General features: G+C 39.4%; 5 protein-coding genes across 14 annotated transcripts; 2 read left to right on the forward strand and 3 right to left on the reverse strand.

Annotated features, from left to right (window-relative positions):
• Positions 1-4,558: 4,558 nt before the first annotated feature.
• LOC106547840 (testis-specific serine kinase substrate) lies at positions 4,559-21,629 on the reverse strand. Its single transcript, XM_087713664.1, has 8 exons — positions 20,776-21,629; positions 17,434-17,668; positions 12,006-12,101; positions 9,758-9,841; positions 7,932-7,981; positions 7,523-7,681; positions 6,413-6,553; positions 4,559-4,759 (listed from the first exon to the last, which is right to left on the reverse strand). Exons 1-8 carry the CDS (start codon positions 20,871-20,873, stop codon positions 4,618-4,620), a joined length of 1,005 nt encoding a protein of 334 aa, XP_087569790.1. The 5' UTR covers positions 20,874-21,629; the 3' UTR covers positions 4,559-4,617.
• A 2,366-nt stretch (positions 21,630-23,995) lies between these two features.
• Positions 23,996-67,090, forward strand: AP2A1 (adaptor related protein complex 2 subunit alpha 1). 10 transcript variants are annotated; one of them, XR_015696448.1, is made up of 27 exons: positions 23,997-24,157; positions 30,239-30,307; positions 34,536-34,678; positions 36,272-36,465; positions 37,027-37,156; positions 37,856-37,957; positions 41,066-41,174; positions 41,803-41,953; positions 42,762-42,930; positions 45,117-45,254; positions 45,417-45,599; positions 46,189-46,286; positions 46,638-46,869; positions 47,637-47,801; positions 48,512-48,672; positions 49,347-49,409; positions 52,540-52,611; positions 53,030-53,112; positions 54,799-54,887; positions 55,017-55,141; positions 55,723-55,839; positions 56,905-56,974; positions 57,428-57,562; positions 57,795-58,067; positions 58,606-58,711; positions 61,895-62,086; positions 66,002-67,090. XR_015696448.1 is itself a non-coding variant. In XM_087713668.1 (24 exons), the coding sequence occupies exons 1-23, from the start codon at positions 24,091-24,093 to the stop codon at positions 57,281-57,283; spliced, it is 2,790 nt and encodes a 929-aa protein (XP_087569794.1). In that variant the 5' UTR covers positions 23,996-24,090; the 3' UTR covers positions 57,284-57,319; positions 57,428-57,565. The 10 variants fall into 10 exon arrangements, 4 of the variants coding, with proteins under 4 accessions (XP_087569794.1, XP_087569791.1, XP_087569792.1 ...); XR_015696450.1 differs by having other exon boundaries at positions 57,795-57,974; XR_015696446.1 differs by having other exon boundaries at positions 57,795-58,711.
• On the reverse strand, positions 62,020-68,757 carry FUZ (fuzzy planar cell polarity protein). The gene is made up of 11 exons (XM_014065613.2): positions 68,473-68,757; positions 67,514-67,635; positions 66,023-66,107; positions 65,582-65,650; positions 65,077-65,181; positions 64,432-64,629; positions 64,253-64,348; positions 63,671-63,777; positions 63,432-63,502; positions 63,191-63,292; positions 62,020-62,225 (listed from the first exon to the last, which is right to left on the reverse strand). The coding sequence occupies exons 1-11, from the start codon at positions 68,572-68,574 to the stop codon at positions 62,020-62,022; spliced, it is 1,263 nt and encodes a 420-aa protein (XP_013921088.1). The 5' UTR covers positions 68,575-68,757.
• Positions 68,758-69,056: 299 nt separating this feature from the next.
• Positions 69,057-97,371, forward strand: MED25 (mediator complex subunit 25). Its single transcript, XM_014065603.2, has 20 exons — positions 69,057-69,361; positions 69,953-70,098; positions 74,067-74,112; positions 75,544-75,668; positions 76,851-76,949; positions 78,209-78,329; positions 82,029-82,185; positions 86,425-86,552; positions 86,629-86,722; positions 86,891-87,087; positions 87,214-87,336; positions 87,431-87,516; positions 90,320-90,377; positions 92,113-92,220; positions 92,989-93,159; positions 93,756-93,857; positions 94,026-94,094; positions 94,890-95,063; positions 95,277-95,484; positions 95,979-97,371. Exons 1-20 carry the CDS (start codon positions 69,347-69,349, stop codon positions 96,086-96,088), a joined length of 2,337 nt encoding a protein of 778 aa, XP_013921078.2. The 5' UTR covers positions 69,057-69,346; the 3' UTR covers positions 96,089-97,371.
• Positions 97,372-97,413: 42 nt separating this feature from the next.
• Positions 97,414-99,762, reverse strand: LOC106547829 (lutropin subunit beta-like). The gene is made up of 3 exons (XM_087714445.1): positions 99,667-99,762; positions 98,751-98,939; positions 97,414-97,644 (listed from the first exon to the last, which is right to left on the reverse strand). Exons 1-3 carry the CDS (start codon positions 99,760-99,762, stop codon positions 97,414-97,416), a joined length of 516 nt encoding a protein of 171 aa, XP_087570571.1.
• Between the last annotated feature and the right edge of the window lie 38,310 nt (positions 99,763-138,072).

The following is a 138,072-nucleotide window of genomic DNA, read 5'->3' on the forward strand; positions in this document are numbered from 1 at the left end:
ACATTGATAAAGCCTGCCCTAACACAGGCCTTTTGGGTATATCTGGGCTATAATTAAGCACTGTAGGACAAATGGCATTCCTTTATTACAAGGGTATGGCTCTCCAAGTCTTGTTGCACTACAGATTTCAGCAGGTCTAGCCAGTATGGTAGTGGTGAGGAATGCTGGGAGTTGTAGTTAGGAACAATTGCATTTCCCCCAATCCTGCTTCACTGAGGCAAATGGCATGTTAAGGATCTGTTTGTTCTTTAGCAGATAAGGGTTATTCAAAGGCTGGCTTGATGCCCAGAAGTGATAAGAATATGCTAGTCAAATTAATGTTGATTTCCTCTCTGGAACACAAGTTTGCAGTTGCTCTTCCCCTAGCACTTTTATTAGCCTCCCCATTATTTTCCTCCAAAGAACAGGGAGTATTTCCCCCCATTCTCTTCAACTGCCAACAAGCTTGGCTACTGCTTTTAGTGAATAATACTTCTCATCTCGTCTCCAATGTATATGCAGCAATTGGGTTTTGTTAACATGTTAAAGGCATATGCAGCTATTTGTGTTTTAAGGCATAGCATGCTGCATGAACCTAGTCATTTGACTGTATCAGTGGTTGGTTATGACCGGTATGCCCCAGTACGGGCATACCAGTGCCTGCTGGGAGCACCAGGTACCATTCTGATACGGTGCTCTGGAGGACTCACCCGCCTGCCTGCACTCCTTACCGATATTTGAAGTTTTCGGGGCTTCCACGCACGGAGCGTATGGTGCCTGTGTGACACTCCCAGATCCCATCCCTCCAGCCCTCATGTTAGAGAAACCAGCGTTGGTCGCGGCCAGGTCAGGTCAGTATCTTGGGGTGGAGAGCAGGTTGCGTATCTCCCCAAGTGACCGAGGCACACTTAGCACCAACAAGGAGTGGAAGAAACTCCAGCAAGTGAGGCGCTGCAGAATCAGCCCTGGCCGCTTCTCCATCCCCCGCCATTGTCCTTATCTTTTCAGGCCAGGCAAGGAGTGGGAGGGGAAGGCGAGGGGTGGGGCCAGCCAGTGGTGGGATCACCCAACAGGTAGCCACAGCAGAGGGCCCAAAGAGCCACATGTGGCTCTGGAGCCGCAGGTTGCCCACTCTGGAAATACTCCAGAGGGCAGGTAAAACAGCAGAATCGCCCTTTTCCTAGACCCCACTGACTGGGCGGGGGGCAATCAGGGCGACATGCTTGCAACAGGACTCCTCTGCTGGTATAATCCACATTATCATATATTCTTTCATTTGTCCTTTTTTTGTTTCAAATCTCAATAATATTGTATACATTTATGTATGTTCATCATTTGTACAGTTTTTTTTTAAATTTTGTCTTGAAACATGTTCAAGACCTGAAGATCTTTATCTAATTTTTTGTAATAATTGTACATCAAAAAACCATATATATATATGTGTGTGTGTGTGTGTTTGTGTGATATTTGTGCTGATAAATAACGTATGTGTGTGTGTGTGCGCGCGCACACACACACACACACACACACACACACACACACTAGCAGAGTTGGAAAGGACTTTGGAGGTCTTCTAGTCCAACCCCCTGCCTAGACAGGAAACCCTATACCATTTCAGACAAATGGCTATCCAACATCTTCTTAAAGACTTCCAGTGTTGGGGCACTTTATTTCACATTCTCCATGAAACAATTCTACTCTCAGAGTAAGTTAACCATTTTATCTTCTGTAGAATGATTCATGTGCTGAAAGCCACAAAGATATTTTAAGACTCCCCCATCAAACAATTTTTGTTAAAAAATAGTATTAATTGCATGTCAATTTGAAAAAGAAAATACCCTTCATTATCCTCATTTAGGATATACATTCTGAATACTAGTCTTAATCCTATTAGTTAAACCTTCATCTCAATGTTATCTACCATGTTCTTAAGTCAATACAAACTATTTTAGTTGAGGACCCAAAACTTTTTTTAGGGGTTGATAAAATAAATTCTTCATCCAAATTTTTATTAATTAAATATTAAATTAAGTTTTATATTTTTCTGCCTAATATGAGTTTCTTGCAAACAAATAGTATTTTGTTTCAGTTTTTTAAATATAAAGAAAAAAGTTGCTTTGGGAGAGCATTTGCTCCAGTTATATTCCACATTAGACATTTGTAATCTATGGTCAAGCCAAGAATGTAGACAAGTCAATATCTACGGCACTCAATTCAGTATCATCTCTTTAAAAATCCTTTTGCATTTGCTGTAGTGATTGTAGTGAAGTCTGCCTTGAAATCTCCAGATTCCTGTTCATCCTTGCCATCTGTCCATCTGATTCCAGATGATGTGCAGAAGTGGATCTAGACCCCATGACTTTTGAAAAGTTTTTATCAGAACTTGGGAGTAAATTGTGGGCCACAGTCTGAGACCAAGGGGTCAGATAACTCATGTAAACAGAAGATACATTGTAAAAATTGTTGCGTCTTTGATAGGGGGCAGCCCTGAGACTATGAAATGAGCCATCTTTGTTAAAGTGTCCACTATCACCAAAAAGCCCCTTTCGCCCTTGTTAAATGTTATAAAGTTTAATGATACAGTAGTGGCCCAAGGATATATTGGGATGGGTGATGGCACCAAAAGCCCTCATTACTTGCCTGGTGTGTCTTTTGTTCTATGACAGGCTGAGCAGGTGGTGACATACCGCCTTGCATCATCCTGATCCATGGTAATCAAAAATCCCATAATTAAATTGTCTTGAAGAGTCCAAGAGGCCTGCAGGAAGTATGCACTAACCACCAGAATTTAAGAGTATCTACAAACATGCTGTCAATTCCGGGGTCAGTGCATACTTACATAGAATATCATGCCTTCTCTAAGATATATCTCCATGTTTCAAAAGCTTGACTATTTGCTGCTTCTACTAATACTACCCATAGTCATATCTGAAGAAGGATGGATTCTGATGCAAAAGCAGTCTTTAAAGCTCCAAAAACATGCTGTGCATCTTCATTCCAAATTAATGTTTTCCTGAGCAGTGGGCGGGGACAGAGGTGCAGTGAGATCTACAAAAGAATGTACATATTTTCAATAGTAATTGACAAAGCCAAGCAAGTCCTGGCAGGGTATGTGATGCCCACAGTATAAATACAACCCTCTCTGCAGCTTTGAGCCTTTCCTGTTTCAGTTGAGGGTAAGTACCCTGACCTGTGTGGTTTCCTCTGAAGATGCATGTTCAGAGATAGGCATCGATCCACAGGGAGACCACAGGCTTGAGAATATGTTGTTGGCTTAAGATCTAATATTCCATTACTGTAAACACCCGTCAATAGCTATAACCATGTTTCTTGTATCATTACAATTTATATGGTTTTATTTCCAATATGATTTGATTGCTTATTAGTAACCTATGACTATCACTAAGTGCTGTATCTTATAGATTCTTGATGAATATATATATATATTTCTTTTTATGTAGAATGAGAGCATATGTACCAAAGACAAATTCCTTGTGTGTCCAATCACACTTGGTCTTCTATATGAAGACATAGCTATATTAATTATTTCAAAAGATCTGGACATTCGGTTTTAGCTAGATCATCTAAAGTTTCATCTATCAAACCTTCTTTAAATAGATATATGCAGTATTATTTTATGTCAAATTCTTAGAAATTAGCTTAAATGTACTTACATATTCAGCCACTGCGCGGCACCCTCGTTTAAATTCCCAAATGTGGTGATTCCTGCTTTGAGTTTTTATGTGACCTATCTATATACATAGCCCCAAGCTGAGGAATGAATTTGGCACAGTTGTCCAGCAGAAGTCCAGTAATGGGGTCACAAAAACAAACAAACAAAAAACATCTTTTGAGAATCCCATACCTAAAAATCTGACAGAGAATATGTTGCATCACACAGAATTCACTATTTTTGAAAGGCTTTTTTCCTTCAATGGCTTTAGATTTATTGTCCAGGAGCAAACCCTGATGTTTAGCTAACATTTTTTTCACATTGTTTTACTGTGCTACACCAACCTTAATGCTATTATCCTCCCCATAAACTTTGGGAACAGTTATTCAGAGGAGAAGAAGAGCAATAGAGAAGTGCAGAGGAAAACCACTCATTGAGGACTTGGTGCAAAACTAGCTGAGTGATATGTGGCGCTAATCAGATTTGAGTCATATTTGGACTTGAAAAATAACAAGAGGTTGCTCTCTCCAAAATCAATAGGACTAGGAAAAAACACATTTTAATTTATGTTCATCTTTACAATTAATATTGTTGATTGTTCCCTATCAATGTAATGAGTTTCAGTCACAGTGAATCTATCATTCTAACAGAAGTGCTCAGGAAAGAACATGCAGGATTTGCATTTAACTTTTGGCCTGTGGACTGAATTCTCTGTATGAGCCAAGAGGAGAGAAAGAAAAGCTTAGTGAGTTATTGTACTTTGCCCTCTGAAGATCCTGAACTTTACCTCCAGGATTTATATTTTTCTGCCAGAAATTTTGGTGAACTGATGTCCGATTAGAATGGGAATAGGATTCAGGGTCTGGCCTGCATCAACTTAGGATCAGAAAATTGCTCCAGAAAGACTGCACTCTGTAAACATTTTATTGGGGGCAGGGGGGTCTGGGGTTAGTCTACTCTGTGCCTCACTGTGACATCGTCTTCTGCAAACGCTGGCAGCCGGGGCATTTTCCTTCTGATTGGCCCCGCTGCTTCAGCTCCTCCAAAATGGGTGCCATTGCATGTTCAAACATCTTTCTCAGCACCTCTGCATTCACAATGCTGTAGCTGTGGGTGGGAACCAAGAGGTGAAAAAAGAAAAGAAAAGAAGAGATGCCATTTACACAGTCAGTCAATGTAGAAAATATGATAGATTTAAATCTTGAAAGAGAGAGAAACAGCCAGATAAAGCGTCAAGGAAGTTCCCTCCATGCAATGTCAGAAGAGTGCAATTTGCTGCACTGAAAATAACATAAATATGACACAGAAGCACTGGTCCAACTTAATATTGCTTTAGGACAAATTCCATTTTTCCCCAGAACTGACAGGATGGTCTCAAAATACTTATTAGAACAAAGGAGGGGAGGTAGGCAATATGTATGAAACATCTAAGCAGCAAAGAGTGTTTTAAAAAGCAATCATTTTAAAACCCAACTCTTCTTGATTCTTTAAACATGCATGCCAATTACATGAGCTTTAGCAACTTGCTTTTTAAAAAAATAAATGAAAACAGATGTTCTCAGGAATCTAAAGCCAATGCCAGATACTGGATTTTGTAGAAAACTGCATTTTCAGCAGCAGCCAATTAACTGTTCATGTGAATAGTCAATTCATTTGCTTCTGTAATACTGAACCTTCTCTTCTGTGAACTGGAAAGCTGCAATTACCTGCTGGTCTATGAAAGGAAATCTATAATATCAAGTCAGTCTTTCTAGCTGACATATTGTTCATAGGCTGCTTAAGCAAAAAATTTGGATAGGCCTTGAAAGAAAAATCCTAAGAGTTTATAGCTGTTCTGATATATCAGGCCCATCCAGTAAGAAAGTATTTTTCAATCTTGGCAACATTAAGCTACATGGATTTCAACTCAGGCTCAGGAATTGTGAACTGGCTCAGGAATTTTGGGAGTTGACGTTCATACAGCTTAGTTACCAAGACCTGACTTTCTCTCCCCACCCCCGCCTCTCAAATCTTGGGTGTGAGATTTTTGTGCCGTTTGACTGCTTGTAGATTGGTTTTCGTTGGATGAGATTACTTTGGGAATTTTAATGTTGAGAGTTTATTACACATTGCTTTCTCTTTGTGTACACTACCCTGTGTCAACTGGGAAGCTATTACATTGATTTAATCAGTCAATCCATCATGCTAAGTCATAATATGGTATGTTTGGTTTTATCTAGTTTTTGTGGCCCATGGAGATTATAAACCAGAGCTTATACCAAGGCCAGCATCCATCTGCCATGCCAAAAACATCCCAAAATGTACTGTCACACTTTAAAGACAGAATACCAAATTTCTATGGTATAGTTTTTGAATCAAAAAGAGAAAGTAAGTCTGGGAATAGAAGCCAGAGATCCATAGATGAAATAATTTTTTTCTCTTAACAATTTCAGACACAAGAGGAAATCTCTCTGGTATAGCATCTGGGATAAACAAGTCACCGGAAGACCTGTTGCAACCACTAGTAGGCTGAGAAGTCAAGCAACAGTACAGGTCCATCTGTGGTTTATGGCTTACAATAGTAAGACACAGACTAATCTAATGCTTTGTTTAATAAACTGTAATTAAGCAAATCATTGCTTAGTGGTTTTATGACACTGCCCTGAGTGAAATCAAGGAAATCAAACCTAACTCTACATCCTTCCTTAGTCTAACCTTCTGATTCTCATTATCAGGTTGGTCTGTATTCTTCAATTCTGACCTACAGGTTTAACTAGGTACCTGGAACATCTAGCACAATTAGGAGGAGGCCGGTCAGATGCTTCCATATTCTTCAATGTTGCAAGATGTCGAGATATGTCTTTCAGGAGTCCATCCAGGTCTATCCGGATCTGAGTGAGTGATACTGATGCCCGCTTTGCCCTGGCATAAAAGAAAGGGAAGACAACAGCTGTAAGTGCAACAGCGAATTTCCACAATTTCCAAATTCATAGACCTATATCAGCTCAGAGAGACATATATTTTGCCTGCCACATGGAACAATAGGCTTTCTTATCTGGGGAGCATGTCTTGAAATTGGAGCAATCTCATTTTACACAATCCTCTCACATCATAGGTTGACTGAAGAATGGTGATTTTCTGATTTGGAATATTTGTCTTCCAGGAGAAGCTGCACACTCCCTGTTCCTTTACATTTTATTCTCTCTTACTCTTTATTACAATGGGGGAAGTGGGGGAGCTGGATGAGGGATTTCATCTGGAAGTGGAGACTTGTCAAAATAATGCTGGAGGATTCCCACGCACCCTATTTATTCTCAACCTGATGTTTGAATGTTTCTACCATCTCATATTTTTGAAGCAAAGAGAGGTAAAATTAAATGTACACTGTTACAGAAGAAAGATCTGCTGAAAAAAAAGGCAGAGACAAGGGATCATTGGGAAATTAATGAAGCTTGCCCTTGGAAGATCCACAAACATTAGAAAGTTTCACTTTTTAAAAGAAAAAATACAGTAATCAGGGCACTAACTACTAATATACTAATATTCCCTACAGATGTGTAGCCCATAATACTTCATCAATACAAAATGAGGATCATGGAACTTGTAGTCAACTTTCCTAAACTACACCTCTATGGGAGAAAAAACTCTAGTATAAACCCCAGCACTACAAAGACTTGCTATCATTATCTAATAATAGACCTCTAGTTGAACTGGAAAGATTATCTCTAAGCAACAGTAATCAATGGTTTGTTCTTGACTCCATCATCTCTTAAATCTGGTCCTTCTTTCACTGGGAATAAGAGGCAACAACTCAGAAGAGAACTGGAGATTGGAGGAGAGACATGGCTGTCCAGCTTCAAGGGAGCCTCTTTCCTCAAAAAAGGCACATACGCAGCAGAGACTTCATCCAGTTCTTCCCTCAGCGTGCTAAGCTCCTGGCCTTGTTCCACTTGTACCCTGTCCCTCTGGGGAAGCACTCCCTCCAAGCATAGCCCCAGCTGGGCCAATAGCCGCAACACCTCCTTCTGGGCCAACTCCAGCATGCATTTCCTAGAGTGGGATGTGATAGAGAGAGACCAGGTTGGAGGATATCTTGTTGCCTCTACCAAAATCAAGGCTCCTCCCCTCCCATTCCCTCCTCAGAGAAGTCCCAAAAGAGCAGCAGTGCACTACTGGAGTTCCCTCTTCCCAAAGATGGGTGACCTTGGGGATGTAGCCATCATGCTACTTATCAAGTACAAAAGTTGTTTGGAGACCCCACTCGCCATCCCCTGGTCCACCAATTGTCACAAGGTCTTACCAACGAAAATCTTCTACTTGAACCTGTTGCTGTAAGTTACGCAGTTTCTCCTAAACAGAGTGGAGGACAGAATAAGTGAAAGAATAAGATTAACTTGGGGTATTGAGTTTATGTGCTGTTCTCTTTTCCAATTAGCATTCTGATAGAATAAAATGGTTTAGAATTCATATCCACATAGAAAGTAACAGGAAGCAACAAAGGCAACAAAATATCTTTCTCCAACCTGGCATCATCCAGATGTTATAGATCACAATGCTCTTAATTCCCAACCATATAGCTGAGTTAGCTAAGCAGTCCAGTTGTAGTAGTCCAATATCTGGAGAATGCCAGCCTGGGAAAGGCTAACATAGAACAAAAGTATCCTTGCTTGTGTGTGTGTGTGTGTGTGTGTGTGTGTGTGTGTGTGTGTGTGTGAGAGAGAGAGAGAGAGAGAGAGAGAGAGAGAGAGAGAGAATGAATGAATGAATGAATGAATGAATGAATGAATGAATGAATGAATGAATGACTTTAATTTCACTTGGAGGCATCTGGCAGGGCAGGGATCAAAGAAGTCATCATGACAGCTGTAATCACTTGATTAAATCCATTTTGTTATGTATATTGCAACAAGATTAAAACTGGGCCAGAACTCCAATTAGGTGATTCCAACTATCTTATTTAACAGGCTGATCTTATTTAACAGGCTGATCTGTTCATCTTTTCCTTCCTGCCCAATGGGCTGCTGGAATAATTAGCCACCTTGGCTTGGCTTGGTTGCAGATGTGATACACAACTGGGATAAAGCAAGAGAAGGAACACATTGTTCATCTAAAAGTGAACCATTATAAAAGGCAACTCAGCAAATCCTGAGAAGGATGCAGTCTTGTGTTACTTTCTTTGTGAGTGTTGGTGATGAAATCCAAATAATTCCAAACCTTTTGAATTTAATAAGAGGCTAAATGAAAGGGATAAACTGCAGGATTACTTACAGCATTTAAAAAAGGGGGACTTCATCTGCCACTAATCCGAGGATGGGCAAGATGCAGAATTTGTGCTAACTTTTCTTCCTCCTCCTTCTCTTCTCCCTTTTATTAAGAGTCTACAGAGGTCAGCAACTAATTGAATGTGGCTGTCTTGACAGAACCATATATATGCAGATAACCCACCAGGAAATGATATGACCATAAATAACTATAATGATTAATTAGATTTCTACCCCAACTTTGAATGAGAAACTCTAGCTGGCAAGCTTACGTCTAACTCCTCTGGTTCCTTCCAGGGCTATTCCTTTCAGGGGACTGGGCTAATAGAGTAAAGGACTGGCCCAAAGACCCCCAGACCCTCCTTCCCTCACCCCAGCCTCCTCAAAGGGATGTGGTTGAAGAAACCAACCATATGTGCTTCTTGGGGTAAGGAGAGGGCTAGAGCTACAATCTCTTTAGTGCCAGTCCAAAATTAACCCCTATACAATACTAGTGAGACTTTAAAAGCAAAATCTCAGAAAAGGTAACCACAAACCATTTTCATTTTCATATTGCTATTTTAAAAAAAAACTATACCACAAGAAATCAAGCATGGTTGAGGGTGCTTATTTCTCTTGTGCGCAGCCCCTTTTCCAAATTTTCCAACTATCATCTTGTGCATAGGTGAGCCTGGGAGAGCTTTGATGATTGATAGCGGCCCTGAATTATAATCTCCTTGATCCCTAATAGGGAATGGTTTTCTTCTGCTAAAAGGTTTGTGTTTTGTGGTTGTTGGTTTTTTTTAAATTTGAAAGAGAATCCCTTGATAAAAATGTAAAAAGGGGAAAGGCTTAAAAGAGACAATGGGCATCCTCTCTCTCTCACCTCCAACTGGGCTGAGTTTTCTTCCAGCACGCTGGTCTTAATTTCAGCATCCTCCACAGATTTTGTCACCTTTCGGCAGCTTTCCTTCAAGAAATTTCAAGGGAGGGGGGAAAAACTCAAGTGGCCCAGCAAGCAAGCAAGCAAAAGGAATGAGCTAATATGGATTTGCGTTCAATGCTAGCCATCTCCTTTTCTATAAAAGTCTTACCAAGAAGTTAGGGCAAGGAGGAGATTGAAAATTCTCCCATTTCTCTCTCTTTTTTTAAATGACAAATCTGATCACTTGAACTTCTATTAAAGGACGAGTTCGATATCCATTCCATTACAGCATTGGAAACAAACATGGCACCTCAGTAATTTTCTCCCACATCCAAATCTCCATTCCCAGGGATTTCTTTTTAAGGAAAACTATTTTAATATTCCCAATTGTCCCTGCCGTTTCACTGAATACATAATAAAAGTAAAAACAAATCTTTAAGTCTGCTCCTAACCTCTAAAAGCAGGCACTGTACCTGCTGCCTAGCTATCTGGCAGCATTTGCCCAGGTTCCATGCACTGTTTTCTTCTAGAGAAGAAATGTACTTGGCAAAGAGGTCTCTTTCAGCCATCTGGTTCTGCAAAGCTGATGTTAACTGTCTTACAATGGAGCAATGCCCTCTTACAAAGAATATCACATTATCATGAAACGTGCATTGATCCAGGTTACCTGATGAATCACTCTGTCCAGTTAGGACAAGCCCATCCTACTGACATGAGGGCCTACTTCAGAACTCATCAGTCAAAGAACTCTGACTATCAGGATCCGAAAAAGACTCTTCTCCACTGCAGTGCCCATCCTTTGGAACACCTTATTGTCTAGGGTAAGTTTTATCCACAGCTTCCTATCCTTTCATAAGAGCTTGAAGACCTGGTCTGCCGGTTGGCCTTGAGACCAAATGGGGGGAATTCCACACTGGAGGTGGTTGCTGAATTGATGGCAGACTCCACCTCCCCTCCCCACTTGCCCTCTGCTCTCCACCCACCCATTTTTGGTTATCATATTGATAACTTTTTATTCTCTTGTGCTTCTTTTTCATTGTTTATTGTATGAGTTATATTATTTTACTTCTGTTCTGTTTACATTCTTTTCATTTGTTTACATTCATTTGCATTTCATTACATTCTTTTCATTCATGTACCCTATGACTATCATTAAGTACCTTATGATTCTTGACGAATGTATCTTTTGTTTTTATGTACACTGAGAAGGATATGCACCAAAGACAAATTCCTTATATGTCCAATCACGCTTGGCCAATAAAGTATTGAATTCTATTCTATTCTATTCATTTTTATTATTGTAAGCCACCTAGAGTAGCCCCACATGAGAGAGGCAGCAAATAAATGTAATAACAAATTAAATAAATAAAATAATCATTGCATGTAGAAGCAATAGCTCTGTGACAATGCCTGTAGTGTAGACTTCAGAACCAGGATGGGGAAAAATAGACTCAGTCTGAAGCCAACCACGATAATGTTAATTCAAAAGTCAAGGAATCTTTCTTGACCTATGGCTCCTGTTGGAAGATAGCCAGGAAGGATTTTGCCTTGAGAAAATAAGTGCCTGCAAATTAGTTTGGAACAAATATATTTGGTTTGTGGATAATTGTATTAAGACTTTGTATGAATTATTCCATTTGCTTATAATGTATTAATTGTACGCTTACTCCAATGGATTAAGCAGTAGAAAACTTAAGAGTGTGATCCCACAGGGCTCCAAGTTGGTTTCTGGAAGCCTGATATATTTTACACAAAAAGCCATATCACTGTTAAAATTCTCTCATTCTGCCTAAACAAGCAGCTGTGAGCTTGACCAACATTTGGAGCAGAGTCTGATAGGAATCTAGTTGGGTAAATGCAAGCCCATAGCTTATACATCCAAAGCTGAATTGTTGTCAGAACTTGCTCCCACACTGCTGGGACATCAGCAACCAGTTTTTCCAAGCAGAGCTCAAAAAGTAAAGCCAACCAAATGAGGCAAAATTAAATTGAATTAAAAATTAAATTAAATATGATTTCACAGGATGGACAGGATTCCCTCAAATTGGCCAAGTGAGTCAGACTGAAGCATTCTTGCATTGGTAGCCCTGGGAAAGAGACTAATTCCATTCTATATTCCTGAGTATAAAAGCAGAACGAGAATGGTGAACCTGAGAGTCTAAAACTTCATTTACATAGTAGCCTATACAAATAACCTATAGCTCCAGACCTGCAGATTCTGAAGATGGTGGGTGACCTTGGATGTCTTCTCTTTGAGGCTGGTGATAGAATCCTTGGCTCGTAAGAGGCCACTATTACTCACTTCCTGCTGGGAGAGAATGTAAGAGAGAACTGATCAAACAAATTATAACCCACTTACTTCTGACTAATACACACTTCCAGACATTTATTTCAGTCTCAATGATTTTAAAATGGAGGGGGGGCAGCTTTCACATATGAACACCACACCCACACAACAAGGACAGGTTTGCTCGAACCAGTAGCTCTGAAGATCAGCTGAGAGCAAACAGGTTCCCTCTGACCTTCAGTTTTGCTTTCAGCTGTTCTGAGCTATTGGTTCACCTGAACTGGTCCGAATTGGTAGAATCCCATCAAGCTAATTCCCTGCTTGCTTACCAGCATCATCTGAAAAACATTCTCTATATCTTAAGAGACTTAAGCTGGGTCTTGTTAGGGATCTAAAAGTTAATTACTGATAGTTAGAATCTTTCAATGATAGAACAGCCAATAAAATAGAAATTAAGCTTGTATGTACAATATACTTTACATAGCTGGGGTTTGGGTCAAGGCAAAGAAATATTTGGAACAATATAAAAGGCCATGCGGGTGTAGAAAGTAAATGAAGAAAAAGGAATGGCACAAATATAGAAGTCGTACTGCAGAAGAATAAAATCTCCAAGAAAAGCCCTTTTCAGGAAAAAATATACAAATACATTGTTAAATTCAGGGTTGGTTAAGAACATGAAGTTAACAATAAATTTAAAAAAAAAACTAAGATAAACATCCAAATTGCTTGCCCAAACAAATGCTAATACCAACAACATAAAGAAATAGGAATTATTTTCTAAAATGTTGTAGGAGGCCCACAGATTGGATTATTCTTTAAAAATACAGTGTTATGATCCTCTGGCTCTTGAATCAATTGCAACCTCTGACCAGACATTCAAGATGCCCTCAGGAAGCATTCCTGAATTTGCAAAAGCATCAGTAAGGAATTCTTTGTTTGGCTTAAACCTTGGTTGCTATATATTAATACCAAACTAATTTTCCTCTGAATCTAGAATGTGGAAGAGAGAATAGCAGACATAGACAAAACTAGAAGTTCCAATAGGATTGACCCTTTCTGTTCACTAAGGAAAGATGAGAGACTTGGAAGTAACATCTTTAAAGTAGAATGTGGACTGAAAAGATAAACTAACTCAAAGCCCATCAAAAATACAAACCTTTGGGGGGGATTTGTTGAAGGAAAACCTTAGTCAATTATACCATTAAAAAGGAGTTTTATTAAATCTATTTGCTTTGTTAAATATATATTTTTGTGGCTCCTTCTGTAATTCTATTGGAAAAAGATGAATTGGCACAAAAAATTAAAAGCGCAAAACATTTTTTTTTTGAAAATGTGAATAAACTAGGAAGATGGTTGGCATATAAACTGAAACAAGAAAGGGGGAAAAGTGATACATCAATTAATCAATGAGAAAGGAACTTCCATTATCAGAGTGAGGAGGAAAAGAAAACCTATAATAAAAAAGTACTATGAGAAACTATATAAGGAGAAAATTCTGGAAAATAAAATACAACAATATTTGGAACAATCGGAACTCCCCCAAGTACATGAAACAGTTAAAAATATGCTTAATGAACTAATAACTATGATGGAATTGACAAAAGTGATTAAGAGACAAATGAATAATAAAATACCAGAGCGAGAGGTGGGTTCCTACCAGTTCGGCCCGGTTCGGCCAAGTAGATAGTAACTTGGCCTGGTACTGATTCTCTCAGCAGCACCATAGGCAACGCCATCTTGTTTTTTGCTTCTGCGCATAAACATTTTGTTAGTACTGCACATTCATGCATCAAACACATCAAATGTGCGCGCAGTGCGTCCCTGAGTGAACTGGTAGTAGCAGCAGCCAGAACCCACCCCTGACCAGGGTCTGATGGGCTACTGGCAAAATTTTATATACAACTAGAAGAGATATTAAGCTTAGTGATGTTGGAAGTTTATAATGAAGTACTGCTAGAAGCAAAAATACCAAATTCATGGATGGAAGCAAATATTACTCTTATACCGAAAGATGACACAGACTTAACGCAGATAAAGAATTACAGGCCAATATCTTTACTGAATGTGGATCATAAAATATACGCTTTGATAATAGTAGAGAGATTTTAAAAATACTTGAATGAATGTATCCATTTAGACCAGAATGACTTTTTGCCAAAGAGACAGATTAAAAATAATATGAGAATTATTTTAAATACAGTGGAGCATTATGAAATATACCCTGGAAAGCAAAAGATGTTGATGTAAAAGATGCACAGAAAGCATGCGACAACGTTAATTGGCAATTTATACTATTACAATTAAAATATATGGACTTTGGTGAGAGATTTATTAATATGATTAAAGCAATATGTTACAAACAATCAGCTAAGGTGATGGTAAATGGGGACATGACAGAGAACTTTGGAATTAAAAAAGACACTAGACAAGGATGCCCACTGTCCCCGCTGCTATTTATATTGACTTTAGCCAGGAATATTTGACAAGATGAAGAAATAAAAGGAATGGAAATTAAAAAAAAGAGAAATAAAAGCTATAGGTGTTTGTAGATGACTTGATTTTTATATTAAAAGACCCCTTAGAAACTGGACCGAAGCTAATTAGAAAGATAGAAGAATATGGGGAAATTGCAGGACTAAAAATAAATAAAGACTTTAGTCTTGCCTTTAGAAAAGATTTTAGTTAAAAATCTTACAGATACACAAAAGAAAGTGCTGATGGAAATAATTAATAAATAGTCAAAAAAGTAAAGTACTGTATTTTTCGGAGTATAAGACACATCAAGGTTTTGAAGAGGCAAATTTTTAAAAAAGTAGGTAGGTAGATAAGAGGGATAGAGAGGGAGAGAAAGAGAGAGAAATACAGTAGGTAGGTAGGGAGAGAGAAAGAGAGAGTGAGTGTAGTTAGGTAGGTAGGTAAAGGGGGACAGAGAGAGAGAGAGGAGAGAGAGAGAAGGTAGGTAGGGAGTGTGTGTAGGTAGGTAGGTAGATAGGTAGAGGGATAGAGAGAGAGAAATAGAAAAAGAGAAAGTAATACAGTAGATAGGTAGGGATGGATAGATAGATAGATAGATAGATAGATAGATAGATAGATAGATAGATAGAGGGATAGATAGATAGATAGATAGATAGATAGATAGATAGATAGAAATACAGTAGGTGGATAGGGAGAGAGTGTGTGTAGGTAGATAGGTAGGTAGAGGGATAGAGAGAGAGAAATAAATAGAGAGAGAATGTGTGTGTAGGTAGGTAGGTAGGTATACATAGATACATAGATACATACATACATACATACATACATTCAATAGGTGGGTGGGGGAGAGAGTGTGTAGGTAGGTAGGTAGGTAGGTAGATAAAGGGATAGAGAAATAGAAGGAGAGAGAGAAATACAGTAGATAGGTAGGGAGAGAGAGAGTAGGTATGTAGATGGAGGGTTAGAGAGAAAGAGAGAGAAATATAGTAGGTAGGAAGGGAGCGAGTGAGTGAGTAAGTAGGTAGGTAGATGTTTCCAGGTGTATTTATCCATGTGCTGGAGAAGGAAATGACTGAAAATCTACAGCACCTAAGACTTTGTGTTTGCTGGCACAGCACTTGATCAATGTAATTCTCAACAATCAGCTAAAGAGCTTTCCAAAAGGGAAAAAAAAAGTTTTTGAACTCCCTGCAAACCTCCCCAAAACGGCTCATTTTTCGCACAAACAGGCCTGTTTTTCTTCAAATAAAAGGCATGAATAGTCTTGTGGGGCTTGCAGAGTGCTCCTAGGAGGATGCAGGGGACCAAAAACAAGCAAAAAACAGGCCCATTTTTTGTCAAAAAAAAATTGCATGCATAACCTTATAAAGTGCTGCTGGAGGCTGGGAGGGGCAAAAAATGGTCGGGTTCTTTTTGCTCATTTCTGCACTCCCCAGACCCCAGGAGCTCTCTGAAAGCTTCGGGAGGCAAAAAATGCTGTATTAACAGCAAAATGTGTAACAATTAAAGAAGATAATTATATGAAACTGATGTGGCATATTAAACTAGATTTGGAGAAATGAAAAGATCTGCAACTATCATTAACAGGAAGAATAGCTACTATAAAAATGAATATTTTACCAAGACTATTATATTTATTTCAAACAATTCCAACACACTAGGGGAAACATTTTGAAGAATTAAATAAAATAATATCAAGATATATTTAGTTAGGAAAAAAAGCAAGAATAGGTTTGAAAATGTTGCAAGACTCCAAAAAAGAAGAGGGGGCTTTAGCCTACCAGATTGGGAATTGTATTACCATGCCTTGGTTCTTATCTGGGTGAAAGAATGGATCAACTTAAGGCATATAAGATTAATAATTTTAGAAGGTCACAACTTTCAACTAGGTTGGCATGCTTTTTTATGGTATGGGAAGAATAAGATACATAGCTACTTCTAAAAATATCACATTAGGAATGCATTGTTATCAGTATGGCTTAAAATAAAAGAACAACACTATTCGAAAATACCAGTCTGGCTTTCTACAATGGAAGCATTGGTACATCAAAATGTTATTAACATGGAAAAAATTGTATGATATAAAGATACTTTGAACAAAAGAGGGGAATTAAAAACTACTAAGTCCCTGCTTAGTTTTTAATATGTATATTAGTATCCATACATACTTAGTTGAAAAAAAAAAGATAAAATAATACATAGACTGGAAACCAGGGATATTTTTATTGGGCATTTTACTGGAAAAATATGAAGAAGGGACTATATAATCGATTTTACATGTACTAACTGCAGCCAGAATTGTATTTGCACAACAATGGAAGAATGATGAGATCCAGGCAGATGAGTGTGTAATTAAGAAAATATTAGAATGTGCAGAAATGGATAGACTAACACTTATTGTTAAGGATAAAAAAGAAACTGAATATTTTTTAATATGGGATTTATTTTATCAATAGGTAGACAACAGAAGCAGAAGTTAGAAATGGGGAGATGTAATAAGAGGAAATGTTAATATGAAGTTGTTAAAGTAGATAATGTTAAATATTATTGTTATTATATTATCAATATTACTGTGATGAATACTATTGTAAATATTTTATTATGTTTGCTTAAAAAACAATTGTACCCAGACTACACACTGTTCATGGAAATTGAATTTTTATATGTTATATCAATAAAATAAATATGTAAAAAAGGAGTTTTGTTCATCTCAAAAACAACTATATTATGGCATAAAAGTAGCTCTAGAGACCTAATTAAGTTATTATTTAAAATGTCATAGATTCTTTTTTGTTTATTATTAGAACAATGTTTCAGGGCTGGATTCTTAATTGACAAAGCAGCACCAGGTATGTATGACTGTTACTCATTGCCTCACCTGCTGGCTGGAAGTATCATCTTCATCTTCTGACCAAGCTGGCTTGATGGGAAATAGAATATCCTGTATTTCGCACCCTGCTCCCCCTGGTGGACTCCCATCATCTGTGGATTCATTTTCCGTAGTGGAATCATCACGTTCCCCATCAGTTAGATTCAGAAGAGAAACATTAGTGCAAGCAGAAGAACGCTTCAGGTTCAGATTGAGACTTTCACTGGTAAAATGGGGCTCAACTCTGGTTTTGAAAAAAGTACATTCATTATCCTTAGATATAGTACCAGACTACTTTATTTCTTACATAATATATTGAAGAGAGATAGCAATAGCAATAAGACTTATATACCACTTCACAATGCTTTACAGCCCCCTCTAAGCAGTTTACAGAGTGAGCATATTGCCCCCAATAATTTGGCTCCTCATTTTACCCACCTTGGAACGATGACTCAACCTTGAACCTGGTGACATATGAACTGCCAAATTGCAGTCAGCCAGCAATCAGCAGAAGTAGCCTGCAGTACTGCACTCTAACCACTGCACCACCATGGCCCAGATAGGTACAACAAAGGACTTTCTGACACCTTGATGCTAACATATTCTTTGGCAAACTAAGATTTTGGGATTACTGTATAGAAATCCCCAAAAATTACACTGAAATTTGAAATCCAACATGTTGGTAGGCATCTGCTCTTACTTTGTTATTGCATCATTTATATTCCACCCCCAAGTCTAACAAAATGTTGGTGACTCACATAAAATCCTATCCATCTCTCCAATAAATTGCAATAAGCAGAACAGGGAGCAGACTGTTCCAGGAGATAGAGCAATAGTAAAAAAAAATGTTCCCATTCCCTAACTTCTTGAAGTGGAAGAGACCAAAGAAATAGCACAGCACCTATTTGAAGGTCAGTCATAAAATAGCACAGTCCAAATCATGGAAGGCTTTAGCCCTCAGCATTTTATACAAGGAAATTTATTAATTAATGCAGAGACCACAGCATAATGCCGCCCTGCTGAAGCAGATCTCAGTTTGCAGCCTCTGTGCTCCAACTATAATTTTAGGTCATCTTCAAAGGTAATGTGATATTCCAACACATTGAAATAAACAGGTAATGAGAATAAGGGGGACTATTGCCAATGTCTTCCCCTCCCAAGGGACACAACAGAAATCTAGGGAACACTTGGAAAAGGGCTTTCCTGATAATAGAATTCACCTGCTAATCCTAACTCTTTCAAGGAATGTGAACCTCTCTAAAACCAACACTGGAACACAAAATAAGACCAATTGTTTCTGAATAAGCAATAACATCCTCTTGCTATGATTCAGTTTAACCACATTTCTTGAAATTGAATCTATCACTTTTCACACACTGCATGAGGATTGCCTCTGCATTTCCTGCTCTGTTACAGCTACAAAGTTTGGTATCATTATGTATAATAACTTTCCCTCCAAACTAACAAATGACCTCTCCCAGTGGTTTCATTTATATAATAAACAGCAGAGGGGAAAGAATCAAGTCCTGGGGCATGTATATTCAAGTGTCCCAACGTCTCACTTTTCTTCTCTTGATATTACCAAATATAACCAACCCTAGGTTCTGAAAGAATGGAACCACTGTAGAATAAGGCCACCCACCCATCCACTTGCACGCACACACACACATCTCTTAGATAGTCTAGCAGAGTATCACAATCAGTGGTACAAAACTTTACCGAGAAGTCTAAATGAACAAGGACATGACCAATGCAATCCCACAAGAGCAACTGAAACAATTTCTATACCACAGCCAGATCTGAGAAAACTGGAACGAAAGATATCAAATTATCCACTTTATCGAGTTGTCTGCAACTGACACCCCACTATTTTCTTCAAGATCTTCCTGGGGGGGAAAAGAAAGTCTGGAGACCTAGCAGAAGGTATCCAACACAAGCAGATCATGAGCCACCTTCTTCAGGCTATGCCATTTCCTCCCTTAAGGAAGCATTAACTTCCGCTCAAATATGACCCCAAATACATGCATACAGAGGAGCTAGTGGAACATGAATTCAAGTTGCTGATGGCAAAATTAATGTCGCTGAGAGCCCTGTCTGCTACCTCAAAGTTCACAAGATCAAATCAAGCCCCAAAAGACCATTTTTAGATGCTCTCCCTGTCATTCTATTGGATTCTGCCCAGAAGAAATCTAAGTTAGTTCGAAATCTTTAGGAAAAGCTGAATCTATGAAGTCATTGGAAGAAATAAATCAAACAAATACAAAGCCAGGATTCTTGAAATCTCAGTAACAACCATCTTAAGGTGCAATTTCTTATCTAGTTGAACATACATATGTCTTACTTAAGAAAGCAATATTAGGAGCAATGTACATAGAAACCCTGGATATTTCTCCAGCATTATGTTTGGAACCAGAAGATGAAGACGAGAAGAGGAAGGATTTTTTCCCCACTTGCTTGGGCTGGAATCAGAAATAAGTCTTTAAAAAGCACAGGAAGAGAGCAAAACTTTTCCCCAAAAAGTAAAGTAAGAGAGTGAATTCATGGGTTTAAATCCAGGCAATGTATGCAGAAGAAGGGCTGACTGATTTTTGAGATATGAGCAAAGGCTCTGCATGTCATTAGAACCCCAAACCAGATCTAGCTAGAAACAAGCCAATGCTGGTGTGAGATGCTACCTCCAGGCCTAAGTTAGGCTCTTTTAAGCTTGGGTTAATAGTAATAACCACTATTGCAGTACCTGCTTTAGATCAGATGAGATCCACTGCCCACTTCGCCTAATGTTGGACTACAAATATTCATTATTCTCAGCCAGTTTGGCTATACAGGCTAAAAATTCTGAGAGTTATAGCCAACGAAGCTGGGATCTCAGGGCAGCAATTTTCCATGATCTGAAGGAGAAAAATTTTGTGTGTGTGTGTGCGCGCATGTGTATGTGCGCGCGGGCATCTTCTACTACCAGAGGCCTTTTCATCTGGAGATGCCATGGATTGAATCTGAAACACAATCTGAACACAAAGCAGATGGGCTACTGTGCATCCTATGTTTCCTATATGGTCTCACATGCTGCAGCTATTGAATTCTACCTCCACCCTTTACCTTCCCAGGTGACCCACCCATGGAAAGAGACGGCTTTCTTCTTTTTGGGGAAGCCTTTGATGCTAGTAGGCTTTCCCAGATGATCCTTGGTGACCTGAGCCCGACTGTCAATCCCTATTGGCGTGTCTCCAGCCTCATTTATTTCTTTGGACTGCCAGATGGTCTTCACCACAATGTTGGCCATTATTGGCTGGGTCGATATCTAATATGAGCACAAATTTTCTTGCCTGCACCACACCAGGAAACATCTATTACCTACAAGCCAACTGGCTCTCTAGGTAGGGCAGGAATCTTCCAGCTGCTTTCATGACCTCATAACAGTTGCCACGGAGCTGGCAATCACAATCTTCCATCCACCATTGTATCACCAACAATCAGCACAGTTCTCAATGAAAAGAAAAGTAATTCAAATAATTCTTTCTTAATTTGAAAGAATTGCATGGATTGAGCTGAAGAAATATATTGAACTGCTAATTGCCTTTTTCTCTTTATACCTTGTCCAGGTTAGATTCAACTACTAGTTAGCTATAGTTTGTTAGATTTCTACAAATCACAGTTAAACAATTAACCAGATTTACATATCACACACAAACATATGCATCAAAGTTCACACCATGTAATAACTCAAAACCAAATAAACTATATTACCAGTATGATTTTTATACATAAAATCCAAACATTATATAATATTTCAATATAATATAATTATATGATTATTGTGTTCCTTACTATTTTATATCTCTTCCATATCTTTCAAAAGTATAACATCTGAACAAGACTACAAAGATAGTGTATCATTTGCTGTAGATTTTCTATGTCAACTTGAAACTGTTTCCAGTCCTCTGGCCATGTTAAGGTCATATTTGACTGCACTGCTTGCAATTGGAATTCAATAAAAAATTATAAGCTGCATCCATTTGTCAGCATTTGTCAGTACTGTAAACCGTGTTGGACTTCAAAATCACAGCAGAGATTCCAGGTTGGGCTGAAGATGTAATGACATTATTGGATATTACCAAAAAATAATATCCAAAGCATTCTTTGAAAAATTTATTTATGAAGTGAAACACATAACTCATAAACTATCGAAGACACCTGACTGATTGCTCAGACAGTGGGCTGGTTCAAATGCAACTATATTAAAGACTAGTACAGATAGCCCTCAAGTTATGACCACAAATGAGTCCAAAATTTCTGTTGTTAAGAGAGACATTTGTTAAGTTAGTTTTGTTCCATTTTACAACCTTTCTTGATAATTGTTAAGTGAAGCACAGTTCTTAAGTTAGTAACACAGTTGATAAGTGAATCTGGCTTCCCCATTGGCTTTGCTTGTCAGCAGGTCATAAAAAGTGATCTCATCACCCCAGAACACTGAAGCCATCATAAATGTGAGTCAGTTGCCAAGCATCTGAATTTTGACCACGTGACCATGGGGATGCTTCAATGGTTGTAAGTGTGAAAAATGGTCATGTCACTTTTTTCAGTAGTTATAATTGTGAATGGTCACTAAATGAATTGTTGTAAGTAAAGGACTACCTGTATTGCTCTACAGTAAATCAAAGAAAAAATTGTATTTCTTTTGATCAATATTAAGTATTGACTAACCACAATAGTTGGGTCGATGTTATGTTTAACCACCTGAATCTACCCAACTGAATGGGTTCACATTCCACAATCAACTGACCTGATATCGTTATTCCGTTTCAACACAATCTATTTAAGATTGTTGTATTGGCAATAAAATGAGGAGACCGCTCCAGATATGCCAATTTGAACTCCAAAAAGAAAAGGCAGGATATGAATGCAATAAATATATTCATTGGTTAGTTTTCACATAATACAAAACCATAATCTGATCCTTTGCCTTAATAAATGAAAATCTACCTATATCTTAGCATAATATACATACCGTGCTATTATGATATGTCAAAGCGTTGACATTTCTCCTTAGCGCTGTGTGTTAATCAAACTGTTTCAGTCAGTTTTAGAAGCTGTATTCAGGTAACTTAAAAGGATCTATGTAGCAAATAATCTAGATTGCAGAAAATACAATAGAATGGTCAATGCATGGAATGCACTACCTGATTCTGTGGTTTAATCCCCAAACCCCCATAACTTTAACCTTAAACTGTCTACTGTTGACGGCACCCCATTCCTAAGAGGTCTGTAAGGGTGTGTGCATAAGCGCACCAACATGCCTACTATTCCTGTCCTACTGTCCCCACTTATTTGTATCCATTTCCTGTATTCATAATCATGTTTATATTTATATCTGTTATCTTATTCATGCTTGAGAAAATAAATAAAATAAATAAATAGATGAACCACAGTGGTGCAGCTGATCACCGGCTGACGCAGTTTGGCAGATCGAATTTCACAAGGCTCAAGGTTGACTCAGCCTTTTATCCTCCTGAAGCAGGTAAAATGAGCACTCAGATTGTTGGGGGCAATATGCTGTTTCTGTAAATCGCTTATAAAGGGGCTGTAAAGCACAATGAAGCGGTATATAAGTCTAAATGCTATTGCTAAGCCACAGGTTTGCATGGCCACCATAAAAACAATACTCGCACCTTCAGGTTTCCTTAGTTCCTATACTCACATGGAAAGGTGGGACAAATGATTTATTAAAAGTATTACAGGGAAAACATTTCTCCAACAGGAAAAAATAAATAAATGAATGGGAAAGGAAACATGCAAATACTGGATAATATGTAACGTTGTGGCCCACCCTAAAAAAACGGAATATACCTATGGTTTTTATCCAAATGAAATAAGAGTTACATTTGATTCTTTGCTAAAGTAAATTCTGCCCTTAAAGGAGAAGGGGGGGAAATCCACTGAGCAACTGAAAGGCAGAAATCTTTCTACATCCGACCGCCCTTGCTTGTCGTGCCTTCTCCTTCCGAAGCCAATTGGCTGAAACTTGATGACGGTCCCCGCCGCTCTTTTCCAAGCAAAGCAGCTCCGTTTCCAGGCCTCTCTCCTCCGCAGCCTTTCTTTTGCCGCCGTTCCACCGCCAGCCCTTTCGGCCAATAGACCGGGGACTTGGGCTCGGAGGACGCGGACGTCTCGCCCAATACACAGCTTCCAAGAACTCTTCCCCGCCCAATAGCGGGCCGAGATTCAGCCTGCTGATTTCGCAAGAAGCATCACTCAAGCTGAAGAGGAAGTGGGCGGGGCGACCTTTGAGTGACATTTCTAAAAATCTATCAAGATATTCAAACCGAAGGGGAGGCCGGATTAGGTGGGCTTCTTGTGGGCCTGCATCCAATAGAAAACGCAGAGTTGTAGAGGGGACTTATTTGACATTAAGACTCACCGGGTCCAATAGGGAGAAGGGCAGGCGGGATTTAAACCTACCGGCCAATCCCTTAGAAGGCTGGGTTATTTCCGCCCATAGAAAGCACCGCGGGTTTGAAAAGCGGAGCCTCTGTCCAATAGCAAGTGGAAACGTTTCGTGACGGATGGGACAGGAGGCCAATCGGATATGTTGGGGTCGGTTTGGTGCAGCTGGGCCAGGTTCGGGCGCGGAACGGAGCATCGCCGTGGTCCCGATCCTCTATCGTCACCATGCCGGCCGTTTCCAAGGGAGACGGGATGCGGGGCCTGGCCGTGTTTATCTCCGATATCCGAAACTGTAAGTGGTTGCGGCTATGGGGAAAACAGGGAGGTCAGAGGGGGATCCTTCAGAACCGAATGGATCTTGTATATGCGCGGGGAGGCAGGCAGGGAGGCATCGGACCTTGGGGAGAATTAGGCTGAGTGGGTGGGTGGATGGAAGCGGCCCGTGATTGTCCTCGGCGGCGGAAGATTTAAGTGTGGTGATGGGTTTAGGGGGCTGGGGGGGGGGGGCTCAGTCGACTGAAGGCAAAAGACTTGAACCTCCGGGAGAGGCGCTTGCTGCCCGATCCTCTGCCCAGCGTGGCTTCGGAAAAGAGAAAGCAGGTAGGCTGGGAGAAGGAGGCCACCTAATGTCAAGGTAAGGGCGAGGCTGCCAGTCACCAGACATGCCCGCCGTTTGGGTAGATAGGCAGAGGCCTGTCAGTCATTGGAGGAGGGTACAAGTTGGGTAAAGATGGCATAGGCAGCGAGGATGCTGGTTACTTGAAGCGCCTCCCCCCCCCCTCCCCTGAACGTGGAGATCATTCAACCTGAGATTTGTATTTGCTTTGGCTATTTTGCTTAATCCTGAATTATTATTATTATTATTATTATTATTATTATTATTATTATTATTATTATTATTATTATTTAACAAAAGAGGGCGGTGGGGAGAGAAGTGGGAAAAGTTGTTTAGAGGGGTGGAAATTGGGGATCTTGGCCATTATAGGGAAATTATAATATCGATTATAGGTCATTATAGTGGTTGAGAATAAAGAAAGGGGTTCTGAGATTTGCTTAGAGATAAGGTTCCATCCCTTCTACTTCCTGCTGCCCCTATATATAAATATAATCCAAAGATGGAGGTAGGCAGCTGTCATATGACAGATGGATAAATACAGTATGCTTGCTAACTGCGATAGGCTAGGGCTTGATTTTGTAAATTTGGAGGAAAGATCGTATGTATTGGGAAGTCTGTGTGTGATGACATAAAAAAGAACTCTTGGACCTTTGCAGAAGGTCTTAAATGTAGGCTCCCTATATATGATATAGAACTCCTTGAAATTTGTACAATATTTCTCATCTGGATTTTTGCAGCCTAAATATAAGCCTTATTGCAGGCATGTTGCTGAAAAATAAGAGGTTGCTATTTAGAATCTCCATAAGAGAAAGAAAGATTGAGGAATTCAGATTGTCCTATGGAAAACAAGTGAAAACCGGGGAAGGTTTCTAATCACTATAAATTGACAGCTTTTCTATTTCATTCATGTCCCATTAATATCAATTTGAAATTGGAGAAGTTTTAGTTGTCATTGAAGCCAAATGGGTGAACCTGATGGAGCATGGTTAAAGCATATATTTGTAGCTTCCTTCAGTAATGCTGAAAAAAACATCCAATTACTGGCTTTGATAGCCTGTATTAATTGCCCTTATTTTTCAGATATGCTTCTTTAGTCATGAAAAAAGCTCTAATGATCAGGAGACCAAGGATGTTACAGAGTATATTTTAAAATGTAGAGATTTTAAGTCAGATCTAGATTTTTTTTTGTTTAGATTTTGGTATGGTTGTTTCATTGTGGCTGAATATTAATATTACATTTGATTCAGTCCCTCCCCCCCCCCCCCAGTTCCTTCTCAGGAATCCTAATCATTGCCCTGGCCCTTTCTTTTTTCAGCAAATGAAAAAACATTTTGCAATGTTACTTTTGCAAGAATAATATATTCAATAAGGCTAAATAGCAGTCCTAGAGCAGTTTTCTATAGAGTGAAATCAACAGAGCTCACAATCTTTTTAAGGCTCTGACTGATTTTCCTCTAGCCTAAACCATCCCTGCAGTTCATTGAAAAAATCTAGAAAAAAGCATAACTCCACTATTCTGGAAAACATATTAAAAGCTGATTTGATCAGGTAGTTTTAATTATGTCGCAACAATTTCTGTATGCTGAAATTTCAGGGAAAAGTCATTCTGTAGCCATGTGAATTGGCCTAGCACCAGCAGACCATATAAGCCAATTTGCTTGGAGGCAGAGGCTTTCCATGTGTGGGATTTTTGGCCCTAGTTCCACAGCAGCTAGTCTCTTTAACATCTCTGAAAATATTACCAGAAGAGATTTTAACTCCATGGTGGTGGTAATGCACATTCTTTGCATGCAAAATATTTTATGCCATGGAATTATTTGAAAACTTCAACTAAAACAGGATTAGGCTATCTAGTGGTCTCCAGATTTCAGGTGATAACTCCCATTACTCCCAGCCAGGAATTATGGGAATTGTTGTACAAAAGATTTTGAGGTTGCTCACAGGAGTGATTAAAAGGGTAAGATCTTTTATCTAAAGGGGAAAAAACATTATAGAGCAATGGTGCTTTATAATATGAGTATAGTTTCTTCTGTTTTTATGCAAGTAGACAATTCAGCATGCCTCTTTTTAAATTGCTTTATATAACTATGTTTTCTTACCCATCATTTATATCTGATTAGAGATGTCAGAACAATTTGGGAAGGGATTGTGACACATTTCCAGAAAGGTATTGTCCTAAAACAGCCAAATTGGAAAGGAAAGTTCTGTGGCTTTAACAGCTGTGAGGAAGATGGTATTTTGTTAGATGCAGCTTGTAATGCATAGACATCAAAAGCTGCTTCTGCCAACATTTTTTGTAAAAGCAATTAAAAATGAAGAAGCCATGTCCTTCTTGTGCAATGCCCATCCAGTGTTTCAGAAAATACTCTGTTTATAAATAGTGTAGATTGGTGAATGAATAGGACCTGATGTTTTTTGGTGTTGTATAATCAGTAGAAGTCAGGCATATATTTCCCATGGCTTGGGGGTCCACATTTTAGGATGTTATGTGAGATCTTTGAATCACTAAACAAGCAGAAACAGGGGCTGGAACTTGTGGGAGAGAAATTTCAACAGAGAACAGATTGGATTGATTTAGACTTTATTTAGCAATAGTAAATGAAGCAATAAGAAGCCAGGGAAGCATTGAGGAATAATTGGGAAGAGCTATGTTCAAAAAGTTAGACAAAAGACTGCATCTTATATTAAACACATATATTTGTGGGGGGGGGGGGTTGTAGGGAGATGTAAGAGGCCTTCTAACAAAATTGAATGAGATCTGATGGCCACATAACTAAGGAATGTCAATTTCAAACTGAGTTTAGGACTTTCTGATGTGCAAGAAAGCATAGCTATGGTGAAATCCAGGCCCTTGGAACTTCTGTGAACTTCCCGTTGGATGAGCAGGATGTGATAAATAAAGTAAATATGTTTTTACAGATCTGGTGGCCACTGATTGTTGTGGCATGGATTGTTTTAGATATGCATTCATATATTCTTTGATCTTCTTATAAAGTGGAATCTGTTTCTAGATTTTATTGAATTCTAACTCAGATAAGCCTGACCATAAGCCACTGGACAAGGATTATGGGAATTGTAATACAACATGCCCTGGAAAAGGAATTTCCCACTTCTGAATACAGTTGCATTTACCCAGAGAGATGAACAAAGAGCTCTTACATTGCCGATTCTTAAGGAACTGCAATTCTTAAGCAAAGAAAAGTTGGCAGGCCTCAGATATCCTCAACAGGGTGCTATAGGGACAAAAGGAGAGACCCCTATGAGTGTGATTTTTGTTTTAACATCCTATGAAGGAAGGAAGGAAATGTTTGAGGGAACACAGCTTTCTCTTTTTAGAGGCTGATTTCCCTGCCTCAAGACAGGGAATAGAAGTAGTAGTATTTGGATCATTTGCTTTTGGCAGGTCAAAGAAGGAAGCATGTGTTTTGGGTTCTAATGCCTTCTTTGGTCATCTTCCTTTTATCTGTGGAATATGCAAACCAGGAAATAAACAAAGAAATATGATAGCCTTGAAAGGATCGCTTCCATGGTGTGATGTAAATAATAGCATCTACCTTGTGGTAACTCTCCAATCGCATTGTCAGTTAATCTGAAACCCAAGATGATGAACTAACATGGGAATAAACTGCAGGGTAATACATGCACGTATCTCAATATTCTTGTCTTTGGTATGAGTAGCTAATTCGTGGTTAAATTATGATTTAAAGAAAGTATTTCTGGTTTGAATTGACATTTTAGGAGATACTTCTGTGATTGGAAACCCAAAGAGTAATCTTTCAAGATGGTGATGGGTTGTTGTTGTTTTTTGCTTTCATTGAGAGAAGAATGAATGAATTAAATGTACTAGTACGTTGTTTCACACTTAGAGACGGATGGATCTACTTTAATAATGTTTCTTAAATTATTATCTCTTCTGAAGTAATTTGAAACATCTCAAATCAAATAATATTCCCTCTCATTTTCATCCACTTATTTTAGCACAGCTTTCCCCACTATTAAAACAGATCGTGCTGTACTTGTTGGTTGCATGGTGTTAAATAAGGGAACTTTATAGAAGAAATGGAAGGAAAGATACAGCAATCTGAATTTAGCAGAAAAGATATTGGTGGACTATTTAAAGCAAAGGGCTCAAAGCTCTTTACTTCCATTGCAGAATTTAGCAATTTAATTTTCATCTACGTTCATTTAAATAAAGTCCAACAGATGTTATACACTATTATTGATGATTGAAATTGTTACCAGTCTCAACTGGCACCTGAGTTTATTAATATTGTACTTTTTAATTTAAGGTTACAGATGTGGCCTCTTACAGTCAATTTCTCTGAATCAAGTAACTAACTTTCTCTTCCTGTGATGTCATCTTTCTTTCTACTTAATGGTTTAAATCCTGGACAAGGAATCATTTTTTTCCTCATGTTCCACAGCCACTACTCCTCCTGTACAAAACAGCTCCATCCTAAGGAGCATTTATACATAAAATCCCTGTATTTATTTCAGCCCTCATCCTGCTGAGCTAACTTAATTGTGAACATCTTCTGCCTGTTAGGACAAATGTTCTCTTAACCTCCTGGGAGCATTTACTCTCCAGGTTTGTTAGATGTAGATCTGTATTCTCTGTCTTATGTAGCAATGTTGCAATGGTTTTTGCAACTATCCAAGAATGGGTGCATTGCTCTGTTATACTGATGTCTGAGCCTTATCACCTCAGAAAGTACCAAGGGACTCTAAGATATAGAAAATCCACAACTGTGGAAAAATGATTTTAATTGCAAAACAGCCCCTAGGCCTAGGGTGTGTACACACTAAACTTTTCTCTGAATGTTATTATTTATTTATTATGCTTTTGTTCCTCTGTAACATATTTTTCTACAGCAGCTTACCACACTCTAAAAGCTATTATGAAAACAAATAAAATGACAAAAATATACAACATAAAAACAAAATGTATGGACATCAGATAAAGACTGCTTAAGAAAGTGTCTCAGTATAACATTTCAAATATGAATCATATGTATGAAAAAGAATTAAAATATATTTGCCTAGGGCCAGAAGGATAATAGACACCAGGCCTGACTTACTTGGGAGCCATCCATAGCCTGGAACAATTAGTGGGCATCTGCTAATTGCAGATCAGCATGGCACTGGAGCAGGGCTTTTAAGCATGATCTTACTATAATGAGTTGGAATATATGGAAAGAGATTCCTTCACACACTGTCACAAATAAATGTAAATGTTTGTGTGAATAGACACCAGCACCTTGAATTGGTACCAGAAGCAAATTACACCATTCCTTTCACCTAAATACCTTTTCACTAGCTGTTTCTGAACAATGGCTTGAGAAGAATGTATTTTGATTGAAGAAAAACAGTACAATAATGCAGACTGCCTCTTCCTGTTCTGATCAAAAATATGAGCCTCCTGTTTGACCCTGTAGCTCCTGGGTTTTAATATACAGCAGCCTTCTCTGAGATGGTATTTCCATATATGTGGGAATTGCATCGAATTCTGGAATTGTAGACTAACTCATTTAGAGGAGAATAGGTTGGGGGAGGTTTTGCTTTTTCATGCTGTTTTACTCAAGAAGCATATGTGGCAATTTGTCATTATCTCTTGGCATTTACAGATATGCATCTGACCACTTTCTTCATCATATTTATTTTAGTTGTTTCATGCAATCAGCACTATGCAAATACCCAGATGATTATGTATGGAGGTTGGGTATTATCCATGTTTTATTCCTTGCTTCTCATTTCCAGGTAAGAGTAAAGAGGCTGAAATTAAACGAATTAACAAGGAGTTGGCCAATATTCGATCCAAATTTAAGGGTGAGTTCTTGTACTGTATTTTTTCCTCCTTCTCCCCTTCTTTCTTTTGATATTTTGCAGTATAATCTATCTTTTTCTCACCACAAATCCCTGCTCTAGTTCTATCAGTGACTCAGTCCAGTTTACTCACTGTCTCCTGTTTTTGTTCTCTCTCTCCCTTGACAACCAGGCTTTTCTCTAGCACTTTTCAAGCCGGTTTAAGCATTATCATCTAACTTGTATTATACATATCACTGATGCTTTGTAGAAAGCAACTGTGTGTAGCATTTCTGTGGGATTCAAGGTTCAGATGCTGAAAAGCTAACCTGTTCCAGCTGGAACAATGAAATAAAGTCGAAAATATCTGATTTTAGGTGGTATTGACTATAATAAACCACAATGATGTCAAAATGATGACACATTTTATAGCATCTTGTACATGGTATGATTATTTGTGTCCTACATCTGACAAAAGTAGTTTGTGGATTTTTTTGTAATGATATCATTATATAGTAATAGCACTTAGACTTATATACCACTTCATAATACTTTACAGCCCTCTCTAAGTGGTTTTCAGAGTTAGCATATTGCCCCCCAACAATATGGAGCCTCATTTTACCCACCTCGGAAGGACGGAAGGCTGAGTCAAACTTGAGCCTGGTGAGATTCGATCTGGCAAACTGCTGGCAGCCGGCAATCAGCAGAAATAACCTACAGTACTGCACTCTAACCACTGAGCCACCGTGGCTCATATATGTGCCATCATTTGTTTTTCCTGTGGATGCCTGTAATTCTAAGCCCTCAAATTGAACTAGGAGTTTCCTGTCTCTTCTCTGTCCAGGAGTTGCCTGTGTCAGTACCCTACACAGCACTGTAAAGTAAATTCCTATCTAATGAAACTCAAGGGTTATTTCTCCCAGAAGTTATTTCCATTTAGCCCATTAGATGCAACTCTGTCCCTCCTTGATCTCAATATTAATTTCCATATATCTGAGATTTTTGCAGCACAATTCATATTGTTATGGAAAGGAACAACTCCTCCTCCTCCTATATTTCCTTGTTCATCATTCCATGCTTCAGCTTTGATTAGCAAGATTTAACAAGTGTCAATTTGTTATCTCTAAGGTCAGGACATTAAATCAGGGAAGTAGCTTCTTGGAATGCACACTTCAGCTGCTCATGCCAAAGGTCTAGCTAAAGGCAGGAATAAGAGCTCCATAGGAGAAAGCAACAACAAGTTCAATTATTTTAGGCAAAATCTTCTTATCCAAAGTAGACAGCTATGCTCTTGAAAACTAGCCCAACATAAAGGAAGTGAATTGATTGGACATACATACACACACATGCTAATTCAGATTTCCAAATAACACAATGTCTTTATCCCTCTGTTTGAATCTACTTGACAGGTTTGGATCCAAACATCCGTATCCATAGATGTTCACAAAAAATAAAAATAAAAGAAATTTTAATTACTGGTTTATGTAATCTTCTCTGCAAATCTTCTGCTCCCAAAATGATTATAACTGTGTTACCGTTATTCTGTTAAAAAAGAGAAAATGTAATAACATATATGGAAAGGTTATACCTAATTTTAACAACATTATCTAGAACATATAAAGGCATTCCAAATGTATGTTGGAAATATGAAACACATGAAGGAACATTCTCTCATGGTTGGTGGGCATATAAATAGATAAAGTTTTGGATTCAAACACACATGTTGATACATAGAATTTTAAAGATTACTATTCAGTAGAAGACAGAACTTTGATTTTTAGGACCAATAAATGCATACTTTAAAAAAACTTCCTAAGAGTCTATTTCAATATGTAACATTTCTGCCAGATTATTATATGCATAAATATGGAAAGATTCAACATTTCCCACTTTGGAAGACTGGTTGCTAAAATTCACAAAACTTGTTGAAATAACTAAACTTTTAAATTAAAGATTGTTGTTATATTGACATACATCAATGATTGGAAATCTCTTATAAATTCTGTATAAAAAAGAAAATGATTTCGTGACTTAGGGTTTTGATGATTAAAAAGAACAAGCTGTAGGAAGAAGGGAATTATAATGAAATCTAGAGAAAGATGTTCAATTAAAATTGTATCAATAACTGCCAGGTATAAAATCAGAAACCACTTAATTATATTTTTTTCATGTTTCTCTTCTCTTTTTCTTTTTTCTATCTCTTTTTGGTTTTCTTTCTTTTTCCACATTTACTATAGTTTTTTTCTTTGAATCTATTTCTTATTATATATACAAATTCTTTTCATAAACATTAAAAAAGAGAAGTGATACTGAATGAAAGGGTGCAAAGAAATAAAGAGAAACAAAAGAGAAAGAAAAAAAGTTAGAAAGAAGTGTCTTCTGATCTTGTTAACAGCAATTACTTCGGGTGTGCACAACATGTGTAAAAGATCCAAATGGGTTATTTTTATTATATGTTTGTCCTTAGACAAAATCTTGCCAAACTAAAGCATAGTTAAATGCCAAGAAGAAATTAGGGGATCCTACATAGCATTGATGCAAGGCTAATAATTCCCTTTACTCCCCCATCTCCTAATTCAGCATCAGATTCTACCACAGTCACAAGTACATTTATATTTTATCCTCTCCTTTTCTAAGGCTATGATATAATCTCCTTTACATAATCTACATCTTCTAAATCATCAAACTCATAAATTATAAGTTCATTTTTTTTCCAGCAAAAAACTTATGAGGGGTTTCCAATCATTAATAAATGTGGTTATTGCCCTTTCTCTTATCAGACAAGTTAACTTTTGTCATCTGTGTGAATTCTGTCATCTTCACCAGCCATTCCCCCATTGTGGGTATAATTCACTATGTGTCTTTAAATTCAATATTTTCTGGCTTTTTCAGGCAGGATAAATTGACCCTTAATATTGTCCACATTTTCAACACTTTCATACATTCTTTCAGACAATTTTTATGGAGTGTAAAACCAATGTTACATCATAAAAATACCTTTTAAATCATAACAATGTAAATCTCAATACTTTCAGCCACATATTTTCCTATTGTTTCATCAGTATATTATATCCAAAGTTCTTAACCCATTTAGCATCTAAATCATTTCCAAGAAAGAACATCTGGCTATCATTTTTCTTGGTTGCCTTTGATCCCTAATGCTTCCACTTTGGTTATGAATGCCAACCTTTCCTATATGCACTGATAAAAATATTTATGACAACTGTCAAAATTGCAGGAAAAAAGATACTATTAGGTAGTCATAACAATGCACAAGAATGATTTCTTGCCCCAAAGTTCAAATTATAGTCCATTCATTTTTTTCTACTGTAAATCTTGTAAATCGTTAGAGTTTGAGAATGTGAAAAATCCAGTTGCAGTCCAAAATTGATCTGTAGATTGGAGCAGAAGTGTGTTTTATAATACTTTCAAATAGTATTATTTTCTCATTGATGTGTATTCTTATGAATGCATTCACTGATGTCCATAGATAGAAGCAAAACATATCTTTTTTCATCAGAATGTAAATGAATGGACAAAAAGAGAACTCTGTGTTCTTCTCTGCTTCATTGATCAGAGTAATCGAGAATTGATGGGAAGTGTTAATCAAGGCCATTACTGTTCCCCAATGTGACTTTTGTGGTAAACGGAATTTCTGAATCCATTGGCAGCTTCATTTATGCCATTGAGGTATCTGATGAACTAGACTCTAGAGCAGTGGTTCTCAACCTTCCCAATGCCGTAACCCTTTAATACAGTTCCTCATTTTGTGGTGACCCCCAACCATAAAATTGGTGTCTCGGTTCCTAAGACCATCGAAAATACGTGTTTTCCGATGGTCTTAGGCGACCCCTGTGAAAGGGTTGTTCGACTCCGAAAGGGGTCCCGACTCACAGGTTGAGAACCACTGCTCTAGAGCTTTCCCTACCTTGGTACTCCAATCTAAAGATGGAGTATCAGAATAAAATATTATGCCAGTTTGAAGTCCCCTTCAAACTGGGTCTCTGGAGGAGTAATTGAGAAAAGTAATCTATCAGGAAATTTGGCCACATAAAAAGGAAAACAGGAAGATATTACCTGTGACCTTGACTCCTGCTGACAAAAGTGGCTTTCTGAGGGCTTGTAATAGAAGGTCAAAGTGCTGTTGTAGCTGTCCTTTTCCCCTCCAAGTTGCCTTGCAGATGCCTCTCTCCTTCCAGCAGGGCAAGTGATCTTCCTGCCCCACTCCCCACCTGTCACTCTCCCCTCTCAGGAGATAAAGCCTTAGATGGTTACAGCAAGAAGAAATATGTCTGCAAGCTGCTTTTCATCTTCCTGTTGGGCCATGACATCGACTTTGGGCATATGGAGGCAGTCAACTTGCTCAGCTCCAACAAATACACAGAAAAACAAATTGTAAGTAATCCCAATGGTAGTGGGATTTTAAAAAAAAAATCCTAGATTTTACTAGCTCGTTATTTTGATTTTCCTTGTGAAAAGTAAATTACACTAGTGATATATTTCAGTGGAGAGAAAAGGCTTTTAACACATTGTATTTGGAAGATTCTGGTTCTGATTTTGAATTATATATTATATTTAGATTATCCTGTTCACCCTCCAACATTGTTATGCTCAGATTTATATAATCCACACAACGAACCTTTCAGGTTGTAGGAGAAAGGATAATTGGCACAAGATCAGCCTGGATTCTACTAAATCTAGTCTGACCTTCTAATGATGCACATGCTGGCTCCAGGAATGTAGTCAAATGGCTGAGTTCATGCAGCATGCTATGCTTTAAATGGAAGTAAACAAAACATAGTTGCTGCATATACATTTGTCTAAATAATATTATGGCTTAGTTCACTTGTACTATGGCAATGCCTTCCTCCTGCAAGTTACTGAATGAAAAAAACCAAATTAAAGCACTAAGATGCACAACTCCTTCTAGTCTCACTTTTATAATCTTATGGATTGTTGCCAGAGGTGGTATTCAGCCTGTTCTGACAGGTTCTGGCGAACTGGTAGCTGAAATATTGAGTAGTTCGGAGAACCTCTAACTGTCCCCGCCCCAATCTATTTGTTGCCTCCTGAGTCCCAGCTGATCGGAGCCCTAGCTGATCAACTGGGTCTTCTTTTGTTGCCCTGCACAGGGGAACAGAGTTGGAAAGCAGGTTAGTGGAGTGGGGAGGGAATAGAGACTTTACAGTATCCTTCCCCCAGGAGTGGGGTGGAAATGGGGATTTTACAGTATCCTTCCCCCAGGAGTGGGGAGGAAATGGGGATTTTGCAATATTGTTCGCCTGCCATACCTACCAAGCCACGCCCACTGAACTGGTAGTAAAATATTTTGAATCCCACCACTGATCATTGCTATCCAGAATCAGTGTTCCCATCTTGATTGTTATTTTATCTTCAGTGGAGATTTGAGCATTCCATTCTTCCCCTTTTTCAAATAATATCACAAGATGCATTTTTTCTTTTTGAATTAGGAGCCATTCTGATAAGATGATAAGTATTGTTATTCCCTAATAAAGCAGTAGCTGAGCTTGTTGAAATTTGAAAAAAGGAAAAAAAATATTCCCCGTGCTTTGGAGGGAAATAGTGGGGCAGTTAATGAAAGTGCCAAAGGAAAGGTTTCTGCAAACTTACGGTTCCAGAGGAGAAATCAAAATTAATTGACTACACACTCTTATCACTTTTGTGCATCTGGCCAACTTTACAACAGCCTTTGTCTGCTGAAGAACAAAGTGATCCTTTGCATGCCATTTGCCTCACTGAAGCAGGATTGGAGGAAATGCAATTATTCCTAACTACAGTTCCCAGCATTCCTGACCACAGCTATGCTGGCTAGGCCTGCTGAGATTTGTAGTGCCTCAAGACTTGGAGGACCATTGATTTTCTTGGAGGACCATTGATTGATCCCTTTAATAAAGGTATGCCTCTGGTTGCCCTGCAATGCTTAATTTATCCTTTGTTCTTTCTGTGCCTTTTGGTCTACTCCTCTAGGGCTACCTATTCATTTCAGTGCTGGTAAACTCCAATAGTGAGCTGATCCGTCTCATCAACAATGCTATCAAGAATGACTTGGCAAGTCGCAATCCCACCTTCATGTGCCTAGCTCTACACTGCATTGCCAATGTTGGCAGCCGTGAGATGGCAGAGGCCTTTGCTTCCGAGATCCCCCGAATCCTGGTGGCTGGGTAAGATAGAGTCAATATAGAAAGGACTAACTATATGGAGTAAGTTGGATAGTTTTCATTATTACATTTAGATATATCAGAAGATAATTTATAACATAAGAGATTATGTTATTCACCAGCATGGCATTATTTACATCATTCGGATCCCACCCTAGACCCTCCAGTTTCATTGAAGCTAAAATCCCCAGAATTTCCATCCAAAAAGAATGGTGAAAATTCCAAGAATTGTAGCCTTGGATATATCCAAAATATCTGGGTTTGGGCAGATTTTAGCAATGTTCTGTAATATCTGGAAGTAGTACAATACCAAGGTCTCTCAATGGAAACTTTTGGGAATTGTGGTTCAGCACAATTTTGGGTCTCAATTGCTCATACTTCAAATTGGGGAAGACTACAAGAGGTTCTCCAATACCTCAAGCATCAAGTATTTTCTCTATTACCAGCTGTCTGATCCTTTTATCGGGTAATATCAAAGATTGAACCTAAAACTTCCCAATAGCAAGACATGATCATTCCTCTAATAAAATCCTTGTCCTCATCCTTTTTTGTCCTTGTCCTCAGTGATACTATGGACAGTGTGAAGCAGAGTGCTGCTCTCTGCCTCTTGCGCCTCTACAAAACTTCACCTGATTTGGTGCCCATGGGAGAATGGACATCACGTGTGGTGCATCTTTTGAATGACCAGCACATGGTATGTTGTCCCTTTCAAGTTCCATTCTTTGGATATGAAATCATTTGTCACCTTCGCAATAATTTGCACATGGTACGTCCTCCCGGTTTATTATCATATAGCAGAGTCCCCTCAACATTCCATTCTTACTCCCTTAAATGCAGGAACCAAGCTATTAAAAGAGGTGTATTCATACCATATATGTGAAACTAAGTGTGACCAATGAAGTTTAATTAATATTCATCTTGTTCCTAGTTTTGTGAATTATTGTATTCCAAATATCAAATTTATTTAATTAATTTACAATATGGCATACCATATATTATGATTACAAAAATTATTTAATAAAATAAAATAAAATTAGTAAGAACAGAAGTTATGAGAATATTGACCTTCTTCCAACTTAGTACCTTTCAAATTTTTTGGCCATCTGGTCTCATCATTTCTGTCCTACCTGGTAGTCCTCACATAATGGTCACAATTGATCCTGGCAATTCCCTCATGTAGCAATAGGTCACTAAGTGAAAATAATGTGGCTCTGCTAGAATTACTTCTCTTGCTTCACAGTAATTAAGCAACTCGCCTGTGATCGTTAAGCAAGATATTACATGAGCACAATCTGTGATTTTACTGTCAGTTTCTTCATTGATTGCTTGTTACAGTTCTTACAGAAGTGGTCTCAGTTTTTCATCTTTCTCCCTATGCCTCCTCACAATACAGGGTGTGGTCACAGCTGCTGTCAGCCTCATTGCTTGCCTCTGCAAAAAAAATCCTGATGACTTCAAGACATGTGTCTCTCTGGCAGTATCCAGGCTCAGCAGGGTAAGTGAAGAAAGGAGAGCCAAGAATCCATTTCTTTGCTTAGCATGATTGCACTGCCATGTTTTGTTTCAGCATTTTTTAAACATTTGTAGTAGACCCAGAGGTACTTTTCCAAAAGACAACTGGACTTTCTTGTTGCACGCGCATGCACGAGCGAACCAGTAGTAAAATAAATTGAAACCCACAACTGGTCTGGGTGTTTTATACTTGGGTGGAAAAGCATTTTCCTTAGTGTATTCTTAGTTTAAAATGTTCATGTATGTTATATTGGTTGAAAATCCTTCTGAGCTTTTCAGATATTCCTGCAACATATGGAATAAACAACAACTTTGGTCTGTTTGATGTTCTCTTTTGCCTGTTATACAGGAGCTCCTACTGGATCTTTTAGTAGCTTTGTTTCCTTGATATATTTTTAATATTTTTCTTTTCCCTTTTTGATGGTAGGCAAACCTTCAGCGTGATGGTATAGGGTTCTACTTACTCCCCATTGGTACTCCAGTGGGTGGTGAGAATCAAAATGTAAACATTGATCTGTGTGTGTGCATTTTCTGTAAACTTCAGTGTTAAGGCTTCAGTCTTCCTTAATATGTACTGTACTGTCCCGGAAGACCAGACTGTTTTCCTTAACATCTTTCCAAGTAAATGTAATGTTCCCGTCAGGGGTGGGTTTAAATTTTTTTTACTACTGGTTTGGTGGGTGTGGCTAAATGGGGGCATGTGACTGAGTGGGCGTGGCCAACTTTACATCACTCCCACACACTCAGTCACATGAACCCCTCACCAAGCCATGCCCACCGAAACAGTGGCAAAAGGTTTTGATGGCAGGAGGGGCCTTCAGCCCCGCCGGAGCTAAGGGAACACCTGCATACTTCCCAGTAAGGAAAAAAAAAAGTTTTTATCCTCCCTGACCTTCAGGAATACTAAACAGGCTTCAGCAGGGCAGGAGGAAGGCAAAAATGCCCCAATTTTTGCAAAAAATGGACAGAAAACAGTCGGTTTCTTGCAAAAACAGAGGCATATTTGTTTTCCCCCCTGCCCTGCTGAAGCCTGCAGAATGCTTCTGGGGGTGGGGAAGGCAAAAACGCATCCGTTTTTGTGAAAAATGGCCTAGTTTTTGCCTATTTTTTGCAAAAATGGGGGCATTTTTCCCTTCCCCCAGCCCTGCTGAAGCCTGCAGAGTGCTTCTGGAGGCTGTGGAAAGGCAAAAATGCATCTGTTTTTGTGAAAAACAGCCCATCTCTGGGACCTCTCTGGGACTGGCATGTGCACACCATTAAAAGGGGGGTGGGATTACATTTTTTTCAATGAAGATTGTTTTGCGTATGTGCAGAACAAAAAAATAACGATGGCGACACCCAGGATAGAACCGGTACGGTCACGTGTCTGGCCGAGTTACTATCTATTTGGCCGAACCAGTACCCATCTCTGGTTCCTGTCCATAAGTTTGATGTATTTGGTGAACGCTTCCCCTTTCTATGTTTTAATTTTAACCCAAGTATCATCCACATATCTTACACCAGTAAATGGGTAAAGGTGTTTAGGACTTTGGTTTCTACTTCTTTCATGTAGAAATTGGCCACAATATGGGACCCCATGATGTTCTGATTCAAGTGACTTGGAGGATAGAGATAAACTCCCAAGTGGCCTCAAAAATTCTTAGAGAGCTAACAACTGATCCTCGGAGTGCCAGTGACCAGATGACTGCACAAAAATATAAATCCTTCAATTCTCTACCATTTAAGTAGAACTGAAGAAGCTTTTTGGATGAGAAGCAAAACATTTTCAAGGGAAAAAGCAAGAAAGTCTAGTTGCCTTTCGGAAAATCACCTTTAGGAGAATCATGATTGATGACTGAGAATATCCAAAGACATTTGTGATAGAATTTGTGTTTGTTGGAAAACCATAATGGTCTTGGAATACATTGTGACTAATTAACAGAAACAATTATTTATTTGGTCATAGATCAGCAGGAGAATACAGAAATGACAGTTAACTAAAATAAGATACAAAAGAAAGGAAATGAATATTACATAAATATTCTAGAATGTCTAAAATATTAAGGGGGCTTAGAAGCAAATCTAATCTCAGGTGGAGATTTCTGAATAGTACTTAATTGTAGACAAATGGAGTCAGATTGATGTAATAATAGCATTTTAAAATAAATCAGAATGACCAGGATTTAAAAGTGGAAACAGCAACACCTGGCATGCTTCTGTGTGACTAATTAAGGAATCTGGGAATGAAGTTGCAACATCTTAATTCTCCAAAGAAAATACAGTGACTGTTCTTTTTCCCCATTGTGCATTCTATTATTTGTTGGGCATGGATTGTCTGATACAGAAGTTGACCTTAGATACCCCAAAAAGGGCAATGAGGATAGGTGATAGAGAGGACAGCATTGTAATCATGGATGTGATAAATGGCTTTGTCCTCCCCTCATTGGATGGTGGAGAGACAAAAAAAGGAGGTCTGATATGGAGTCTTAATCATTTCCTTCTACAGAGCTATGAGTTTGCCTGCTTTGGAACAAATATCCACTTGAGAGTATAGATTGAGAACATGGACAGTTGCCTATAGGATGTAGAGGAGGATTTTCTGGAGTTTCTCCCATAAACGTTTTCCTTTAATGGAAGCTTCTCTTCCTGGCTGATAGCTTCCTCCATTCCTTCTTGCTGTTTTATTAAGATTGTGCAAATTGTTCACATGGTTGCAGTATATGCAATATTTATTTGGACAAAATACAATATAATGATTGAGCAATAATGCATATTGATAGATTTAGTTTGGTGTTCTCCAACTTTTTCCTGACATATCTAAGCACACAATTCTTTGTTCTTTTGCTGAATGACATGGCTGACTTCTTTTCTGACCATAATACTAGCTTGGGATGTTGGGGCCTTAAATTGGGAGTAGAGGTATAGGGGCTATTTATTGCCCTATAGTTTGCCCCGAATGTTGTGATATCGCTAATTTTACTTAGAGTTGCAAACCATGAACTTTTGTGATAATGGCACAGTGATGATTGGGGAACATGATTGTTTTGATAGACCAGATGTTGAAATTCTGACCGGCTCTCTGGGCTGCCCTGCTTGTATCCTTTCCTTTCAGATTGTCTCTTCAGCCTCCACAGACCTCCAGGACTACACCTATTACTTTGTGCCAGCCCCTTGGCTCTCAGTCAAGCTTCTGCGGCTGCTACAGTGTTACCCTCCCCCAGGTAACAAACATGCTCAATAAAGTCATATAGTCAAGATAATACTGGAATATGCCATATTCCTCTACTGGAGAATAGTTGCCTGAACTTATTGCTGGTTTGCAGTTCCCTCCTTAGTAAAAGGCATATAAGCAACAGTTTATTATTAATCTTTTACCTCTTCATCACAATTTTTATTTGTAATTCAGGATAATTGACTATTTTGAATGCATTTTTGGCAAATAGATGGATATGAATTTAATAAAAGTTAGCTTCTCTTCATCACCTTTTCCCTAGGCCTAAGGAAGTCCCTTTTTCTTCCTCTATTAAAAAGCCTACACAAACATTATGCTCATGCCCTTCCTATTCTCCTCTCCCTCTGCATTTCTTGAAGGGACACCCTGATAATATCTGTAATTTTTGTAGCATTCCAAAAACACTGAGCTTTGGTTGCATTTCCTTATGGAGCCTTTCAGAACAACAGAGAATGGATGGTCCTAACCTTGTGAGAAACTGGAATGAAATATAGATCCTCAGGTGGTGGGGGAGACTGATGAATGACTTAATAGGGATTAGGATTCCTACTTGTTAAACTTGTTAAGTTCCTTCCAAAGTTGCTACTCTTTGACTCCATACTTTGTTTTCTCTGCAGAAGATGCAGCAGTGAAAGGACGACTGGTTGAATGCTTGGAGACTATCCTCAACAAGGCGCAGGAACCCCCCAAGTCCAAGAAAGTCCAGCACTCCAATGCCAAGAATGCTATCCTTTTTGAAGCCATCAGTCTCATCATCCACTATGACAGGCAAGCATCTAACTTTGTTTTGGGGTGGGTTTTTTTTGACTAAAAGTCTATTAGATTGGATGTGGGAATGCATTCTCTTTCGAGGGCATCTACATTGGCAATGATAATCTCTTTTGGAGGTGTGCTCTCAACCATGCAATTCCAGAGCTGCATTCACACCCTGTTCTCCATAATACTCTGCTTCTTCTCAAAAATGCTCATATTGTTGCACAGCTAACTTTTAAAAACCCTCCATTGATACTGTTGATACATTGATACTATTGGAAACTTTTTGAAAACTAAGTTGCAGTGGGATGGTGGAGTGAGGATATGTGTCTTTGCAACATTTGAGAAGAGGAGAATTAGCCAAAAGAATCATCCTAAATGCTCCTCAACTCAGAATATCATTTTTATAAAAACAATTTGATTTCAATTAATTATTAAAAGGAAGCAGGTTAAAAGATCTGATCAATTTGAGTTTTCCCAATTTGTGGAGAAGGAACAAGATCTGGCTTAGACTTCAGTAGGTTAAATAGAAATAATATAGTCTCTTTGGCCCACAGACCCAAAATTCTTCAGTATTGCTTTGATTGATCAAAATCTCGTGGTGGGTATGGGGGGAAATATTGTATGACTTTCAGGATTTTCTATTAAGTGTCAGCAGAACCAGAGAAACAAATAGAATCATGAAAGAAAGAGTGATTTTATAGAATGAGATGAATAGCTGGAACATTGGAAAAGTTGAGAGACTCATAGTCAGGCTGAGCTATGTATAGAGTACTCCCTGCTGCTCCTACTCTGGAATTAAACCTCACTTCTTGTTCTGCAGTGAACCCAACCTGCTGGTACGTGCATGCAATCAACTAGGCCAGTTCCTGCAGCATCGAGAGACCAACCTTAGATATCTAGCCTTGGAGAGCATGTGTACTCTAGCCAGTTCTGAATTCTCACATGAAGCTGTCAAGACCCACATTGAAACAGTCATCAATGCTCTAAAGGTCAGACTCTGAAATGGCATATGCAGAGAAAAGTGACGTTTATCGGGAGCGAGGGTGTAAGACTGATTGAGAGTGACTTCCCCAAATTTCTTAATTCTGTTTCCAGATAGTGAGGGAGAATGCAAGCTCAGTCACAAAGCCATTTTCCAAAGAAAGATCCTCAGTAACTTCTTTGCTACCAAATATAATTTCTGTTAAGAGTGAATTAAACAGTTAGAATATATGTCACAATCTTAGCCCTTCATCCCCAAGTGATGGGAGGCAAGATTAAAATTACAAGAAGGAACAAACTGAATCATGTGCTGCATGAGGCACCCCAACTTGAGGTGCTAAGATTGTACCACTGAAATTCAATGGCAGAATTTTGAGTCATTCAATTTTTAGCTTTTTTTCTCAGCAAATAATAGGTAAAAATACATCTGTTCTTTAATATTCCTCCAAGTCATCTCAATGCTACTTTCAAGAATGGGCTGAAAATTCTCATGTAATTCCTAGTGATTTTGTTGTATCAAAGGGAAATGACCTTTGTGGCCCTTAAAGTCAGAAATATATATGTACATCAGTGGTGGGTTTAGGATCCCGTTGCAACCGGTACGATGCAATGGACCAGGGTGTCTACCACATGCATGCAAGCAGCATGCACACGCATACTTACTGCCCACAACGCTCTGTGACGCTCCAGCTGCTCAGCGGAGCGTTCCACAGGTGCGCATGCGCGTAAGCCCCAATCGGCTCAAATACAGGTAAGGAGGGAGGGCAGGCAGATGGGCCTTTTGGAGCACCGTACCAGAACGATACCTGGTGCTCCCAGGAGGCACCAGTATGCCTGTACCAGGGCGTACCGGTCATATCCCACCACTGATGTACATGAAAAAATGCGGCCCAAAGCTTGCCCACCTCTGCTGTAGAGCATTGGGAAGAAACCTAGGGAAAAACTCAATTGAAGTCAGAAAGAAATAGCCAAGGTTATGTAGAATTTACAGTCATTTGTCAAATACAGCATTTAGATTTAGAAACTAAATTTTGTTCTTTTTATTTGATCTATTTGATTGTTTTGGGAAGCAGCTTTCTAACATTATTACTTTAATTACTTCAATATACATTGATGAAATGTCAAAAGCCTGGCAAAGATCCAAGAATAAATTTAATGTTTTTAGGCTTTAGTATCCTGCTTGGTTTTTGCATCTTTCTATAGTTTGAAAAGTAGTTAGACAAATCTTGAAAATATTGGCAATGGGTTCAATTTTTTTAAAAATGGACATGTTATGTGGAATTAAATCTTATATGCATTTGTCACTTGTTTATTACCTGTACATATTGCCGTTGTAATCTATAGGATTCCTAGAAGTTAACAATAGTTTATATATAATGAAAATTAAAATGTCCACAGTTGCTAAACTAAAAATATATATAAATTACTTCCCATTAACTGGAAATAGTGTTCTCTAGTTAATCTCCAAATGGCTTTGAAGAATTCAATTTTAACCAACTTTGGCAAGATTACCAAGTTGTTTTAACTTCTAAAGTAAGGCTGTCTCGTTGCTCATTGCTCATCCAGAGTCATTAGTGTAAGAAACTTTAAAAGGGGGGGAGCAGTCCCTTTTCCCCTCACAGGAGAACTACCAGTAGCTTTTTTGGGGAAGAATGTATCAGAAATGTTGACTCCAATAAGAGAAGCAGTTCTGCAAATACTTGGCTACCAAGACATGTAGAGCTTCATTGAATAAAAATGATCTTTTGATTTCACCTAGAAATGTAACTGGGAATCAGCTTGCATAAATAATAGAAGAAACAGAATCTTAACAGAAAAATTTAAGTCTATAGGAGTGCCCCTGACTGAGTCCAAATGCCACTTGAGTCTTTCTGACCAAAATTACTTCCTTACTGAAAATTTTGTTTCATATAAAGTATTTTGAGAATTCTTATTAGATTAATGATCAGAGTAATGGAGCACAAAATTGAGATAAAGGGAGAAAAGAAGAAAGGGAAAATCCAATTGAAAGGGCTCATGCATCTTTTAAATATGACATCCTTTTAATTCTTCCTTGTATATCTAATCTTTTGCATTGGTCTCTAATACATTTTGCAACTTGTATCTGCTTAAGCTAAATTGGGGGTGTAATTGACTCTTAATTAGTACTGAAGGTAAAAAAAAAATTGTCTGTGTTTAACTGCCCCTTTCACAGACGGAACGGGATGTGAGTGTACGCCAGCGAGCTGCCGACCTTCTCTATGCCATGTGTGACCGTACAAATGCCAAGCAAATAGTCTCAGAGATGCTTAGCTATCTGGAAACAGCAGATTACTCAATTCGTGAAGAGATTGTGAGTACGGGTTTCCAGCTCATTGGGAACTGGTAGAAGAACCTGGGTCTTTTCATCTTAGTAGATTGCAGAGAAACATAATGAATGCCTGTCTCAACAGGAAAACTGGGCTGGAGAAGGCAGTTGGGAGTTGGCAGTCACATTTTCTTTTTCTTCTGTCAGGTACTGAAGGTGGCGATCTTAGCTGAGAAATACGCCGTAGATTATAGCTGGTATGTGGATACCATCCTCAACTTGATCCGCATTGCTGGTGACTATGTGAGTGAGGAGGTGTGGTACCGCGTCATCCAGATTGTCATTAACCGGGATGATGTGCAAGGATATGCAGCCAAGACAGTCTTTGAGGTGGGTCGTGACACTGACCATCCCTTCTTCCAAGGAAAGAGATTTATTTTCCCTCCCTTTATGAGTATGTGAGTCTGGATATGAAAACTAGGTGGATTCTCCATTGTTATTTCATTGTTCAAATATATATGGCCATAGATAACAAATAAATATCTTCAGAGGACACTAAAAGGGATTTCAGCTTAATGATGACTGAGCATCTTCAGTGTCTAAAAAATGCTAAATATTTATTGAGACAAGGGAATGAAATAAAGTATTATGAAGTAGGTTATGGCTGATTGTGAGGGCAATAATGGAGGGTATGACTATTGACCTCCATATGCACATAGTTTTGCAGTATGTTAGATGCTGAATATATCAGATTCTAGAATGTCAGAGGCTGTCAGTCAATCTAAAACAGTCTGGAAAAAAAATTGAATCTGTTTAAGCCTTTGATCTCATGGGATTGGTTAGGAAAGGAGTTCAAAAATATATAACCTGCCCTTTTTTTAAGAGCAATGATATCATAATAAACAAAAATAGGAGCTTATTCTCAAGTTGCATCTACCTAACTGCCCACCATGCATCCTATTTGATTTACTTTTTCTAGGCTCTTCAGGCACCTGCTTGTCATGAAAACATGGTGAAAGTTGGAGGCTACATCCTTGGGGAATTTGGGAATCTCATTGCTGGGGATCCCCGTTCCAGGTAGATAATATGAGAGGAAATGGCTTGACCTGGAATAGGGGGTAGGGTAGAATGGGGTGAGATAGAGCAGCTTCTATGAGGGGGATGGGGGAAAGCAGATGCTGGGATTGTATTGGGACTGTAGCATTCAGAATTCCCAACCAGCCTGACCAAAGAAAATTATAAAAGTTGCAGCCTCAGCACATCTGAAGGGTGACATCATTCTCCTGTTTTGCTGATTTTGGGGCATTTAAGGAGATTGTCTCATTCTTTGATGTTGTGAGGGAAGCCTGTGAGAATGTTTCCTTCACATTTCCTCACCTGTAGATCTCAGGGGCTCTGACTCGTCTCCTGTTCTCCTTTCTCCATCAGCCCTCTGGTTCAATTCAACCTTCTCCACTCCAAATTCCACCTCTGCAGTGTTTCCACTCGGGCCCTACTTCTCTCTACCTACATCAAATTCATAAATCTCTTCCCTGAAACAAAGGGCACCATCCAGGAAGTGCTTCGCTCAGACAGCCAAATCCGCAATGCTGATGTGGAACTGCAGCAACGTGCCGTTGAGTACCTCAAGCTCAGTTCTATTGCCAGCACCGATGTCCTGGTGAGAGAAGAACTGAGAGGGGGGCACTGATATCCCCGTCTCTCACAGGGAAAATAGATTCTTACTTTTTCCTTATTAAAACATTGCAGCCATATCTGAGAAAAGTTGATTCAGAGAGCATTGGAAAAGAAAAAATACGAAACTTCTCTTTTTGGTGGAATGGGTCAAAGTTTCGCATTTTTGTAGTTGGTCCAAAGTCAGTTTTTACCCTTTTACCTGAAAGTGGAGTGGGCTAGGGTGGTTCTTCAGCTGAATACACTCTTTTGAGGAGTGTACTACAGTGATGTCTCCAAATGAAATGGAACTAAAAGTTCTAGGTCATTTGTTTCCTTTAAGGAACAGAGTTGGGATTGAAATGCATTGCCTAGAGCTACTACATATCATCCCAGAAAAGCATAATGCAACTATTTGCAATGTTTGGGGGTTTAAAAAGTGCAAAACGTCACTGCTGGTGGTGGTGGTGGTTTTATCTAAAAGAGATATGAGGAACCTCCTATAGCTTTCAAGTCACTTACTTGACTTGAAAGCTATAGGTGAACTTAGAGAAGTTCCAGGCAGGTGACTTGCAGAGAGCAAACATCGTAGATAAAGTGGATGGCTGCCACTATAATAAAGCAGATAATCCATATGCAATAGGTGGTTACATTGTCTTTAGGATTTTTTTTTATTTTGTAGAACTTTTGAGTTCCAGTCTTTTTATATAACTACAAGGTTGACTGACAGGGCATGTTGATACTTGTTTCCAATTTTCACCCTTACTGCTTTAGGCTACAGTACTGGAAGAGATGCCACCATTCCCTGAACGTGAATCTTCCATTTTGGCAAAACTGAAGAAAAAAAAGGGTCCCGGGGCTGGCAGCGAGTTAGACGATGGCAAAAAGGATCCAAATTCTGAAATCAATGGAGGCATGGATCCCTCAGGCAGCACTGCTGTGAGTGCAAGGGAAAAAGACAAGGCTGGAAATGGAGAGTGTGGGGGTCTTGGAAGGCTTCCTAGAAAGAAAAGTAGGCTCTGTGGGAAATCTGTGGGAAGGGGAAGGAAAAATTGAAAGGATGGAAAGTAACAATTACAAATTCTAATCTCTTACAACCTATCAGATAATAAAGCAGGATTTTTCATGCTCTAATTATTTTCTTCAATGACACGAACATTTTGGTACATACAATAAGAAATGTTAGTAGATTTCCTTCGAGGGTCATATGTAATTCATTGTATCACCAATAAGAGCATTCTCCTCTACTCCTGGTCTTGGCCAAAAAATAAATTATTACCTCAGAGGGCAGACAGCAAACAGATGTGTTATCTGAGACTTAATTTCAAATTCAGTTTGCCCTTTTATTCTTTTCACTGTTTCCCCTTGCCTTTCATGTCAACTAAGCATGAAACTTTTGGAAACAGTTTAACAGGCTCGTCAAATCCCAGAGGAAAGAGCTGTAATGAAACTGATATATATGAAGCCCAACTTCTGGGAATACTTTAATTGCAGATATTTTATCTTGACACAGCACAGAAGTAAAGAACTCAAGACCTAATCTTTATTTCTATTCCTAAGATAGAGATAAATAATTGAGTTCAGTTTCTAAGTTAGGATCATGAAAACATTAAAAATATTTGCCCCTTACAGTGTTCTTTCTCTTGCAGTCAACGCCGTCCCCATCTGCTGACTTATTAGGTCTCCGAGCTACACCAGCGACTGCATCTGGTGCGCCTGCCAGCACTGGCAACCTTCTAGTGGATGTTTTCTCTGACAGCCCATCTACCACAACTGGCCTGGCCTCTGGTGCAGAAGATAATTTCCTAAGGTAATATGGTGACTCAGGTCCAGGCTGTCTCTGCCCAAGCCTTCCTAAGAAAAAGGATTGACACATTGGATCAGTCTAAGCATGTCTTGTAGTCAAGGGAATGCCACTCTTTTTTAGATAATTGCTGGGAGGTCATATAGGATACAAGAGATTGCTCTGTCACAAATGCAGATTCTGATCTATAGCTCTCATGGATGTTTGTGAGGAATGAGTCATAGTGGTTGAGTATCTTATCCAATGGAGAAAGTTCCAGCTCAAAGGGTAGATCATCATCTGCCATCTAATCTGAGTAGCAGTTAATGGGGGGACTTTTTGTGTTCGAGATCCTCATCCAAAAGGGGCAAAGTAGGTAGATATATGTTTGCAATAATAAAATGACCATGTTATACATACATCTTTGTATAGAATAGGCAAGATTGATCTACAGATGTTTGTTTCCAAGTAGCTTGGGAGTTTTGGGCTTCCTTTCTCTAGGTGGGCAATTAGTACGTCAGTTCTCATGGCTTTGTCTTGCTCTCTCTTTGTCATGGGTGTGAGTCAGTCTCTCTCTCTCTCTCTCTCCCTCTCTCTCTCTCTCTCTCTCTCTCTCTCTCTCTCTCTCTCTTGCCTTTTTGGAATGGTTTCCTCTCTCTTTCTCTCTCTCCCTTTCACACCTTTTACCTTGGATGAATCAGTGACTTGGAGACAACTCCTGAGAATCCTGCATCCCTATTGATGGAGGCTGACCTGTCTGCAGAGTAAGGGGTTGAATCTGTTTCTCTTTCTTTCTCTCTCTCTCTCTCTCCCTCCCTCTCTCTTTCTCTTTCTGTTTGCTGTTATAACCTTCCCATCACTATTTGCATTTCATTGGATTTCGCTAAGAGGAGGATCACAGATGTTAGTGTGATAACATTGTGAATTCTCAAAAAGTAAAATGAATGGCAAAGTCACAATGTAACATGTGATGTGTAGAGAGTCTATACAAGAACTTATAAATGTGCCCTCTGTAACTTTGTCCCATTTCTGCTCCCTTCGGTGTCAGTGGTCACCCATATGCTTAGAACTACCTCCCAGAATACCTGCTGTATTGCTTGCTTTCTTCCAAATTCTGCATCAGAATCCATTTTTAATGAAACATTGGGGATCTCTTTTTATTCCTCATGTTCAGCTGGAAATAGCCAAATGTAAGCATGCGCTACTCATAATTTTAGCATTTTGCTTGTGTTTACCGCACTGCAATTTCTTAATCTCTTTATGATTTCCAAGATAAAGTCTAGACATTAAGACTGCAGGAGCAAGAATCTGTCCATCTGGACATTAGAAACTACTATGCACTTATAAAATAATAGTTTCCACAGAATTGAGTGGAGTGAGAAATACACTTTGCTAGAAAGGTCATTCTTGGTGTGTTGCTAGATTAGGAGGATACAGTCTGTAATACCCAAGTCAACCAGAGTTGCCAAAAATCACCAGTAGGTTTCTTCTTAGTTGATGTGGGGAAAAATGAACATTTTACATAATAGTACTCCTAAACTAATCTTGACATTGTTATAGTAACAAAAAACAAACAAAGAAACAAAAATTCCCAACAAAACTGTAAAATAAAAAAGAGACCATAAGCTTGCCTATTTTATGTGACACCTATGCATTTACTAAGTCTTTCCCTGCCTCCCAACTCAATCTATACTTATTAGAAACATGCTATAGCCTATAGAGTTGCAATCTATAGCCTTTTCTTCATTTGATCTAATCCTGATCCTTAACTGTCTCAAGCTCCTTCTGTTCTTCATATGATCAGAATTCAGAGCATGAAAATTACAAAGTCATACATCTTTGAGTGGAAACGAGAGAGCCAATGATTGCTTCAATGTGGCGTAGGCAGGATAGGGATTTGAAATAGAGGAATCCTCTTTCAAGGGACTTGAGGAAAACAGCAATTCAGAATTGGGTTTCTTATGGTTGAGAATAGATTGCAGTATTTTGTCAGGAAATCCAGATTTCCAGGTGAAACTAGAAAAATTAGAATATTATGCAAAAGTTCATTCAGTAATGCAACTTAAAAGGTGAAACTAATATATGAGATACTCATTACATGCAAAGCAAGATAGTTGATGCCATGATTTGTCATAATTGTGATGATTATGGTGTACAGCTCATGAAAACCTCAAATCCAGCATCTCAGAAAATTAGAATATTACATGCAATCAATAAAACAAGGATTGTACATAGAACAATATCGGACCTCTGAAAAGTATAAGCATGCATATGTAGTCAGTACTTGGTTTGGGCATATTTTGCAGCAATTACTGCATCAATGCGGTGTGTCATGGAAGCTATCAGCCTGTGGCACTGCTGAGGTGTTATGGAAGACCAGGATGCTTCAATAGCAGCCTTCAACTCTTCTGCATTGTTCGATCTCAACAGTGGTCCAAAGTCCTGTTGCTCAGTGGTCCAAAGTCCTCTTTTCTGATGAGAGCAACTTTTGCAAAAAGCACCAAAACCTGGTTCAATGACCGTGGGATTACTGTGCTTGATTGGCCTCTTCATTCTTCCTCCATACTCTGGTACTTTGTTTCCAAATGAGATGCAAAAGTTGCTCTCATTAAAAAAGAGGACTTTGGACCACTGAGCAACAGGACTTTGGACCACTGTGCTTCATTAAGACCAGGGTCAATGCAGCCATCTACCAGGAGATTTTGGACCACTTCATGCTTCCTTCCGTAGACGAGCTTTATGGGGTGCTGACTTCAGTTTCCAGCTGCCCACACTGCCAAAAGCACCAAAACCTGGTTCAATGACCGTGGGATTACTGTGCTTGATTGGCCAGCAAACTCACCTGACCTGAACCCCATAGAGAATCTATGGGGCATTGCCAAGAGTAAGATAAGAGATATGAGACCGAACAATGCAGAAGAGCTGAAGGCTGCTATTGAAGCATCCTGGTCTTCCATAACACCTCAGCAGTGCCACAGGCTGATAGCTTCCATGCCACGCTGCATTGAGGCAGTAATTGCTGCAAAAGGGGCCCAAACCAAGTACTGACTACATATGCATGCTTATACTTTTCAGAGGTCCGATATTGTTCTATGTACAATCCTTGTTTTATTGATTGCATGTAATATTCTAATTTTCTGAGATGGTGGATTTGAGGTTTTCATGAGATGTACGCCATAATCATCACAATTATGACAAATCACGGCTTGAACTATCTTGCTTTGCATGTAATGAGTCTTATCTCATATATTAGTTTCACCTTTTAAGTTGCATTATTGAAATAAATGAACTTTTGCACAATATTCTAATTTATCGAGTTTCACCTGTAGACAGGATTTCTAGATGAAAATCCATTTGAATCAGTATCTTAATTAGGGTGGTTCAGAATTATAGAATATGTACTATATACTGGAAAAAGTCTTGGCTCCCATGAATTTTAGACTTCTTTTCTCTCATTGGCTTTTAAATGTGAGGAATGTGAATATGTTAGTGAAAATATAAAAACATAACCTATAAAAGATAGCTCGGCTCTCATCTTCTACAGAGTTTTTATGCTCAGGAATTCAGATGTTGTGGGATTACAGCTTCCATCATCTCCCTAAAATCTGGTCTGGGCTGATGCAAGTAGGAATCAAACAAATTCTGAAAAGCTAAGATTTGGAATCTCTCCTTTATAGTATTTTTCAGGAATAATCCACAGTTCTCCTTCTGCCTTGGTACCTGCTCTGTGGCATGTTCTCTTTATGTTTAGATGTGTGTGGTTTGATTCCCTCCTCCTTTTCTTTTTCTGATACTAACATGGTGCTATACCAGGTGACTCATCTTTTCTGCTCTTTTTCTTCCCTGCCTCTGTCAACTACTGGCCCCTTTGCTATGCCCCTTCACCACCACCAGCTCAGGGGCTACTGCTTCTGTCTCTGAGGACTCTGCTTTGCCTATTGCTGAGGCTGATGAACTGCTTCACAAGTAAGATCCCGGGGTAGGACTGCGGCTCCTGAATGCTGGGATTTGGGGCAGGGGACTGGACTAAATGCCACTCCTCTTTGACATGTGTGGGATGACTTCCTCTGGTTGAAACACTGAAACCTCAGTCAACATTATTACCCGTTGCATAATTTTATTTCCAGGAAATACTCTCCAGATGGAATGGTTGGAAAGAAATTGGCCATCCCAGTATGCTAGATAAATTTAAATGTATGAGCTTGAGGAGTTAATAGGTTGAGCTTGATACCTTAGTGGGGGGGGAAAGGGATGAGTGGCTTGGTATCAGAATTGGTACATGTGGGAAAAGTGACTGGCATTTCCAAGTAGAAATGACATACACGTTTACAAATAATGGGTAGTCTCTGCCTACATCTAACCAAATTTTCATGAACTATCACAGGTTTGTGTGTAAGAATAATGGGGTGCTCTTTGAGAACCAGCTTCTGCAAATTGGGGTGAAGTCAGAATTCCGGCAGAATTTAGGTAAGTATTTGTAGTAGGTTGAGTACAGTAGTCAAGTTGGGATGTGTTCAAGATTCTAAACAAATCTGATACATCCTGTGACCTTATATGAGGGCAGCCTTCTTTTAAAAAATGAATACATTGTAGACAATAAGTGGTCTTTTTTCAGTTGAAGACTGGAAGACATGTGGGACTAGGTGTATGTTAGGGATATATATACTGGTCTTACCGTAACATTTCTGTGAGGAGCCAATATGAAGTGAATGGTTTTATGATACCCAGTTTCTAGTTCCCACTCAGCCATGAAACTCAAAAACAAAATATTCTGTATTTGCTAAGTTCTCTGTTCTAGGATAGTGCTGTAAGTACAAATAGATAGACAGACAGACAGACAATGTATACGGCTGCCCATATTATTTATATGTGATTCTGGTAGGCATACACAATTAAAATTAAATTCAACCATTAAAACCAATTAAACCAATTCAAAACTACAGTTAAAAGCTACAGTAGAAAGGTAAGGGAATGGCTGCACTTCTACACAGTGCAGCCATTTAATGGGTGTCACACTTTCATGGGATCCCCAAGCCCGGTGACACATCCAAGTTTTGAGAGTATTCTGGAAGGCCAGCAGAGTTAGAAATTCCGTTCCAGAGGACAGAAAAGGCTCTCTATTAAATCCTGCTAAATGAATGTCCTTGCCCAATGGGACGCAGAGCATACCCCTTCTGAGAGACCCTATATTGCTAAATACCCCAATACTTTCCCATTATAAAAAGGTAGAATGACTCATTACTAGGTCTGGCCGGGTCTTTACAGCCTTTCTCCAAACTCTACAATATTTTTTTAAAAAAATTAAATCAACTTTACTGTGTGATTCCTTATCAGATATTTCACTTATAGTTCACTAAAGACAGGAAGGTTTTCTACTCTGCATGTGATACCCATTATCGGCACAAACACACTTAGTCAATAATGTTAATACTGAAATAATGCATTTTTGGATTTGTACAATATATTGAATGGAATGGTTCATAAAACTCTCAAAGCCACAATTAGCAAAAGTGAATGAAACCTAATAGCATTTTAAGATTTTTGTGTCTTAGAGGGTTTGTGTGAATCTATAGTTTTTAATAGTCGGAAAAAGAAAAGTTTGCCTAAATTTCATAATCTTAAGCAAGAGAGGGAAAATGAGGAAAGGAACTACTAAATAGAAATGACAGTATACAACACAAAGCTAGGTGGGAGGAAATGGCAAAGCCCTAATTTGGATGGATTGTGAAGAGGATGTATTCTTTCCAGTCTAACCTCAGCCAAATGTGCATGAATTCACAAATTATATAAATTGTAACAATTTGTTTATTTAAATTAAATTAGGCAATTTTAATTGTAAATTAAAATTTGTAAATTACAGTTAATCACTGAACACAGTAACCTTTGATGGTACCACAGAAAGATACTTTAATAATGGTTAAAAACTCAGAATAATTAGATTTTTTGGGTGAAATGTTTAGTAGTCCCTCAAAATCACTCTGTATTGTTTTACATTTACTTTTGGGGGTTTGCCAATTGATATCAAAGACATTGCAATACCAATTCTAGACTTGTGTAGTGTCTGAATTCAGGCACTTATAATTAAATAAACTATGGCACAATGCAAGAAAGTATGGGCCATAGCCATCGCATAATATATTTCCATCCTTCTAGGCCGAATGTATCTTTTCTATGGGAACAAAACATCCGTCCAGTTCCAGAGTTTCACCCCAACAGTCAGTTATCCTGGTGACCTGCAGAACCATATCCTTTTACGAATGGTGCTAGTAGTGAGAAACAGAAGAGTTTGGTTTGGGTGGCTTTCAGGCCCTGGGGTATTCTGCTTGTGCACTGCTCAGAAGCAGTGGTAACCTTTTCCTTAGCGCAGTTCACAGCTCAACATTCAGACAAAAACAGTGGAGCCACTGGTGGAGGGAGGGGCTCAAGTTCAACAGGTCCTGAACATTGAATGCCTGAATGATTTCACGGACGCCCCCCTTATCAACATCAAATTCCGGTATCGTTGCTTGACATCTCAGCCTAGTCTTCAGTTCTAAAGAAGGAAGAGTTTCTATATCTGAGCAATCAAAGGCATTTCAAAGTGGTTGCAGTTGGAACCTGCATATCCACCTTTGTGCTTACACAGAGAATACTAAAGAGTCAGAATATGAAAAGCTGGACAGGCTGGGATTCTAACTCTCAGAATTATGAACAAAACTAAACAAGTGGTACTAATAATCACAAACTTGCATTTTAATTTTTGCCTTGACACACGTTTGCTTTGCTTCATCCCTGTCTCCCACATTTCCATGAGCTGCATTTTCTAAAATCCCATCAGCCACTAATTTATCATCTTATATCATATTTCTGTTAATTATTTCAAAATATGCTTGGATTGGTCAATATTCTAGGAAGCCCCCAATAGAAAACAATCCCCAAAACCTGCTTTTGATAGTCAGGGCCTCTAATCCTAGAAAATGGATATGATCAGTAATTAATAATAACCTCATTCTTTTGGCCTTTCCCCCCTTTTAAAGTTGTCAATAATGTTATTAAATAATGCAAACTCATGAGTCTGTTTGTCCTTATTTCTCATAGCTATGGTGGGACGTTGCAGAATCTCACTCTCAAATTGCCTATCACTGTCAACAAGTTTTTCCAGGCAACAGAAATGCAGTCGCAAGACTTTTTCCAGCGCTGGAAACAACTCAGCTTGTAAGTTTGCACAATATGAAATAACTGGAAATGAGGACTCACAAATGATATTTTGTATATACTGTAGGTAGTTCTTGAGATGATCATAATGGAGTTTGGCCATTATGATCACAAGTGGTAATGGCCATTAAGCTAGATGATCTTGCTTAACAAACCTTGTTCTTTCTGATGTGGCAGTTAAATAAATGGAGCAAGAGGTACTTTGTGACTAGACAAGGCACTGAGAGGCCTAGTGCAGGCCCAAGCCTGCCTGTCTTGGCCTTCCCCATCCCGAGATACCCAGTGCCCCATTTCTCACCCTGGAAACTCCCACAATCTTGCTTTCTCTCCTCCCCCCCTTGGTCCCCACAGACCTTTTTCCCCTAATCAGGTTGCCACAGGCCTCCCCCACCATCTCTCAGATATTAGGTCAGGCAGCCATGTGGTGTGATTCCAGAAGCAGCTGCCATTTCTTGAGCAACTAGAATTCAATGCAGTCTTTTAGAAAATGGAGGACACTTCTGGAATTGCGCTATGTAACTATTCATATTACAGCGCTCCAGAAAGTTCCTGAAATCTTCAAAAGGCAGGTGTGTGATGGGTGACAGGTGCTGGGGAGGTAGCCCTATCCCTACTGGGACTGGGGTGGGGTGAGGCCTCTGGGGACCTGGCCTGGAGATAGGTGGGGGGGGGAAGTGTTGCAGCACCCCTATAGTCAGTTGTAAAGGCAAATGTCTGCAGGAGAGCTGCAACAACTGTAATTTCAGAATGGGTCATAAGTAGCTTTTGGAGGATCCACCATAACTTTAAAAGGTTACTAAGCAACCCATCATTAAGCAAGGACTTAATGTGAGAAAAAAAGGGAATGAGATGGGTTTGTTTCTTGAAGGGGTGGAGATATTTAGAATTCTTCAACTAAATAATCAGTGAATAAGAATACGCATGAATGTGGCAAAGTTCTGCCTTTTTAAAAAAAAATTTAAATGGTTCCACCATCACCATATATGACTGAGGTGCAGAAAGCATGTAACAGGATAGATGTCTAAAAAATAGGACCTGAATTACTGATCAGATCCTCTTCTGCAGGCCACAACAGGAAGCTCAGAAAATCTTCAAGGCAAACCACCCCATGGATTCAGAAGTGACAAAAGCAAAAGTAAGTTCTTTTGAATGCTATGAAAGACTTGCAAGCTTTTATTTATTTCAGGGCAATTAATTCAGTTAATTTAATTTCAGATCAGGATATATCTTTGTATTAATTTGCTCAGATGAGTAAAGATTAAAGCTTTGGATATTGTGATTGTTCAGGGCAATTATGGAAGACATTTTTTTCAATTGTTTAGTATTAGTTTGGGAATATTAGTGTATTATATTTAGGACTGTTGATTTTTCCATTGATCACCAGATTTTTTTTTCTTATGAAAATTGGCATAACATCAAGCTAGAAGAGGCAGCCATTGTATAAATGTCTGTGTTGCAGACTTCTGAAACAGTTTTGCAGGTATATCTTTCTCCCATTATTAGCTTTCTAAGGTGGGTGTAATTTGCAGTGAGACTCTCTATTGCAATTATATAGTTCCAATTAAGTTCCAGTCTATTCCTCCAACAGCTGTTAGGTTTTGGCAGTGCACTCCTGGAGAAGGTGGATCCAAACCCTGATAACTACGTAGGAGCTGGGATCATCCAGACAAAAGCACTGCAGGTTGGATGCTTGCTGCGACTGGAACCCAATGCTCAGGCACAGGTGAGAGCTCCCGAGACCTCTGGGACTGAAGGCCTGAATTCAGGCATACAACTTGGCACTGAAATAAAAGCATAAAAATTGGGAAACAGAGACTTCTGGGAGTTCTAAGGAACTGATGGGAACTATATGAAGAGATGCAGCTGAAAGCTTACCAAAGTACCAAACTGATTGTGGACAACTGAAAGGACATGTTGTTTAAGCTCTAACCAACTTTGTTTTATCCTTCCTACAGATGTACCGGCTGACCCTTCGTACCAGTAAGGAGTCTGTTTCAAAGCACCTTTGTGAGCTGCTTTCCCAGCAGTTCTGAGGCATCTACCACACCATAGGAAGGGGAGGCCATTCCTGCACACTAGATGCCTCTGTACATCTCATCCCAACACTCTCCAAACCAGGGGCCTCCAGAAAGACTGTACTGCTCCCTGCCTGTTGTTGTGATAACCTCTGTGTTTTCATTGCCTAGCCCGGGCCAGCATCAAGAGGGATAAATGAGGGGGGAGCAAAAGTATGGAGCCTTGGTTGGACAAAATCAAATTGGGTTAGGGGAGGGATGATGGGTATTGATGCAGGGCATTCTTTCAGCAGTAACCATCCCCTTGGGCAAAAGGGCAATTTTTGGAAGAAAGCTAGCTTTCGTCCCATGCTGTAAACTGGTTAATCTCATTTTGGGATGAGGCTGAAATCTGTGGTCTTAATTCTTCACCCATTACCACTACTTTTATATGATTTAAGCTGGCATTTTAGTTTTGTTTACAATGTGTACCTTTATTTTCTCACCCACGGACTTTCCCCTTTCTGCTGTGGAAAGGGATAGCTTCTCTGGCTCCCCTTGAGCTGGCTGGGGGGAAGGAATAGGATTGTGTGGGCCTATGGGGAGGAGGGGGTATTCTTGTAGGCAGTCGTTTTGTGTTTCTTTGCCTTGTGTGTTTTCCCCATGGATGGGGATGTAAATTCTCCTTTTCCTTTGCTATGATCATTCCAGTGTTACAGTTACGTGTATTTGTGGGAACATAATTTTGACAGCATCCTGCCTCTTTCTTCAGCTCTAGAAGGAAACTACATGAAGATGAGAGGAAAAGAGACAGTTTATTTCCTCTTCTGCCTCCCCTCACCATCTTTTCAATTCCCAGGAAGAAGTGCCTCAAGCAGGTACAAAAGTTTGGGAGATGGACTCCAGAATGCTGCCCTCCGTGCATTTTGGAAAAGAGGGGAAGGGTTCAGATCATGCTAGTTTGGGGTTGTCCCAGCTTCCCATGCTGGCCCGGGCTCCATGTTACTCTGCTGTGTAGGTGTTAACTAGCGCATCTTAGTTTATCTGGGTTTTGAATGCCTGTATCTATCTCCATGTGACTCTAATAAAACCGTGAGAGTGGGGGAGAGCCAGAATCAAGCCAGGCTGGGTCACCCCCACACCGCTGACTGATTTGTTGCATACTGCTCTTTATATGTGGACAGGGTAGAAATGGATAGAGAACAGTCCCATACCATACACAATGTTTTCACACTGTGCCTGGCCCTAGCATTTGCAATACAATGTTCAGCTAAGTTGTATCAAACTAGTTACATGTAAGCTTGAGCCTCGTCAGGATTGCTTTTTCCATATAGTGGAAAGCATGAAAGCTCTCTCTTCCTTTATGCAAATGTGTATGCAGAAGAAAATGTCTTCCTCATTTGATGGGGTCCTCATTTGTTTAGTGACCATTGAAACTTACAATGACACTAAGTGGTACTCATGACTGGTCTTTAATTTACAATGCCCTGCAGTCATGCATTTGCCATTTGCAACATTTTTTGCCAGCTTTCTACAAGCAACGTCAATAGGGAGCTAGCAGATGGTAATCACATAACACCCTCACTTCATGATGGCATGAACTTTACTTAACAATGACAACTAGAATTTTGCCAGAATTTTTGTTACTAAGCAGTGCAGTCATGTTGCCCTACTTTACCATTGTTATTGCCTACAAATGTACTCGAGTCCCAGTTAGTGTTGTGAGGACTACTGGCAGTAGTGGAGGATGGCATCTTGAAAGGTCTGTGCTTTTCCCAGTCCCACCAGTAGATACAGTTTTAAAAAGTGTGACAATTAAGAAAGTGGAAAACACTCTAATCATTCCAGTTACGTTCCTCCTAGGTGTAGAAAGCAGTCTTTGCAAAATCCCACTTTCTCATTGCTTTGCCCTTTGAGATCTCCAAAAGCTAAGCCCAACATAAACAGTGTGTTTCTGTGAGCAAAGTCTTTGGAGAAAAAAAAAACCTACTCCTTACTATGATGACTCTCTTCCCCCCTCCCAGCCCTATACACTTCAGTGTCAAAGACTGAAGCAAATGAGAGTCTCTCCTCTGCATCTGGCCTACTGGCTTGGTTAGCTTAACTCCTTCAAAACTCATGAGAATATTTTAAGGTATATAGATCAAAATTGCCTTGTTCAATATACTTTTTATTACACAGTAAAAAAAAAACCTTGTATATGATCAAGGCTCTTTGCATGTTCTAAAGAAAAAATAACAGAAACAAATGCATAGTATATGAACAGCTGGCTATAAATAAGGAGGATAGTAAATTTCTGTAAACATACCGTATTTTTCGGAGTATAAGACGCACCAAGGTTTTGAAGAGGCAAATTTAAAAAAAAGTAGGTAGGTAGATAGAGGGATAGAGAGGGAGAGAAAGAGAGAGAAATACAGTAGGTAGGTAGATAGAGAGTGTGTGTAGGTAGGTAGGTAAAGGGATAGAGAAATAGAAAGAGAGAGAGAAATACAGTAGATAGGTAGGGAGAGAGAGAGAGAGTAGGAAAGTTGGTAGGTAGAGGGATAGAGAGAAAGAGAAAGAAATACAGTAGGTAGGGAGGGAGAGAGAGTAGGTAGATGTTTCCAGGTGTATTTATCCATTGCTGGAGAAGGAAACCTCTGATAATCTGCAGCATCTGACTTTGTTTCTGCTGGCACAGCACTTGATCAATCTAATTCTCACCAATCAGTTAAAGAGCTTTCCAAAGGGGGGGGGAGTTTTTGCACTCTGCAAACCTCCCAAAAACAGCCTGTTTTTCATGAAAAGAGGCCAGTTTTTTTTTAAAGGCATGAATAGCACCTTGCAGAGTGCTCCTGGAAAGGGGGGGGGGTAAAAATGAGCAAAAAACAGCCCATTTTTCATGAAAACGGGCCCACTTTTTGTAAAAAAAATTGCATGTGGAGGCTTATAGAGTGCTGCTGGGGGCTGGGGAGGCATAAAACGGGCCATTTTTTGCTCATTTCTGCCCTCCCAAGCCCCCATGAGCTCTCTGAAAGCCTCCATAAGGGTATGCACGGCCAGTTTGGTGAAGGGGGGGCTTCAGGAGACAAAAAATGCTGTATTTGATGTATAAGACGCACCCAGATTTTCAGCCTCTTTTTTGAGGAAAAAAGCTGCGTCTTACACTCCAAGAAATACAGTAACTCTCTTCCCTCTCCTGCACTGATTCATACACAGAGTTGCCTTCTATTTATAGGTGAATGCATGAGGTAGTTCATGCAGTGGTTAGAATGCAGTGTTGCAGGCTAATTCTGCTGACTGCTAACAGTTTGATCCTGATCAGCTCAAAATTGATTCAGCCTTCTAACCTTCCGAGGTCGGTAAAATGAGAACCCAAATTGTTGGGGCAATATGCTAATTCTGTAAACCGCTTATAGAGGGCTGTAAAGCAATATGAAGTAGTATATAAATCTAAATGCTATTGAAATGAAATGTATTTAAAAGGAAAACTTAATTCAGTAGTTGTGTCACAGTGCAGCTTCCTTACCTATTTATTTATATCCCACTTTTATTGTTTTTATAAATAATGCAAGATGGTGAATTTATATAATATTTTCTCTTTCTCTTTTCCTCATAACAACCCTGTGAGGTGGGTTAGGTTGAGAGAGTGTAGCTGATCCAAGGTCACCCAGCTGGCTTTCATGCCTAAGGCAAGACTAGAATTTGCAGTCTCCTGGTTTCTAGTCTGGTGCCTTAACCACTGGATCAAACTGGTTCTCAAGATTAATTGCTGTATTCTACACAATTACATCATGGTTAGGGCTAAGACTGGCCCAAGCACCTTTCTTAGTGTATAATATATAATAAGTTATAGGAGACAACATTATGTTAGTGCATAATGTTCATTAAATTATGGGAGACAAAATTCTTACCAATGTTAAACACCTGGAGAATAGAGACCAAAGACTAGTCATCACCTACAGCTGTATTAGCTGTATTGCCTCCTACTTACATAAGAGGGTAGAATTGAATTGCATTGAATTATTCACTTTCTCCTGTTTCTGAAAGTATTTCCATAAATTCAAAATCCTTCTCTGCAGCCTAAATCATCATTTGCACAAAGAAAAGTTCATTACAACATTTGAATGAAAATATGTCATTCTAACCATACTGAGAGGCTCTAGCTCGCCAGTCCAAATTTCATCATCGAGTTCAACAAGATAAATCAAAAGGCCGAATCTTCAGCTGTGAGAGCCTGTAGCGTGCAGGTTGCTAAGGATCGTAAAGCAAAGGTAGGTACATCTGACTTCAAGATTAAGAAGAGCTGGTGCTGCCTCCCATGGATAACATAGGCTTTGTGTGTAGTATAGACCATATAACAGTGCTGAGGACAATGGGTAAAACCAGCATGAAAGTCCTCCTGCAGAGGGACTGGGAGAAAATAAATATTAATGTATTCATTTATTTATATCCAGCCTATATAACTTTTACAAATAATTCAAGACAGTAAACTTATCCAACATATTTTCCTCCTCCTATTTTCCCCCCAGTACTGAGATCTTTGATTATGTTCTACAGGAACCTCTCAGGTTTGGTATAAATGCTCCAAAGAAATGCAACAAAAAGATCAACTCTGGGATGTACTACTAGATACTAAATAATGTTGCTATTTACTCTAAAAAGTATTTAAACTTTCAACTATTTTAGGTTTTTTTCTCCAAATTTTTATTTTTATATTCTTTATACATATCACTCGTGAATGGTGTAGTATCTGGCTATCATACACTTCAGAACAGATAATTTTATTACTCCTAAATATTACATTACAATTCCATTATTTCATATTATTTATACATGCCTTTTGTTATCACACTTCATTTCTAAACCTTTCTGTCCTTTTGTATATCTTAACATATTAATATATAATTACTATCATTCCCCTCTATTTTCTACCCCTATTTTAACTTTTTTCCTCCTTCATATCGTTATAATATTCAAAGATGTGTTTTTCACCTATTTTGTTATTCATGTTTCCTTAATTAAATCAGAATTTCATCCTTCATTCTTCCATTATTCAATATCTCCGTATACAGTTTTAGTACCAATCACAATCATTTATACATTTGAAGTATTTCTATTCAGGTTCTTTCCAATTCTTCAAGCCATATAATTTTACTATTAATAAACTTATTTATATTAATAAACTATTTTAGTTTTATTAAATAATATATATGGCCACAAAATTTGTCATGTGCAGTACAAGCAGAAATTGGGAAATATCTTAGTGCCTATTGATTCTTTTAGTCACATAGGACTTCTTCCAATATTTATGACCAGTCAGACATTTAAAAGCTCAGTATGCAAATATTTTTCTCAACAGAAAGATGGGAATATACCTGTGTGTTCTTCTTGCTTCTCACAAGGAAAGTATAAGGAAGTAACTAAAGCATAGAAAGAACGGAGGGCACAAAGCCGATTCTTCATGGACATTTCAGATGCTATATGAAGGAAATCAGGATATTTTAATAGGCTATCCTTTTATATACCATACATTGTCAGCTTTATGATTTTCATAATATTAAAATAGAAGGGATTGCTAATTTGTTCTCCCCTAGTACAAGAATGTATGAGTTATACCTTCAGTTGAAGCCCCATGAGGTTGCACCGTAAAGAGGCTTTTCCTTTGGTCTTGATTAATTAGCAGTAACCTGTAAAAGATGAGCCCATGGCTTATATCTTGGGAAATAATGGTAAAAGTACTGCCCCTGAATGCCTCAGGAGACTTTAAAAAGAGGACAGAATGTGGTTTAACAAACACTGAGTCCATATCCTAAATGAAATTAGTTTCTTAGACCACCCAGAAATTTGAAACTCACCCCAGGATACCAGGAGAAAGGACAATGCCAGGTGGTAGGCATCTGGCAGGGCCTCTGGCAGTTGCCTTCAGCAGATCCAGCAGTGGTTGCCAAAATTGATTAACTAGCTGTGGAAAGAAAGAAAAGCTCCAACAGACATTTGGCCCCAACTTCAAAGATCAACAGGTGTCTTTCTATTTATATGCCCCTTAGGCAACCCCAGCACGTTGAAATCATACCACTGAAAGTCAACAACAAATGACCACTATTGTTAATTTTAAAGGGTATGAGTGAGAGTAAAAGCTACCAAGAAATAAACTGCTCCCATTCCAATCCTTAAAATCTCCAAAGTCAAGAGAAAAATATTATCACACCTTTCACCCAGAAATTTGGGGGGCTGCATTATGGCTATTAATCTGAAGTAGCTGCACACTACTGACTTCAAGCATGCCTCCTCTATTAAACCCAGCATGTAAATCAGCAATGGCCAACAAATAGAATAATAAATTTAATTAACAGATGGACCAACTGTACTTTAAGAAGGGTGAAAAACTGCTCTTCTAGATAAAGAGATCAGACACATTTGAAAGACAGCACACACACCTCATCAGTCAGGCACTGTAAGGAGGGATTAGGCCCACAAAGCAATACTATTTCCATATCAGGCACAAGCTGAAAGGTCAGGAAACGGTGCGGAACCTATTGGAACAAAGGGACAGGAAAAAATTTGAAATATGGACTTATATTTCCTCACTTCCTCTTCAAATTTTTAACCTGCTCACCGTGGGACTGCCTTGGGGAAGGTAAACAGGCAGATCGCGGGAAGTATGTGGAGGAAGGGAACGTACAAGCCACACCAGCAGCATGGCTTCTGGGGCTGCAAGTTGCCACCACTGTTCAGTTGCACATAAGATACGACTGCCCACAAGTAAGCAACCAAACCGGGATTCTGCTGCAGAGGCGAAGGCTTCTAGGCATTCCTGGAGCAGGAAAGAACAAGACAGCACTAAGATTTGTTTCCAATTCTCCAAATTACCCTTAACTCTCAATTTGTAACTTTCATTATTATGAGATGTAAAACACGATAAGATGCAACTAATAATTTTAGAGTGGGCACTATCAACAGTTCCTTTACTTCCACTTAAATCTTTTTGGGATTGAACAGCTAATCCCAAATCCACAAAACTTGTTGCTTTGGCAAGGAAGCAACAACAGATGTAAAACGTATGTTCATGCCTGAACTAAAGCATCAGATTTGAAATATTCGACATGTCTTAAATTAATTTAAAGTAAGTGTTTTGATGGAGAAATTGTTCATAAATCTATTTTCCAGGTATTTTTCCATCAGCTTTCAAAATCCCAGACTGAAAGACTGAATGTGTTGAGACATACTGAAGGAGGGAAGAGAAAATTAGATGGTCTCTCACCTGCAGAATTGCTCTGGAGGGCATCACAGCACATTCCACACACTGGGTCAGATCAGCAGAGCTATTGCCCGGTTCCAGGAAACTGTCAATCAGTTTAAAACACGACTAGAGAATAGTGCAAGAAATAATTAAATGGCAAAGGATTAAAATATTCCAAACATTCAGTTTATTAGGCAGTGAAATGAACAGTAAGAATTACCACTAATTCACTTCTTCTGTTGCTAGAATTTCTTGATATAATACAGGCCTGCAGAAGACATAACTGCCTCAAGCCAAAGGCAGGTGGTTTCAAGGGCAAAGAGTAGGCTAAAATGTTCCTCTATATAAGATTAGATATAAAAGCCTCTCAACTGACCAAAGAGTCTGTTATAGAAAAAAAGGAAACATTTCCTAAAAATGAATCCCAAGTAAAAATTCCTCTGCAGCCCACATTCTTGCCTTCCATTTTCATATGATATACACCTACTCTCTCCACATTTCTAGTGACAGTTGGGTCAGACATTACCTTTAGATCTTTTTTGAGACGTTCAATGTTGCGAACATTGGTTAGTTCCTCCAAGCCCAGTACTAGTACCTGTATTAAAATACATCATGCCATTCAGATGCAGAAACAAGCCCCTGGGGAATTGGGTGAGTTAAGGAGAACAAGAGCATAGAAAGAATGATATTTTCATACTTATCCTAAATACTACTACAAACGTTTCCTGTAAAAATAGACTAGCTGATCTTCTATATTACTAGAAAAAGAACTTCCAGGTACATCACCATTTAATTCCCCATGATGAGAAAAATCTGGCTTGTATAGGCTCATGATTTGTAACCATGTGCACACATACAGTATATATGAACATATAAAATAACTGTTTTACTTGAAATTATTTTTTTTGCCCAATGGACTAGGTTTATCTTCCAATTTCCTTTACAGAGGTCATTTTTGATCACTCACCATGGCATTGAAAACATTCTCAAGAAGTCTTCCAAGACTGAAGTCACTGGCATCTTCTTCTGAGGACAACACAATGAGGGTGATACTGGGAACAACAAACAAGAGAAATTGATGAGTGCAAAATATTTACAGCAGATAGACAGAAAAATATATTTCCCATATTTTGCAAGTTTTCAAATTATGTAGAAGAAATCCAATATTTCATCAAAGTTTACTGGAACTTGAAAATCATTAAGAATATATAAGATAGCTGCAAGAGATTGATAATTTCTCTGAATACCCCCAACTCAGCTGGAATGTTCACAGTCAGTAAAAACTACTTTGTGAAGTACGAAATTGTCTTATATTTCCTTCTACTCCCTGGCTGTGTTTATAACAACTCTGTAAATAGGAATTTGTACCTCAAGTTGTTTTTTTCTTCCTTCATTCCAACTTTTCCCATTTTTATACTGTGTATTTAAGAGCTCTGGAAATCTAGAAACATATTTAGTTGAAAAGATGAATAAAAACTATTGATGTGTCCCAATTTGCTATGTTAATCTGAAATAGTTGAAAGAATTTTTCTACATATAAAATACATTTTGAAGATTAATAGAACTGGAGAATGAAATAAGGTTCCCAGTTTTGTTTTCAGCTCTTTTCATTCTAGCCATTCTAGTTTAGAACAGAAGTCTAAAAGAAAGACAGCATAAATAATGTATCTTGAAATGGCAAGAATAAAGAACAAATTTCTTAAACCTAGCCTAACTCCTCCTCCTAAACTGAAATAATTGCACTTCAGTGAAACATATTGTACCTCCCTGAACCTAAACAAGTATGAGGAATGAAAAAAAACCTTTCTCTAGACTGTCTTACCATGCATTAAAAGTTATAATAACATCAATATATGTCAGAATGTCTGCTTCAATAAGAAGGCCCAATGTTGTATCATGAAGGAATGGGATATCCAATAAAGAAAATAAAACTGAATTGTGGATATTTGTATATCAATGTTTTGATTTAACATTATTCAAGACAGAAGTAGTTATGTAATACGCAACATTCCAGAAACTAAATATTGAGTAACATTAGGATCATGTGTTGTTATTCCACATAATTCAATAGGCATTAACAGCCTACTGAACAGCCGCATATTTAATTCCATATCACACAATTTTCTGCTTCAAGAACTTGAACTGGCATGGAGAGGTCTAGAACACTTTATACTAATTGAAACTCAGGAATCCAGAGACAATGAAAAATAATTAATTTGTATTGGATAAAGATATCTAGCATCTTGATTATCAGCAGAAGGTTTTGCAGTGTTGCAATTACAGAAGCACTGAAGTTTTCAATATTCTAAAATTACTGATGCTAAGGACATACACAAAGCTGACAGTTCTTTTAATTCTTGTAAAAATTAACCTATATGCATTAATGCCTACTGAAGAAACTGACCACCTGCTAGCAACATGGCATCTTGTGGGCATACATATTCCTGATTCTACATACCTATTATGAAACACTTTCCACATCACGTGAGTATTCTCTGTACGGGCTGCTATCAGCTGGACATCTAAATTGGAACCAAACATATGAACCCCATTCAGGGAGCCAATTACAGAAAAGGGTAACTGGGAAAGAGGAGATAAACATTAGTGTACTATTCATATAAGAACATATGAAAATACATTAGACAGTCAGACAATTGAATTATCTATTTAAATTGAAAACAGTTTTCCAAAATATTTAGCACCGTTTTTATCACTTTTCTTAACATAACTTTTAGCAAAACGGATTAAGGCAGAGCAGTTGCTAAACCAGATATATCATTTTTCCCACCCTCATAACAACCTAGATAACTAGCAATTTTAATTCTTTTATCATGCTAAACTTTAAAAACTTTATTTTAAAGAATCAAAGGAAGTGTTTTAGCACTGTACTATACTGTTCCCAACTAAACTATGCAACATGTTAGATTGTTGGATTAAGGTCAATTATTATCTTCTCCCAACATGCAGCATTTTAGCAAGCATATATTTTCAATAAAAGAAAATATATGTAGTGCAGAGTTGGAATGACAGAAGTACTTGTTGCTCTTTGAGTTTAGTAGTTTGGCTGCCAATCACTACCTCATCAATGCTGGTGAGTGTGGGGTTTGCTCCCCATTTATATACAGTAACGTGCCCTGCCAATGTTGGTGGGGGTATTTTTTTTCTTTGATAGTTCTTTGATTAGAATATTGTTTTCTGCTTGATTGTTTGCCTGATGTTGATATGTGCCTATCTGAGTGTTGGCTGCTGGAGAACATGGAGCAAACTCCAAATTCATCACTACTGATGATACTTAGTTGGGTAACTGTAAGCAAACAACCCTGCTCAAAAGGCACCGAGATTCCACAGTACAAGTATTTCTTAAAACAAAGTGATTCGCTATAAATTGGAATGAAAAGCAGGATGGACGCCTCTCACCTGCTGCTTTGTAGACCCTCCTCTGCTCCTACAGTATAACGGCACGCCACTACTGGCGGTAAGGCACAACAACGTCACGGAATTCTCCGCCTCCTCCCACATTTTGAGCCTGGCAGCCCTTTTTCCACACTGGACTGGCAGCGGGAGCAACGCTACCGAGACTCTAGCAAGACTCCGCTGTTTCTATTCCTTTTGTCTATTACTCCGCACATTTTCACTCTCGGGATTCATTGGCGCCATATTGAGTAACCCACGATATGCCGGGATGTAAGCAGAGGCGATGCTATGGTAACAAGTGCGATCATGCATGATTGGTTCTTTTCTTCTTTGGCCCTTCCCACCTGTGTCTGTGATTCGTTCACTCTTTACGGGGAGGAAGGGAGTGAGTAAAAGAATTCTTAATTATCAAAATAGAATGAAAGCTAAATTGATGACTGTTTCCTGTGCGCATGCGTGCCGAAGCGGACCTGAAGGGAAGCATTTCCTGCGGCTGTAAAAGAAGAGAACTCTAGAAGCCGGATGTCTGTTTCGGGTACGGAGATGGGGAAGTGCAGATGGGAGGGGGAGAGAATTCAAAGTGGGAGAGGCATTTATTGAAGTGTGGAGGGGAGAGAGAAAGAAATTCCGAGTGCGAGGCACAAATAACCTTCCTGCTTCTCCTCCATCGTCTCATTTGAGCAAAGCCAAAACAACACCCTTCCCATTTCTCCTTCGTGGCTTTGGTTTTACTAAATTAAGCTTTGAGAGTAAAATCAGAACAAGCAAAGCCTAAGCTGTCGCGGAAGCAATATTTGTTTTTCATTTTCTTAATTTTCGGGACGCATAACAACTAAAGGGCGTGGCAACTAGTTGCTGGCTTTCAGAATGGCTCTTGATGGGAGTAGTAAAGGTGAAGAATAAGAAGGGGTTGCCTTTATCCTTTCTTGGAGGCTTCCTATAAGTATCTGTTAACTGCTCTGGGAATTAAATATTGGTCTAAATCAACTTTTCCCAGAACCTCTACAGAGTGAGGGATACTGGAACTCATGTGTTGGAGTTCTGGCTGGAAATTAGACAACATTAGGTATGGAGAATGATGTTTTACAGATCTTTCTGAAGTATAATTCTCACTCATGCCTCATAATCTTAGGTTCAGAAGGCTAGTTCTTCTGATAATTATAGTAAAACAAGGTCTAGAGATAAAGCTTTGGGTTGCAGGAATCTTTTATTTTGAACTAATGAGGGATGTACTGCCCATTATAGTCCATTTTGTCTCTTCTGTATGCTTTCATTCCACTTTTCATTTATTAGTCTTCTACTATTCTTGTTCTTTCACTTGTCTAATGTAAATAGTTTTCTTATCCAGAAATAATTCATTTATGTTGCACAGCATTTAGTCTTCTTTTAATACTGAATAAATACTAAGAAGTCATTTATTTCAACTGGCTTTTGTCTTTAATATTTTGTTTTACTACTCTTCTATGTTTTCATCTGATGGTAGCTGAAGGAGATGGTGGTACCAATGCTGGACATGCCTGCTCAACCTATCGGGATGGTTGCTGATGTTGTATTCGTTATTGAAGGCACTGCCAATCTTGGGCCTTACTTTGAATCTTTGCGCAAGCATTATCTTCTCCCTGCAATTGAGTGAGTATTCATAGTCTCAGGATACCTTTTGCTTCCCTTGATTTGTCAGGAGAGGCTGTAGGTAGAAAACAATGCTAGTAATATGTGATTGGCCGTTATTGTGTTTTGTATATACAACTTATATTCTGACTTTAGTAAGCCTATGTGTCATGATTTGTAGAAACTCTTCTGATGAGATATATATGATGCATTTCTGTGTTGGAGTATGTTGGAATAAAGTTGGTAGTAAAACAGAGGACCTATTTTTTTCCTAGATGAAAAAAGGAACTTCAGTCATATAGAAAGAATAAATTTCTAGATTCCAAATTAGATTCACAACATTTAAATTAAATAAAACAATATGTGCAGTGTCAAAATAATCAGTACCATAGCCAAGTGAGGAAGTCTTCTCATGTAGCAGATACTGAGCTTTCCAGCTATATGCCATGCAAACAGTTCTAAGCCTGTAACCTAATCTGAGCCAACTATCTTGTTATCAGTGTTAAAGTCTCTCCAATCAACTCCTGTAAAACTGGGACAGTGTATTATCTTATATGCCTCAAATAAGAATTTTTTTTCAGGTAGCACTAAGAGTTTTTACAATTTAGTCTCAACTCTATCAAACTGGCAGATGATAAAATGTATTAAATAACTCAGCCAGAATACCATTTATGCACTTCAATTATTTCAATGTAACCTGAGCAGGATAATAGCAAAAAATCAGGTATTGGGTTTTATCTATAAAGCCCTGCATGATATAGAGCCATGATGGCGAACCTATGGCACGCATGCCATAGGTGGCACGCAAAGCCATTTGTCAGGGCAAGTGAGATATTGCCCAGTCAGCTGGCCAACGTGCATGCGTGCGCTGGCCAGCTGACTTCGGCCTTTTTTGAGGCCATTTTTCACCCTCCGGAGGCTTCCCTGAAGCCTCCAAAGCTCAAAAAACCGGCCCTATGGGCAAGTTCAGGAACAGGCTTCCGGGTTCCCCATAGTTCCATTTTTCACCCTCCGGAGGCTTCAGGGAAGCTCCTGAGGCCTCTGGAAGGCATCGGGGAAGGGGAGCAGGAGAGGCTGTTTTCACCCTCCCCAGGCTACTAGAAAGCCTCTGGAGCCTGGGGAAGGGGAAAAAAACACGGCAAAAGTGGGGTGGTGGTGTCACTGATTGCACACATGCGCTAGGGAGGGGCCATGCCCATAGCATTATGTGTGTGGCATGCTGGCACACGACCCCCCCAGTGCTCCCCCTGCTTTTGGCACGGCAGCCAAAAAAGGTTTGCCATCACTGATATAGAGCCAGATTATTGAGGGATTGCCTAGCTCCCCAAAGATCTGCTTAGGGGTGCGCTCTGGGTTGCTTCAATTAAGCAATGATCTCTCAAGACCCCATGAGAGTGCCTTTTATGTAGCAGTGTCTGTCCCCTGAAACAGAAATTTGGACCATCCCCTTGAGATCCAAATGGTCCCCATAGCTGTTTAGAAGAGGTGTGAAGACCTGGATCTTCATTCACCCAGACCTTTGGTGAGGGAAAGTAAGACCATATGCTTGTGATGTCTTCCTTGTAGGCTGGCTCTAGAGAGGATGAGCTTATTCCTGGCACATTAGGAACTGGGTTAATTAATGATTCTGAACTGTTGGCTAAAAGAGATTTATGGAGCGCTTCGACTGGGGATAGTTCACAGGCTAGTGAAGAGGAGGAGGAGGAGCTGCCTTCTGTGTTGGATCCCCAACAGCACGCAAGGCAGAGAAAAGAGCAAAGGAGATCTGCCAGATTACTCAGGAGAAGGCCCCACCCATCTTGATGAGCTGCACAAGAAAGCTATTTATCACGGCAGCCAAAGGGAGATGTTGCTAGGAACAATGTGTTTTGTTTACAGCTGTGTGTTTGTTTGTGCTTCCTGCTTGACTTTATGCCTTGGAGAGACTGAACTTCTGTCAAATGAGCTCTCCTAGATGTACTTTCAGTTTTGTTTGGTGGCTCTAAGTTTATTTGGTGGACTTACTTGTCGGAGCAACTTTCTATTATTGTATGGACTATTGGCCATTGCCTTGTGGACTAATCTTGATCTGCTTGTGGCTGGAGTTATTTGGGACACTTCTGATGCAGGGTGAAGGGGACTGCTGGGTAACATTAATAAACTCTCTAAAACACACAAGTGTGTGTGAGTATGTGGGGCAGCACAATGCTTCATTATGCTTGCTTCCTTTTAGCTTTTATGTTTTATTGATTTTTTATTATTGTGATCTGCCCAGAATTGTTGAGAGTTGACCAGTAGTATAGGTCAGTGATGGCAAATGTTTTGGCCTAGTCATGTCAAAAATTCAGAAAATGTCTACTTTGACTCTGCTGCGGGTTAACTCTTATATATCACCCTATAGCAGAGAGGCTTTTCTGCACCTTCTGTCCGGATTATCTGTTCTCCTTCAGATCCTATGCTCTAGAACCTCTGAAAATTGCACAAGAGGGCTCTTGCAGGGCATATGGAACCATAGAAAAATCACACGAGAATGCTTGCATGGTTTTCAATTGCCTAAGAGACTGCGCAAGAATAAAGCCCTCTTGTGTGACTTCCAGAGAGTCCAGAGGCTTTGCATGTCACCAAAAATTGCTTGGTGTCTCACCAGTGACAGGCATTTTATCAGTTTGTCATTACTGCTACAGTTACATAAAAATGTGAAATCACAGCTGCCAGCTCTTTAGCTGGTATTGGCCTTCATAGACATCAGGTTCTCAAGAATTTAGATTGTAATGTATTGGCATATGTGTGTGCATAGCCAAACAAGCCTTTTTTAATTGACGGAAAATTTGTCAATATGCAGATTTTTTTGTGTGCTGCCCAAATTTTTTGGTAAGGCACATATTATGCCAATAACCACTGAGACAACCACAGTCAATCTTATGCCATAATCTTTCAATTGTGATTTTCAGAACTTAGTATTTTTGATCTTCAGTTGTTTTTCTTCTACTGTTGCCTGGTATTGCCACATTGATTAAGTCAATACTTTCTTCTTTCTAATTACAGTTTAATTTTGTGTCATGAGCCAAGAGTTTATCAGTTGTATTTAGAAATAACAATTTAACCAGTTCATTTTCTACTACTTTCTTAATTCTATGTTCCCACCAATTTCTCATTACTGGCTGATGGTAATTTTTACAAATGGTCCAGTGAATCATTTTTGCTACTGTGTCATTTTGTTTATATTCAGTTTGTGCAATCTTCTTGCATAGGTTGAGTATGATTTACCGTTTCTTCTGCCTGTTCACACAAAGTGCAGTTTGAATCATTTGACAAATTTTCAATTCTGTCTTTGATTGCATTAATTCATATAACTTGCTCTTAATCAGCTAGAATCAAACGTTCCATTTCTTTTTTTTAAAATCTTCCAGTTATAAGCCATTGCCAAGTTTATCTGTTTTCCCCTTGATCTTTTGTAGAAAGTGATCATATAATGTTTTTCCTTGCAAAATTCTGTACTTTTTCATTACATAATTTTGATATTCATATTTTGTTTCCTGCATATTCAGTAAGTTCAATTTTAATATGTATCAATGCCTGTTCTTGGTTGTCTTTTCTAATCAGCTAATTCATGCTTTTCTTCTTCAATATTTTGTTTGACTTGAAGGAAACCTGTGCCTCCATTTCCATAAATTTATTCCCGCAATGTATTGTATCACAGGTTTAGTCCAAGTATTAATCGCTTTGATGATGTTTTCACAATTCAATTTTGTCTTTAGCAGTTTTCTCACCCTGGATATATTCTTTACTAAACTTACTTTTAAGTGCCCCATGTTTGATATTATCTAATTATAAAATGTCCAGAAATCTGATGGCTTCTGGTAATTTAGACATTTGGTATTTCAATTCCATTACCGTTTGCGATTTTACCATGATTTATTATTATCATCATTGAATTTCTAGTGCCATATTTATTTAGGATAACTTTTCTCTCCTTTTGTTTTCTAAGGATTTCTTCTTTTCATTTTCAGGTACTTTAATGGTGGTCCTCCAGCTGAAACAGACTTTGGAGGAGATGTGAGTGTGAAAATATTTTTGAGATTCTAAATTGAATAAATAGGGAGCTGAAAAGTACTGTCTGCTAAGCAGGGAAGTGGGCTTGAAAAGCCTTTTTCAATTCTATGAAATGAATATTCCCCAGAAAAATAAATAGGGGGAAACAAAGGTCTGAGAATAGCCAGTGCCATTTTGGTATACAATAGGCCTCTGCAACTATACATTCATTCTCCAAAAAGTATATGAGGATTGAAACATAGTAACTTAGATGTATTTCTAATGCGGTCTTTTGAATGCAGTGTAAACCATGTCGCGGCACTCATAAAAAAGGTCACCACCTCATAGGACCTGTTTTTATAACCATTTTTGCAGTATTTGTTAACTGAATGCCATTGCTGAAAAGTGAATCCACAATTGTAAAGTAAAGCCATTATTTGCTATCGGCCATTTTTTCAGAAAATCAGAAAGAAATGCCAGGTTTGGGTAAAAGTATTATTAAACCTGATCACATGATCACAGGACCCTGCAAACAGAAGGAAAATAATTTATTATTTCCTGTTATTGGGAGGTGCTGAAGAGAGAGATGAAATATTCTTTGTTTGGATATGGGAAATTCACTGAGAGTAGTCGTTTTTTAAATGGTGGAGGTGATGTTGCTTAGCCTTTTTTTAAAAGTTTCTGACTAAAAATAGTGTAGGAATTGGAAGTTTTCTGAGGTGCTGAGATGATTCAGATCTTGACCTAGACATATTTGTTTGCAAGAATTCTCTTATATTTTTCATATATGTCTGTTGCAGAAGGAGATAAAAGGTAGAAAGGGAATTTTTCAGTATATATTACATCTTTGAATAAAATACTAATAGTTTATGTCATAGTGAAGTCATTTTGAATAAAGTAATTCCCACTTGTATAACTGAATAATAAGGAATACTAAGATCATAATTCTTAGATTATCAGAATTATAAGATCCAGAGTATATTGAACTGCATCCTTACAAATTTACACCATATTCTCAAGTATTGTGGTTTTCGTGTTGATGCCAGTCAGTTGACAACCTAGACTGGAGCTACTGTTTATGAGAAAATTGTATATTATATAGATAGAAGATGATATATTCTTCTTGGTTATAGGAAGGACAGCCGTATAGGAAGGTATAGCCTTGCCATACTTGCTAATGTCATAGTTGCTTAAATTTCTGTTTCAATCATAACAACCAACTTTCTCTTTTATGAAGTCAAAGTATCAGCACCCAATGTGGGTGAAATTTGAGTCTTGCACATCTCAAGAGCAGCAGTTTATATGTATACTGTAAAAGAAGCCAAAATCCTTAATTAGTAATAGTAGTTTAAACTAGGAAGAGTGTTCATGTTCATGTGAATCAGAAATATTGTTGAAAATATCTCTGTCCAGAAGCCACTCTATATCCAACCTATTTTCCAACCTATTCTACAGTATGGTGGTACCCAATACAGTCTGGTGGTGTTCAATACAGTAGACTGCGCTCCTGAATCATATGTACAGTGCCATGCGCCAACGAGCAGTGCGTATGAATTTGTCACATGGCTGGACAGCATTCAGTGAGTATAAGACTGTGTTAATGCTGTTTCTTCTTTAGAATACATTTGTCTGAGTGTAATTTTTAAATGTGGCATCTTACTGAGATGAGAAAAATAATCTTGGAAAGCTAGTAGAACAAATGTTTAGTCAGTGTTGTGCCATAAGATTATTTTCTTCTGCTTGTGACATGTTTTAGCCTATAATCTGTTATGGGTAATATATTTGGCTAGATAACTGAACACAATGAATTTAGAAATTTATGTAGATTCCCAGTTTAGGAAAAACTGGAAAGAAAGATTAAAAAAAAAACCAAAATACCTAAAGTTGAATCATAGCAATTGGATCAGAAGCGAAGACCCCTGGGTTCCCATAAAAATGTGTGTTATAAGGCAAGCGGTAAAATTTACCATTGTAGCATATATGAAGACTAAAACATATCTAAGTGGTCCCTGCAGTATTTTTGAAATTTAGATCTCATAATTACCAGCCATGGAAGTTCAACTCCAGCTCATTTGGGAGACTCAAGTTAAAGGATGTTGGGTAGTTTGATGCTGGAATTCAAATATAATAAGTATTATATAAAGTTTTAAGTTTAAATTCAGACATCTCAGATTAAAAGGTTTTTAGTTGCAGACCAAGAGTAAAAAATGGTGTCTAAAGCCTTTGCAGCTCATTGTTTTGAAATAAATTGAAGTAAACTAGATGGCTCAAGAAAGCTAAGGCACAAGGCTAGAAATTGAGAGACCATAAATTCTAGCTCCCATTTTAGACTTTAACTAGGTGCCCTTGGACCAAGGAGGCAATGGCAAACCACCTCTGAAAAACCTTGTCAAGAAAACTCCAGGAACTAGTCCAGGCAGCTACCTGGACTCAAAACTGATTCAAGCAGATGCACAGACACAAAACTGGATCAGCTGTTGAATCAAATATAGCAGCTTTGTTTATGCTGCCAGAGCATAAAAATAGTTTTGTTCAGATTATTGTAATTCAGTTTACATACACATAAGAAGAATTAAACTTGTGGACTCATGCCTGAAAAACAAACCAGGATATAAAATCATTCATCATGATTTTCTGATTTGGATGTAACTATACTTTTAGATAGCCTTTTGGTTTGTTTGTTTATTACACTAAGAACTGAGCTAAATTGAATAAGGCTTTGGTCTTCAGCACCAGTTTTCGTATCCTTGTTGTCTTTGCAGGTTTGTGGGTGGTGGTGGTGAGAGCTGCAGCCTCATCTCAGAAGGTCTCAGTACTGCCCTACAACTTTTTGATGACTTCAAGAAGATGAGAGAGCAAATGTAAGTGATCATGAGGGGTGGGGGTAGGTGGTGATGGAACAAAGGGCAGAAAATGTACAAGTACATTCAGTGAATGTGCTTGAGAGCACCCATCTGTTTTTAATATTAGCACAAATGGCCATGACTCATGTTGGGGTTGATTTTGTGGCTGTAATTTTTATGCAACTGGAATTGTTCTACACTACCAGGAATTAGATTAAATAAAATGATTTTTTAATTGTATCTTTTAGATACATTTACTTCAGTAAATCATGCAGTGTCTAGAATGAGAGGTTATGGCATAAGAATTGTGCTTCTGCCGCTGCTGTAATTTTCCTCATGCAAATTTGTTTTCTTTTAAAGTAATGCTACATGCTTTCTTCAAAGAGCTTATAGTTTCAGGGGTCAATTCATGAAAATAGGAGCCTTAATATATGTAATATTTGATCTGTTTACAATTTTAGGGCAGTGAAGAAGTAAAGTAGATTGATAAAACAGTTGGCATAGCTCTTGAAACAATTGCGATATAGGAAATCTGTGATCCAGTATATTAGCACTTAAAAAAAATTAAAGCAACTTATTACCAGTTTGATCAGAGGCATGTGGAAAGGAATATTACATTTTCCACACCATTTTATGTGTTTAAGTGCCGCCCTGCTAAAACTGCTGTGAACTATGAAGCAGGAAAATCCAAATAGTGTGGAGTTTAAAACCACCCAGTATGCAGATAAATTCCATTTCATTCATAATCATACTAAAGAAATATTATGCTTGGTTTGTTAAATCTCTCACTCAGGTGTGGTATTTCTTGAGACAAGATAGTCCCATCCAGAAACATTAAAATAAAGGGCAAATTTGTAACATTGTTGCCAGTGTAGCTTACTTTCTGCAGGTAATCCTAGATTTACAACCATTTGTTTGAGAGTTACAGTGACCACTGACAAAAGTGGTTATTAATTGGTTCTCGCACTGGTGTCTGTTATGACTCCTCATTATCATGTGATCAAAATTGGCAACCAGTATGTAATTATGACAGTTGCAGATTCCTAGTCATGTGATCTCCATTTGCAATCTTTCCAGCTGGCTTCTGATGAGCAAAGTTAACAGGGGAAGCCAAATATCAGACATGACCCACTTAATAACTCTTGCTTAGCAAAGAAAATTCTGTTCTCGATTGTGTTTGTAAGTGAGGGAGTACTTATAATAATGCACTGTGTACTGAATGTGTAATTCCCCAATTTTCATTCATTGTGTCCTTTTTTGCGCTCTCTCCCAAACAGAGGTCCCACACATAAAGTCTGCATCCTCATATGCAACTCACCCCCCTACCTGCTTCCAGCTGTGGAGAGTACCACATATTCAGGCTATACAACAGAAAATCTGGTTCAAAAGATTGGTGAGGTGAGTAAAAAATATTCAGTAGCCATTACTCGTTTTATTTGGGTAAGATATGTTAATGCTGCCAACCATTCCTCCATCTTAGTGGTCCCAAACCTTTGCGCACCAGGGACCGGTTCCATGCAGAGAAGCTTTTCCATGGACTGGGGTGGGTGGGTTTGGTTTTTTTTATATATAAATTTTTTATTTTCAAACAAACATAAACATGCAAAACCTCTTCAACTACATGCAGTGTGTCGATTGGTTATAAAATCTTTCTCCATCCTTTCCATAGTCATCACTTGAGCTTTATCAAAAATCACTTATTGTCAATCAAATATCTTTGTATACATTATTATTGTACTTCATTTGTTTAAACATCACTATTGTTTCACCATTTTAAACAAAGTATTCTAAATATGTATCTTTTTATATTATAATGATTCATTATATCATCTTCAATATATCTAATAATGAAGAATTTTTTTGTATCCTATTCTAAATCATTCTATTATTTTAGCATTAACAACATTCTCTAATAATTTTCAATTCCGTGTTTTTTCCATTATTAGTATCATCAATCTAATGTACATTTATACAAATTATTGTAATTGTTAAACTTCAATTAACCATAGCTATTATTACATCCTTTTTATGTGAGGCATATTAAATTTGAAGTAAATGATGTAATGCATTCCATAACATCATCCTGAAATTATCCAATGATATTACATCTTTCTATTCTATATAGAATTATTTATCTTTTATAAAAAGACTTTTCAACATTATCTCCATTATCATCACTTACAGTTTATATAAAATTTCATATTATCAATCTAGTATATATAAATGCTTTATTATCATTATTAATCATTTATTTGACTATAGCTATTATTACTTTATCTTATACATAATACAAAGTTTAACTATATTTAACTAAATTTTATTGTGACATTTCATTTCATCATCCTAGATGATATTCCAGAAATAATGCAGTCCAATATCTCTTGCCATTTGTAGAATCTGTATTCTAAGTGTTTTCTTGTTAAGTCTTATGTGGACTTCTCTTGACAACTTGTTTTTCATTGGATATCTTATAAGAATTCAAAACCCTCCATCTGTTCCTTTCCTCTGCTTGACTTTTTTATCACTGGAGCTTCTGCCGAAATTACTCTCATTGTTTCTGCCAAATTTTCTCTCCTTTCTTCATCTATGTTTTGACATCTCAGAGTTCCAGTTCATCGCTTTCCTTTCCGTATTCCACAAACATCATTTCCCTCCACACTCGATTTGCCGTCAATGTCAACAATTTTCTTATTACTTTCATATGTCTTTGTAATTTTTTTGTACTTTGTTCTCAAATTTCATCGTTGTTTTATAAGTATTCTCAACTCTTCCCTCCATACTTTCTGTATTTTGATATTTTGTATTTTGATCTATAAATTCAAGACTCTCTTCAATTCTCTCTGTAGTTATTAAGAGTTTTTGAATTTCTAACATAATATTTGCAATGTTAGTTCCTTTTCTTCTTCATATAGTGCCATTTTTCCAAGTTATAAACACTGCCACTAAAACATCCAAGGCTTTTGCTAGGTTTCAGACAAATTCAGTGAAGCTTTTTCCACTGACCCTTTCAGTAAACCAAGCCGATAGCTTTATAATATCAGATGTTGCCAAGCCTCTAGCCACTAGATGGCAGTGTTACATCTTTTCCCTCTGTTTTTGGCTCTCTTTTCTAAACTCCGAACTCCGGAAAGGGCGGGTCTTGATATCGCTACGACACACAATCTTGGGGCTCCAGGATTGCTGTCGATATCTCTGTTGCTGGACAATCCTTTTTGGATCTAAACCATTCTGAAGGTACGGTAATAGTGAAGGGCATGTCCTGCTGATCTCAGGGGCATCGCAAAGTCCCTGATTGATCAAGGAAAAAGCTCTTTTTGCCAGCTACAAGAGAAGCAGCCAATATGGCTGCAGAAAGTTGGGACAAGCCCCTGAAACGGAAGCAGCACAGGAGAGACTGTGTGTCGAAATGGTGAGAAAAATCTTTATTATTAGAGAAGAGAAAACCTCAGAGTTAAAATAAAATTGAAGACACAAGGAAACAAGTGGCAAATTTACCCTGATTTAAAACTATCGTGTTATCTTTTTCATTTTAATTTTGTTTGTTTTTTATGGATGGAATTTTTACAAATGCCTCTTAAACTGGGCTGATCTCCCTCCCCCCTTCTTTTCCCATTTTTTGTGTTTGTGGATTCAAAACCTCTTTCCTCTCAAGGCTCAGCTGGATCATAATCTTTAAGCAATATTTTTTCTCTTTCCGGGATGGGTTTTGTGTGCTGCCTGCATCCCACAGATGGGGCCTTCCTTGTTTGTGCGGACCAGTTTCTGGAGTGTTCTGCTCTATCCAAATCTTCTCAAATATTGACACATTGTGGCCTAGAGGAAAATGGAGATTTCAGCCAGATATATGAAGAGCTTTTGTTGAAGGAGTATTATGCTGGAATGCCATGGTTGGTAGCAAAGCATGGCCAAAGCCTAATGCAACCAGAGATATCGATCCTCTGACACACCCTTTTCTCTTTCAAGCCTCAGGGTGTGAGAAAATGACATATATTCTCTTAGCAGATGTCTGAATTTATCTCCTACAGGGGATTGTCTATCTCTGGTGACCTCAGTAGCTCTTCTTTTGTCTCTTAATAAGGAATCTAGTATTCCCAGGGAGGAAAGTAAATGAATTTGCTAAAATAATATATCCTCAGTTGAGAGCATACTTTTAATAATGATGTAAATCAATTCAATATGTACAGCTTCTAGCTTTTATTTTAATCTCTTCTTTTGTTATGAAAACTTTTTATTTATAAATTTGATTCTTGCATTTCCTCTTGTGAATATTTCCTTAAACAAGAAATATTTTATGGTCTTCGCCATATTTATACTTTGTTGTTAAAGCCAAGTCTAGTTCTTCTCCTATACACCCAAGTTAAATATTATCACATCAGATGACAATAAATCTTCTATAACTAATGCAGCCTCCAACATTGTTAGAAAGATGCTTAAAATTTACTTTGCAATTAAAAATGGCAAGCACCCAAGTGAGAAGACATTTGAAATAACATTGTAATTTTTTTTTTGAAATAGCTAAGACTAAGGAGGAAGACTAAAGGAAGAAAATGGGAAGGAGTAGCGTTAGATATTTTTCTTCAGTTTGCCTAAACTGGGAACACTCCAGGTTGCGGGTTTCCCTTTCTATAGTTGCCATCCATCGCCTTGGTGGTTGGGTGTGAGAGAGTTCAGCAAGTGGGTGAAACAGCACAATGCAGCGTGGGGGCCATTGAAAAGAAACATTCCCCCTTAACTGGTTTACTATAGTTATTGGAAACATGTTTCTTTGAATATTATGTTGATTACTCTGACAAAATGACTATCCAAAATTTGTGTAATTCTTGCTTCTTGAGTTTGCCAGCCTTGTAGCATTGGGGAGTTTTGAAATTTACTTCAGAAATATGGAGGCTATCCAGGTTGGGGAAACAGCAGATTTTTGTACTGGACATGTAGCTTTTCTTTCTACCAATGTTGCTTTCAATATTGAGCAGATCACTACTAGCTTAGCTTTAACAAAGATGGTACAACAGTGTCTTTACACATCGTCTGCAGTTGTGAGGGAAGAAATGTACTGTATGGTTCTTCTCTCTGTTTATCTACTCTGTTTTTCTTCCCCAGCGGGGAATTCATTTTTCTATTATCTCCCCACGGAAACTGCCAGCTTTGCGCATTCTCTTTGAGAAATCTGTGACAGGGAACATGTTGGAGACTCAATTGAAAGACTACAGCCAGGACCCCCGACACATGATCCTTATCCGTGGTATGGTACTTCCAGGTAAGACCTGATCTTGGAAATGCGGATGAGACTAAAATAGATCATACTGGATTGTTACAAGTTTAACCTAGAGAAGAATGAAAAAAGCAATACAGGGTGTTTAGTATCCCACAAAGGGCAAGGAAGGGAGGAGAGACGGTAATGAGATTTGATATTGGTCCTTGGACTTGCCTGACTCTTTCCCTATTACAACTTGGAATTAATTACATGATCATTAAGTTCATGTTGTAATCATCTGATTAGGTTTCCAGGGAGATTCTCAGTCATCCAGGCCATGGTTGTCCCAAAGATGACTTTTTCAAAAGGCAACTGGACTTTGTTTTTCCTTGAAACTATTTCACTACTCATTCAAGAAGCTTCTTGAATGAGAAGCAAAATGTCTTCAAGGAAAAACAAAAACAAAGTTGCATTTTGAAAAGCTAGCTTGGGACATCTGATTAGATTAAGACTTGTTGTATTTAGAGTGGATTTATTAAAATTAATGGGTCTAATCACAGCTAATATAACTCCAATGTATTTAATTGTACATGCTCCTCTTTCTCCTCCTTGAAATTGGGGTGGGAGGGAGATATGGGGAGTACTCTTTGTCATCATTCACCCACACTACTTTTTTCCACAGCAAGCATTTCAATTTTCTGCCTTGTCTCCATGGTAGCCCAAATTTGTTTTCCAAAGGGATCCTGTCTTCAAAGTCAAGAATTGGGCTTGTTTAGGGTGTTTTTTTTTTTGCGGGGGGGGGGGAGGCTTTTTATAATCATGAAGTAATTCAAGAGGGAAAAGAATCATGACAATCGTTTTAGATTTCAGTGCTCCAGGAATCTCCAGTTTTCCCTTTTATCAGAAGTCCAGATTATCAGTTTTTATGCACTCTGTTTTACTGTCCAAAATGCCAAGCAAGAAGTCCTGGAAAATAGAGGAATAGCTATTTTTAGAAAAAGGATTTCAGTGCATTTTTGTTTCTGATTTTTCTTTACTAGCAGAAGCAGAAGCAAATTTAAATAGGAGACTGATCAGGCTACAAAAATATGCTTGAACTTACACAAACCATCAAATCCAGATATCATAGTAAAAGTATCTATGGCCCTCCAACTAGAATAAGTAGGAGCTATATCTAACATTTTCATTTGATTCGTTCACATACTTATTTTTCTAATTTAAAAAATTGGAATTCAGCATTTTAGAAATAATGCATTAAATTGTAAAAGCATTACAAGTAATACTGACCAAGGCCAGCTTCGGTTTCTTTATTTTAATTCATTTTTAAGTTTAGTATGCTAGTATGTTTCTCTTGGCTACAATGATTGCATTGGAATGGATAACTTGTTGGTGCCAAGAATGAGCCATAGCATTTTTGGTTGTGGGGAATGGTTTCAGGACATATTGCAGTATAGCTAGGACTTGCTTATTTTATTTTATTTATACAAATATTGTTATAGCTAACTCATTTGAGTGAGTGATTTTATCACAACAGTGAGAGCCAAAATATGAAAATAGTTTTCAAGTTCCAATGTATCACCAAGTAATGTAAAAACAATGATCTATGATCAAATTGTTTTTTAAAAAGGAATTATATACCTTCTATTATTTGTTTCTAGGTTTGTTTGTTTATTTTGTCAAGAGCCACTTATTTCCCTCACAGAGGACCTCTGGGCGGTGTTCAATAAAATATTAAAAGCATAAAAAATATATAAAATTTTAAATGTATGTTAAGAATTGGTTAAAAGAAGAGGAGGCTTTTATAGCACCAGCCAGCCTCTTGGCTCCACACTTATATGTGCACCCCAAGCAAGGGTGCAAAGCCACGTTTTTACATCTTTATGGAAGGCCAAGAGAAGGCAGCTCATCTCATCTCCAGAGGAGGCAGTATTTCACAGGGCATGGACAACAGTAGAGAAGGCTCTTCTCCTGGATCCCACCAATTGGAATTCTTTGGCTGCCACATACCTTCCCTGCCTGACTGGGTGGGGCAAGCCGATGTAATGGGATGAAGACTGTTCCCATATGCCGAACGTTTAATGGAATGAAATAATAAAGGATACATGCTGTGGGTCCCATCAGCCCAATTATTCCAGTTCGTGGGGTCCAGGAGGAAGGCCTTCTCTACTGTTGCTTCTGCCCCATGGAACATCTTGTCCCCCCGATGTGAAGTTGGTTCCAACCCTCCTATCTTTTCGTAAGGGCCTAAAGATGTGGTTGTGCCTGTCGGCTTGGGGCCCCAATGGCGGATCAGCCCAATGGAGGTGGTTGATTGAGTAATAACAGATCTCATCTTTCCCCCACTTCACTCCCGCCCTCTTTAGGTCTTTGGTTTCAATGTTTAATTTTAACTTTTCATGTTTAATTTAGATGTAGCTGTAAGCCACCCAGAGTTACCCTATGGTAAGATGGGCGGCCAATAAGTTTTACAAATGAATGAATGAATAACAGCATAACAAAGTTGGAAGGGACCTTGGTGGTCTTCTAGTCCAACCCCTGCTCAAGATTAAAGGGGATGGCAGGGGTGACGTCGCTATGACACGACATTCAATCTTGGAATTCCAGGATTGTTGTCAATATCTCTGCTACTGGACGGTCCTTTTGGACCTAAACCGTCCCATAGAGATGGTGATAAAGAAGGGCACATCCTGCTGATCTCAGGGATATCGCAAAGTCCCTGGTTGATCCAGGAGAAGCTCTTTTTTCCGGCAACAATGAGAACCAGCCATTGAAGCTGCAGAAGGTTGGGACAGCCCCTGAACAGAAAAGCAGGAGAGAGAGTGTGTTGAAATGGTGAGATATTTTACTATTAGAGAACACCCAAAAGACTTAGAGTAAAATTAAAATTGAAGATAGAAGAGAGTAAACGGCGAATTAATCCTGTGTTAATCCCTTAGTGTGTTATCTTTTTTTAATTTAGCTTTTTTTTCTTATGGATGGGATTTTTACAAATGCCTCTTTCTTTTTAAATTGGACTGGTTTCGTTTTTCCCTCTTCTATTTTTCCTCTTTTTTCATATTTGTAGAATACGATTTTCTTTCTTCTCTTTTTACAACGCTTGGCTGGATTGTTAGTTTTTAAGCACTTTTTCTTCTTAAGCCCAGAATTTAAAGAGAGGGGTAGAGGCAGAGGAAAAAGAAGCAACACTGCCATCTAGAAGCTGTAGGCTTTTTTTATTTCTTTTGAACATTTGACTCATATTTAATACTTCAAGGCTACTGATAATGGGAAGAGTACGAATTGTTTATACAGGTGCTCTTCTGGAGTACTATCAATAGCTGGACTGGAGTAAAGAGAAAACTTTGACTTGAAAGATTATAGTGAACTTGTTTGAAACTTAACAAAAAAGCTTTGGATGTTTTAGTGGCAGTGTTTATAACCTGGAAGAATGGCGCAAATGAAGAAGAAAAACAATTAACATTGCAAATGATTATGTTTGAAATTCAAAAAGTACAAATAAGTGCAAAAACATTGAAAAGGGAATGAAGAACAGAACAAAAAAACAGAAAAAATAGAGGGAAGAGTTGAGAATATTTATAAAATGATGATGAAATTTGAAGATAGAGTTCAAAAAAAATATGAACAAAGTGATAAGAAAATTGTTGATATTGACATTAATGGAATGTTGAAAGGAGAGATTAACGAACTGGAACCCTATCTCAAACCTCAAAACATGGAAGAAGAGAAGGGAAAAAATTTGGCAGAAACAATGAGATAAATTTTGGCAGAAGCACCAGTGATAACTAAAGCCAAGCGGATGGAAGGAACAGATGGAGGGTTTCGAGTCTTTATAAGATACGCAAGGAACAACAAGGTGCCAAGAGAAGTCCAAACAAGACTTATTATACAGATACCACAAATGGCAAGATATATAGTCTGCACTACTACTGGAAGGATACAGGATGAAGAAATGAAATGTTAGAATAAAAATTAAGTTAAATTTGGTTAAAATTAGAGTATTATGTATAAAATAAAGTAATAATAGTTATAGCTAAATAAATGATTAATAATTGTAATAATGCATATATATATACACTAGATTGATAATATGAAATTTGAATGTTCTATAATGCAGGGGAGCATGATAGAAATAAGGTTTGTGAAGTTTCATCTCCTTCACATGCTTGTATTTGTGTATGTATATGAACAAGATGTAATTGGCAGTAGGGAATGTGCCCTTTTGATGATGAATAATATCTCTTGCAAATCCTGTATATTACTTATTGTGTATACTTAATGTCAACCTCTCTTATTTGCATGCAGTAGGAGGAGCAGGAGCAACCAATAACAACCTGCAGCCCAAACAACCTGTATCCCAGCCTCCCCCAGTTCCTCCTCCACTCCCTCCGGCACAACCACAAGTTCTGCCACAGGTTTCTCAGCCGTATCAGGTACATCCTTTGCCCTCAAGTAACAAATGGGTTGGGACCTTTCCTTTCTTTTCCTGATTACTTCTTTCTGGTTTAGGTTACACAATCCACTACTCTTACTGCGGCGCAGGCAGCTGCTCAGTCTGCTGTGGACGCTGCCAAGAACCAAAAGGCTGTTCTAGGCCCCCGCTGTGAGTCCCTATGTGTCTCCCAGGATTGGGGCTGAAAGCAGTGCTTTCAAAGTTTAGGCTTGGAGTTGGGAAGGATATTAGAACTGAGGACAAAAAAGTATCAGAAGTGGTGATGATTATGGATGGTGATTTACACATCCATGTTTTTTCTTCCTTCCTTCTGAACAGTCCCTTCGTTGAATACCATGCAACCAGCTTTCAGTCAACCTCCTCCGCAGACCCTTCCAACAGGCTCCGTTCCAGCTCTGACTCAAAAGCTCCCTGCCTCGTCCCAGTCTAGTCTGGTCTCCACAGTAACCACAGGCTCTGGCCTGCTGGTTCAGCCACCTGTGCAAGCCTCCCCACAATCTGGTGCATCAGCCATGGTACATATGGGTCCTGATAGTTTTGGCAGTGGGAGGCAGACACTCACATAAATCTTACCATTTTTTCCTTCAGGATGTGACTGGCTTGCCAACTGACTTTTGTGCGTCTCTTCTTCCTCTACCCAGACTAGTGGTGTGCCTCCCAACAGTATGAATGTGACTCAGCCAACACAGGCACAAATTGGAGCACCCCAGCAATCTATCCCAAACAAAGTGATGGCATGGAGTGGGGTGCTGGAATGGCAGGAGGTGAGAGCTGAATTGTGGAAGAGTAAGAAGAAAGATTCATAGGAGCTCCTTACCCTGATGCATTTTGACCATGTATCCCATCCTCTTTTCCTAGAAGCCGAAGCCAACTTCTGTGGATTCCAATACTAAGCTCACACGTTCCCTGCCTTGCCAGGTGTATGTCAATCAAGGAGAGAACTTGTGAGTGCCTCTGGATCATTTAACAGAAAAAAGACACATTGTTGCTTATTTGAGAGCAGGGAGATGGAATCAAAACTGATGTCCTGATACTGATAGAAACAAGCTGAATTTTGGAGGATTTATGATGGAAGAAGGCAGAAAAATATATCAGAGGTGCAATGAGTAGGAAGTAGTCAATCCTAATACATCACCATCGTGTCTATTTGGATAGTTTTCTTCTAGCCACAGGCTATCTTTTTAATTTATAAGGTCTTTTGTGAAAATGAATGGAACTAACAAAGGGAGTGGAACTAACTTTCAAAAGTTAGGAATTCTGGAGCAAGTTCTTTTTCCCCTCCCTCTTGAAAAAAAAAACCTATACAACTAATTGAGTAGAACTTTTGTCGTGATTATACAGTGGGGCAAAAAAGTATTTAGTCAGCCACCAATTGTGCAAGTTCTCCCACTTAAAAAGATGAGAGAGATCTGTAATTGACATCATAAGTAGACCTCAACTATGAGCGACAAAATGAGAAAACAAATCCAATCACATTGTCTGATTTGGAAAGATTTTTTTTGCAAATTATGGTGGAAAGTAAGTATTTGGTCACCTACAAACAAGCACGATTTCTAGCTCTCACAGACCTGTAACAACTTCTTTAAGAGCTCCTCTGTCCTCCACTCATTACCTGTATTAATGACACCTGTTTGAGCTTGTTAGCAGTATAAAAGACACCTGTCCACAACCTCAAACAGTCACACTCCAACTCCACTATGGTGAAGACCAAAGAGCTGTCGAAGGACACCAGAAACAAAATTGTAGACCTGCATCAGACTGGGAAGATTGAATCTGCAATAGGCAAGCAGCTTGGTGTGAAGAAATCAACTGTGGGAGCAATAATTAGAAAATGGCATACAAGACCACTGATAATCTCCCTTGATCTGGGGCTCCATGCAAGATCTCACCCCATGGGGTCAAATGATCACAAGAACGGTGAGCAAAAATCCCAGAACCACACGGGGGGACTTAGTGAATGACCTGCAGAGAGCTGGGACCAAGGTAACAAAGGCTACCATCAGTAACACACTATGCCGCCAGGGACTCAGATCCTGCAGTGCCAGACGTGTTCCCTGCTTAAGCCAATACATGTCCGGGTGCATCTGAAGTTTGCTAGAGAGCATTTGGATGATCCAGAAGAGGATTGGGAGAATGTCATATGGTCAGATGAATCCAAAGTAGAACTGTTTGGTAGAAACACAACTCGTCGTGTTTGGAGGAGAGAGAATGCTGAGTTGCATCCAAAGAACACCATAACTACTGTGAAGCACGGGGATGACAACAACATACTTGGGGGCTGTTTCTCTGCAAAGGGACCAGACCGACTGATCCGTGTACAGGAAAGAATGAATGGGGCCATGTATCGTGAGATTTTGAGTGCAAACCTCCTTCCATCAGCAAGGGCATTGAAGATGAAATGTGGCTGGGTCTTTTAGCATGACAATGATCCTAAACATACCGCCCGGGCAACGAAGGAGTGGCTTCGTAAGAAGCATTTCAAGGTCCTGGATTGGCCTAGCCAGACTCCAGATCTCAACCCCATAGAAAACCTTTGGAGGGAGTTGAAAGTCCGTGTTGCCCAGTGACAGCCCCAAAACATCACTGCTCTAGAGGAGATCTGCATGAAGGAATGGGCCAACATACCAGCAACAATTTGTGCCAACCTTGTGAAGACTTATAGAAAACTTTTGACCTCTGTCATTGTCAACAAAGGATATATAACAAAGTATTGAGATGAACTTTTGATATTGACCAAATACTTATTTTCCACCATAATTTGCAAAAAAAAATATTTCCAAATCAGACAATGTGATTGGATTTGTTTTCTCATTTTGTCTCATAGTTGAGGTATACCTATGATGTCAATTACAGGCCTCTCTCTCTCATCTTTTTAAGTGGGAGAACTTGCACAATTGGTGGCTGACTAAATACTTTTTTACCCCACTGTATTTTTGAACCCTCCTTCTCTAAAGAACCTTCCGACTATGTCTCAGATTAAACCATGGCGGGATGCTGATTTCCCACCTAGGAATCTTTAAGCCAGTGTTTTAAACTAGGTTGGTTGGGGAATTTTGAAAACTGACATTGACTCATCTTGAAGTTGCTACTACATGGTGAATATATAGTATAAATGCTCCTTGCTATTGTATTTCCTACTTTGGTTTTTAATTGCTTCCAAATTTGTGAAAATTATTACTTTTAGCTGTATGTAGTTTTGAATGTTTTAATAGGCGATGTTTAAAATAGATGAAACAAGTTAGATGTGTAACAAAATGTTGCAGTATTCAGTGTCATCAGTGTTTCAGTCAGTCATGTCCTTCTCCGTGATACTCTGTCCAATTTCCTCATTTACCTGAGTCGCTTCTCACTAAGACAGTCATCATTCCTCAGCTCTTAAGCACATTCAGTCCTCTGAGCTACCTGTCTTCTATAAGGAACAAAAAAATGTTTGTTCCTCTGCAGACTTTTTATATGATACTATTTTGGAAATATTATTCCTGACCCTGGTTTTATTCTCCCCAGGCAGTCCTGTGTAATCCTTAGATTTATTTTTTTAATCTAGCTTTCATAAATATTTGTTGATAAACTAACCAATAAAAGTGAAGCATGCAACAACTGTTAAAAACAATATGTTAATACAATACCTTGAGTACATTAATATTTGGAAAATTGTATTTTCAGTTGTTTATATTTGTTAGATGATAACAATATCAGAGGTGGGATGAGAAATGCACAGCTGACTCTCCTCTCCTTGTTCTCTTGCAGGAAAGCTGAGCAGTGGCCCCAGAAGCTCATTATGCAGTTAATTCCCCAACAGCTCTTGGTAAGTGAAATGTATGGGGTTTCTGAAGGCAAACACTTCACAGGCCTGTGTAACATTTTGAATGGCACCCTGATATTGTCAAAATCTTTTAAGAGCTACCAAAGTAAATATAGTGGCACTGGTTAGAACTTTGATCTGTACACAGTCATCTACAGGGATCAGTGTGGAGACAAGTGTAAATCAGTGTTCCTCAACCTTAGCAACTTTAAAATATGCAGACTTCAACTCCCATAATTTCCTAGTCAGCTATGATAATGGGAATTCTGGGAATTGAAACCTGCATATCCTAACATTGTCAAGGTTGAGAAATGCTGGTCTAAATTCACCCTCTTCCCATCTCACTTAATCTGCCCTGCCCAGTTTTCAGGATTAAGTTAAAATCTTACTCTCATCCCATGAGTCTTTTTTCTAGTGCCTTTTCCTTCATTATTAAGAACAGCAAAGAAACATTGATATTAAACTTAGCTTTGCAGATGACGTGAGGGGCATTTGAATAAAGAGGCTAGTTCTTAAGATTTATGGTAATATTGAGGCTAGTTCTAACAAATCTGATTTATGCCTTCTATTGGGCATGCTATTCTTGTTGCTATAGTGATCTTAGTTGTAACTATGGATATGGGAACAGCCTTGCCATACTGAACATTTTTTATAAGGATTAAACAGTGAAAGGTGGTCTGCTTCTATGGGCATGACAGATGCCACACTACAGGTGGGCAGGCTTTTCTTCTGGAAGTCTTGTGTGTTATGAGGAAAAAAAGGGTATATTGTTAAGTTGGTGGTGTCTGAAACTTCTAGCCTGCCTATTTTTAAATCTCTTGTATTATTATATATACCGTATTTTTTGGAGTATAAGATGCTCCAAAGTATAAGATGCACCTAGATTTTGGGGAGGAAAACAAGGGGAAAATATCTGCCTCTGTCTCCCAGCAATTCGCCTCCTTGCAACAACAGTACAGACAATATACACTGTTTGTAGTGTTATATTTGAGACTATACTTGTACAGACACTGTTAAAATGTATTTTCTGGAAGTACAGTTATTCTCTGCTATTTAAAAGAATAGCACTTTTTAAAACAATAGCAGTGGGCCTCTTCAGATCAAGCATTTATTTTAAAAAGCCTCTTCATTTTGTTAAGTTGTCTCGAATAATAATAAAGCAGTCTTTAAAAAATAAGTACAGTCCTTAAAAAATAATTTGAACATTCTATAGGCATTTATAGTTATTGACTTACCTCCTTGCAGCAAACAGCCTGATTAGCACAAGGGGGAAAAATCTGCTTCCCACCAATTTGCCATGTGGAGCAAACAGCTAGTTTCACTTTCAATTTCTCTGGATCATCAGCTGTTACAGGCTGTAGGGATTGCGATAGCTTATTGAAGCCCAGTTTGCTGCAAAGAGGTAAATTGCTAGTAAATTGCTAGAAGGCAGAGGCCAAAGGGTTGGGGCCGGTGGGTGGGTGAGACTACATTCGGTGTATAAGATGCACCCAAATTTTCACCCTCTTTTAGGGGGGAAAGGTGCGTCTTATACTCTGAAAAATACGGTAAGTTCTTGTATTTTTACAGTAAGTCTATAGAATTAGTATTATAGGATAGTTTTTGTCCTTCAGCTTTATTTTTTAGCATCGCTGGATTTCCCAGAAATTTGTCTTAATTGAAATTATTGACAAATTAGCATGGCTTGGAGTATACACAGATTCGGTTCCACCTGAATTAATCCATTTCTTCTTCACAGACAACTCTGGGTCACCTGTTCCGCAATTCTCGCATGGTGCAGTTCCATTTCACCAATAAAGACTTGGAATCCCTCAAGGGACTGTATCGCATCATGGGCAATGGATTTGTAAGATTCTACAATTGCTGGGATGTGGACATGGTTAAAAGAGATTCAACTAAGTTGAAGAAGTAGAGGCTTCCAGTTGAGGCTTGGTCATGATGGACAATTTAAGGCAGCCTGTTTTCTTTCCTGCTTGGAAAGCTGCCTGATGAGTAAACTGATACATATAACTGCATATACTGGTACTCCAGTACATAAAATTTCTAATATTATTGACACTTTTTAGAAAGTGATTTTAATGGAAAATGTCTTAGCATGTTGGTGAAGTTACTTGCCTGGGATGTTATAAATCCCGGAATTGAATTCACTTGCTCAGGATAATATAAATCCTGGAATTATAACTGGTAAATCATGACATATTACTGACATATCAGTGGGGCTCCTTATTCTCTCAAGATTGCTAGAAGAGATCCTTTAATGGTAGTGTTGAAGTGGGATGATTAGTGAGGATCTTCTCAGTTTGGGTGACATTATAGAGATCCCTGATTTTGAGGATTCATTAGTAGTACAGTTTTATAAATTGCATTAAATTGCAATTCATCTGTGTTCTTCCGTTTTTCCTGGTGCATTTAGTTTGGGCCAATGTAGTTTTTTAAAAATTTCTTCTTGACTTTTATATCTTTTTCTGATATTAAATGACTTTGTGATCCCTGAGAGAAAAGCAATACAGCATACAAATGTAAATAACATGGGGCAAAAGAATTTCATCTTGAAAGAACATTTCTCAGAAACCGCCACCCTTTAGCCGATGCACTTTTCTTGTCACATGAGCAGGCAGGCTGTGTCCACTTCCCTCACACAACGCCTTGTGAGGTGCGAGTTCTGATGCTGCTGTACTCCTCCAAGAAGAAAATCTTCATGGGGCTCATTCCTTATGACCAGAGTGGTTTTGTCAACGGGATCCGCCAAGTCATCACTAATCATAAACAAGTTCAGCAGCAAAAGGTCAGTAGCTGATTCTCTTGGTCTTATTTCCCTCCTCCCCCTTCAGCTGTATGTTCAAGCTTTTCAGCAGACTGAATCTGTTGAATTCTAGAGCTATGTCAGGTGTGTTCCCTAAGAGAAATACCAGTTTTGTCTCCAAAATTATAGGCTTCCCTGTACTTCTAGTTAGTATATTTTGTGTTCATAATTTGTTGATAAACTGGAAGATAAGATCTATTGATATTCAGCTATTCTGTATCAAATTTCTGCCTTGGAATTCTATGTAATGAAAAAACAGAAGAGAAATTTTATAACTGAAAATTACTTCTGGGTGTCTTGAACAATTACCACATTTCATAAGTTTCATTTATTACATTTCTTACAGTATTTTTTGCTTGGTAATAAATTGAAGCTGTGCCATTTCTAAGCATATAGCACCTTTAGCTTTAATTCCTCGACCAACATTTTTGCGTTTGTACAGAATGTTTTATTTGTGCTTCTGTATGGGAGTACATTCAAAATATTTTGGACTATGAAACATTTAACACTAGCATTGTGTAATGCTACAGTTAACTCCAGAAGGCTGTAATTTATTTATTCTCCATCTCTCTTTATAGCAGATGGGGGGTTCTCAGCCCATGGGGTCCACACCCAACACACAATCCTTCCTGACAAAGCAGCCTGGCACTTTGCCAGTAACTCCAGGAGTCCAGCAGCAGGTAAGGCATTAAGCAGAGTAGATTTTGCCCTGACTGCCTTTGGGCAACAGTCACAGAAGAAAGCTAAATGATCTTGGCATCATGCCTAGGCTTAGAACTGCATTACCTGTCTCCTTGCCTCATTGGCCACTCCTTATTGGATTTGCCCCTCCCTTTATCTTTTTGCAGATGGGTGGGCAACAGGTGAGCCCCGGTATGCCTCAGGTGGGAATCATGGAAGAACGGCAACAGGGTTTGGTGAGTCCTTTGTGGAGGTGGAAGCTGTTGCATTTTTTCTAAGTGGATTCATCCCATCTTTGAATCATTATTTTCTTGCAGCTCCACTTCTTTGGTCCTATAAGATCATGCTCTGGATGGAAAGAGGATGGAGGCTAAGCAAATTTATCTCTGGGTTAATTCAATACTCTCCTTTCATAACTGAGTGGTACACAAGCTAAGACCTCGTGACCCTGCACATAGGCTCCCATACCCTGCCAAATATTGCCAACAAACTAAATTTAAGATGATAAGTGGGAAAGATGTTGTTTAAGAAAGAATGTCATTTAACTATTAAACAAATTTAATGTATTTTTCACTACACTGTAATTAGAAAGATGGCCTTCAGCATGATATATACCACATCACCCTAAGGGAAAACACTATTTTGGTTGGAGTTGCCCCATACTTGTCTGGCTTTTCATATACAGGCCCAATAGACTTTTTTTCAGTCTATTGATGAAGAACACAAATATGTTCCTATTATGGTTCATTTTCTCCCAAATATTATTTTGGCTTGAAATGACTTTCCCTTATTTAACTGGCCTTCAGGCAAGGTCTCTTTGTGTCTTTAAATTATTTGGTCACTGCAGAAGTCCTTCAGCTGCACTCCACATAGCAAATCCCTGTCAAAAAGTCACATTCTTTTTAGCACTAACCCCATGTTTTTTGGTGGTTACCTACAATACCTCTGCATTGGTCTCCAGATTTATGGGAAATAATCAATTGCTTTGTAGATTCTTGCAAGCAACGAAATATTTCTTTTCCTTTTCATAGTTGCAGCTCCGAGTGCAGCAACCTCAGCCAGCTGCCCCACCTACCAACCAACCTCCACAAGCACAGGGTCCCCCACAGACTGGGCCACAGGCCACCCAAGGAGGGGCCATGCTTAGGCCCCAAAACCCAGGAGCCAACCCTCAGCTCCGAAGTCTTCTTCTAAGCCAACAACCGGTGAGTGCTATCTTTTGCTCTCCGCAAGCCCCCTGCCCCACCCCCCCATTCTTTTCCACTTTTTAAAACTGAAGAAGTTTGCTGGAATATTAGAGCAGTCCAGCACCGCAGCTCCTTTGCTTCTAAGAGCAAAGAGAAGTGGCTGCATTGCTTAGCTTAGCACTTGTAATAGTCCGAAAAGAATGCTATGCTTCTCTCTTCTTTTATATACAGCCCCAAGCTGGAGTCCCTCAATCCCAGCAGCCCCTTCACCACCTACAACAAGGGTCTTCAGGAATGTTACCACACCAGTCCATGGGGCAGACTCTTGGGCATCAGCCTCCTGGGCAGCAACAGCTCCAGCTTCCAGGACAGCCTCTTATGCACCAAGCTCCTGGACAGCAGTGGCCAACCCAGATGGCACCACGGCCACAATTGCAAGGTATGGGCAGGCTTGGTCTGAATTAACCAAAAACAAAAACTGCTACTCCCCTCCCAGAAACAGCTGCAAGCTGCTGAGAGTTGGGATAGGATTTTTTCTTTTGGCGAAAGGAACTATTTCTTTCATCAAGGGACATTAACTTGCAGCTGTGGGGGAGATAGGTTGGACAGGAGCATATGTCGCTATCTAGTTGAGCAGGTTATTATCTATAGAACACGGGCAACAGATGTGAAATATAGTAATGTATAGAGGTAAAAGCTGTGATGATGCTATTTCCTGATGTTCTAGCTATCTTAAGAGGGATTCATACATAAGCTATTTCTGGGGATGGAAGAGAAACAAAGGCACAAATCTTTTATTAGACTTCTGGGTAAAGCATTTGTTCAGAATGCCCCAGTGGATATAAAACTAAGCAGAATACTATAGCTAATCCTGTAACCAAAGTTTCTTCACTGTTGTTCTAAAGCCTCTTGGTGTTGTCCCTTCTCTCCCAGGTCAAATGTTAATGAACCCTGGTCCCCGGGGGCCTGTTTCTCAACCAGGCCTGCAGCAGGTTCCTGCCCCCAGCATCATGGAAGATGACATCCTCAGAGACCTCATCTGAGGACGCAGGAGGATATTCCTCCAATGTCACCCAGTGCTGAAATCATCTCTGTAAACTGGGAAGGTACTTCCTTTCCAGAGAATATTTTTTTTTCTCATTTGTAATTTTTTTTGTTCTTCTATTAAGAAATATTACACACTTTCATTGAAGTTGGTCTTTCCTGAGATTCATTCTGTTTCTCACTCCATCTGCTGCAATTTTAGGAATGTCACCCAGTTCTGCTGTGTTGTAGGGCACACTAAGAGTTCAGTCCAGCTTCCCAAGTTCCTCAGTGGGTTTTCAATTAATATTGGTATGGAAATATAATTGAATGAAAGGAGAGGGAAAATAAAAATGATCCTGTTGTGAGATATGTTGTGAGATATTGGAGAGATCCAATATCTCTCAAAGAGTATATATCTAATGATCCAAAGCATGGGTGTCAAACTGACAGCGTACAGGCCAGATCTGTCATGTACAGCCACACCCATCCCAGCTCAGCCAAGGAAAAAATGTTGATACATCATGTGATGGCAACATGATGTGGCGAGTTTGACACTCGTCTTTCAAAGGATGAGTTATTTTAATAGGTATATCAGAGGAAAAAAGGCATGAGAAGTTTATTTTCCTCAGCATCTCACATTTGAGATGTGAACCTTCTGCACCTTCCATTCTCCTCAGCAGGCAGGAGTTCAAACCCTGATTGGAACCCTAATTCAAATATCACTTCCTTATAAATCCCTACAATAACCCTTCTTTTGGTTTACAACTGTCCAAATTATAGCAACCCATATACATTGTATTCAAATTCAGGAATGGAGCAGTGGCCTAGAAGTGGAACTCTCGCCTCACAATCAGGAGGCTGAGAGTTCGATCCTAGGTAGAGGCAGATATTTCTCTCTCTGGGCACACTGAGAATATATCTGTTGAACAAAACTCTGCATTGGTGACAGGAAGGGCATCCAGCCATTAAAATACTAGCTCTTCAGCTATCCAGACTCCACCCTGCAAGGGATTATGGGGTCATTAAAAGATGATACATTGTATTCAAATTAGCTTTCCAAACACATAACGGTTTGGCTACAACAGAGGCTTTCATAGGGAAGAAGTAAAAATCTAAGTCCAGGATGCTACATTTCATTTTAGAGTTTATCCTTCTCAGAAACAGAGATAATATAAGATTATAATCAGAGTGAGTTCTTTTAATATATGAACCTGATGGAAAAGTAGATGGAGTGAACATGCAAGGACTAGATTGAAGTATGTCAATTACATTCAATAAAGCATTTCTACAAGCATGTGCACTATTGTTGGCCTAGCAGGCATTTATTAGTCACCCTTCTTTATTAGGCAAGGAGATTTTGGTTGCTACAGGAGTCAGGCCCAATGCCCTGAACAGTACAGTCACTGGAATCCATGTTACATAGGTCACAATGACAACTGAGAGCTACAGGGTAGATGAAAGATGGATCAACATCTGGGGGACAGCCTTGCAGAAGTGCAGTCTCATATTGTATTTCTTTGTAAGTGCAGACCTTTTGTCTGAAGGAGGTGAAGAGAGGCTTCCACAGTATATCCTGTAAAAGACAGAGAGATTAGCTAGACATGACAGGCTTTTTCATGGGGCAGCACCCAAAAATGTCACAGGTGCCATCCTTCTGCCTAGTGTTGGTCTAATTTCGTTTACCTGCCTATTTGCGTGTGTATGGCTTGCTACTACCACAAACATGCTGCTACCAGAAACCTCCTGAGGTCCCTTCTCAATGCTACCAAAACTGGGAAATTGGTGGGACATTCACTGCCTTTCTGGAGAGTAGTAGGACAATGTAATGGCACACTGGGCAGCAAAGTGGTCAGATAAAAGCAAATAATGAAGAACTAAGGCTCTCCAAGTGACATTTTCTGTCTGGGAAACTAAGGCTGCACAAAGCCTCTTGATAGAAAGAAGTTGCCTGTTCTTCTAGGATGGACTGCAAAGCCTGCTAGGCTGTAATATGTAACAGGAAATCCACTGTTCGGGGGTGTCTGTATTTTCCCCCCAGTAGTAACCAAGCAAGTGAAGAGCAGTTATCTCCTTGAGTCAAGTAACGCCCTATTTTATGAAGGTTACAATGCCCTTAATGTTAAGGCGCCAAATGGTTAGGAGACTGAGGAGTGGGTAGCTGCAAAGCAAGCTCCCCCCAACCTCCTTTCTGTGCTAATGCTTAAGTACCCCCATGCAGGATTCATGTGCCCATCAACTGAAGTCAACTCTCAAGAGCATCCCCAAAAAGGCATTTTGTCAACCACAAAGTAACAGTTCTAATAAACATAATCTACATCTACAAGATTTTAGAATTCTCTCCAAAAGTCACCAAGATGAGAAAACTATCTGCTGTAAACCAAGGCCATAGTCCCTTTCCTGGCAACTTTATATTACCTGTCCATTATGTCTCTGACTGCAGGAAACAAACAGTAGCAACCCCTATTTAGGGAAATGTGTAGCTATGACTGAATGCAGGTTTTTTTCAAGTCATTGCGTTGGCTTGAGTCTTAAAAGGGTGCTGGGATAGAGGATAGCTTTCTCATACAGGGGCCTTTTGGGCACATAAACTCACCAGGCATTATGGTCATCTGTGCTACCTTGGGACAAGGAACGTTGTCCTAACACTTCTCAATGGTGATTTCTCCCTCATATACCTACCTTGGTATTACAGTAACCACTACAGATGGAAGTGGTGATGGCCATGCAGACAGGGCAGCCATCCTTCTCAGCTGCGATGGTAGCATTGATAGGACGGCAGGCTTGATTGCTGCTGGCCACGCCACTTTGGAGAATGGAACAGTGAGTGGCAGCCAGGAACAAGAAAGTTGCTAGCAACTGATTCTTTGCCTGGATGTAAAAGAGGGAAGAAATGAGAAAGATTTCATTACTTTGGCATCGGTATCAGAACATAGTTTAGAATATCTAAGGGATGTTATGCAAATGGGACTGATATTGTTGGGCAGTATGCACATTTAATAAATTATTATAGCTTCAACAGGTATCTGGTCTGCTGGATCTGCCTTTTATTACTATTGTTTATGAGTCATAGTCATAAGAGACAAACAAAAGAGAATATCTCTGAGCCCAGGATTTTTTGGCAGCACAAATATTGAACTGCATAGATTACAAGGTTTTCACACAAAAGTTCATTCACTGTTCCTCCTAAATTTAGCATCTAATTTAAATATGCAAATATTTGTACTGCTTTCTCTTTAACTATTCCTAGTAACCATTTCCAGGTTTCTGATCACTGCCAATTGCCCAAATCTCTGCCCACAGATCGTGACCTGTTTTACCAGTCACTAGTATACCTAAAAAACACTCGGATGCTGAATTTAAAATACTACCAAAATTATTTAATAAATGGACAAAGGTGCCAGAATTGTATTTCTATACTAATTCAAGGAGAGAGCATCAGGGAGGGGGAGGAAAGGGGGAGGGTGTAGGTAGCTGCAGCCTATTTATGAGGGGGTTGGGTGCTCTTCCTGAACTAGGCCTTCTGTAATCATTTAATTTTCAATACCACATAATTGAATTAATATATATAAACCTAAAAACTTAACATAAAATATACTTTTTTTCTGGAAAGATATGGAAACCTTTGAAAAAGATCTGTTTTGTCAATAGTCTGAAGCAGGTATTTTCTCAAGAGTTCATATACCCAATCCATGCTTGCTAAGTAGTGCCTAGTGAAGCACCACAGAATACTTCTTTTCACCAAAACATGTAAAGCAAACTTTCCCCAATGTTGATTGTGTTTATCACAACTTTAGAATTCCTAGCCTGCATGGCTATTTTAAATGTGTCCATCTCATCCTGAAGGCACTCAGAGAAAGCAAACATAAACTTGTTGGATATGAATTGGAAAAAATTGTTCAACCTGTTAGTAAAGACATGTATTTACAGTATCCTCAACAATTCCTAGACTGATTAAAGTGAATCCACCAACTCTTCATGGAGGTAGTTCCTAACCATTGAGAAGCCAATATTAGCCAACAATTAACTTCTTTGCAATGTCCTATTATGCCAAAGCAACATACCATGATCTGAAACATTAGTAGATTATGTTAATGTGCAAGAAATATCATTGACCCAGCTATCTGCCGCCTCATTTGTACATACCTGCATTAACTTCATAGCGTCTCCAGGGCTGTCCTCCAACTGTGGTGTATCTGCCTCTCTCTTGCATTTTTATAGGGCTTTCCCCCCTCCCATCATACAGCTGATAAAAAGACTCAAGGGCAAAAATCTAATAACCAGGATGCAAAAACAACAAAGGATTTTAACAGCATCATCACAGTTCCTGCTGGAAATATTGGTTAACTATTGGCTCCTAGATTAAGGAAGCAACATTTAACCTATTTCATTTCAAGTCTGTATATTGATGTATCTTCATTTAATCAGAAAGTTGCCCAGCTGCTGGACTTTCTCACTCAACTTTACTTCTCCATCTTTGTAACAATATTGTCAAGTGGATATAGTTGAAAGAGACTGAGCTAAGCTCACATTCGTAATTTCAGATGGGGAAAACTAAGCTTCCCAATCTGCTATGGGCAGCAACCTGGATACTATATTACAGTAGGATTACCAGATTTGAGCTGCAAAAATCCAGATCACCAATTAGGGGAAAGGACTTTTCTGTGCTTTTTTGCTACTATCTAGTGATGATTGATAGTCAGATCACAATGGCTTTTCTAACTAGGATTTATATCTGGCAAGTTTATTCATTTGACACTCTGAAGATTAGACAGGACCCAAATTTTATGAGCAGTAATTGGGATCAAGAATGGTTAGAACATGAAGATCGGAACATACGTTGTAATAATAAAAGTCAATGAGTTTCAAGCATAAGGTAGGTTTTCTTAGAGCGAGAAATGCACTGAATCCTTTGTTAATGGAAAGATGAAATGTGTAAATAACAATAATTATAATATCAACCCGTATCAATCAGTAGCACCAGTCAATGGCATTTGTCTGCATTTTTGAAAGTTCAGTAACTGAGTTTCATGTTTAATGAATAAAGTATATAATAATGATATGGCAAAGGCAAGCAATGGTAGTACCAATAATAATAGGCATCTTGGGAGCAATCCCAAAACAACTGAAGCACCACTTGAACACCATAGGCATTGACAAATTTGCCATCAGTCAATTACAGAAGGCAGCTTTATTTGGAACAGCTTCCATTCTGTGACAATATCTGTAACACTGTTAAACATCCACATTTGCCTATACCAGGTACTTCATAAGTACTCGATATATAGACAAAAATGCCAAACCCAGTCTGAACATCTGACTGGCTATGCGATGATCAATAATGATAATAAATTATGATAATGATAACAACAGTAGTTGTAGTAGTAATAGTATTAATAATATTTTGTGGTTGGAAATGTTGCATTCTGCAAAATTGTTTGAATGACCATTCTAGGTGAAGGAATAAGAGTACACTGCTAGTATTTGACACTAGTTCTTGACTCCATCTGCTCTTAATGTAGTAAATGCTTAGATTGGTGAGTGCATGTTCTAGGACAGAAATGAGGAAATTAGACACAGACGACCGTTTTTACTAAATTTGGTGAATTAAAACACTATGACTTTTAATTCCTTCTGCTTATAGATTGAACTTTGATCCCTACTTTAAGTCCATGATCAGTGATCTGATATCACTGAAAGGAACAAAAGAAGTAGTTTTTCCGAGTTTGGTATTTAAAGCATCATTTTGCCCTTTAAATTTCTTCCCAATGAAAAGAAAAAGGGAACTTCATCTCTGCCCACAATACATAGGAAGAGGGCTCTTAGAGTCACGAATTGGTTTCTAAAGAACTTGATGGGGCCCATAGTTTGCTGCTCCCACTCCCATGGTAGTTGCCTTCTCCTAAGCCCTGTTTGGCAATAGCTTCAGAACCATGCAATATTTTCCATCAACCATGCTGTTTGCGTCTTCTCCAAGGCCGCTACTCGGGGCTACACCAGATGTTGCTAGGTAAGAAATCTCTTTCTGCCTTAGTTGCTTTCCACTTGGATTGCTGAAATATGGTGTCCTTGATGTCAAAGTGAGCTTCAAGGACCCAGTGGGATTGGAGTCAAGGCTAGCTGAGAGCTGCAGGGGAACTGAGGGACACCAGATTCTGAAAAGCTGCCTTAAAGCATTATGGGAAATTCTGCTCCCTGTCCCACAATAGATTATCTGTCAGATTCCCACGTACACACTGGACTCATATATTTCATACAGTATTTTTATCATTACCTCCACATAACTTTTATTTAATAAGTGAGGTGAAGGAGTCCCTGCAGATTTTACTCTGCTAGTCATTACTGACAATAGAGGGCAGTGCTCATCTCCATTTCAAGGCCATTGGGCCAGCACTGTCCTAAGACATTTCTGTGGTCATGTGCCAACATGACATCACACAGCACTGTTACCTTCCCACTGAAGTGGTACCTATTTATCTACTTACATTCAAACTGCTAGCTGGCAGGAATTAGGGCGTGGATGGGAGCTCACCCAGTCACAAGGAGCTTGGATTTCGGCCCTGGGCTGATACCTTTCCAGCCATAAGCCCAGCATCTTAACCTCTGAGCCACCACACCGCTCCTCTATATATAAGGTTCCCTTTTGATCAGGAGTGTCAAACTGGCTGCCCAAGGGCCAGATGCATGACACGCAGGCTACGCCCACCCAAGCTCTGCAAACGCAAAAAAAGTTATGATACATTGCAATATGTCATGTGACGTGATCAAATTTGACATCCATGCCTTGTATTCATTGAGAAAAACAACAGTAATGGAAGGAGCTTTTTCTCTTTCTTTTTAACTGACAACCATTCTTCAGTGTGAGAATTGGCTCAAATTCAGTTTCCCAGTTGAGAGCCAGGCAAACACTTGTAGAGGATGTAAAATGTCAATTTTGCTTCCATAAATGACGGGCTGGTCAATTAATTGTAGGACCTAGGGAAGAAAGGACCTGACTAACAAATCAACTGTACATATCTGATATTTTTGGCGACCACATGGCCTCCACAGTTCTTGGCAGGGTTCTCTCTCAAGGCCTATTCTGGTCCTCATTGTGATTAATTACTTAAGTATTTCTGAGCAATATGACAACTAAGATATGGATACAATTTCTCCCATTTTCCTAAAGATAGTTTTGCCAGCTAAAGTATTGGTTTTAAAAGTTGGCCCTTACAACTAAGTCAAGCCAGCAAGGTTTATGAACTGAGGTAAGTTGGCCTTGGGTACTTGGTGATTTCTCCCAAGAAAAAACAATACCTCTGTGAAGGTTTGCAGAAAGGTTGCTAGCAGTAATTTCCTACCTACGAGCGGTGGTGGAGGCATTGTTTACGTCAGATGAATGGGATAATGGATTTTAAGAGTACAGGACAAGCTCCAGCTGGTTCCAAGTTCGTCATCTGCTTAGAGATATCTGCCTTGGGGATTATTTTGCAGCCTTGGATGAGTCCTTCTTCCTATGTAATGCACTTCACAGGGCTATTGTGAGGTTAACATGAGCTGTTTTCTTTGCTGCTCTAAGGTCTCTGGCAAAAGGTGGAAATGCAAAGATGAAGAACAAAATCATGGTGATTATCAGTGGTCCCTCCTTGCAGACCTCCTGAAAGATAACCTGTGGATCAATAAGATCAGTTGGAGCTGGACCTATCAGTATTACCAGAACCACTACACATACTCAAGATCCATAATTCTCAATGCTTCTCCTTGGCCCACTAGGGAGAAAATTCTGCAACTATAGTTCTTGCACTTACTAAAAAAAAAAACCAATACATTTATGTCACCAAAATCATGGTCTATTTGAGGCAGACAAATCATTCTAATTAATGCCAGGGCCAAATTAAGTCCATAATACTATTACTTTTATCAGTGTTTCTCAACCATAGCAAATTAAGAGGTGTGGAAAAGCCAGCATTCATGCTCAAATAGTATAAAATGGGAAGCTTTATGCTGCCCCAATTAATTTCTTGTTACTTACTGTTAAAATATTTAAATTTAATAGCTGGAACAGTGGGGTTGCACAATGAGCCAGAACACCCAATTATAGTTGATTGATTGGAGAATGCTGGGTCCTGCATGAGGCAAACTGCACTGATTGGTTGCTGTGCATGTGAAGAGGGAGTTTCTTCCCCTCTTGCTGCCTTTTTCTTCTGCATGCTCTGCATGCGCTGTGATTTACCTCATGCTGCTCCTGTTTGCCTATCTTGCTTGCTGTAAATAAAGATGTATAATATATTTATAGTAAATTTCTCTGAGGTAAAAGTTTCTTCATGATACGGAGGGAGGTTGAAGTAGATTGTCTTATAAAGACAACATGATGCTATCTGTTACAGAAATGGGAGGAGGATTTCCTTTCCTTTCCACTGCTTGACTTAATGAGAAAAACTATCTCGAATGGAGGCCAAACATGGAGATGTTTCTGTGGAGGAAGGATTTGTGGACAGTTGTAAGCAATCTTCCAGAAAATTTCAAAGAGAAACAACAAAATGAAAAAGCACTAATTAGCACAATTTTGTGCTTGGAAGATAGTCAGGCATAATACCTGTGCATGGTTTAACATCTGCTAGAGAATGCTGACTTGCCTTATGCAAAATAGAGAGATGGCAAGCAGCAAAGTAAGTCTCACCAGAAAATTTAGAGAACAAGGCTAAAGTCTGGAGAAAGTCTGTCAGATCACCTCCAGTTCATGAGGAAAACTTTCTTGCATTGGAAGAGTGAGGATGTTTTCAGAAGCTCACAAAGTATATGTTGTGCTTAGTTCCCTTGATGTTACTTGGGACATTTTAGTAGCAAGACTTGAGTCCATGGATGAGCATGATTTAACTATGAATTATGTAACTGGGAAGCTTTTGCAACAAGAACAGAAAAGATTTGAGAGAAATGTACACGAGAGAAATGATAGTAATTTACAATTCAGTCAGAAAGGAACTGCATTCAAGAGAGATAAAAAGGCGGATGATAAAAGTCTGTGGTGAAACACTGATTTGCATGTTGATCCACTCAACATATTGTGAGAAATTGCTCAGTAAGACAACTAAAAGATACAAACATAAGAGAGACAACACAACAACAAAAGAAGGAAGACACATTTCTTTGGGGAAGGCAAACAACAAAGACACTAAAGATATTTGATTGTTGGACAGTGGGGCAAGTGAGCATATTGTAAATAACCCAGTTCTATTTTCTAGTTTAGGACCAGCTGCCCAGGAATATGTAAACCTGGCAAATGGTAATCATTCTTTTTTACAGGGCAAGGAACAGTATGTAGCATGGAGGGGTGGGTTTCAAAATGTTTTACTACTGGTTCTGTGGGCATGGCATATTTTGTGGGTAGGGTTTGGCGGTCATGTGACTGGCTGGGAGTGATTGGTATCATATGACCGGGTAGGAGTCGCTTGGCAATCATGTGACCAGAGGGGGAGTCACCAAGTCGATGTCACTGAATTCTTTGCCACAATGAATAACCTGCAAAAAGGGGATATAAAAACAGTAAATTTATTATTTTGTGAACTTACTATTTAAATAAGAATAAAATAAGTACACAAAACAATAAAAGAGCTACTTACAGAAGGAAGATAATTGTCCTTGCCTGTCTTCAACATCGATGATTACCTTGCTCCAATGAATGGCCTGCACAAGGAAGAGACACAGAAATGAACTCTTCAATTGCATGCACTACAGAAGGATGAAACCAGCATACAAAAAAAATAAAACAGCTACTTACAGGATGAGACTGTCTTTGCCTGTCTTCAACATCACCGACTGACCACCTTGCTTCAATGAATGGCCTGCACAAAGAAGAGATACAGAAATAAACTCTTCAATTACATCCACTACATAAGGATGAAACAAGAGCACACAACAGTAAACAGTTACTTACAGAAGGAAGGTGATTCTCCTTGCCTGTCTTCATGGTTATTCTTTTTTATTATTTTTTTCCCCTTCTACAACACCTTACAGTCATTATATCAACATTATGTCATCGTACCTGTACATGTATATATTATTTCGCTTCTATGTTTACACATCTTTATACACAGTTCTATATATTTATATATATTGTTTTTTGGCTTAATTAATTTTATTCTTGTTTTGCAGACATTTGTACCAAATGTTCCAAATTTCATAATATTCCGACTCTTCTTTATCTTTTAATTTTAGTGTTAATTTGTCCATCTCTGCACAATCCCAATTTTTTTGTATCACTAATTCGTCTGAGGGGATATTATTTTGTTTCCAGTATTGGGTAAATGCTATTCTAGCTGAGGTTAGCAGATGTGTTAATATATACTTAATTTTCTTTCTATATTTCCTTTTGATTATTCCCAGCAGAAAGATTTCGGGTTTGTATTTTATCTGTTCTCCTGTAATTTCTTGCACCCATTACCAAATTTTTGTCCAATATTTTTGTGTTTCTGGGCAGTTCCACCATATGTGATAAAAAGTCCCTTGCATTTTTTTACACTTCCAGCAGGTCGGTTTCATGTTTGGATACATTTTAGCCAATCTTGTTGGTGGTAAATGCCAACGATAAAACATTTTGTACATATTTTCTTTAAGTGCTGCTCATCATTTTAGTTTATAATTTGTGTTCCAAATTCTTTCCCAATCCACTAGATCTATATTGTAACCAAAGTTTTTGGCCCACGCTATCATGCAACCTTTAACGTTTTCTCCTAATGTTACTTCTAATAAATATTTTTAAATTTTTGTTATGAATTTATTTTCTGGGCCAATTAAAATTTTATCTATTTGTTGTCATTCTGTGTATATTCCACATTCTTTTACAGCTTGATTGTAGTTGGAGATATGGCCACCAATCTATATTTATATTTTGCTCCTTTAATTTCTGATTTGTTTTCAAATTTCCTTGGATGTCTAAAATTTCACTATATCTAACCATTTTTGATAGATCTAATGTATTGGGATATGTCATGGCTTCCATAGTGGAAAGCCATGTCGGTATTTTCATGTAGTGTTTTTCTCTAATTTTATTCCAGACCTGTATCAGTGCATCTCTAATATAGTGTCTGTGAAAGTATTTTTGTTTTTTTTTACCCTCTTCCCATAGGAAAAAATGCCATCCCATTTGCAAATCATGGCCCTCTAATGTTAGTATTCTTTCATTTTTTAAATTTATCCAATCCCTGATCCATGTTAGTGCTGCTGTGTTGTTCACCAGTCCGTCCCTGGAGGAAACGGCTCCAGGGCGGCACCTGGGCACAACAATCAAGGGGGGTCACCCACGAAGCTAATCCTAGAAAGAACTTGAGGACACGAGATCTCTCTGGGTGAAATGACAACTTTATTATGTAGCAAGGCTGAATATATAAACTTTCATACGCAAATGAGGTTTTCAAACATTGCAAATATCATTGGTTACAAATTATGCATCTGGACCAATAACAGAATTGATAACTGCGCGCTTCCTAAGTTTCACGTGTACCCTGTTTAGCGTTTTCAAGCAAGTACAAAACAAGCAAATTCTACAGGTGTCAAGAACAATTTGTGGTCGGCTATATCCGTCCTGTGTGGCTAGGTGTGCAGACTCTGCAAGTCCTACCTAGCTACCTGTCTAAACCATTTCCTATAGAAGGTTTTGCTGCCAGATACGGCCTAGCAAAAGGCCTGCTAACAGACAGTGAAGGCATGAAAGGAAAGGCATAATAGGATAGCAACATCTCCTCCTTTTTTTTATTATCTTTTTGTCAAAAAGACTCTTCCTCTTCATCTACCAGGGCTAATCACAGCATTCTACACATAAACCAATAAAAAATCACATCATGGCAAAGGGGGAATAAACAGTTACAGCACAGCATAGCGGGGAGAAAGGGCATGTGTGGGAGTTGCTGGCTCACATAGTTCATGTTACATGAGGCTGCATAATGAGTCCTGGCCGTTTAGGCCGGAAGGATGCTTCTGGTGTGATGTTTTTGCATCCCTGTGTATGTGTGTTTCAGACAGCAGAAACTGCCCTGCACACACACACCCGGAATGAATTCCAACACTGTTTTTGTTAAAAGGCAGCGTCTCCCTCTTCATCGCTGGGCATGCGGAAGGGATCTTTCCCCATGAAGGGGTTGACTGTTCATGTAACTCCATGTGGTTGACAATGTGAATATTCTTCTGTGGAACCAAGCTAGAGTATATTCTTACACATAGTGAATAAAGAGGGTACACATTGAATACAGCAACACAACAGTATCAGCAAAGCAACAAGGGTTATAACGGTCTTGGAAACATTTCCCAACCAGTTAAAATTTGGTAACCAAGAGATCATCCAATCCCACCAGGAGTCCAAGGCTTTGTATGTTTGTCCAACTGTTTGAACGGTATCATGTAATTTTTCCACACTGGTTTCAATTTGTCCGGACTGGTTCAAATAATGACAACAGGTAGCATTCAACCAAACACATAGTAGGGGGATCTGCGGCGAAAGACAGGGCAGCCGGTCGGGGGAGTGGAGGGTGGAGGGTGCTCTGCTCTGTGTTCCAGGTCAGAGACAGAGACAGCCTCAAGCTGTGGTTCCTGTTGGTTGGTCATGGTCAGGCTGCTTCTGTGTTTGTGTAGGTGGTTGTATAGGTGGTTTTGGCAAATATGGTCTTACGTGCCGTCCTGGGATTCAAAGAACTTTGTCTTTTAATTGGATTGCAGCGTAGTTCCTTTCCCAGGTCAGCAGGTCAGCAGGTCCTCGCCACGTCAAGTCAGGCAAGCAGCGATAGTAGACAGGTGGACGGGAGGTGTCTGCAGTAGGTGGAGCTGCAAAATGACGAGTCGCTGCCGAAGATGGTGGGCTGCCGGTGTGTTGCACTGCTGGGAGGCCAGGGGGCATTTTCCCCTATTGCCAATATATCTGTCCAGGGCATGTTTTAATGTCTGGTTGGCGCGCTCAGCCAACGCCTGACCCTGGCTGTTATAAGGAATGCCAAATTTCTCTTTTGGGTGTCCCAGCGATGCAAAGGTCCGAATCGAATGATTAATAACATGTTTGGTGGCTTCACCCCTTTGGGGGGATGCCATAATGTAGCCTGAACACGTATCAATGGAAACATGTAAATATTTCCAAGGAGCAAATGGAGGATATTGGGTAACATGCATTTGTCAAATTTGGCAACACTCTGTCCCTCAGGGATTAACTCCCATAGGGAGAGGGTTTGCCTGCTGGCTACAGGTGGGGCATAGTTGAATAATTGCTGATGCCTCATTTGCAGTAATGCCAAATGGTTTTATGAGCGCTTTTTTATTCTGGTGAAAGTAAGAGTGGCTATCCCAAGGTGTGATAGCAGAACAAACATTGACATGGGGTGGGGGGGCTGATGCCGCAGCGTCAGCAACATCATTTCCCTCCTGGAGAGGCCCAGGGAAGGGCTGACTTCAGATATGGGAGACATGGAAAAAATAACAGCGAGAGGAGACAAGACCTTGTAAAGTGAGAAACAGAGACAAAAGTTGTGAATCAACAGAAGAAGAGAGATAAGACTCACACAAAGAAGTTATAATCTGAGTCACATAAAGACTAGCAAGAATTAAGTTAAACGGTTGTTTGTCAAATAACTGAAAGGCCAAGAAGGAAGTGGCCAATTCATCTCTTTGAGCAGATTTTTGTGGCTCTGTGAGCTGGGTGTGCCATGTACCATCCTCCTGCCAGGCACATGCTCCCATCGGCAAAGACAGTTATAGCGTCTTTGATAGAAAAAAGCTGTTGAAGGAGGCTTCCACTGGAGTGGAAGGGCTTTTGTAATTAGGGCTGCAAAAAGGGTGGGTATCTGAGAAATAGTGGACAAGTGTCTGAGATTTTTCAGCACTCTAAAAGGGAGGGCTTCATAGACGGGAGCAGCGGCGCCCGTTATGTCAACGGGAAAAGCAGAAAGAAGTTCCAGATCATCTGGGGTGAGAGAAGGATCGGCTCGGGCAGAAGCCAAACCACGAGCCACAGCACTGCCAGCCATAGTAGGGAGAGAGAGAGAGGAAGCAAAATAAACGCCGGCAGGATCAGAAGAAGGAGGGGGAGGTGATGTGAGCGAAATGTCAGAAACAGAAGGAGAGGGAGGGGGGGAAACAGAGGGAGAGGAGACGGAGGGGACAAAATTTGAAGGGCGATCTAAATAAGGAGGTGGGGGAGTAAGATCAGGGGGTTCTATGGGAAAAACAGGAGAAGGATCAGAATGATGGAGTCTAAGAGCAGCAAGTATGACCTTCCAAGTCAGGAGCATCGGAGTAGGAGCACGAGGTTCCTGATGGAGATATGTGCCTATTTTCACCCATGGTCCAGGTTTAAGGGAGCCATGGTGAGGATAGGAGGGGCAGTTTTGCAAAATGTGTATTAACAGTTGGCGTAATTCAGATTTGGTAGGAAAGACAAATTTCTTTGTTAATTGACTTTTAGAAGCTCTGAGAATCTGGCCAAGTTCTTTAACATGAGCAATCTGCTCCTTAGACAGACCCGCCCCCATACTTACGAAAGATCAGTCATTTCCACGAACGACGACGAGTGCGTGGGTAAGCGATGGGGTCTCAGGCACGCGGCGGCGAGGCTGCGTCGGTCCGGCGGAAAAAATCACGTCGGGGTCACCACTTGTTCACCAGTCCGTCCCTGGAGGAAACGGCTCCAGGGCGGCACCTGGGCACAACAATCAAGGGGGGTCACCCATGAAGCTAATCCTAGAAAGAACTTGAGGACACGAGATCTCTCTGGGTGAAATGACAACTTTATTATGTAGCAAGGCTGAATATATAAACTTTCATACGCAAATGAGGTTTTCAAACATTGCAAATATCATTGGTTACAAATTATGCATCTGGACCAATAACAGAATTGATAACTGCGCGCTTCCTAAGTTTCACGTGTACCCTATTTAGCGTTTTCAAGCAAGTACAAAACAAGCAAATTCTACAGGTGTCAAGAACAATTTGTGGTCGGCTATATCCGTCCTGTGTGGCTAGGTGTGCAGACTCTGCAAGTCCTATCTAGCTACCTGTCTAAACCATTTCCTATAGAAGGTTTTGCTGCCAGATACGGCCTAGCAAAAGGCCTGCTAACAGACAGTGAAGGCATGAAAGGAAAGGCATAATAGGATAGCAACACTGATGCTTTGTAATAAAGTCAGGAAGTTCCATACCACCTCTGCTTCTGTCATCCTGCAGAGCTTTCAACTTTATCCTGGCTCTCTTTCCTTGCCATATAAATTTTAATATAATGTTATTCAATTCAGTAAAAAAAATGTCCTAATTTTATGGGGATTGTTTGAAAAAAAATATAATAGTCTTGGTAGTACATTCATTTTTATCGCTGCTATTTTCCCTAATAATGATAGTTGTAGTTTCCCCCATAATTCTAGATCTTTTTTTTATTTGTTGCACTAATTTTGTATAATTATTTTCTTTTATAGTTGAGCACTTTGCAGTTAGCCATATTCCAAGATATTTAATTTTGCCACTTGCAGTCCTATTATTCTTTCTAATTCTTTATTTTGTTCTTCTTTCAAATTTTTAGTTATCAGTTTAGTCTTTTCTCTATTAATCTTTACCCCTGCTACATCTCCATATTTTTCTAATTCTAGCATTAAGCTATTTCCTGTTTCTAGTGGGTCTTCTATAAAGAATACCAAATCATCTGCAAAGGCCTGAATTTTATACTCCTCTTTTTTTTAATTTTAATTCCTCTTATCTCCGAATTTTGTCTAATTCTTATTAAGAAACTTTCAAGCGTCAGGATAAAGAGCAGAGGTGATAGTGGGCAACCCTGCCTTACTCCTTTCATTATTTTAAAGGTCTCTGTATTTTCCCCATTTAATAATATATTTGTCCTTTGGGTGGAGTATTTCGTTTCTATTAATCTTTCAAATTGGTCCCCTAATTTCATATTCTTAATTTGTTGTGTTATGAATTCCCAATTTAAATTGTCAAATGCCTTCTGTGCATCCAGAAAGACAAGTGCCACTTGTTTCTCTGGATGTGCCTCATAGTACTCTAAAATATTTGCTATTATTCTAGTGTTATTCCTGATTTGTCTTGTTGGGAGAAATCCATTTTGGTCTGGATGTATATAGTTTTTTAATAGTTTTTTCAATCTCTCCACTATTATTGTTGTGAATATTTTATAGTTGGCATTTAACAATGAGATTGGCCTATAGTTTTGAATCTGTTTTTTATCTGCACCTTCTTTAAATATTAATGTAATATGTGCTTCCCTCCATGATTCCGGTATTTTTGCTTTCATCAGTGCCTCATTATACATCTCCAACATCAAGGGTTCTATCAATTCGTTCAATTTATCTATTATTTTATACCATTCTGCTGAGAATCCATCTGGGCCTGGCGTTTATTATTTTTCTGTTTCTGAATTGCCTGTTTCAATTCTAGTTTCGTTATTTTTTTAATAACATTTCTTTCATGTCTTCTGTTGACGGGGTTTCTTCTCCATTTAGATATTCTTTTATTTGTTGACCAGGGGAGAGTCACCAAGTCGATGTCACTGAATTCTTTGCCACAATGAATAACCTACAAAAAGGGGGTATAAAAACAGTAAATTTATTATTTTGTGAATTTACTATTTAAATAAGAATAAAATAAGTACACAAAACAATAAAAGAGCTATTTACAGAAGGAATATAATTGTCCTTGCCTTGTCTTCAACACCAATGATTACCTTGCTCTAATGAATGGCCTGCACAAAGAAGAGACCCAAAAATGAACTCTTCAATTGCATGGACTACATAAGGATGAAACAAGCACACACAACAATAAAACAGTTACTTACAGAAGGAAGATGATTCTCCTTGCCTGTCTTCAACATCACCGACTGACGATCTTGCTCCAATGAATGACTTGCACAAAGAAGAGACACAGAAATGAACTATGCAATTGCATGCACTACATAAGGATGAAACAAATACATAAAATAATAAAAAAGCTACTTACAGAGGAAAGATGATTGTCCTGCCTGTCTTCAACACTACCGACTGACCACCTTGCTCCAATGAATGGCCTGCACAAAGAAGAGACACAAAAATGAACTCTTCAATTGCATGCACTACATTAGAATGAAACAAGCACACAAAACAATAAAGACAGCTACTTACAGAGGAAAAATGATTTTCCTGCTCGTTTTCAACACCACCAACTGACCACCTTGCTCCAATGACCTACACAAAGAAGAGACACAGAAAGGAAGACTTTAATTGCATACACTTACACCTTACATAAGAAAAACCAAAGGAAGAGATACACTCAAATACTTACTTGTGTTATTGGTTTTATGGTTGAAGATATTTCTACATCGTTCTTTCATTTCTGGCTTCTTCAGTTACATTTTTCTTGCTCTTCACTTGTGGATCATTGGCCATGTGATGGTGGCCTCTGAGCCACTTTTTGACTGAAGGAAGTGGGTCCCATCTTACAGGCATGCCAATAACCCTTATTGTCATCAAATTGCTAATGTTTGGAATAGTCAGGCGGGTTCTAAATATATGAGGTTCATTTTTGAGAACCCCCTTTCTGCCTCTGCTGAACTAACAGCAATATCTCTAGCTTTTTTGATACTGTCAGGAATTGTGTAGTTCTTTGGATCTTTGAGTATGTTTTCCAAAAAATCTCTGTAGTCATTCAGATCAATTTCATAATTAAACATCACCAAATTCAATCAATCCTTCCTCTGCTTCTGCCTATAGAACAACTACATCTTTAATGTTCCAGTTATCTGGCTCCAAATATGTAAAAAATTGTAATTTGTTTGCATCTGGCAATTGGTTACCTGTTTTTAGATATTCATAATCCATCAGCCTTTTCTTCCAATTGGTGATGATGCTTTTCAAAAGATTTTCATGATGAAGTGCAACAAATTATTGATTTTGAACAAATTTTATATTTTGGAAGGCTTCTGAAGCTATTATTCCATCAACCTTTTTTTTTCATATGGGCCCTTTCCCTCTCTAAGCATTTCAAATGCTTTAATTGATCGCAATACCAATTTTTCTGCCTTAATGATGTCTGTGTTTCTCCCTTGCAGGGCATTTGACAGAAGAAATATCTCATTTAGAATATCAATCATGAGGGCCATATCAGTCAAAAAATTAAAAATTTCAAAATAGGCAGCTGTGCCTGGATATTTTTCGTTGCCCAGAAAAAACTGATGTAGTGCTGGATAAGCATGCCACACAGCTATGGTTGACCTTAAACTACAGGCTTGGTCCCAAAACTCTGCCAATCTTCACGATTTCAATGCCCAGTTGTTCAGAGATTTGGAAAAGTTCCGTCTGGCTCTTGCAGGATTTATGGAAAGTGGTGTGCATCTTGTCAAGGAATATTTTGAAGTGATTCAGTTGGTTGATGTCATTATATATATATATATATATATATATATATATATATATATATATATATATATATATATATATATATATATATATATATACATACATACATACATACATACATACATACATACATACATACATACATACATACACACAGTTTTTTTATTTTTTCATTTTCATAACATACAACCACATGTATACTATTACATAACCAACATCGTATTGTATTATTAAATCTTTACATCAATTCATCTTTCCATCAACTCCCAAAAACAATTATTGGCTCTTCTGCTCTCCATATACCATATTTGTACCATATCCATCACTTTCTTCTCCCTCTCTCCTCCTCCTCCCTACCTCCTTTCTTACCTCTTTCGTCACCCTTTTCTTCTCTATTTCCCCTTCCTCTCTCCTTCCCCTCTCCTCTTTTCACTCCTCCTTTCTCTCCTCCTCTTCTCCCCTTGCCCTCTCCCCTATCCCTCTCTTCTTCCCTTACCTCTCTCTACTTCACATTCTTCATCTCATTTTCTTGGTGTATTTCAGCTTCTGAGCGAGCTCCATTTTATGTTGATGGTATTTTAAATTCCTTTTCAATATACATATTTAATTTTAACATATATCCTCCTCCTTTTTTTAAAGAGAGAGAAAAAAAGTATACATATATAGTCATTGTGCTTTTAACGCCGCCGCCCCCCCGCCTAATTTTGGCCGAGATGTAGACCTGGTTACAATTCCCAGCTATTCTCATCATTATATTTATATAATTAGACATCCTTACATGCCCCCACTTTGTGATTCTGTCTTTAAATCTCAATAGTTTCCCATTGTAGGCATGTTTAGTTCCCTCTCCATTTTTCCATATCTTGGATTAGATTACCCCTTAGTTGTCTATAAATGGCAATTCTTACTGTTCAATGTTCATTACAATTCCCTTAATCTACTATATAGCATAACAAGCGGTATACATCTCACTTTGTTCATCATCTTAAAAGTTCTATATATCTGCATCTTTCATATATTTTAACCTTAATTGCTTAATTGTCCTTCTATTGTCATATTCAATCAATTAGTAACTCAGTTTAATTATTATGTATAAAAGTGAATCACAATCTTCTGCTTTACAATCTCCCCATATAAGTTTCATATTTGTCCATATTCCACATGCTTCAACCTTTATTTAATTATCTTTCCATTATCATATTCAATCAGTTAGCAACTCCATTTTATTGTCATATTTAGGAATAAACCCATTATCTCAGCTTTATATTTTCCCATATAACAATTTCTAGTTGTCTGATTTTTTTCCTAATAAGTCTTTTGTCCCACTTCTCTATTCCTGCCTTCTACCTTTTGTTTGTTTTGAAACGTCTACCCTCTTCAATTTTCCCCAAGCCACCATCAGAAAGATCTTTTATATTTCCCTTTGTTGGGGCATAACCTCCTACTTCAATTTTCCTTATGCCACTGTCAACCTCCTAAACATCTTTTGTCTGGTTTTTATTCCCTTTTGTTGGGACACATCTCCCCTTTACATTTTTCCTTATACCACTGCCAAGCCCAATGGAGATGTTTGTCTGCTTTTTATTTCCCACCATTTCTACCCCTTCATTATCTCTCCCCACTTCTTCTTTCCCTTCTTCTTTAAATACCTGCTTCTCTGAATTCAGAATTCTATTTAGACTTGATTTTAATGATCCAGGGGTGGGATACGACCAGTACGTCCCAGTAAGGGCATATTGGTGCCTGCTGGGAGCACCAGGTACCGTTCCAGTACAGTGCTCCGGAGAGCCCACCTGCCCTCCTTACCTGTATTTGAGCTGATTGGGCTTTCGCGCATGGATCATACGGCGAGCAGCTGGAGCGTTGTCAGCAGTAAGTATGCACACATGCACATGGGGGATGCTGGGCCTCGTTGCAGCATACCGGTTGCAACGAGATCCAGAACCCACCACTGGTACAGTCCCAAAGTTACAGTTAGTTATACAGTCCTTATTTCAGAGTTCTTGTCCACCTTAAATTCATCTACTTTGGCTGTTGTGAAGAAGAGCGACGGGAGCCATCTTTGTCTTTTGTTCTTCCTTAATGTCCAGTTCCAAAATTGCTAAAGACTTCGTATTTCCCAGTTCTTGATTTTGTTATTATTTTTTTCCTTGCTATTTTCCACCTCTCATTAGTTATAATTGCTCAAAATACATTAATTAGAACAAACTTGCCTACAGCCAAACTCAGGTATGTTTCTCTTCCCTCCTGCCCTCCTCCTAAGTTTTGATTTATGACAGTTGGTTAATTAAAAGTTCCCATACAGGCATGATTAGGTTATCAGTTGTCAGTGAGGAGATAGTATTTTTTTCTTGATCTTTCTCCCTTGTTGCATTCCACGTCTCGTTAATTGGAGTTGCTTAAAATATATTAGTTAAAAGACACTCTGATGAAGCAAATCTTCACACTCCTAGACTCCTTTAAAAACAATCTTTTCAAGTCCAAAACTGAATTTAAAGTTAGTATTTGAGTGGGTTTGTCACTTCTGTGCTTTCTTGGGGGTGGTGGTGGTAATGTTTCAACCCTTAATTTTCCCTTTTTTTTTCTTTCTTTTGCAAAAATCCCGATCCGTCCATCAATATTATTTGTGCTCTCAAGATTCTTTGCCTTTTCCAAATTTTGATTTATGACTGTGGGTTAGATAAATTTTCTTACCAGTCTTTCATCTTGTCCTCACACTACTGTTCAGTTGCTTTGGCTGGAAGCTAACTTCTTGTGCAGCCATGTTGTCATGCTGCTGCCCCTACTCTGATTCAGAGGGCAAATCTCCAACCTGCGAGGGACCTGTTGCCTCTCCCTGGGTCTGATGTGATGTTGCCCCTTCTTCGTCCCCTCCCCTCCAAGGGAGTTCTGATCTAAAAAGATCTCGGAATTGGTTTGTCAGACAGGGTTCATGTGATACTCTACAGAGCTCACATTGGTCGCGTTGGTTGATGATCTCTGGCAGGCCCGGGACAGGGGTTGCTCCTCTGTCCTGGTCTTATTAGACCTCTCGGCAGCTTTCGATACCATCGACCATGATATCCTATTGCGACGACACAGGGAATTGGGAGTGGGGGGCACCGTTTTGCAGTTCGTGTTGACTGGAGGGCAGAGGTGCCTCACTTGTGGGGTGCCCCAGGGGGCGGTTCTCTCACCCCTCCTGTTCAACATATATATGAAACCGCTGGGCAAGATCATTCGTGGTTTGGGGGATGGTATCATCAATACGCTGATGATACCCAACTTTTCGTCTCTATCCCAAACCACCCCAACGATGTCCTTGATGTGATGTTCCAGTGCCTTGAGGCTGTGCGGATCTGGGTGGGGATGAACAGGCTTAAGCTTAATTCCTCCAAGACTGAGTGTCTGTGGTTCCCATCAGCCCAATTTGTGCATCATGTACCATATTTGATGATAGGGGGAGAAATTTTAGCCCCCTCGGAGAGGGCCCGCAATCTGGGAGTCCTCCTGGATACACGGCTTAGTTTGGAAGAACATCTTATGGCTGTGACCAGGAGGGCCTTCTACTAGGTCCGCCTGGTATGCCAGTTGCACCCCTTCCTGGATCGGGATGCCCTGTGCACAGTCACTAATGCCCTTGTCCTTTCTCGCCTGGACTACTGTCATGCTCTCTACATGGGACTGCCCTTGAAAAGCACCCGGAGATTCCAGCTGGTCCAGAATGTGGCCACGCGGGTTGCCATGGGGGTACCTAGGTGCTCCCAAGTTTAGGCGGCTTGCACTGGTTGCCGGTTGTTTTCCGGGTTTGATTCAAGGTGTTAATTATGATCTTTAAAGTGCTCCATGGCTTAGGCCCAAGGGTACTTGCGAGACCGCCTACTGCCAACGGTAGCCTCCCACTATCCAGTACGATCCCAGAGAGTTGGCCTCCTCAGGGTGCTGTCAGCCAGGCAGTGTCAGCTGGCAACCCCCAGGGGGAGAGCTTTCTCTGTGGGAGCGCCTTCCCTTTGGAATGAGCTGTCCCCGGAGCTTCACATAATCCCCAACCTCCAGTCCTTCTAGTGCGCCCTAAAAAGTTGGCTTTTTCAGCAAGCCGGCCTGGCCTGAACAGAATAAATTAAATTATTAATTTTAATTGTTAATTTTAATTTAATCCTAAATCTGATTTAAATTGTCAATTGAAGGTTATTGGATTTCCTATTTAATCTTTTTTACCTTTTGTTATATGTGTTTTTATGTTGTACGCCATCCTGAGTCCTTTGGGAGAAGGGTGGCATATAAGTCCAATAAAACAAACAAAATAAACCAATCTCATAATTACCTCAAAAACCAGTTATCACACACAACACAAAAATCTCACAAAGCTGCCTTGAATCAACTTGCACATATAAAAGCAGCCATTTTGAGGCACATAAAATTTATGTGCCCCAAAATGGCTGCTTCTATATGTGTAGATTTGTGCAAGGCAGCTTTGAGAGATTTTGTGTGTTTATTTCTGTAGTGATTCACACTCACTACTAAAACACACAAAATCTTGCAAACCATGCACCAACCTGCACACTTAAAAGCAAGATATGCATCACAAATAAAACATTTCCTAAAAGCAATAAAATTTCTTTTAAAAACATTTCCTCAAAATAATAAATTTAAAAAAAACATTTCCTCAAAATAATAAATTTAAAAAAAACATTTCCTAAAAAGAGTAAATTAAAAAAAAATCCTAAAAACAATACAATTTCTTTTAAAAAACATTTCCTGAAAACAATTTTTTTAAAATCCTAAAAACAATTAAAAAAACATTTTCTCAAAACAATAAAATTTCTATTAAAACATTTCCTGAAAACAATATTTAAAAAAAAAAACATTTCCACAAAACAACCAAATCTCCTGAAAAAAGTTAACAATAAAATATCCTTTGAAAAAAACATTAAAAGCATAAAGAAAAAAATCCCAGCCACTTACCAGCAGGCAGAATTAGCTGCTCTCCAATGTGATAGATGCTGGACTAGATGTAGGCAGCAGGCAACCAGGCCAGACACTCCGGCTGAAGGTAAGCTGGACTGGAGGGAGATAGGGACAAACCAGTCAGCTAGGCCTGCCTAGCATGGAGCCAAAGTGGCTTAGCCAGCCAGGCGAGGCTGGGGATTGGCGGGGCATGGCAAGAAAGGCCTCAGCCAAGCACCAGCAGGCTTCATAGTCTATGTGAGCCTGGGGACTGGCTGAGGCCTTCCTTGCTACCTCTCCCCAGGCTCGTTAGACCATGAAGCCTGCCACCACTCTTGATAGCTTCGTGGTGCCCCAAGTGTGCACCATGAAGTCACCCTCCTAGCACCAGCGGGCTTTGTGGTCTATGCAAGCCTAGGGAGTGGCAGCAAGGATAGGGTGACCAGACATCCCGCATTTGGCGGAACAGCCACGCTTTTTCATAAATTTTCCTGCGTCCCGCACGGTTCTTTAAAAAACACACTTTTTTTGGCGCTCGCAGCTCCTTCGCTCCCCCACCCATCAGCTGCTAGCTCGCTGGGCTGGCTCATCGTTCCGTTCTATCCTACAAATTTAAGCCAGCCCAGCCTGCCGCTCACTGATTGGATTGGCCTGGACTCCAGCCAATCAGTGAGCTGGCTGGGATGGGAAATTTTCAGCACGCCACGTGCTGAAAATTTTCCATCCAAACCAGCTCACTGATTGGCTGGACTCCGCTTAGCTGAACATGCCTGCGCGAGTCTCCATTTCATTTCGTCTTTTGGGGTTGCAGCTGCGCTTACTCACTGGTGAGTAATCATGTTATGAATTGGTACCGGTGGGAATCGGGAGGCGCTGGGGGGAGGAGACAGCCCTCCTCTCCTCCTTCTCCCCCTTTGCGGAGTTCATTTCACCTCCTCGCGTCACTGCCAGCCCCTGTGCTGCGCCGCCACGGGCAGCAGAAGCTCCGGAACCGAGTGGAAGTTCTCTGCGCGAGTGAAACAGCCGCCGCCACTCGCGCAGAGAACTTCCACTCAGTCACGGACTCACGGAGCTTCTGCCGGCGTGGCGGTGCCTGTGCTGTGCGGTTCCCAGTGACCACACTGTGAGTCCGCGAGGCGTGGTCGCGTCCCACCGCCCTCCCCTGCGGCTCTCCTGCCGCGGCGTCCGTTTCAGTCGCGCAGAGAACTTCCACTCGCTTCCAGGGCTTGTGCCACCCGGCAGAAGCCCCGGGACCGAGTGGAAGTTCTCTGTGCAAGGTGAAACGGCCGGCAGCTGCCTCGCTCTCCTGCCACAGCGTCCGTTTCAGTCGCGCAGAGAACTTCCACTCGCTTCCAGGGCTTGTGCCACCCGGCAGAAGCCCCGGGACTGAGTGGAAGTTCTCTGCGCGAGGTGAAACGGCTGGCAGCCACCTCAGTCTCCTGCTGCAGCGTCCGTTTCAGTCGCTTCCCTTGTCCGTCTCGATTGCTGGAAGCAGTAGCAAACGGCGCGTCCGCTCCGCAGTGCCCTAACAGCCACCCCAGCCGGAGGCTACCGGGCCTCGCTGGAGTCAATTGCAAAACTGCGTTCAGCGCTTTGAGGACCTGAGGCATCTTGGGAAATGCAGTTCCCTATTGGAAAGAATGGAGTAGCTGCGAATTTGTAACAACATAATATAACTTGGTGCTTCGCAGGTTACGAAAATCTCGTTTGGTTTGCACACTGTTTTTTAAAAGTTAGATAAAGAAATTATGCTGTGAAAGCGACTAGAAAGCCCCCCCTCCCCTTCCTGTGTGCGAGAAAGGGAAGGAGAGGAAGGAAGGAGGGAGGGGAGAGGAAAAGAAGAAGGGAGGGGGGGAGAAGATGGAAGGAGAAAAGATGGATGAAAGGAGAAAGAATGGAAGGAGAAGGAGGAAGATGGAAGAAGGAAGAAAAAGAGGAAGGGAGGGAGAAAAGAGGGAAGGGGGTAGGAAGAAAAGGGGAAGAGAGGGAAAGAGCAGAAAGACAAAGAGGATGAAGTTGATAGGCAAGAGGAAGGGGGAAGGAAGGAACAAAGAAAAAGAGGGAGAGAGGAAAGAAGAAAAGATGGAACTAGAAAGGAAAGAAGGGAGGGAGGGAGGAAAGGGGAAGACAGGGAAAGAGCAGAAAGACAGAGAAGGTGAAGGTAGATAGGCAGAAGGAAGGAAGAAGGAAGAAATAGGAAAGGAGGGAAGGAGGAAGGAACAGAAACGAAGAGGAAGAGAGAAATGGAAAGAGCAGAAAGACAGAGAAGGTAGATGGGCAAAAGAAATGAAGATGAAAGAATGGAAGGAGGAAGGAAGAGAAAAACGGAGGAAGGGAGTGAGTGAGGAAAGAAGAGATGATGGAAGGAGAAAGGAAGGAAGAGAGGGAAAGAGCAGAAGACGGATAAGGTGAAGGTAGATAAGCAAGAGGAATGAAGGAAGAAGTGAGGAGTCTCGAGGAGGGGAAAAACATTTAGTGACCAAAGTTACAATGGCATTGAAAAAAGTGACTGATGACCATTTTTCACACTTAGCGACCGTTGCGACAATTTTTCACACTTAGCGACCGTTGCAGCATCCTCATGGTCACGTGATAAAAATTTTGTTTGGCAACAGATTCATATTTATGCTGGTTTCAGTGTCCTGGGGTGACCTTTTGACAAAAAATAAAATTTTTAATCAAGACCCCACCCCCGGTCAATGGTGTCCCTCTTTACCAATCTGAAAATCTGGTCACCTTAAGCAAGGAAGGCCTCAGCCTGTCCCAGGACTCGCGTAGACCATGAAACCCACCGGCACTGTTGGTTGCTTCTTGCTTCCCCCGGTGCCCCTGCAAAGTGGCCCTCTGAGCGCTGGTGAGCTTTGCAATTTAAGTGAGCCAGGAGACTGGCGGTAAGGAAGGCCTCAGCCAGTCCCTGGGCTTTTGTAGACTGCGAAGACTGCCAGCGTTCTTGATAGCTTCTTGCATCTCCTGGCGCGTCCCACAAAGTAACCCTCTGAGCGCCGGCGGGCTTCGCGGTTAAAAAAACACCTGATTTCTTGTAATGTTTGTAAACACACTAATTGATTAGATATTTAGAAAACAGACTTCAGGGATCAGGGATTGGATAAATTTAAAAAATAAAAGAATACTAACATTAGAGGGCCATGATTTGCAAACGGGATGACATTTTTTCCTATGGGAAGAGGGTAAAAAGAAACAAAAATACTTTCACAGACACTATATTAAAGATGCACTGATACAGGTCTGGAATAAAATTAGAGAAAAACATTACATGAAAATACCGACATGGCTTTCCACTATGGAAGCCGTGACACATCCCAATACACTAGATCAGTGGTTCCCAGTGGTTTTCTATCGAAAATGGTTAGATATAGTGAAATTTTAGACAGCCAAGGGAATTTGAAAACAAATCAAGAATTAAAGGAGCAAAATATAAATATAGATTGGTGGCCATATCTCCAGCTACAATCGAGATAGACAAAAGATGTAAAAGAATATGGAATATACACAGAATTACAACAAATAGATAAAATTTTAATTGGCCTGGAAAATAAATTCATAACGAAAATTTACAAATATTTATTAGAAGTAACATTAGAAGAAGGAAAAGGTAAAGGTTGCATGATAGCGTGGGCCAAAAAGTTTGATTACAACATAGATTTAGTGGATTGGGAAAGAATTTGGAACACAAATTATAAACTAACACGATCAGCAGCACTTAAAGAAAATATGTACAAAATGTTTTATCGTTGGCATTTACCACCAACAAGATTGGCTAAAATGTACCCAAACATGAAACCGACCTGCTGGAAGTGTAAAAAAGTACAAGGGACTTTTTATCACATATGGTGGACCTGCCCGGAAACACAAAAATAGTGGACAAAAATTTGGAAATGGGTGCAAGAAATTACAGGAGAACAGACATAATACAAACCCGAAATCTTTCTGCTGGGAATAATCAAGGGGAAATATACAAAGAAAATTAAATACATATTAATACATTTGCTAACCACAGCTATAATAGTATTTGCCCAATGCTGGAAATAAAATAATACTCCCTCGGATGAATTAGTGATTAAAAAAAACTTTGGATTGTGCAGAGATGGACAAATTAACACTGAAATTAAAAGATAAAGAAGAGTCGGAATATTATGAAATTTGGAACAATTGGTACAAATGTCTGCAAAACAAGAATAAAATTAATTAAGCTGAAAAACAATATATATAAATATATATAGAACTGTGTATAAAGATGTGTAAACATAGAAGCGAAATATTATAAACATGTACAGGTATGATGACATAACAATGTTGATATAATGACTGTAAGGTGTTGTAGAAGGGAAAAATAATAAAAAATCTCCTTAAAAAAAGAGAAAACATACTTCAGTTGCCATTTCCACAGCTGAAACAAAATTCATAACATTGTCACAGTTGTATTTAGAGATAACATGGTATATACAAGTGAAATTCAAAAAATTAGAATATCGTGCAAAAGTTCATTTATTCCAGTAATGCAACTTAAAAGGTGAAACTAATATATGAGATAGACTCATTACATGCAAAGCAAGATAGTTCAAGCCGTGATTTGTCATAATTGTGATGATTATTAATTATTATTAAAGGATCTGGATATTGAAGTGAAAGGAGCTATACCGGTATTTGAAGATAACACAACATGTGTACAAATGGCAACAGGTGACAGAAGCAAACACGTTGGAATAAAATATTCTAATGTCAGAAAAGCAGTTAAAGAAAATGTAATATTATTGTCCGTCAGAAGATAATTTGACTGACTTCCTAACAAAGCCATTGGGTATACAAAAACATAAGGCTCTTGTGTTGTGTAAACAACTTTATTTAAATGTTGTCCAGCTATAAATTGGAGGGGTATTAAGATATTTAAATTTAGTAGCTGGAAGAGTAGGGTTGTACAATAAGCCAGAACGCAGTTATTGTTTGGTTGGAGAGTGCTGGCAATCTGCACTTTGATTGGTTGCTGTGGGGTGCTTTGCCACATTTTCCTTTGGTGTGTTTTATTGCTCTGTGATTTACCTCATGATGCTTCTGTTTGTCTATCTTGTTTGTTGTAATTATAGATTAAATATATATTTATTTATAAAACTGCAAGTTTGTGTCAGCATCTCTGACTTCATTTGGACATCTGCTGCACAATTGCTTGACATTTATTATTTTAGGTCTACAGGTCAAAAATGACGTGACCAATCACTTGGTGTTGCTATGCCTCGAGTAAAATCTTCCTGTCACCTTCAAAAAGTCCACGTGGATTAAGTGACCCTGCCTTAATTCTCTTTTCTCCCTGCTACAGGGTTATTATCAATAATTATCACTATTATCATTGCTCTATGGAAAGAAGGAAAGGGAAAAGATGAGAAAAATTGGGCGAATGAATATTAAGAATATCCTCAGAGCAGAGAGATTCAACTTCTTATTGCTTGAGGGCCATACTGATTTTTGCAGAGCATGTTAAATGTGTCCTTAACTTATGTTGGTAAGAGTTGAAGATGTTTAAAAGATGTGCAATAAGTTTCTTAAACCAAGCCTTTTTAAATTCCTCTCTCATTCCCCCTAGAATGGAGAATAATTAGGGGGTTTTCTGCTCCAGTCTGCAAGGTAGTTAGCTGGTGATGTGTGGGTTTTGGCTCACAGTTTGCAATTCTGTCCAACTACTTTTCTTTCTTTCTTCTGAGGCCGTCTTTTAAGCATAGGTGTGTACAAACTACAGAGGTCCCCTTGCCACCCTTTTGATCTTCTTGGCAGTGGAGCAGTTCCACATTTTTGCACATAGCCTGTGCTTCTCAAGCCTGGCCTGCTTGAGACTTCCGGTGGGCGGGGCCACACAGAGAGTTGTTATCTCTAACAGCTCTGGAATCTTGGCATCGTTAATCTGTCTAAACAGCAATCTATCAAGCTGTTTAGCAGTTTATTTAATCTCCCTTCGGGCTTAGAAGAGAGAGATGAGCAGCTATGCATCAGAAGTTTTCCAACTAGCTCTTTCAGCATAAAAGCTGGGAGGAAAGTGGGAAAGCACCAGCTGTAGCATGGCAGCTCCGTGCCAGGATTTATTCTGCCTTTTGTTGCAGAATGAAGGTTTTCGCTCATTCTCAGCACAATGATTTATTATGGACTTCAAGCCGAGCTGAACCAATACTTGTGAACTTCTTAATTGTATGTATAAATCCTTAGCTCCATTGTAAAGAATTCCTTCTGCTGATTGCTTGCTGAAAGTTCTATAAAAATGGCGCCGAGCTGTGTAGGAGGGTCGTGCCTTGGGTAGAGCTTTTGTGAAGCCTAAAAGTGTTTTACTATCAAGAAGAGATTTATTATCAAAACAAATAGCAATTGCTGTATGATTGGACTGCCTGGACTTTTTAACTGACTAAAGAAGATTAAGTTTGAGGTGGCTTCTAAGCAAAAATCCCCCCTCCTCCCCCCGCATCGAAAAGTGCCAGAAATTCACCAGCGCCTTCTGCTAAAATACAATCATCACTCCCTTCTACATCTGCAGGGGACCCCCTGACAAGGGAAATTCTGCAGAAGGAATTAATCGATGCATTAAAAAATCATGCTGTTACGATAGAAACAAAACTTAAGGAAGAGATAGCTGGTTCTAACAAACAGATGTCTGAAAAACTTATGACATGTAACCAAATCATTAGAGGGGACTTGGTGACAGCTCTGAATTCAATAGTTGGTTATGCACAGGCCCTTGAAGAAAAGTTAGAAGAACTTAGTGACGCTAATACGAACTTGGCAACGAAAATGGAGGCGGTTCAGCAAAAGGTTAGCAATGCAGAAAATGAAATCATAATGCTACAGTATAGGCAAATGGAATTGGCTTTAAGGATAAGGGGCCTCCCTGAAAATACACAAGAGAACGTGAAACAGACTCTCTCTGAAGCCTTCGACCTGATGGCGGGAAGGTCAGGAGGGAATCTTGATTGGCAAATCGAAAAGGTTTATCGCATTAATTCCTCACTGGCAAGACAAAAACAATTACCAAGAGATATAGTGGTCTACTTCACCACTAGAGATGTGAGAAATACGATATTACAGGAATCCTACAAAAATAAGCTTCAAATCCGGGGTCGGAAAGTGACTGTCTTGAAGGAGATACCACCTAAAATGCTGAGATCTAGGAAAGACTATGCCTTTCTATTGGAAGAGTTCAAAAATTGCCAGATACAGTTTAGATGGGACGCACCAACCGGCATCGCATTTAGCTATCTTGGAAAAAGACATCGCCTCAATACAGTATGGAAAGCTCAAGATTTCTACACCAACGTACTGAAGGGTGGACAACCCTCTTCCTCTAGATCTAGACAAAGAGAACAAGAAGAATATGATAGAAAGCAAGCCACTCAAGTTTTAACAAGGGGGGGTCAACTTGTTCTTTCAGAGGTACAAGAAGCTAAAGAACAAAGACAAGACCACGTGATTACCAGACGAATGGAACAGGAATTAAGAAAGCAACGTACACAAGCCACCGTTCAGGAGCATACAGGTGTTACATCAAAAACAGTGGGAGGAGCTAGGCCAAAGGTTAAATTTCAAGAGGTTCAGATGGCTATTAAAAAGTTTCAGGGGGCTAATGATGGTAACTTAATCTCTAATATGGAATGTTAAGCGATTGGATTAATTTAGCAGGAAATGGAGTGCTCAGTATTGAAGGGTTTGATTTGGTGTATGGCTGCTTGTTTGCTGTATAATAAAGAGGTGGATGAGAACTTTAAAGGTCATGCTCTGGGGAATGCCTTGCTACGGGTTGGGAAAAAACATTAATATTAATTACATGGTAGATTTATAAAAAGGTTAAGGTATTCTGGACAAAAATATGATGGATAATGTAAAATGCTCTTTCTCTCTCTCAAAAAAAACACCACCTATTCTCTGTTATGTGTAATCACTGACTGTACAGCAGTAGAGATTAACTTGACTTTGCATTTGATAACTGCAGCCAGATTGTTGGTGGTGCAATACTGGAAGAAGGAAGATTTGTTTACTGTCTAGGAATGGATATTGAATATCACAAACTTAGCAGAGATGGCTAAAATAGTTGCATATCTCAAGGATAATTCAAATGAGAGATATAAATGAGACTGGGAAAAATGGATTCACTATATTCAAAATAAATATGGGTCTAGGAAATTTCAGATAGTTTATGACTGATCAGAAATGATACAAATTGTTTATAGTTAGCCTAGCAAGGAGGAGCTAAGATCAATTCAAAGATGTTAACTTTCTACGTTTTCTCTTAAGTATATCTTAAACTGTTTTTGTTAAAGATTTATACCTTGTATTGGTTCTGGGAAGTCAGGGTGGGGGAAGGTTGGAGGGGTTGGGGGGGAGGGAGTGGAGTTTACTAAGTTGGAGGAGGGATGTTGGATGATTGTACATGTATACTGCTATTTTTTCTTTTTTATGTATATTGAAATGGAATTATAAATACCATCAACACAAAAGGGATTTTGCTCAGATGGTGAAACACACCAAGTGAATTAGAGGAAGAGTGGGATGTAGAGAAGAAAGATAGGAAGAGAGGGATAGGAGAGAGGGTGAAGGGGAAGGATGAGGTGTATAAGGAGGAGTGGTAAGGGGAGAGAGGAGAAGGAGAAAGGAAGGGGATGTAGAGTAGAAAATGATGGAGGAAAGACAGGATGTAGAAGAGTCGAAAGTAGAGGAGAAAAGAAGATAGGAAGAGAGGGATAGGAGAGAGGGTGAAGGGGGAAGATGAGGTGTATAAGGAGGAGTGGTAAGGGGAGAGAGAAGGAGAAAGGAAGGGGAAGTAGAGTAGTATGGAAGCGGAAATACACCAATGAGAGGAAGAGTGGGAAGCAGAAGGGAGAAGAAAGGGGGGAAGAGAGGGATAGGAGAGAGGGTAAGGGGGGAAGATGAGGAGGATGAGGATAAGGAGGAGTGGAATGTAAAGAGAGGAGAAGGAGAAAGGAAGGGGAAGTAGAGTAGAAAAGGAAGATGGAGGGAAGATAGGAAGTAAGAGAGAGGTAGAAGAAAGAGGTGTATGGAGAGTAGAAGAGCTAATAATGGGTGTTAATTTTTGGGGCATTAAGGACAAGAGGAACTGATGTAATCATCATTTATTACTATATAATACTGGCTATGTATAGTATGCATGTGATTGTATGTTATGAAAATGGAAATAAAAATATGTTTTTTAAAAAAAGCCTGGCCTGCTTGGTTAGAACAGTTCTCTGTTCGCTTTTCCTACAACTGAGTTTGGCTCCACCATGGTCCTGATCACAGAAGCATTGGGTTCCAAGACCTTTGGATGAGCACTCTGACTTCATTATCTGGATCATTTTTCCTCATCCCAAGAGAAATAGAAGGATGATTAAAACTAAACAAAAGCTGCAATTCTTGCTTTATCCATCTATATACTGTTTGTCTATTTGTAAGCATCAGCTGGCAAAATGGTACATTCTTCTTCTTGTGCCATATCCATCATCGGTCATGGTGATCATGTTGGCAATCCTATTTTTGTCAATAGCCATATGAAAAAAATGTTGCTGAGTTTTGTCCAAACCAGTTCCTTAGATTTTGAAACCATGATGTTCTTCTTCCTGGACCTCGTTTGCCTTCATCTTTGGTACATTATAAAATGGTACATTATAGGGCAACAATTTTAAATTAATGTATCTCAAATGAACTTACTTATAGAATGCATCCAAAATCTGAACCCAATGTATTGCCAAGCAATTGATTCTTTTTTAGGATCCAGAGACACTAAACACATCAGTTAGTAAAAAACATTTTAAGTTTTATTATTCACTTTAGCAGACAGACTTAAACAGAAAAAAGAGCATAACATACCAAGCAAAATGTGTTCTGTTCAGCTATCTTGAGTCCCAGTGAAACAACAGCAGAAAAAACCCAAGCCAGGTAATTAACCCACTGCACCTGACAGCAAGCGTATGAAAACTTCAAACTTGAGGGACAATTTGAGTCTCTTTATCCCTATCTTTCACCAGACTATGTGTCAAGGTTGATAGTTTATACCTGATACCAAAAGCTGTTGACCTTATTTACATGATGTGACCTTAGCTACATGGTACACCTGTTGTTCATTATGCACTTTGACACTTTGGAATTTAGACCAAATGCCTGATAACTGTATAAACAGCTGTCAATTTAAGTAATCTTGGGCTCCTCCCTAATGTACTAAAATTTCTGTCAGCAGGAGTGGGGAAAAACAAGAAAATTTGGGAAGTATCTTAGGTCAAATGAATCCCAAATTTCTAGAATCTTCTTAATATTAAAGAAAAATTAAAGGATGTTGCTTTGTTATTCAGTCACATGATCCCATGAACCATGGCACACCAGGCACGTCCTCTACTTTCTCCCAGTTCTACGTTCTCCCAAATTCATGTTCACTGTTGTCAATGACATTATAATGTAAGTACTTCATCCTCTGCCGTGCCTTCTTTTAGCTTTTAACCCCTACTTTCCCAACATCAAGGTCTTTTCCAATGTCCTCTTTTCTCATTTGGGGCCAAAGTATTTGAGCTTCAGTTTCAGTATCCATTCTTCCAAAGGACACTTAAGGTTGATTTCCTTAAGGATTGACTGATTTTATCCCCTTGCAATCCAAGTACCTCTCATGAGACTTCTTCAAAACCACAATTTGAAAGGATACATTCTTCAGCACTCAGCCTTCTTTATAGTCCAACTCTCACACATACACTACTCATAGGAAACTATAGCTTTGATTATAGAGGAATTCATCAGCAAGGTGATGTCTCTATTTTTTAATATGCTGCATAGGTTTGCCATAGCTTTTCCCCCAGGAGCAAGCTTTTTTTTTTTTTTAATTTCCTGGCTTCAGTCACCATCTACAGTTATCTTGGAGTGCATGATTTCATTTTTTTTAATGTTGAGTTTCAAACCAATTTTTGCACTTTCCTCTCATTAAGAGGATCTTTAGTTCCTTTTCATTTTCTGCCATTTTAGAGTGGTATCATCTGCATATCTGAGATTGTTGGTATTTCTCCAGGCACTCTTAATTCTGGCTTGTGATTCATCCAGCCCAGTATTTCGCATGATGTTCTCTACATATAAATCAAATAAGCAGAATAACAATATAACCCTTTTATTTCTTTCTCCATTATGAAACAGTCAATTGTTCAATGTCCAGTTCTAACTGTTGCGTCTTGGCCTTCATATAGGTTTCTCAGGTAACATGATCTAGTATTCCCATATATTTAAGAACTTGCCACAGTTTGTTGTGATCCACACAATCAAAGGCATAATCAATGAAACAGAAATAGTTTTTTTTTTAACTTTGCTTTTTCCCTATAATCCAGCAAATATTGACAATTTGTTCACTAGTTCCTCTGGCTCTTTGAAACCCAGCTTGCATTTCTGGTAGTTCTCATTCATATACTGCTGAAGCCTAGCTGATAGGATTGTGAGCATCACCTTACTAGTATGGAATAAGCATGAAATGAGTACAATTGTATGATAGTTTGAACATTCTTTGGTATTGCCCTTCTTTGGGATTGGAATGTAAACATGACCTTTTCCAGTTCTGTGGCCATTGTTGAGTTTTAAAAATTTGCTACCATATTGAGTGCAGAATTTTAACAGCATAATCTTTTAAGATTTTAAATAGCTCATCTGGAATACTGTCAACTGTCCTGGCCTTGTTGATAATGCTTTGTAAGGCCTATTTGACTTGACACTCCAGATCTGGTTCATGATCAGCAATCACACCATTGTGGATATCAGGGACATTAAGATCTTTCTTGTATAGTTCTTCTGGATATTCTTGCCACTTCTTTTTAATCTCTTCTCCTTCTGTTGGTCTCTATCATTTTTGTCCTTTACCATGCCCTGTATAGACTGTATAGACTCCATCTTTGACTGCAAAGTACATAATCAATCTGATTTTGGTATTGGTTATACGGTGATGTCCCTCTGAGAATCACTTCTTAAATTGTTGGAAAAGAGTGTTTGCTACGACCTGTGTGCTCGCTTGACAAAACTCTTTTATTAGCCTTTGCCCTGTTTCATTTTGTATTTTAAGGCCAAACTTGCTTGTTATTCCAGTTACCTTTTGAATTCCATCTTCCGCATTCCAATTCCCTATGATGAAAAGGATATCTTTTTTTGATGACAGTTCTAGAAGGTGTTGTAAGTCTTCATAGAACTAGTCAACTTCAGCATCTTTGGCATCAGTGGTTGGGGTGTAGACTTGGTTTATTGTGAATAGTTTGTCTTGGATTCAAATCATCATTCTATCTTTTTTGAGACTGTCCACTAGTACAACTTTTCCACTCTTTTATTGACTATGAACACCAGTCCGATATTCTAAGGGATTCTTGCCAGTGGTGGATTCCAGGCGGTACCACCTAGTACCGGCATACCTGTGGCAGCTGGGAGCAGCGGCCACCGTACCAGAATGGTGGCTCGTAGGGCCCATCTGCCCACATTCCTTACCGCATTTTGAGGAAAACAGGCCAATTACACATGCGCGCACAGCATATGGCGCCTGGACGACCTCCGCCAAACAGCTGGAGCATCAGGATGGTGGCATGTGCATGCGTGCGCTGACTGCATGCCCAAGGTGGCCGCCCGGCCCTGGCGCAGCATACCAGTTGCAATGGGATCCAGAAACCATCACTGATTCTTGCCCACAGTAGTAGATATAATAGTCATGTGAATTAAATTCATCCTTTCATGTCCACTTTAGTTTGCTGATTCCCCAGATGTTGATATTGCCATCTCATCCAGCTTACCTTGATTCACACATCTTACATTCCAGATTTCTATTCAATATTGTTCTTTAAAGCAGTTTTCCCAACCATTTGGCTTCGTGGACCTGTGGGGGAGGGGGAGAGGGGAGATGGTTCCATGTATGTGGCGGGCAAGCAGACACATGCAGCAGCTCCATTTGCATAATAAGGCATTGATCCAAAGTGAAAGGATGTTACTACCCTCCTTGTAATACAAGTAATCTTCCACAATGTCCCCACAATGAATTTCAGACAATTGAATTTTGCAAATTTGTAGCTGCTTCAATGTTACTTATACCACACTACACTGCCACAGGTAGCTGCCCTGTGCAACCATAATTTCTTTACAGTTTCCCACAAGGCAATGGAGAAGACAGCAGGGAGTGTTGCAAGTTCTTTGAGCAAGTCTCTCCCACCTGTGCAACTTAACCATAATTCCTCTGCGGTCAGAAGACTACTCGTCCTTCCCATTTACCACTGTATGCCCCCTCTGAATAACATGGCATCTCTCAGATATTTGGCTATTCCTGCAGTAGTGCAAATCCTTGCCAATTCATGTTGTATTCTCATTTGTCCGTCCATCCGTCCCTGCCTCACCCCCCCCCCCGGTCCATGTAACATCTCTCTCTCACTCAACAGCCATCCTGATCTGTGCCATACCCTTGCATTCCCTCCTCAGTGCATGAGAAGTCCATGCAGGAGGGCATTGCAGAATAGGTTATGATGGATGTATAGGAGTGTGCAAGAGATGTTACATAGGTTGGGGAGGATGTATATGGGTATAGCACATGCTGTAAATAGTACAAAGGGGTCTAAAATGGTCAATGCAGCAAAAACGGGGGCTATAAATATTGAATGAGCAGAAGAGAGTTACCAGGGCAACTTTTGACTTTCCTGTTGGTTTCCCCATTGCATTGTGGGAAACTGTCAGAACCACTGGAAATGATAAATATGTGATTGTGGCTGACCATGATGGTGTGACAGCGCAGCAGTGCTGAATTGGCCATAAATTTCCTAAATGCCAATTCTGTAGGAGTCATGAGGGCCAGATTTGGGCACATTCTATAAACTAACTCATTTGGTATATGTAGATTCAAAAACTGTTACCCTACGCTGTACCGTTTTGTCTAATTCAAGGTTGCAAAAAAAATCCCACAAGATTTTTTTAGTAGTATAGAGATATAGATAAGGGGGGAAAATGAGAATAAATCTTAAAGAGCAAGATGACACTTTATCGTCACCTAGGGGCCATAGTTGCAATACCAATTAACGGAGGTACAGATGAAGGCTAGCTGTGGATCTAATAGGTTGATATGGCAGCAGTTTGAGAAACTCAGAACCTCTTTCTCAATCTTTATTAAAACCCTATAATTTTGCAGACTGAATACAAGTGAGCCAATGGAATCCTTGGTAACTCTTTTAGGAGTTCTCATAGATGACTGTAATCAGGAGCCATTACCAAGTAGACAGTGGTCGATCTGCAGCAATGGATGGATGGCGCATTGTTTTTTCAAAAATTCAAATCAGAAAAAAAAGACTTTGGTTTGATGCATTGGCTTCCTCAATCCAAAAGTTGTAATTGCCATATTATTGCTCTGGGCACAAGAAATATTTGGATGCTATCTTCTCCCTAAATTGTAGCAGTAGAAAAAGAAGATCTAGGACAGTGATGGCAAATCTTTTCAACACTGAGTGTTGAAAAGGGAGCTCATCTAGGCTACAACCCAGAAGAGAAGCTGCCCGAAGGGCATGCACATGCCAGAAAATGAACTTCTGATTTCCAGCACGCGCATGTGTGCCAGCCAAATAGTCTTCTGGTTACTGGCTTGCATGCATGCGTGATGATCAGTTGGCTGGCGTGCACATGCTCACACCAGAAAACGGAAGACCAGCTCTTCCAGTTTCCAGCACTGCCGCACACATAAAGGCCAGCTGATTGTCATGTGCACATGTGTGCCAGAAACCCGAAAAAGGAATGGATGACTCTGCGCATGCCAGGCAACATAGCTCCATGTGCCACTTAGGGCACACGTGCCATAGGTTCACCATCACAGTTCTAGGACAACTTGCTGTGGCCAGTTCATCACTACCAAGTTGCCTCTGTCAATTTACCGCTATCAAGTTACCGCAGGACAACTACATATGCAAGTCCAACTCACTATGAGGATAACTTGACATGGGTAGCCAGAGACAGAGCCAGGCAGGCAGGCAAGAAAGCAGGTGTAGAGTGCAAAGTGATAGTGGTAGCTGTAGACTTTCCATTTTCACATGTACTCACTGTTGCTGCCAAGCTCTGGCCAAAGAGGCCAGGAACAGTGGTGGCAGCAGCGATAGGATGGGTGAGTGGGTAAAAGGGAGGTGGTGACAGTCAGGAGTGTCAGGTTTTCACACACACAACCTGCTACTGTCCCCACCCTTTTTGGCCTATAGGTCAGTATGGCAGCAATGGCAGCTGTGGGATTTGTGAAAAATGGGGTGCTCCCAGCTTCGTCACTTATAAAGCCCTTCATGGTATTGGACCTGGGTACTTGAGAGACCGCCTGCTGCCAATTACCTCCACTAGACCGATTAGATCCCACAGATTAGGTCTCCTCCAAATTCCATCCGCCGGCCAGTGTCGACTGGCGACTACCCGGAGGAGAGCCTTCTCTGTGGCTGCTCCGACCCTCTGGAGCGAACTCCCCGTGGAGATTCGAACCCTCACCACCTTCCAGGCCTTCCGCAAAGCCCTTAAAACCTGGCTGTTCCGACAGGCCTGGGGCTAAAGAACCGTTGCCCCCGTCTCGAATGGTATGACTGCTGTGTGTTTTAAACCATGTATTGTTTTGTGTCATTTTTAATTTTGTCTGTATCCCCCCTTCCCTGGTTTGAGTTGTGAGCCGCCCTGTCCCCTTCGGGGGAAAAGGGCGGCATATAAATAAATAAAAATCAACAACAGCTGCTACCGCCAGTCTGCTCTGTCCACCTGCTCAGTTGCCCATGTAGCTCTTTATCTGACTGCCTGCAGCAAGTTATCCCCGTAATGAATTGGCCATGTTATGACTTGGCAGTGGTTGAGTTGGCAGAGACAACTTGGCAATGGCAAGCTGGCAGCAGTGAGCTAACTATGCTGAGCTCACTGTGGCAAGATGTCCTATTCTGGAAAGGGAAGGAGAGCAAGAGGATGGAACAGCCAACATTGAGTACACAGGGGCAGATAGGAGCAACCAACAACTATGTAGTAAAAGTCACTAGCCTGTAGGCATCAAATATCTGAACATGCTTGACCATCAGGGAAATCTGGTCTCCTCCTGAGATAAACAGCAACATGGAAATTGGGATGGACATCCATTTCCTCATGGCTGGCTTCACTCTTAAGATCAATGGAAGTTTGCTTGGTGCAGCTGAGCCCAGAAGAAAAGGCTGAAGACTGTGTGTGGCTTGATGCAGCAGTAAGAAACTCCTATATCTTTGCAAAAAATCCCAGAAAGGTCTACGACAACTTACCATGGCCACTTCGCTTGGGCCAACTTACCACAGTCAACTCACCGTAGGATAAAAGTTATGCTAACATTGAAGAAATAGTGGAATAATTAAAGAAAGGGTGCCAAAGGAGAGACAAAATGAAATGTAAATGACAAAAATTAAAATAATGTTTTAATAATTTAAAATAGTTAAATTGAATTATGGAATTGTCTCGTGGTGAGCTGGTCATGGCAAGTTGGCCCATGGTGAGTTGGCCAGGGTAAGTTGGCTGCGGCGAGTTGCCTTATTCAGCCTTCAGAATCTCTTCATCTAGATTAATTTGGCCAGGCAATCCATGAGATTTTTGTATATCACACTCTACAGCAGAAAAGGAAACTGTATTAAGGTGTCAAGCTTACCAGGGATCCTCCCCACCACTCTCCATAGATTTGCTTACATTTTGGAAATCTTGTGATATTAAAAAACAAAGTCCCACAAGCTGACATTTGCAAAAAAAAAAGTGTGAGAATGGGGAGACAAATGCAAAATAAACTGTACTTGTTTATTTAAAAGATGATAAAATTCACCCTTCCATGAAGGTATTGAGAAGCAATCATCTTCCTGGGAGGGTGGCATCTGTGCCAGTCTCAGCTGTGGATCTCTCCTTGGGTGCGCTAGACCTGGGCAGGGAAAGAAGCAAGCAGGGATGGTGACAGCAATCTGGCAACTGAATGACTCCCGTTTAGCCTGCCTTTTGCTGGGGGGAGAGGGGGCAGGAAAGTGAAGTAATGAAAGCTTCAGAGAAGATAAAGCCCTTCTCCTCCCCCCACTTGAAAGCAGGCCAAGTGGGAGTCATTCAGTCACCGGGGGGAAGGGGGAGCAACAAGTGGGACACACATCTTGCATGCAGACAGCCATGCAAGTGGATACACTCTGACCTGACATAGTGGTCATGCTCGTAGGGTGCCAACCCTGCATGGGGAAACATGGCCTGTCATAATACCATGGTTGACAACCACCCCCTATTAAGGTAGGTGTGGGGTTTTTGTCAAGTTGTTTCTTGATAATGTTCCCAGAGCAATTTATCCTGTGTCAAAATGGCAAGCCAAGGTGGCCATGGTAGCATGGTTGTCACAGCATGGCATGGAAATGTCATAGAACTGTCTGAAATGCAATCATGTAATGGGGGGCGGGGATGGGATTAGCAACAGAATTTTGGAACTGGATCATTAGTACCACAGAGGAGAGCCTTTGTTACTTGGTCACTAAGCAACTGATCATAAGTCAAGGATTACCTGTACACAGAGACTTCCAGATAAATGTGCATACGATCTGTTCTTCAGCTACTAACCTCAGGTCATCAGCCCGAGGATTGGTCTTCTCTACAGCAGAATACTGTGCCTGTATGGCTTAACAGCTGTGATATCAGTAAATTAGATGTCATAAATGTTACAAAAAAGGTGCCAGGCTTTGAACTACTAAGTCAACAACGAACAATCCTAAATAGGATTCACATCTCGCCTGGCCTCTGCTGGGACTCTCTGTATAAATGGGACATAACATCCTCCCCCCCCCCCCCCCCCCCCCCCGGTATGACTGTGGGGTCCCACATCAAACTATAGATCACATTGTGACCGGCTATAAACTGAGGGAATATATCTGCCTAGTATCTGATTTTTTTAAATTTAAACAGTTCTGTACTTCAATGGTTAGATGGCCTAGACCAGGGGTCCCAAACCCTTGGGCCGCAACCCACTACCGGGCCATGCCTTGTTCAGAATTGGGCTGCACAAGTGGTGGGTGAGCACACACATGCAGCTCGATTTGCGCTGATTATGGTCATTTGTGCTCACATGTGCAGTTCCATTTGTGCAAGTGCCAGCCACTTGCGCTCACAAAGCTCCATTTGTACAAGTGGCACATGTGTGCCTGCTTCTCACTCAAATGGGAGTTGTTGAGACTGCTGGCCTAGACATTAATATTTGAACATAGTTTTTTTTTTTACTTTTATATTTTATTGGGTTCTGCTAAACTAGTTAAAATATTAATTTATATTAAGAAAGACTTAATCTGCTTTCTACCTTTAAGAACATGTTTCTCCATTTCTCCCTTTGGGAAATATAATATTCCGCCTTTTTAGTATTTCTCAAAATATTTCATTCTTCTAGAGGGGGTGTTCCTACAACCACATTCAGAGGTTTTTTTTTTTTTTTTTTAAAGCTCAGAATGGATTTAGTTCCAAAATCAATTCTTATCCCTGAAATCTGGAAGGCGGTGTCCCACACCTTCCTGGATCTCAGCAGAGATCGGTTCAGATAATTTCACGGTTGTTCACTCATGGCCAGATCATCTGCCAGTGTGACCTGTTGCGGGTCGACACGTCCTTCTAATGTGTGAATGTAGCTTGACAATTTGACTAACTCATAAATGCCCAAAAGGACGCCGTTAAAGCAAACGCGAGCTGCTCTGTTGAAGCCGCTCCAGCTCCAGTCTTCGTCTAGCCGAACTGAAGCC

This window comes from Thamnophis sirtalis, unplaced genomic scaffold (genome assembly GCF_051295495.1).
Source record: "Thamnophis sirtalis isolate CommonGarterSnake01/CBP01778 unplaced genomic scaffold, rThaSir2_p1.2 scaffold_4, whole genome shotgun sequence".
Lineage (NCBI taxonomy): Eukaryota > Metazoa > Chordata > Lepidosauria > Squamata > Natricidae > Thamnophis > Thamnophis sirtalis.

Coding starts and splice junctions, on each gene's coding strand:
- LOC106547840 (XM_087713664.1), bottom strand. CDS start 20,873: ATGGAAGATTGTGATTGCCAGCTCCGTGGCAACTGTTATGAGGTCATG. Junction 9,842..12,005: donor ACCATCTTCAGAATCTGCAG/GTCTGGAGCTAT, acceptor AATTTCTTGAAG/GAAAGCTGCCGAAAGGTGAC. Junction 7,982..9,757: donor AAAACTCAGCCCAGTTGGAG/GTGAGAGAGAGA, acceptor CACTCTGTTTAG/GAGAAACTGCGTAACTTACA.
- AP2A1 (XM_087713665.1), top strand. CDS start 24,091: ATGCCGGCCGTTTCCAAGGGAGACGGGATGCGGGGCCTGGCCGTGTTT. Junction 42,931..45,116: donor CAGTCATCAATGCTCTAAAG/GTCAGACTCTGA, acceptor CCCCTTTCACAG/ACGGAACGGGATGTGAGTGT. Junction 56,975..57,427: donor CAGAAGTGACAAAAGCAAAA/GTAAGTTCTTTT, acceptor TTCCTCCAACAG/CTGTTAGGTTTTGGCAGTGC.
- FUZ (XM_014065613.2), bottom strand. CDS start 68,574: ATGTGGGAGGAGGCGGAGAATTCCGTGACGTTGTTGTGCCTTACCGCC. Junction 65,651..66,022: donor AGAATGTTTTCAATGCCATG/GTGAGTGATCAA, acceptor ATTTTAATACAG/GTACTAGTACTGGGCTTGGA. Junction 64,630..65,076: donor CCTCCAGAGCAATTCTGCAG/GTGAGAGACCAT, acceptor TTCCTGCTCCAG/GAATGCCTAGAAGCCTTCGC.
- MED25 (XM_014065603.2), top strand. Junction 74,113..75,543: donor AAACAGACTTTGGAGGAGAT/GTGAGTGTGAAA, acceptor CCTATTCTACAG/TATGGTGGTACCCAATACAG. Junction 93,160..93,755: donor AACAAGTTCAGCAGCAAAAG/GTCAGTAGCTGA, acceptor CTCTCTTTATAG/CAGATGGGGGGTTCTCAGCC.
- LOC106547829 (XM_087714445.1), bottom strand. CDS start 99,762: ATGGATTGGGTATATGAACTCTTGAGAAAATACCTGCTTCAGACTATT. Junction 98,940..99,666: donor CATATCTTTCCAGAAAAAAA/GTATATTTTATG, acceptor TTTTACATCCAG/GCAAAGAATCAGTTGCTAGC. Junction 97,645..98,750: donor GTGGTTACTGTAATACCAAG/GTAGGTATATGA, acceptor TGTCTTTTACAG/GATATACTGTGGAAGCCTCT.